We start from the raw sequence: 141,743 nt of genomic DNA, 5'->3' as shown, positions 1-141,743 counted from the left end.
ACTCATGGGGGACAGGGGAGGGAGAATCCTGAAAAATTTTGGCACAAATTGAGTCAAATTTGACTGAACATAAAAAATATAACCTGTGCAGGCTTTAACACGAGTTCTGCATGGCCCAGAGGCTACAGGGAAGGGATTATGCCCAACAGGCAGGATTACCACTCAGGAGACCTGGGCTCTGCCGTTCCTGCCAACCTGCTTGGCAGGGTCTGTTTGTACATCCTGTGCTTCCCAGTTTGGGTACAAACCACCACATTTTGAGGCAGGCATATGTTACTGAACACTTGTAGCTGTCTAATCTCAGGTTCCTCCTCAGGATACAGAAACTGTATTAAACCTAGTGATACCACTAACAAAGGAGATCAGAATCTTGGTTTGGCTTTGTTTGGGAGTTGTTCTGCCTCCCCGTCCCCCCCACCTTGGCATTTTTGCTAGAGACATGGGCTTACAGCTTGTCAGCCTGTCTGGTGACCACCCCAATGGTGTACCGCAGCAGAAGTGGGGCAGTACCTTCAAACAGAGTCAGCAAAACCCCTACCAAGTGGTCACAGAGTGCTGTCCTTTGTTAGGCCCCTGGCAACTGCCATTTCCCAGCAGACCAGGGCCAGTGCTTGCCCTTGCTGCTGAGCTGGGAAGCACCACGATACTCTCCAGTGCAGGACCAAGCTCAGGGTGTCCCCAGCTTTACTGTCTCCCCTTGCCTTGCTGAAACAACCGCCCCAACAGCTCCACAATGCTGCTGGCTGCAATATTGCTGTAAAATGCAGCTACTGCAGCTCTCATCTTAGAGGTATAGGACCCTAATTGGTGAGATCTGTGAGACAGCTTCAGGTCTGTAACTTCCAGGTAGGATGGGAAATGCATATTAGCAGGGAAATTTTAAGCAATGCTGCTTTTAATGGAGACCAGCAGAACATGATGGCAGTTTGGTGGCAAGCTGCTACTACCAAGTTCACTTGATTTTTTACTTTAGGTGCTTTGAAGGAAATCAAAGTCTTGAGTAAAGTCCCTCTGGGGACAGAGCTGGGGGGAAGAAAAAAGGAGAAAAACATAAGCTTCCAAGCTTCATCCTCTTTATATACTGCGAGCATAAGATAAAGTTGGCAACTGTTGCAACTGGTCCTGCTACACTTTCAAGGGGTGTGAGTATGCTATATTGTGACCCAGCTACAGTAAGTGTGAGCTTGGTAACACAGTGACAAACGGTGGGCTTACTAAAGCCACCCCTTCTGCTCTTGTGACCTGGCCAGCTGAGCTGGCACTTGGCTCACACCAGAAAGCTCCTTTGGGCTCTGTGAAATTGTCATCCTCCTGGGACTGGGATGCTTGCTGCTGGGTGTCTCTGGTAGCACAGAGCTGTGCCTGCACTGGTTACCTTCAGCATGTGCCTGTGCCTGTCTCCTTTAACCAAATTCATCTGGTGAATTGAACGGTATTTTGCCAAATTCATCCAGTGAAACACCAGCACAGGTTGCCCCGGGAGGTGGTAGCTGTCCCATCCCTGGAAACATTGACAGTCAGGTTGGACGGGGCTCTGAGCAACCTGATCTAGTTGCAGATGGCCCTGCTCATTGCAGAGCGGGGTTGGGCTAGATGGCCTTTAAAGGTCCTTTCCAAACCGAATCATTCTGTGATGACTGGCAGTGTGTTTTAACATCAGCATATCAGTATAGTCATGCAGCAGAATACTTTTCCTGTGAACTGTTCACATACAGGTGGAGCATGATACTGGCGTCCAATCACAGGTCATGGCTTCTGGTATCAAGAATTGACAACCAGCACACCCAGTTTTGACACACATGAAGTGAAAACCTGCGCAGGTACCAGCCAAAACAAATTGGCAACACATTTCTTAGGGATTCTGAATAGCTGTCCTGCAGCCACTACCAATGTGTAGCCAATGAGTCGTGGGAGGTATGAAAATCCCCGAACTGTTGTGAGGTGCTGTACCTAGTGACCAGCAGCCATTTTATGGGGTGTTTATGGGACACAAGCGGCTCCTTGTGACTGATGTTATTATTTTCAATACTAAATTAATTTTGTACATGATGGTAGTCTTACTACCATTCATTTAAAAAAAAAACAGGGGGGAGGGGAATATTATGGTGATTTTTATTCTCATGTTTGCTTGAAAAAGTTAACACGAACAATGACCACAATGGTTTGTTTTGAAAATTTCCCACAAGCCTATGCTTACATTTAGTTTCTTTGAATGTGTAACACCAGTGGTTCAAAGAACTGGAGCTTTAGTGGCACATCAAAGATTGAATCTATTACTGCTTCCTTGACAGCAAGAGATGTTAAATACTTTGAATTGGCTTCAGCATGTATAAAACCCCTTCTTTTTACACAATAGTTCTGGAACACTGCTTTGGAGAGCAATTTCCTGGGAAAGCAGGGCTTTTTTCAATGCCCAAAGTATCAGAATAAGGTTGGTGTTTGTTTTTTGTTGTTGTTGTTGTTGTACAGTGCTAAAATGAAACCACTCACATTGTACAGGTACATCTCATGTAGATTTATTTAGGTTTTTACCACTGCACAATGAAAATACCCAAGTAGTGTCCCTACTAGTAGGCTGGTGACTGGACAGACACACAAATTACCCAAGCAATAACAGATCCAGTAAATGTTGCATCCAGTAAAGAACCTAAAAATCTGAAGGGAACTAGAGAGGTATATTCATTCCAATTTAGGCTTAGGCAGTAGAGAAAATAGAGTTTTGTTTGGTTACTTGTCTCATGGCAGGGAACAGTTTTCAAAATGGTTAGTTGGAGTTAATTGAGTTTTGATGAAGTTGACAAAGATGCATATTAAAAGAACCTACGTATTAATTTTATGTTAGGAATCAAATACAACAATTTAAGAGAGTTTGTATGCAACTGTCACATGAATTTAGGATGCAAATCCACATCAGGGTTTCTTTTAAAAGCTTTGCTGACCGTAAGCAGAAATGTGGAAACTCAACAAATAACCTCTGGAAAAATGGCATTTGTGTGTTATAGTCTCAGAAGACTAAAAATAGAGCTCGTTCTGTTTGTTTTTCTTTATGAAGTGGCTAACTGTAACACTCCCTTACCAGCCCTAAAAAAGAATTTACATAAAAGATGGTGACGCAAAACCTTATCTCATTAGCGTACCTTATTTCTTCACCACCATAGACGACAATGGTATAATTTTTAGTCTTTTTCCCATCTTCCCTGACAATGAGCCAGATTTGAGAAAATAATAAGGTGCATATCTGCACACCATGTTACCTACCTATAAATATTGCAAATCTGTTTCTTTAACCTACAGTAAAATCTCAATTGTTAATCATCCATAAGGTAACACTCTAAGAGGGAATCACGTGCAGTCATTTAACAATACTTAGTAATACGCTCTCTAAAGGTCACAGTATTTTTCCAGCTGTACTGAAGTCCACGTCTTCAAACACTTTGCTGAACAGACCTTGCGGACAATCAAATCTTTCAGTTCTATTTCATGATGTTTTGTTTTCTAACTTTTATTTTACTGTAGGAAAAACAGTTGTTGTGGCTTATCTTTCTGACAATGATCACCTTTGGTGATGGCAAATTAGCATCTCTTGCTTGTACTGCATCTACTGATGGCACAATTACAGCCTGGAATGGGCAAGAGGTCAGAAAATACAGGAGTTCACATATTTTTCTCTTCCCTTGAAATATAAGGCCTGAATCTATCCTGCAATACTTATGCCTTCAATATTTATGCCCTCTTCTTTTTGGATTTTACAGAATCCTCTAAGTGAACAACTATTGTGATCTGAGGAACATTAGCTTTCAGCAGGTAGTATTTCACACACTAAACTCTTCTCAATTCAGACATAGTGAACTCTGCTAGAAACACAAAGGGCACGCAATAGTTGTATAAAAGCATGCAAAGGTACCGGTCACTCAGTGTTTCTAATGTCTTCTTATAATGAAATACTCTCTTACACAGAAATCTCTAGATATTTGGTTGCTGAACACCCTTTTTTTCAGGGCCTAATTTAAAACACTGTAGAAAAAGTCAGTGCATCAAGGATGTAAGAGTACTTCATAGCTTCTTGATCTGTCTGAAAATAAAGACAGAAAGGAACAAAGGAATGTGGCAATTTTTACGATAATTCATGTTTTTTTCTTCTGCTGTTGAAGGCTCTTTGCACAGGACAGGTCTAGTAGTCATCTAGTCACAGAATTTATACTGAATCTAAGAGCAGCATTTGATTATCTTCTGTTGCCAATTTTGATGGAGAAAACTTTGGATTGGAGGGACTACACAGCGATCAACCCAATACTGCTTTCCACCAGGTGAAATGCTGTCTTCAGTATCAAATTTGCTGATAACTACTTCAGACTTGTTAATTTTTTTATTTTTTGAAATTAGTTCCTGAACACTGGCATTCACAAGAGTCACCCTAAAACTAATAAACACTATTCAAGAGCAGCTTAGATTTGGCTACTGTCACAGCTGCATATAAATGAAGTCTTAAAATACCTGGGAAATCAGTCCGTGAGTCAACAGTGAAATGAATTGGCAGAGAAGGTAGAAAGCTTTGTGTAATCACTGTGCTACATATGGATTCAGAAATGGACTCTGAGTTTCACAGAACCATGCTGTTGCTCCAAAAATCGAAGAAAAGGGAGTGGGGTAGATTGAAGAGGGAATTTTAGTTTCTGTATTTTAAAAGAAGTTGACTGGGAACTCCTGTGTTGCCCCTACTTGAAATACAAAAATCTGCAGTCACTGAATGAGATTTGAAGGGCAAGCAATATGGTGGATATTTTTTCTTTAACAAGGTAATCTTCATAAGGAACCTCCTGGCTGCGTTTCAGAATTTCTGAAACACAATGGAGTGCACTGAGTCATTGTAATCCAGTGGGGGGACAGGTCCAACCAGGGTTGAAATGCAAAACAGAAAAAGGGTATTTTATTAAGAGTAAAAACTTCATTGTGCACCTGGGAAATATTTCTTTAAATGTCTGAGAATTTCATATGGTCTAATTCACTTCAATATGAATAAAGAAACAACACTGTACTAATTAACTCTGTATTAGATGGTTACTAACTGGCATCTTGCTATTCTTGGCTAGTGTAAGCAGACCTGGTCAGGCTCCTCACAGGAAAAGCCATCGCAGCCCTGCAGCACAGGTTAGCCGTGATTGCCTGCTGAACAATTCAAGCCTGGCAGGGTGACTGGACAACAGCTTGCTGCATTTTCTACATCACCACCTTCATGCAGGCTGGCTACCCACTCAGTAAACAAGCCTTTCCTAGCTGTAAGGAGATTTATAAAAAAATTACTAATGTTTATTCATCTCTTATATGTTGATTTACATAGTAAATAGTAATGAATTAGCTCTACCTTATTTCAATGACTCATGCTAAAAAAAAAAAAAAAACAAACAAAAAACCCAACACAAACGTATTTGGGCTCAAAGTGAAATCCTGCCCCGAGATTAAGAGGTTTTCCATTGACTTCAACTGAAACAAGGTTTAAACATGTCTGTCCCCACCAAATGCCAGCTTTCCAGACGTGCTTGTTGGCAATTCATCCATTTAAGGTATTGCCACAATAGTTTTACATACTTTATTGCAAATTTTTGTGACATTTAGCTGAAACTGTTTAACAGCATCCTAACAAGAATCGTATTTCCTGCATTTGCATCCTTCAGATACTCATATTGCCTCATTATTTCACACTCATTATTTATTAATTAATTATTCTTATACCTAATGCTCCACGTGTTTTAATTACAGAATCACAGAATGGTAGGGGTTGGAAGGGACCTCTGGATATCATCTTGTCCAACCCCCCTGCCTGAGCAGGCACACCTAGAGCAGGGGGCACAGGCGGGTTTTGAATGTCTCCAGGGAAGGAGACTCCACAACCTCTCTGGGCAGCCTGTTCCAGTGCTCTGTCACCCTCACAGTAAATAAGTTTTTCCTCATATTGAGGTAGAACTTCCTGTGTTCCAACTTGTGCCATTGCCCCTTGTCCTGTCATTGGGCACTACTGAAATGAGTCTGGCCCCATCCTCCTGACACCCACCCTTCAGATATTTACAAACATTGATAAGATCCCCCCTCAGTCTTCTCCAGGCTAAACAGGTCTCAGCCTTTCCTCATAAGGGAGATACTCCAGTCCCCTGATCCATTGTCTGCTTAGGTTTGACCTACCTCTTTCCCTCATTAAAGCACCAGAAATACCATATATGAATTGGTGCTAGACAGTTGTATCAGAACAGCATCTCCAGTGTTACTGAACAGTAAGTACAGAAGTGGGATGGTGTGGAGCATGGAACAGTAGAAATACTTTTCTGTTCACCACGGCCACCGCGGGAACAGAGAGATTAGTCAGACAAGTTGACTTGGCTTATTTGCGCTGCAGTGGTAGGAGTGCTCACTGCTGGCTCTCCTGTGTTCTCCACAGAAGCTGCATTTAACTTGAAACAGTAAAAGGAGGATTTGTTCAAAACACTAATACCTAAGGAAAATTTGCTTTGTTCTGTCTGTCTCTGCATTGGTTTCTGCAGCCATGCATCACCTCTTTCATTACAGCATGTACTATAAGGCAATTAAGGCAGCGTATGCCAGCTGACGAAGAAATGTGTTAGGATGGTATTACATCAGTCTCTTAAAAGCAGATTCAGTGCTACTTTTTTGTAAAATAAGTATCGAGGAAAGCCTTTGACTGTGCTTGTTTTGGCATAATATACGCTTTAGTTTTACATACCAAGTCCTAACAGCATCAGTCACGGCTTGATCAGGCAGAATGTTAGCCATGAGTACTAGCCCTTTGACATTGTACAAATTCATTATTTTAGGAGTTGGGAAGTTCAAGCTATACTTCTCTTTCTTCCTCACCCCTCTTTATTTCAGGGAGCTACTGCAGGAGGAGCCACTTATACACTAACAATTCCAGAAGTGAATCAGGGTTCATGTATGACAGCATTTTGGGATACTGTGATTGATTTACTACTTCTTACTACTTTCACCAAGCAACTTCTGGGTAGTTGCTGGGAGTACTGAGACCACAGGTATCTCCAAAGGTAATGTATTAAAGGGTGTATAATATATAAGGTAATGTATAGAGCGTGTATTAAACTCTCTCACAGAATTGGGACTTGCAATTGCATGATCTGATCCTGCTCTCTGGTTTTATGCTGTGCTGGGTTTAACTAATCAGTGTGGCATCATTTATACAGAAGAGTTTTAATGTCAAAGGAAGTATTTTTTTCAGTAACATTCTCCTATTTCAGAAAGGACCTTTTCAGTCACCAAAAATACAGTCCTTAGTAGCACTGTATGACTCGTAATAGATTTATTTTGAAGATCGCTTTAATACAGCAGGGTGAAATACAAGAGTGTCTTATTTTCTGATGCATATAAGCCCTCTTCACTGTAGTGGTTTGGCATCTGAAACCAAACCAGTATAAAAATCAACTTCCAGTAAGACCATCTACGCAATAAGAATCCAATTTCTTGTGTTGTAACAAAGCATACGTTGACATCTGATGCTTCCAGTGGCTCCTGTCACAACTCATCTTTACAAAACTATGTCATTAAACATACAACTAAGTTTGACAGGTGAAATCTGCTTGCTTGACTAAATCCAACTTTCTCATCTGCTTAGCAGAGGTCTGAAGGCCACAGTATACACTGATGCCTCTAGAACTGAGGTACTTCAATTGTCTTTCGGGAGTCTCACTTGAAACTACCAATACTCAGCTGAACTCATCACACTTTTCTTTTTTAACCAATGCATCTGAGACTTTCCTTCCTTTCTCTCCCCCCATCAACCTGCCCTCCCCCTGAATGTATCAGGTACTTTATAGTTTGCCCGGTAAATCCAAAAAAAGATGAACCACCTGTACGCAGCTATGACTGAGTTACCTGCTGGTTACCAAAGGAGAGAGTAAGAAGAGCTTTTTGGCATAAGGATGACATGGCATTTCAAATGACCACAGGATCAGATCTAAACATAACATGAAAATTTTAGGTATATGTTGCTAACACCTCTCTATATACATTTGATAGCTAAAGGTTAATTTCTGTGTATCTGTTCTCACAGGTTGGAACGCTGGATACAGAGCACAAATTAAAACTAATGGTTAAGAACTCAAACGCCCTTCCGAACCTGGGAAACCACAGGAGAGAACACCCTTTTGAGGTAGGGTAAAACTCTGCTGTGTGTACCTGTAGCGGCAGCTGTTCTCTAGGAGCTCTATTATCTTCTGCATAGCATGAAGTATAGAAAACAACAGCAATTCTTGCCTGCCACAATCCTAGCTTTCAACACAAGGCAGCATAGGGGAGAGAATTTTTAATGCATAAAATTCATATACTGTGAACGTGGCACAAGTGCCCAGAGTCCCCTTTGGAAGCATAAGGATGTTTATTAGTAGTGTTCTGTCTTACAGAAAAAGCCCAACAGGTCTTGGGTTTCACACTACCAGGAAGATTTCAGAACACAGCTTCCTGCATGGAAGGGCACAGAACATAAATAATTCTCCTGGGATGTGGATCTGCACTGAAGCTATATTCTATTTTTGGAGCTCTGCTGGAATGTTTCCAAGACCACCATGACACAATTACTTCACTATGGGTGGTAAACATGTCTCTACTGTTACTGCAAACTTTCCTGCACTGTTTGCTGTGCATTCTTTAACCACTGTTTCTTTATTGGAAGGATTCTTGCCATGTTGTCACCTCATCCTTGGACCCCTCTTTGAATATACATGTGGAAAAAAAGCAAATAAACCCTGTGCTTTGAGCAGATTCCATTTACTAGGTGGAGCCCACAGATAAGTTGAGGTAAGAAATAACCTTGGATGAGGCTGCTAAACCACAGCGTAATTCCTTTCTAGTCTGAGCCTTATCACTCAATCAAGCTGCTTCCAATTACAAGGAAATAAATGCCTGTACCTGTTATAGGTAAGACAGAATCAGTAATAGAAAGATGGGGATGAAGGGTTAGCATCCTTAGATAAAGGGAAGAACTAACCAACCATTTTAAAAATGAACTGACCACTACTGCCTTCCTCTGTGTAAAGACATATCAAGGCTACTTTTGGTATTGCACAAGAGATACTGCTGGATTTGATGTGGCAGAACCAATACTGCAGTAGCTCTCTGCAGTATCTGCTTATCACAATACACTGAAAGCATATGGAGACATTAAATCCAAAATTCAGGTACTTTTGCCTAAGAAACACTTAGGACTCTGTGAAGAGCGGCTGTTTTTAACACTTAAAAAAAATCTGGCTCCAAAAATGTTGAGATGTATATAACTTCAGTCAGAGATTAAGAAATTAAAAGCTTCGTCTACTACTTGTGTTCTGAATGATACTGTTAAAGAAACCCAGCAGCACTGAGAGTATCAACTGTTACAGTAACAGAAGGGCAGAAATAGGCACATTAAACCCCAAACTCACATATTGCTCCAAACCTCATATAAAAAAGCTCCTTATTTTCATCTAGGACCCAAGTTCTGTTTATAGCTCTCACAAAAGGGGCTTTACAAATGTGTCAGGTACAATGGGAGTACCACAGCTGGAACAGCTAGCACAGATTATTTAAGGATTATTTAAGGATTTAAGGATAAGCATACTCCTTATAAAATGTTAATTATATTAAAGCTTTTAAGGTACTTTTAACCACTAAAATCAAATTTATTGATATGTTTCTCTGCCTAAATCTTACCTGCTGATAACTTACCAGCTGCATTTATACAAAAACCAAGGTGCAGTTAAGACTAGCAGAGCCCACCCTCTTAAAGTCTCGATTTTTGTGCAGCAATTTAAACTTGCACTCAGAAACCAGCTCTAGAGTAAACAGAGTTCCTACACATTCCTCAGTAATTTTGTAAATAAGGATCCTCCCCCTACAGTGAAGTCTTGCACCAAAAGTCTTTAACGAAAGTCACAGTTAACACTAGAATAATTTTTAGTTAACACTAGAATTGGTTAACACTAATTTTTGTAACATAGTCTTGACTTCATTTCAATCACGTGGGCACTGTTTTCCTGTAATATTTATTTTGGAGAAATTAAAAGTCCATTCCCTGTAAGAGTTGCACAAAATGCTGTATTTTATTAACGTGTACAATTAAATTCATACAGGACATTCGACATAAGCATACTTATCCTGATTATATCATCTACAAATCTGCCTTATTGTCAAAAGTTTAAATAGTGGCTGGTGTAAGCCTAACATGTTAATGTGACAAGATGCTCAGCAGTTAAAATAAAGTCTCTGTATCCTGTGGTATAGGATGTCCAACTGAAGACCTGCCAAAACTATTGCTGTAGTGCAGTGTATAAAGTATAGTAAGTCCATAAAAAAACCCTATGGACTACCTTTTAACATATGATTCCAAGAGAGACAAACTATGCAATCATTCATTTTAACTGAGTCAAAACTTCCCTCCTGCAAGACTGCAAATAATCCATAACTGAGAGCCTGTTTTATTAGGAGTGCCTATCCCTGTTGAGAAACTACCAGCTTTCAGGTGAATTGTAAGCTGATCCTTCTGGGGAAGGAAAACTTCAGGTTTTTTCCACTTGAAACGCACAAAGCCAAAGGATGATTTATTATAGCTGCCTGTTTAAGTACATAGTATCAGCACCTCAACTGAACATCACGAAGTGCATGCCACCTCCATCTTAATCATAGGGAACTCGGTCTTACTCTTGAAGGAATTGCCTTCCAAGCATAGCCTCTTACTTGCAGGATACCACAACACAATGTAACCAAAATGGCATGTACACCCTCATCTGCAATATTTCGCTATACTGAATTCTAGCTAGAAGTGCTATGCTTGAGTTTGGTACCAAGTTTGCTGATATGCTGGTTTCATTAAGCCTCAATATGCTTAGAAACAGCTTGTCGTTTCTCTTCACATGCCAAAGCTGCAGAGGTTACGATGGAGCCAAAATGGTCTTGGTGTTATAATAAAGCCCTAAGAAAGGCAGCAGGTTGTATAGTTACCTCCTTGTGAGCAAAATCCCTGCCCTAAAACTATGCAACCTACTACCTCTTCCTAGGAGCCCAATGGTTCGTTTTTGCAGTTCTTCTTACTTAGTAGCTGCTCTGTGAAGTCATTTTAGCTTACCAGCTGCTTTTGGTCTTCTTTTTAGGTCTGAGTATGTACTGCAAGTTTATACTGTTACCACTGCTTGGTAAGTGGTTAACCAGTTTTAACGCTCTGGGCTTAAATACTCATGAATGGCTCCATTTTTCACTCTGACCTACTATGCTAAAATTTCAGTCCCAAAAAGCATTTTCATGCTTTTCTGTGTTACTACAGCAAGATGCTAGCTGGCCATGCTAGCACAGAAGCAGGCAGACTGGGTACACCTAGGATGTCAGGAGGAAAAAAAATGTCTTTTTTATAAAAACAGTAACCAACTCTGAGAAAAATTTCAATTCTGGATCTTAGCCACTCAAACTTCATAGATTTATACTCCCAAAAAAAGGTGAGGGGTTAATTTTGGCCACTCGACACTTTAATTTTGTATTACATTGTTTAAGTCTCACGTACTAGAAGAGTTGGAGAAAAATAAGCAGGCTTATTAATAAAGTATAATTGTAAGTTTTCCCACCAACTTACTAAGCTGTTGGAGTCATGGAATTCTAATGCATTATAGAAACTGGGGTCTCAAAATAGTACGTCACAATGTACAAGTTTGAGCTACCTGTATTTTTACATTCAAAACCAAATTGTTTTAGAATAATTTCCACTCTATGGAGTATTCCACTTGATACCTAGGAACACACGCATTTTGATATCCAGCCAGCACTGTGCCACTCACCTTGGAAGAAAAGTCATATCAGTCAAATATATCACTTGGGGTTGCACCATTCACACTGATTGTTAATCCTGCAAATTCTGTCACTGACCAATCTGATAATTTACAACCCTAAATTTATCTGACAGATCTATTTTTACTCTGTGTGGACATGAATGACTGCAAAGGACCGCAGTTTGTTTTACTCCTCAGGGAAGGCAATAGATTGTATAGTTATCTCCTGAACAGGGTAAAATAACTACCCTACAACTATACAATCTACTACCTCACTCTGACAGAGAAGTATATACTTCAACAAAGAGCTTAAATAGCTAACCGTGGTTTCATTCTAAAGGATATTTGATAGTTCAGTTAGCAATGTTAAACAACACAACAGCTGGAACATTAGTAATTTGTATTTGATTACCCTGCCATACATATATAGGAATTGACCTATTCCCAGTTTTCTACTTGTTAGAGGAGAAAAATTAACATGGAACGCTAACCTAGCTTTTCCAAGAATTAGAAAAGTCTAAACACAATTACCCATAGATGTTACAGAAATATTTTCCTATAATAAGCATTATAATTACAGGAGTTCAGCAGAATCTGACATGGAGCTTAAAACTGAAAAGTTTCCACTGCTGATTTTCTGCTGCTTTAGGAAAGACAGTAGATTGTATAGTTATCTCCCAGTTGTGGGTATGACCCTAAAACTATACAACCTACTACCTCATCCCACAGTGCAGGCATCTTCAGAGCTGATGTAGAAAGAGTGTTGCTATAGTAAGGACAAGTTAGGTGAGCTGCAGACAGCATTTTCAGTGGAAAATATTGATCGCAGACAAAGCATTCCCTTTATTCTCCCCAGTCATGCAATAAAGTTATTTTAAAGATAAGATTCCTTAATTGCAAAATTTTACCAGTTGCTTTGGTCTTACATATTTCATCTTTAGACAGTGAGCAAGTTGTAGTAGTCATAGCAACAACAGTCATTAAACTTCTGTTAAAGTACTATTTGTGTTCCACAGATGTAACCTCTCATCTGAAATTAGAAGAAAAGTCTATCAGAAACATCATATGCAGACGTAAATTCCTTCCTCTTTGGAGCTTAAAAATAATACCTAGGAGCACAGCTATGCATCTGATTTACATGTATTGGTATGAGGCCCTAATATTTATAATTCTGACGAAATAAATAATATTACATAGAGTGACATTTTTCAGCTAACCTAACAATCAGTAGCTGAAAGAAAAACATGTACTGTCAAAAGTAGCGTCTTGTGCTTCTTCTGTTAGTCTTAAATTACATAAAGTCCCATGCATGGGGACTCTTTTATTATAAACAAAACTCATTAAGATTATGGCCTATACTTTGACATTTCATTGCTAAACTGCCTTACCAAAAGGCCACTTAAAATATACATTGTTTTCAGATCAGAAACAAGTGGGTTTCTCTGACTGCTCCCGATATAACTTTAAAGCCAATTTCTACATTAACACAGCTCAATGTGGTAAGTAAAAAAAGACTTAGAATACGGAAATCAAAATACTTGCCAGATGTGTGACTTAGAATCCCCTTCTTAGCAAGGATGTCTTGAGACAGAGCTGGAGAGGAAAACTGATTATTTTGTCATTGTAATTTATAAGATAGTTGAAAATGTTTAGAGAAATGCCATTTTAAAAACATTAAATACATATTTTGCTAGTACTTCGTCCCAATTCTAAACTGAGGGTTTCAGATCACTCTTCAAACAAAGCCTTTGGTAGAACAAGAGCGCCCTAGTGCATGTTAATGTCCTTGCCAAAAAAACACAACGCGTGATCCAATGCATTAATATACAAAGGGATGACATTATTCCTTGAACAGAGAAAAAAATAAAAGTACTTTCCAACCCCCTCAAAGCTTTCCTCCAGAATACTTTATACAAATATTGATGACAAATTTAGGTGAATCACTCTTAAAATCTTGCTTGTAATTGGTATAAATCCCATTATTTGCTTTCCCGAACTTACACACCTACCAGAACATATATCTTAGCGTGCACAGATGGACACAAGCAGTTGGTCCCAATGCCTGAAACAGAAATAAATTAGAACGTAGTACTGGGACAAAGTCAAATCATTATGAAGCACTGGCACACATCATATCCTTTTGAATTAGCTCAGGCAGAGGTCCTGCTGTCAAGCAGATAGTCAGTAGGGAAGCTGACATGCCTTTCAGTTCCCTGTTTCTGCATCCAAACCTTCAACAGCTTAGCAGAATTCATGTAAAGCACCCATTTCTCAAAAAGAGAGGCAGCCTGCTGAGGCCTGTCCAGTGAGTCTAGCTGCACAGATCACCAACGCGGTATCTTCACTTTGTTACTCTGTGATTCCATTAAGTTAATGAAGTCCTAAATGTTTAGTTTCAGAAGGAACTTTAAGATGATGATTCTCTGATGTACTGAAAATGTTTTAAGTGCTTTTGAAAACTGAATAGGTATTACCACACAAAAAAACTTATGTCGAAAATATAAAATAACTATGACAACACTTGAGTCTTTATTTTTTTTAAATGAAGCCTGAAGGACACAAAGATTGTAATAAACTTAGAAACCCCTCTGTTGCATTTCACCACCTTTAGGCAAAAGTTAGCTATAAACCTAACCAGCTTGAAAAGACATATCAAGCAGCTTTTATTTTCAATCAAGGACTTCCCAATCAAGTTCTGTTATCAGAAATTCTATATAATTTTCTACTGCTGCCACTAGATCTTCCCATTAAGTACTTGCAGCTCCTCAAACCTTAAGAATCTGTTCTCCTTTCAGCTTCCTGAAACAAGACCCTTTCATCTAATACAGGTCTGGAGGGGCTGTTACTTAAGGTTAAAAAAAAAGTTCTTGAAAAATTATTACTTCCTTCCACTTGTTATCCTATGTAGTACAGTAGTCTGACTTGAGATCATGAAGTACGCATAAGGCATCAGGAAAACCACGCTCTGTAACAAATATTAAGAAAGATCATCAGGTATCCTGTCTTCTGACTCTGGCAGGAAAGCAATTTTATTAATATTCCATCACTCAGGTATCATTTTAAAATTGCGTTTAATACTAGGAGGGTATAGAATTTAAAAACTTAAAATTCAACTCAAAATCTCTTGGAAGAAGTTCAGATTACCTTTTGCTTTTTTTGTTTTTACTGTCTATTCATGCAAAGTCTAGCAAATCAGCATTCTGCTTTATACTAATCCTGCAGTTTTGGGAGTTTCTATTATTTCTTATTTATTTCTATTTTGTTTTATTTCTAATGGTTTTAAAAAACTGTATCACCTAAGTTGCAATGTCCTTTTATCGAATGACATCTGCCAGGTCTCCTTGGAGGCCTGCTGTATGCTGCTTCGCTGATATCAGCGTTAAGGGTTTCTGGCACATACATACAGAAGCAGAGAAGCTTGATGTACAGCATGCTTAATAAATCATGCTCCTGGCACAGCCTCTACTGATTTGGTATGCTCTTATCTTCAAGTGAAGCTTTTACATACTCCCTGCTACTGAAGTCACCACACTGATGATATCACACCTTAGTAAAGCAGAGGAATTTCAGGGCTCTCCACCTGCAGAGTCTCTACTTCAACAATAAACACTTAAATTATGATGAGACTTTAAAGTTTTACAAAATACATGTTTAAATTGCTTTCCTTATTAACAGCTGAGTTGAAAGTGCTACTTTCACAGTCACTGTGTATATTTTAAAATCCCCAAAGCAGTGAAAGTGAAGTAAATGTAATTGTGCAACTGTATAACTGTCACATAGCACCAGCAAAGATGAACGAGTTCACTGCCAAACATGACTTCACTGAAGCCGCCTACCACAGCTAAGGGCTGAGGCTGCAGCCTGTGCACCACTTTAACCACACGATGGAGCTCCAGGGTTTACAATACCAGCACTAACACTAATTGCTCACTTTTACCCCATAATTTCAGTAGCACTCCCTGTACTGGAGCCACACTTCCTGACTCCCACAGATTCTTTCAGTGAGTTAATTCCTGCCACCTTCTCCAGCTACATGCCTGAAGCATGTGCACATCCAGCATCCCAAATGAATACACACAGACTTATAAACTTACGTTTATTCATTCCATGGGTTTTTTGTTCGACTGGTAGAGATTGGAGGGGCTGGAGAAAGAGAGCAGCATCATGGATGCAAACTTATCCTTCACATATCTTCCCCTCACTTCACTCAATTGCCCCTGCACTGTCATCATGTGCTACGTGCATACCACATCACCTCTTTCCAAAAGAGGCTCAGTAAAATTACACAGTTACTGACATGGATTTCAATGCAAATTAAAAAATTTTCCTCTTCCATATTTACAGTTTTGAATGTATCTTCCTTAGCATTAATAAAGTGTTTATCTTGCTAGAGCCTTGTTCCTAGTTTGTGTCCAAAAGAAATGACAGTAGTAGAATCTGAACAGGCTCTAGTGCTCTGAAGTATGCTTTTCACAGTTTTCTTCAGCTACCTGTAAAGTTTAAAACTGCTGAAGTGATCCTAAACTGCACAGAAAAAAAATCTCAAGAATGTACACATTCTTGTTTAGTAGCACATAGTAGAACATAAGCACTCTTAAGCTATTCTCCAACCGGTGTAAGAGAAAAAAATAGCTCAAATTATAGTTATGATTTTTATTCACTACTCTGCTGAAGGAATAAAATGTGCATTCGTAGAAATATCAAATGTCCCATTTCATCTCAGTGTGATCCTAAAAGGCAAATGCTTTATTCTCCCAGTTATTTTGTCAGTTTTGCAGCACAGAAGCAGCCACCCATAGCTGAAGGTGAGTTTGTAGAAGCAATTGTTCCTACAAACTCAGCTTTACTAACACCTACTCTATGCAAGTGTGGAGGTAGACACATGATCTTGAGGTATAATGCTTCCTTCAGTAGTACATCCTTCTGTGAAAGGATCATTCGGCAATTTTAAGTTTGTAAACAGCTTGTTATTGGAAAAGACTATTTTACTACTTAAATTCAGCAGATAAAATTAAGCATAACAAAAAAGTCAAAGCTGTAAGTTAAAAACCAGTGTGAAGATTAAGACTAAACAGATTAGAGGGATTTTTTTTCTTGCTTTGTGACAAGCAAATTCACCTGCACAGAAAACAGGCACTGACCAAGAAAGCAAAAATTCTTTCATCAGAATGTTAATGCTTGCCAGCTGAAGTCCAGGCACCTTTTGAAGAGCCCTTGCTCACACCCCAAAACTTAAATTTTAATACCTTCATTTGGACATGTTAGTCCATTTAGCACCAATACACTTGAATAAGTGTAAATCACCCCAGAATACAGGTTTTAACTGGCAAATTTTGCCAAGAGGATAAAACGAGCACAAGCAGGTTCAGTGCACAATGCTATATAAATTTATAGATGTTCTTTAACTCTAAGCACAAGCCATACCAAAGTCCACACACCTAGACAGGGATACACATCCACTGTGGTATTTCTTGGAAATTTTTTCCACAAAACACCATGATTAATACCTTTGCCATCAGTAATGTAATTATCTACTGTCTCAATGAGAAATACCAATTTTTTTCAATAAAATCTATATCCCATTTATATTTAATGTCTTTAAAACAAAGCATTCTGGTTTTAAGTAATTATAACATGATATATTACTGGTTTGCCACATTTCCAATTAGTATGTTGGATTTTGACTTGTTTTTCTAACCATGTAGTTACACATGGAATATAAATATCCAGAAACCACATCCTGAAAGAAATTAGAAGTCACCACTGCCCATTCATGCACCAAATGAAGCACACCACCTGTGGAAAAGTAAAGTATGTGATCATTATTAATAATTTCTAATATGAACAAAGAACCAAAGTAATACAAATCCTAGCACCTTCCTGTACACAAACAATTTTACAACATTAATAATATGCTACCTGCGTGTAAGTGGTACATGTGTTACAGTACTGTAAAACACTGGCAAAAAACCTCAGTGAGATTAGATAACACATGATAGTATGGAAAATGACTACAAGAAAATGTTACCAGGTTTTCACAAATCCTTTCTGAATACATGCCTGTCAGTACACTGGCAGAAGAAATATGTGTATGAGTACACTTCAGTTTAGCTACAGCTTCAAAGGGTACAAAGGTCTCAGCGCACTTCTCAAAGGGAACTGTCATTTTGGTTATTTGTTCCTGCTTCAATCAGGAAGACTGCTTACTTATAGATACACCAGTGTGTATTTATTCAATAGCTTTGTGTCTCTTAAGGCATGCTCCTAGTAAGTGGGCTAACATTTTCTGCATAAAGTTTGCATGTTAATAAAATAATTATAAAAATTCAAAGAATAATGAAGTTAGTGCATGAGAACATTTTCAAGAATGCCGTATGTTGTTAACAACTGACAATATAATTAAAGATCTATTGCCCTTTATAAGCCCTGGGAGCTTTTCACTATTTTGCAAGCAAACTGATGTTTTTTGCTACTAACAACAGAGGAAAATACAGAAGGCATTTATCAAAAGGAAAGTGAAATAAGGATACAGCTTGTTAGTAGTGGCAGAAAAACAAAGCAAGTTATTTGACATTATATCTAGGCTTCCCTTTGTCAAGTCTCCAGTCTCATGCAAAAGAACTTCCTAGCATGACATATATGAAGTGAGGTTGCATTTAAGATATACAGAGTACAACCTGGTGAAAAGCTCAATGAAAAAAATTACAATCAACAATCTTATATTAAAAATGTCATAATACAGCTATTTAATACATCCCTCTTCATGAACCTAGCTATTATAGGGCAAACAAATCCTATTAAATCTATTATTGTGTGTTGACTACACTGGAGAGACTGCAGCAAGTTTGAAGAACAACAACTGTAAACATGTCCTTCACTAAGTTCAGGCTATTTAATACCCACGTGTTGCTGTGAACAGCATATGTCAGATTTGACAATAGGAGCCACACCAGTAAATAACTGTTTTGGTGAAGCCCCCTGGCAGCTGGGGATGCTTACCCACTTGAAGAATTAGGAAGAGGATGCCCCATTTCTTAAATATCTTTTAATTAAATTCAAGAAATAATATTGCTTTCGAAAGATCATTTTGTCAAAAATTCTATCATGGATTGAATTTGACCATTATGATTAAGCATTTTTTAGTAGGATTTCTAGATACATTTTTAATGGAAGCAATTTTTCCATGCCAGTTAAGGCTTGCATTACAGTCAGAAAACTGTCTGTGCAAAGTAGTACAATTAAAGAACATAGACAGCGTGGAAAAGGCAAATCTATAAATAAGGATTACCATAACCTTGAACATCAGGTTGAGTTTCCACCCTAACAAGAAATAATTCATAAAAATGTAACTGGTTTGAGTAATGTATTTCTCTAAAACCGATTGTGCTGTGCCAGAAGAAAGTCACCATAAGCACGTTACTGTGTACCAGGGGCGCATTTTACCCTCCGCTAACACCAATAACAACACAAAATGACAGCTACGATCAGCATAGCTCACACTGACCAGTGTTAAAGAATTTGGCTTCCTGCTGTCCCACCCTGCCTCTCACTGACAGCGCGCCGAACTGCCCGCGGACAGGGGTTTCATACGGTATTTTCTTCCTCTCAACTCCTGCTCCCTCGGTTTCCAGCGTAAACCCCCCTTCACGCCACCCTGCGCCCTGCTCCGCCACAACTTTCTTCGGCCGGCGCTGCCCGGTGATGCCGGGTGCCTGTGGAGACCTCTACGCACGGCAGGTCCCCCCCAGGTCCCAGTACCGGGGGCTGGGGAGGCTCCCCCGCGCGGCCAAGGTGTCTCTCCTGCCCACGCACTTGATAGCGGAAGTGACGTACCCAGGTGCTGACGGCATCCGCAGCCTATCCCCGGCGGGAACCGGGGCCAACCCACCACTCAGGAGCGCCCAGGGGCGGCACTTCCGGGCCTTCAAGTAAGTCTGGAGAAGGGGGGAGGAGGAAAAAAAGGCCTCAATTAGAAAAATAACTACAATAATTGAGACACCGGCGGCGGGGTGAGCCCGCCCAGCAGCAGCGGCCGCACCCTCGCCTCTCGCCGGGGCGGGCGGCCGCAACCACCGCCTCCGCCCGCGGCCCGAGCCGCGCCCCCGCCGGAGACAACCTCCGACCCGCAGGGCGGCAGCGCCAAGTAGAGGCCGGGCCGAGGCCCCCGCGCCCGCGGCGGGGAGAGGAAGGGGAGGACCAGGCTGGGCCCGGCCCGGCCCGCCCGCCGCGCCGCCCCTGCACCCGGGCCCCACCAGTCGCTTCCTACTGGCTACCCACAGTTCTCCAGCTGCCGCGCGGGCGAAGGTGGCGCCCCGCGAGGGTCGCACCAGCCGCCGCCACCACCCTATTACCTGCCGCAGGGTGACCCGGAGCTGCGCCAGGACCCGGATGGAGTCGCGGCCGCTCCTGCCGCCGCTTGCCGCACGGCACCACGGGAAAGCGCGACGCATCCCGCGCCGCCCGTCCCATTGGTAGCGGGCACCAAGCCCCGCCTACTGCAGCCAACGGGTGGGAGAGGCCAGCCGTCTATTACCTACCGCCTCTCACGCTTATTGGGTTTAAGGCCGCGGGGTACCGCCTCTACCTGGAATTCTCTCTCTCCACTGGATCGCAGGGAAGGGGTCTCGGCCCCCTCCGCCATTTATTTCAGGCGGCTTTAGGGGGTAACTCTGAAATGGCGCCCCCGGCGGCGGCTGCGTGGGAGATGGCAAGTTGTGCATGGGTTCATGAACTTGACTCTCCCTTCACCTCCCATTTCTGAGGGAATACCCTGGGTGGCCTTTCGCTGCCAGCCCGCTGTGTGTGTGCGCGTCCTCCAGCCCGCTGTTGTTTGGCCGTTGGTAGGTAGCCTGAGGGCCAGCAGCAGCTCGAGTTTCCAGGATAGCCCCTAGCCCTGGTTCTCCTTAGTGCTGTTACCTGGCCTAGTAGCTTTGGGTCTCTTTTGGCCCATTGCCCTTCTGGCAGCTGATGTGTTGTTTCTCATAAGCTGCTTAGACTGGAAAATGGTCAGAAAGATGTGAGACTAGTCATGGGTGCGTGCATCTTTCCAAACAATGGCCATCCAAACTATTGCGTGGTGCTAAGTAGTGCAACACTAGGTAAATCACAAACACCAACTTCAGCCAGAATATGTTAACTGGTGTGCTCAGTGGCAATGTCTGCCTTTACCAAGCTCTACTGTGGGGGTGAGGAGTAACAATTCCAGATAAACAGGCTATGTGTACATGCAGTTTCTATCCAGAGCTCTTGTTAGCCTCTCAGCATTGCAAGAGTGGCTTTTCTTGGTATTGACAGCTTTTGTTTTCATTGTATTCTTGTAGTCTATTTAAGTAGATGGTTGAATGAGCAACACAACTGCAGTTTTAATTGCTTTGCTGATAGCATTCTTTGATAGATTGTAATCATGTTTAATTGGGCAGCGACCACTGAAGCACCTTCTCTTCCTTCACCCTTCCCTGTGATCCTGATGAGCTCTTAAAGTAATGAGTTTGTACTCTTCCATGCTGGGAAGAAGAGTCTCTTTTCTACCACCCACCCTTGTAAGTGATTGCCGTTTTCAAGTGACTGGCCTTTGCAGTTGGGTGAGATACAGCTCTAGCTCACTCTTAACGCTCTCTTGTGAATTGTGTATTTTTGGCAAACTTTGTGTACACTTTTCTCTCTACGTCTGCATATGGATTTTATCCTGTTCTGCTTCAGAAGCAATCTGACTAGGAAGTGTTACATTAGTGTGCTGTTACTTATCAAAATACTTTTTTCTGGTTATATTCCTGATTGATTTTTGTAATGTTTTGGGGATGCACAGGGGATATAAGGTACATCAGATTCGTCAGAGGATACGGTAGTGTTGGGTTGATGGTTGGACTTGATCATAGAGGTCTTTTCCAACCTTCATGATTCTATGATTCAGCTTGTTAGTGTGTCTGCAATAGCGGAGTCATCAGGACTAATATAAGCTCAGGGAGAGAAATGCTGTGTTTAAAAACAAACTTCAAACACAGATATGTTTTCTGGGTCTCTTAATTTTCACAACATCGTTGGGATAGAGGTACTTTAAAAATGCATGAATGCACAGAGTACTCTTGTCAGTCTTTCTTTGAGAAATTTTAGAAATAATGAAACTTTTGTGAGTTCTTAACAATTTTGTGAAAGTTTATACAGTTTGCATGATGAAGTTCTTATGTGTGTGGTGTCCTGTCTTCACAAATAATTATTTTTGTCACAAGTGCAAGAGGGGAACATGGAGCCTTGTTTTGGGTGATGAGAGCAACAAACAGTTTAAAAAATGACCCGACACCTGTTCTGGATAAGGCAGACATCTTGCATCCCTAACAAACTAAATCAAGATGCCTCAAGAGCTAAAAGGTCTTTTCATCCTTGTGCAGGTAAAACTTTGTCAAATAAATTTGGCTGGCTGTTAAATTACTTCTCCATCTTTACTTTCAGGTGTTACTTGACTCATTTTCTGATGAATGCAGAAGCTACAGCCCGTGTTAGGGTGAGAAACTTTTGTCAGGTGTCTGCCAGGTACAACTGAAGAGTGTTTTGGTAGCTCCTGCACTTCCACTGTAGGTCACAAGATGGGGTGTGAATACTCAGAGAAATGACTGTCCAAGTAACACATTCAGCAATGCAATACCATCTTACCACTGTATTTTTCTCAGGCACCGTAATAATTCTTGTTAGCACACAGACAGAATTTACTAGAATTAGTAGTTATTAAATGTTATTTTTCAGAAGTCATATTCAGAAAGGTTGTAAGAGTAATGTAAATTGTTGTAATGTAAATTCGAGTACATATTTTTAGTAATTTACATGCTGTGCTGTATATAGTGAGGATTGCTGGAGGGCTGGATTTGCCTGGGGAGCAGAGTGCTGTAGTAGGAAAGTCAAGCCTAGCTGTCAGATAAATGAGGAGGGATACAGAAGCATTTTTCAAAAGTGAAACACTCTATGGATGACACGTTTATTTTCAAAGCAGGAAATACTTATTGACTGACTGTGTTCTTTTGGGCCTGCACTTTGCAGATGTACGCTGATTCATTGGTGGCTGTTGCTCATAATACCCATAATTGGGAAGTGACATTGTTTTTGGCTTAGAGAAGAGAAAAAAACCCCAGTATGTCTGATCAAGCGCCACACACTTGTTGACATGACAAATTTTTCTTTGGAAAGTGAATTGTATGACTTTTTGCCTAACTGAAGTCTTGTATTTCAGTAAGAAATGGCAACCCATCTGTTTTACTGGAGCGTATATAGTTGTGGATTAGCGGGCCATTTTCAATAGCACTAATTATTTTAAAAGCAGCTCAAGAGACATTGAAACTCTGTGTCTTGAAATGTAATATCCTAGGAAGAGTCTTTGGTCTTGCAAAACAGTGCCAAGTAGTTCTGCTCACCTTACTCTCTATTTCTTTAGGACAGATAGGAATTGGAGAGTCTAAATCCTTTGCCTCATTTGAGAGTGGATCACAGCGTAGAAACGTTGAAAACGAACCCTTTGGGCAAATGCAGTTGGTATCAGTACAGAAGAAAATAATTCAGATGAATAAACCACTTCTTATGATAAATCTGTCAAATAAAGTTCTTTGAAAAAGGGGTGATGTAGAACACCCAAGTTCTGACCTGAACTGGTAGATGCAGCAAACAGTATGTTGCCACTGGCTGCTGCAGATTTCCTCATACCATACTTGAGCTTCAGTTGCACCAAATGTAAAAGATCGTAAATGACAGTGAAGTTATTCTGAGCATTTGACTTGCTAAGCATTGCTTGACTGCAGCAGCAAGCGATTACAAGCTGTAACCTTAGCCATGTAAAGCTCAGGTTACCTTCTGAACACAACATTCATTACAATTAAACAACACCTGGACAGCATCTTAGGGCAGCACGTGGCAGGCTCTAAGTGAGAAGCAAGAGATAAGGGTGATAAAATTCACAGTTGGCCTCAGTTCTGTTCATTCTGCATAACAGTGAAAATGTCAGTACATGTGCCTTTACAAATTATACAAAATTAGAAGATGGTCAAAATAGTAAAGATGAAAAAAGTGTGAAAAGACCTGGCAACACTGGGACTGGAGGGAGCATCTTAGCCTGGTGAATATAGAAGTGCATGGTCACATAGCAATGGAACTGGTGAAACCTAGATTCCACTTTTCTGTTTGCTTCTGGATTTTCCGTTATCTAGTAATGTACAAGTGACAGCTGAAGCTTTTCTCACAATTAGGCTGCTCATATTTCTCTACCATTCCCATGTTAATCCTGTAATGTCAAAAAAGTTTGAACTTACGTTGCCCCCTCTTTTCAGAGCAGCTGCTAATAGAAAACCATCATGAAGCTTGCAGGAACCTACTCTCTTCACACTTACTTCAGTTAAATTGGATTGAAAGTGGTCAGTGGGTTCAAAAGCTATGAGGGGAAGAAAGCTGGACACATACACATACCTTGGAAACCAGGCTAAAAGCATCAAATAGAATTTGGTACAAGGACTGTGTCTCCCACTTCTTGCATTAAGCATGTGCAACAAGACAGGTTGAGAATAGAGTTGCTGGTGCATGTTCTCTCAAAACCATCGTGAGAGTAGTTAGGACAGCAAGTTTGGGGTCATTTTTGTGCAAAACCAGTTGGGGACACGATATCTGCTCTTTTTAGAATTGATTTTTGCATTCCACTGGTATGCTTGTCATCCCACTTTCATGTGGGATACAAAGGAGCTGTGGGGAACTAATACCCAGTCTCATCTGTTGCCCTCATTAGCAATGTCTGTGTTCGCATGAGGAGGCTTCGTGCTGAGTGGGGGCATGCAGGGCTGATCCTGTAAGCCTTTGTGTCAGGGCTTTGATCATGACAAACCCCAGGCCTGGTCTGAAACAGTATTTTAAAAGGAAAGCCTCCTACACGTGGAACATCATAATCTTCCAGAATCCTATGGATCTCTTCTCACATAGTACCAGGAGTACTATTGGACATGTCTTGGTTCTGTTAGATTTCCAGAAAGGTAGTTCTGATACTACCAGAAGAGCCAAAAGAAAAACAAGCTGATAACTTTTTAAGTTTTCCAAAGTTAAAATGTGCAGAGATTGAGCAGATGTTACCCTGAAAACCAGAAGTGCTTTTGTATTAATTAGCAAAGGAGTGTGGGGAAATGATGTAAAGAAAATGCGGTAGGTAGGCTCTGGACCTGTCAAAACTTTCAAAGATGTGCTCATATGAATATATTGTTGACTGTTCCGGAAAAAGTATCAGGCAGATTACCAAATATGTGAAGTATTGTAGCCTAGCATTTATCGTTTTAAAATAAATGTAAATTATTTTGTAATCCCCTTAAATAAGTTATTAACCTAACCTTAGTACATAGGTTTATATGGAATTAACTGTGTGTGGTCATGATTTAAGGGTCAGATTTAGTGCTTAGATTGTGAATTACATTTCTCATAAACTTGAAGCACTTGAAGCCGTCAGGGTGGTAGGAAGGATTCACTGCACACAGGCTCCTTTTCCCTGACATCTCTAGATCCACCCTGGTTAGACAGCCTGTGTTACTCTGTCCTAGGCTGTTCTTTTAGAGTCAGCTTCCAAGAGTTACCAATTTGTGTTGGTACAATAAAGTGTACAACAGAGCATATATACTAAATACATCTCATTCTGTTTACCTTTCAAAGTGCCTTTCAGTTGTTTGATGTAATATATAGACAGCAGATATGACTGGGAAAGTAAGGCTAAATGTCAGGAGATAGCATTTAGTTTATCCTGTCAGCAAATCTGTAGAAACTGAATTTTCACTAATGCTAATGTCCACATTAGTGCTGCAGTGCAAGGGCAGCTGCGTTTTCAAAGTTATCTTGCTTGATGTCACTTGACTCCTCAAATTGTTGCAGTACTTCTTTGCAGAAGTGGCGATCAGGACTCCGATCTGAAAAAACAAAGGCAGGACATTCTGATTGACATGTCTGGGTTATGTCAGTGGTACTTGAAAGCACCTCCTCGCATGTAGTAGGGAGATAATCCTTGATGTTAATTCCTCTGATGAGCTCTTCAAAATACTGTTGCACTGAAATTTTATGCTTTGGTAGGTCCTGATATAAGGCTTTTTCTTCTAGCACTTTTTCTATCTTTTCCTTGAATTTTTTGTCCTCCTGTAGAAATTGTACAGAATTTTCATGCTGTTCCATGAGGGTTGCCATTTGCTGATAAAGCTGTCCAGAAGCTTCGGCCTCATTTGAGATTACCTGCAGTCTCTCCAATTTTGTAGAATAGTCATGGTGTAACTTGGATTGCAGTTCAGCCATTCGATACCATATGCCCTTCAGCAAACCCATTCCAACTGTGTCAATCATTACCTTGGTGTTTGTAGCACCAGCTGTTAGCTCATTAATCAGCTTTTCAGTTTCCTGCATGAAATAAATTAATGAAAAGTTATTTATCGCATCATAACCATGTCACTGAGTAATGTTCAGAATAGGTAAATGCACTTTTAACTTTAAAAAAATATGATGTAGGCTCTGTACTCTTTACAGTTTTGGCAGCCATTAGTGCTCAAAGCCAAATGAAAATACAAATAATTTTAAATGCATTCTGAAACATTTTGCTATTTTGTCTCTAGTTTAGCAAGTTACCTGAACTGCAGGGTGCTTATCAAAACGGATCTCTTAAAATGTCTTTTCTTGGGAACGTGATTTTCTTTAGGAAACTGTGGCAACTGTGCACTGTGCTCATGCCTTCTTTGTGGAGATAGCACCAAGGTGAGCAGAGGAGGGGACCAGTAGTCAGTTCAATGAGAGAAACTGTATAAATTGTTTGGGTTTGCATGTTTTTTTTTCAGGTGAGATGTAGCCTGCTTGCTCTTCATGTGAATGTGAAGTCACATGAAAGACAGAAGCACTTCTGGGAAAATGGGATCCCCTGCAGATCAGCAAGGTGGGAGCAGAGTAAGAGTGTTAACTGTACTGATCAGGACATGAGTGTCTCCAGGTGATGTCTGCATGTCTTACTCTCAAAGAATGAGCCACCTGCTTTGAGACTTAGGAACTATTAAAACACAAGATACCTTCAGATGAAGATAAAAGAGTAGTGAGGTGCCAGCTTTTTCCACCAGCTCTTAAATGCCTCCTTGCAAGCCCACTTACCTAGCAAAGACATTGGTCGCAGGGTGTTCTGCAGGAATATTTGTGCTCTGTACATGCATTACTAAGAGTATTTGGGATGGCAGATTGCATGTACTGCATGTTCTTCACAGAGAACAGTAGTTAAATCTTGCAAGCCCACATCCAGTAATATGTCTTAGTGTGTTTTTTCATCTAGTGGATGAGCATTAACAAATTTTGAAGATGTGAGAAAAGCTTTGGTATTCAAAACTCATGTTATACCTAGGTGAGGTTCACAGTATGTAGAAAAAGGGACCGGCCACTTCAGAGGAATATAGGAATGTTGTCAGGGTATGCAGAGATATGACGAGGAAGGCCAAGGCCCACTTGGAATTAAATCCGGCAAGGCATGTCACAGATAACAAGAAGGGCTTCTTTAAATACATCAGCAGCAAAAGGAAGACTATAGGGATACAGTGGGCCCCCTGCTGAACAAGGAAGGGGCCCTGATAATGCAGGATGCAGAGAAGGTGGAGTTACTGCTAAGGCTGGTCCTCAGGCATCTCAGCCCCCAGAGAAGAGAGGACAAATCTGGGGAAAGGAAGTCTTACCATCAGTTGAGAAGGATTGGGTCAGAGATCACCTATGCAGACTGGATCCTCACAGATGCATGGGCCCCGATGGGATGCACCCACGAGTGCTGAGGGAGCTGGCGGATATTCTTGCTGAGCCACTCTCCATTATCTTTGAAAGGTCGTGGAGGACAGGAGAGGTGCCCGAGGACTGGAGGACAGCAAATGTCACTCCATTCTTCAAAAAGGGCAAAAAGGAGGACCTGGGGAACTATAGGCCAGTCAGCCTCACCTCCATCCCCAGAAAGGTGATGGAGCAATTCATCCTGGAGGTCACCTCCAGTCATGTAGAGGACAAGAAGGTTATCAGAAACAGTCAACATGGATTCACCAAGGGAGGATCATGCTTGGCCAACCTGATAGCCTTCTATGGTGGTGTGACTGGCTGGGTCGATGAAGGGAGAGCAATGGATGTTGTCGATCGTGACTTCAGTAAGACATTTGACATGGTCTCCCATAGCTGCCTTATAGGCAAGCTAAGGAAGTGTGGGTTGGATGAGTGGACAGTGAGGTGGATGGAGAACTGACTCAGCAACAGAACTGAGAGGGTTGTGATCAATGGAGCAGAGCCTGGATGGAGGCCTGTCACTAGTGGTGTTCCCCAGGGGTCTGTGCTGGGTTCAGTCCTGTTCAACATACTCATCAATGACCTGGATGATGGGATAGAGTGTAACCTCAGCAAGTTTGCGGATGATACCAAGCTGGGAGGAGTGGCTGATACACTAGAAGGCTGTGCTGCCATCCAACGAGACCTGGACAGGCTGGAGAGCTGGGCTGAGGGAACCTCATGAAATTCAACAAGAGCAAGAGTAAGGTCCTGCACCTGGGGAGGAACAACCCCATGCACCAGTACAGGCTGGGGGCTGAACTACTGGAAAGTGTCTCTGTTGAGAAGGACCTGGGAGTGCTGGTGGACGAGCAGTTGACCATGAGCCAGCAATGTGCCCTTGTGGCCAAGAAGGCCAGCGGTGTCCTGGTGTGCATTAAAAGGAGTGTGGCCAGCAGATCGGGAGAGGTTATCCTCCCCCTCTACTCTGCCCTAGTGAGGCCACATTTGGAGTACTGCTTCCAGTTTTGGGTCCCCCAGTTTAAGAAGGACATGGAACTGCTTGAGCAAGTCCAGCGGAGAGCTGCCAAGATGATCAGGGGACTGGAGCATCTCCCTTATGAGGAAAGACTGAAAGACTTGGATTTGTTTAGCCTCAAGATGAGAAGGCTGAGGGGGGATTTAATAAATACTTATAAATATCTAAAGGGTGGGTGTCAGGATGATGGGACTAGGCTCTTTTCAGTAGTGCCCAATGACAGGTCAATGGGCAATGGCACAAGTTGGAACACAGGAAGTTCTACCTCAATATGAGGAAAAACTTCTTTACTGTGAGATTGACAGAGCAGTGGAACAGGCTGCCCAGAGAGGTCGTGGAGTCTCCTTCCCTGGAGACATTCAAAACCCGCCTGGATGCGTTCCTGTGCCCCCTGCTCTAGGTGTGCCTGCTCAGGCAGAGGGGTTGGACAAGATGATCTCCAGAGGTCCCTTCCAACCCCTACCATTCTGTGATTCTGTGAACAGAAGACAAAGAGCCAGTTTGGCCAGGGCTATAATACTGTCTAAATAAGGATTAAAATATGTTCCTATTCTCTTCCTGCTAAGCCATTTTATCTTGTATATCCTAAGCCTCTCTTGAAAATCTACAAACTGCCTAGTATCAAAATGCAGCTCTCTAATCTTCTGTCAGTCACCCGGGGATCATGGGATTTTGTGAGTATCATCTCAGATGAGTCACACTTACTTTCCTAGCTTCTTCAGATTTCTTATGAACGAAGTGTAATTTTTTTTGAAATGCTTTTTTTCTTGCACTGTAAACTTCTGATACTTTTGCAACATTGTGGTCCTCATGTTTTCCAAAGAGTTTACAGATTGCGCATATTGGCTCATTGTCAGTCAGACACATCTGAGGGAGAAAAAATACACAAGGAGAGTTAGTATCTATGTATAAGTAAAATAATCCAAGTAATTTGTTGGTTTGTCTGTTGTTAGTTACTGTTAGAAGTGCCAAAACTGAGTATAGCTGGTGAAGCTGCTGTGTTTGTCTTCCAAACCAATTGCTGTGTTTTCTGCTGGCATTTGCAGTACATGATACAAGTTTTGCCAAACCATGTGCCTTTTAGTTGCCGAGTAAAAAATGTGTACTCCCTTCCTCTGTGTCATGTGAATTTTGATATCAGGTGGGAAGTTTCATAGTTCATAGAAGTTTGATATCAGGGAGGTTTCACATTCAATAAACCATATTACTGGACTTGACAGCACAGAGTATTTTGTATCTTGGTGATACCTAGTGCTAGATAACCCACTGGTGATGGGAGATAGGGGAAACTGCTGCAAAACTGCACATGAAGATACAGTCCTTAGCCAGAAAACTTATGAATGATGGAGGTAAGTAATATCTGCAGGAAGGATAATAATTTTTTTCCCCTATATTTATAATTTTGTTCCCATGTTAGTACAGTCACACATGCATATACTAGCACACGCAAACTAAGATATTTTATAGGAGAGAGAGAACTCTTATTTATGGCTTAGCTCAGGAAGTACTTTTTGTGCCTGAACGATGAAGGCACACGTTTTTGTGGGATGCAACGAGCAATGGCTTCACTGGTGAAACAGGAGTAGATACTGAAATGGCATTGTAAGGCTGACGAGCAGACCAGAAGGCAGAGGTAATTTTGTATCAAAAAAAAAAAAAAAAATTGGAATATGTGAATGAGGGGCTTGAGTGAAGTGCAGTGAAATGGGGAACCGGTGGCAGAATTCAAAGAGGAGATGCAGCTTTCAAAGGCAAATGGACAATATGAATCCACAATGTGTCTAAAAGTGATGAATAATCACCATCTGTGGCACTGGGTCTTCCTGTCCATAGAATGAATGAAGTTTCTTTTGTGTCTTTGAGCTATTTATGATTATTATTGGTGTTGCTTTCTCTAGTAACTGCTGGTGTAGGAATGGCAGTAGAATGATTGAACTCCTTGAGGAATGAGAACTTAGACTTTTCAGAGGACTGATTTCTATGGGACTACCATGTGCTTACCTCTAGCCACGCTTCTGTGGCTTTTGCGGCTAACTTCATCAGTGGATTACTGGGAAATAGAGTATTCAGTATGAAAAAGGGAAGGAAACTCTGGTCCTTTTTTGTCATTTTAGCATAGCGCTTAGAAAAGGCAAAGAAGATCTTACACCATGTGGTCAGGTTCAAGAAGAATAGTTTTAGTTCTGCTGTTACTCAGTCTAAAAGGCTGAACTTGTCTTTTTAAAAGGTAAAAGTTTTTTGAAGTTTAGGAAGCTGCTTGCTAATTGCTGCAGAAAATCTCCTATCAGTGGGATGGATAAAAATATTCTGCGTAAGAAATCCTTATCAATATTCAGTATTATATCTTTTTAAATATAATTTTGGAATGAATTTCTATATCTTAATATTATATAATTTATCATAATAACTTTGTTATATGTAAGGACTTCATGAAGTATTGATCATCCACTTGGATTTCCAGTAAAAATTTTGGACTTTGTAGGGACTTAGCACTTATAGGATAGTGTGCAGATTACTAAAATGAAAAGGGATAGATAAAAATTCATACCAAATTCATGTTTTCTCCATGTTCTTCACAGATTTGGGACAACTGTCTTTTCTCCTGAGTACAGATTTTTTCAAGCTCATATTTAAATTTCTCCAGTATGCTTTCAACTAGACTATTTCGTAGCAGGCCAAAAATTCCTCTGCTCCTCAAATAAGTGACCTACAAATGAAAAAAATAGTAAATTAGTTTGACGCCATCCACCCAACAGTGTTGAGAGAGCTAGCTGACCTCATTGCGAGGCCACTCCCCATAATCTTCGAGAAGTCATGAGAATGGGGGATGTCCCAGAGGACTGGAGGAAGGTAAATATTACCCCTATCTACAAGAAGGGCTCAAGTCAGGATCCGAGTAATCATAGGCCCATCAGCCTTACTTCAATCCCTGGGAAAGTTATGGAACGAATCCTCCTGGGGGCCATAACAAGCCAAATGAAGCATGTGACTGGGAAAAGCCAACATGGCTTCACTAAAGGCAGATCGTGCTTGACAAACCTGGTGGCCTTCTATGACAAAGTGACTTGCCTGGTTGACATGGGGTGGGCAGTGGACATTGTCTACCTGGACTTCTCCAAGGCCTTTGATACAGTCCCCCACAGACTCCTCCTGGAGAAATTAATGCGTTATGGCCTAGGCAAGTGGTCTGTGCAGTGGGTGGGGAACTGGCTGACAGGCCGCACCCAAAGGGTGGTGGTAAATAGCTCTTTTTCAAACTGGCAACCTGTCACAAGTGGAGTCCCCCAGGGATCGATATTGGGCCCAATGTTATTCAACTTCATAAGTGATCTGGATAACGGCATCAAGTGTAGCCTGATGAAGTTTGCAGATGACACCAAATTGAGTGGGGAAGTAGACAGTCTGGAAGGGAGAACCGCTTTGCAGGAAGATCTGGATAGTCTGAAAGAGGGGGCTAACAAGAACCTTATGAAGATCAACAAGGACAAGTGGAAGGTCTTGCAGCTGGGGAAACATAATCCGGGAGTGCAGCACAGACTGGGATCTACCTGGCTGGAGAGCAGCTCTGTGGAAAGGCACCTGGGGATCCTGGTGGACAGAAAGCTCATCATGAGCGAACAGTGTGCTGCTGCAGCCAAAAAGGCCAACAGGATGCTGGGTTGCATCAAAAAGGGCATCACCAGCAGAAATAAAGCAGTCATTATCCCACTCTACTCAGCACTTGTCAGGCTACACCTGGAGTACTGTGTACAGTTCTGGTCCTTTCTATACAAAAAGGATGTGGACAGGCTGGAAGGGGTCCAGAAAAGGGCCACCAGGATGATCAAAGGACTGGGAAGCCTGCCATACGAGGACAGGGAGAACTAGGTTTGTTCAGCCTTGAGAAAAGGAGGCTTAGAGGCGATCACATCACCATGTACCAGTACATAAGGGGTAGCTACAAAGAAGGTGGAGACTCCCTTTTTACAAGGAGTCACATGGAGAGGACAAGGGGGAATGGACACAAGTTGCTCTTGGGGAAATTCCGATTGGACATCAGAGGGAAATTTTTCACAGTGAGGACAGTCAACCATTGGAATAATCTCCCCAGGGAAGTGGTTGACTCCACCACATTGGACACTTTTAAGATTCAGATGGACAGGGTGCTGGGCCATCTTGTCTAGACTGTGCTCTTCCTAGAAAGGTTGGACTAGATGATCCCTGAGGTCCCTTCCAACCTGTGATTCTGTGACTGGAAGAGACACACTTTGTTTCTCTGATAATTCAGTTTAATGTAGAAAAAATACATAATTTTTATTTAGTTGATATTTACATTAATATGATTTGAACCATGGTGAAATATTGCAGAAGTACCTAGACAGCTAGTTCATTCAAACATGTGACATGAAGGCTCATGAGTATCACTTGCCCATACTTTGCCTCTGAGTATAGGCTGTTTATTCTAAACCAATGGGAATTGCATTGTTTAGTCTAAAATACAGAATTTACCAAATCAAGTGGAGAGATCTCATAGTTTCTGTTAACAGGTAAAAAGTGTATTTTTTTTTAAAATATTCAGAGGCATGTCCTGAAGGCATTATGACACTCTAGCCCTGAACCTTTTACTCCCTGAAGTCAGTAAATTTACTTGCATGCTAGACAGGGAATATAGATGTCTGCAGTTTTCACTGAATTAAGGTTTTGCCTCCATAAAGACTATGAGAAGGTTTTAAAGTTAGCATTTGGTATTAGCATTTGGTGGCAGAATCTATCCCTGAGAAAAGCCTTCACGGTGGGCTTGGCACATACTGAAGTCTGTAAAATATGGATATTAGAATAAGTATGTTCCAAATTTCAAGAGAATCTCTTGATTCACTTGTGTAATAAACCTGCAACGTGTCAAACTGGGAAACAATGGTAAGCAAATATCTTGTTTAGTCAGATTCCTAGAAAGTATCTAGTTTAAAGAAGATAACATTTAGCACTGGCACATTTTTCTTGCAGTAGAAATGCAAAGATCATGAGGCCAAGTTTCAGCGCAGCAGCAGTGTTAAGGGACCAGAAACACAGATGCCACACAGTTAAAAACATGGGAGTGATCGCACATAACCTGTTCCATTCATTACAGATATTACGTGGCACGTTACTCCTTGTGAGAACTGTTCTCCAGTGAAGGGATGGGGCATACCTGCCACTTCATATTAAAGCAAGTTTCCTAACCGTGAGATGTGTCTTCTGCCCAGCTTCTACAGAGAATGTAAGATCACACCTCCTTACCTTCCTGCACAGGGGGCAGTGGAAAAACCCATTGATGTGGTCACAGTTTTGGTGTAGCAGGATCTTCTCCAGGCATTGCTTACAGAAGTTGTGTGTGCAAGACAGGACCAGGATGGGGGGCGTGAACAGCTCCAGACACACGGGGCATGAGAGCGCCTGTCTCAGGGTTTCCATGGTGGTGGTTCACATGAAGACAACCCTTTCCTGACAGCTGCCAGCACAGCCCCTCTCCGCCAGCCCCAGACTTCTAGAACCTGCCCCAGACTCTGTCATAACATCTCCTTGGCAGCAGCAGTTCCCTTCTCCAAGATGCTGACAGTTTAATGGGATCTCCTGCATCTCTGATCCCACCCAGCGCATGTGCGAAATCACTGTATTACACCAAGGTGTTCTTTCTGCTGGAACACGTTGGTCTGGATTTAAGTATGCTCTTGGGTGATTAATGCTTGGAGATGTTGAAACAATCCACCATCTGTTACTCGAATTAGAAGACTTTTGCATCTCAACACAAGAGAAGTTCCTTGTGGTGGTAAATTATTTTATTACTTGTAATTTTTCATTCAGAATTGAATCTTTTGGTTTTGTTCACTCATTTCACATTTTCATTACCTTGTGCTGAAAGCTTTAAAAAGTCAGCTTATGCCTTGTTAGCAGTATTCCTTTTGTTATCATTAACGTCTTTAAAATGCATTTTTTAGAGAATGGAATAACAACATCGAGAGCTAACATGGCAGCTGTTTGGGGAACTTTCAAGTAACTGCTTTCTGCCAGGTACTGAAATATATTAAAGGCTTCTGTGTCCAGTGTCGAAAGTCTCCGACAGGCATAACCCATTACTTTCAGTAAGGCTGTGTATTTATCAAGACAGTAGCATTTGGCTCACTGCTTTTAGACAGGGGTACAGGAACCACATAAGACTTCCTCATCTACTGTTAAATATATCATGTGTTGTACAATAGCTAGGAAATTAGAGTTAATAGATTAATGACTGAAAGAAATCAAAGTAACTGGACAAGTAAAATCATGAACAGGTGGATAAGAGTGCATGTGCACACACACACACTGATCAGGTGTTGCCCTTTGGGGTTGTTAATACCTGATTGTCATAGCAATTATGTTCCCTCTTTGGTTATCTCCAGCTCACTCACAGCTATGTATGGACACAATCACAACTTTGGTTGGGGCACAGCTGGTCAGTTTTGTGCTCTGCTTACTTGGGATATTCCTACTGCATGGGAATGAAGATTTGGCATTCAGGTCCCAGGCATACATAAATTTTCTTATGTGTAGCAAACCTCTGTCAGTTAGCTAGAAAGTAGGAGCAAAGCCAGCAGGCTTCAGGCCAGTAGTTAAGGAGAGTTGTTTTCCCCACATCTTTCTGATTCAAGACCTTTCCCAAAGAAAGCAAGAGGAATAAATGGGGGGTAGTATGCTAGGAATTGAAGACAAAATGTCTGCTTGGATGTTGAGTCTGATTGTAGCAAGAGTTTTCTAGTCACCAGTATATTTAGAAATTAATTTGTGATCCCTGTTGTTTCTCCAGCAATCTGTCGCTGTTCTTATCTCTAGTCCTTCTCCTTTTTCCATAACCTTTGTGTCCTGTGAGTTGTGTTGCATGGTGCAGACTAGCAGAGGATGCTGGAAGGAGGTGTGCTCTGTAACTGAGATGGGATGCGCAGGTGTAAAAACAGGAGTCTCAATAGGAGTGCATGGAAACCCTGCATGGAAAGTATGGTGTTATTTTCAACATATATTGCAGTCAGCCAGTGTTACTGCCAACACTGAATGCTTTCTGGGTTTCATGTTATTGTGTAGAACATTCACTTCGAATTTTTTGAACTTTAAATTAGTATCTTGATAAAGGGTAAATTTGTTTCCTCTCAGTAGAGCCCTTTTCTTGGTGCTCAGTGGGGCTATAATGCAGCCAGGGTTGAAGGAGGATCTCTGCCGCTTAGGCCACAGGGACAGGACACCTTGGCTCCATCCTCCTTTTGGTTGTGATTTGCTATGGTCACTGTGCAAGCATTTTACATTATCTGGCCTCAGTTTATTCATCTTGATAATAAACGTGATAATGTACTGAAAAGTTATTTTCTTATTACTTTAACTGTTGTAGTATTTGAGATATTTGGATACACGTTATAACCCAAGCACTTTTGTCAAAAAAAGTCTGAAATCAGCAAAAAGATATATTGATCATTCAGTTCCTAAGTGCAGATAGTATAGAAATAGAAAGTGCTCTCAGAAATAAAGTTATATATTCATTGTTTGGTATTTAATACACTATCTCTCCTGAAGTAGAGCTATTCATCTGTTTCAAAGTATGGTATTTCTTCATTCATTGTCTTTTCAGTCACTGGAAGCCAGTTACTACATGCATACAAATGCTATTACAATTACCAGTGAAACTGGTAGCATAAATTGCAATGTAAGGGCACCCACCAGTTTTTCTTTAATCTTATGGAAGTCCAGTGTGCAATTTATTAATTCTTAGCTGTCATTGCCTAACCCTTATGATGGTACAAAGGTCACTTCACTTGGATGGAGCAGGCAGGGATTGATAACATTCCCATGGTGCTTTCTATTTACAGAGCTAACTTGCTTACTTGAATTCGGTTATTTTTATAAAATACACCATCAAATCCTTCACTATTTAAATAAGGGCCAAAACACCACACTGAACATGCAGCAGACACTCGGTGTCAGCGTGGCAGGTGAAGATCTGGCTGATGCTGCCTGCAAAAGTGGGAATCACCAACATGAGTTGAATTTTGGACTTGCCATTAATATTGCAGTAGAACCATATAGTTTTTCACTTGTCCAATATAATATAAATCAGTTCTTATGAAAAAAGTAGGTTTTGAGTGACATGGTCAAATTCTCCTTAATGGATGTGTAAAAGCATAAAAGTTTGGTGTGTTTTTTGTTTTGTTTTGTTTGTTTGTTTTTTCACATTAGATAAAACCCTGGAAAAAACTTTACATGCTATGAAAAAATATTCACTGAAATGCTTAAACTGAGACTTTTACTTTCAAGACATATATATATATAAATATATATGTCAGTCAAATGGGAGTATTATTTTAACATCCACTCATTTTTGATAGCTTCCACCTACTAATTTCTGAGACGTGAAACCCTTCTTAGCAGTGGAATTTTTTAACCCACCTTATTTGCCAGCAGGGTGGGTTGTTCCTTTTGAGACTTTGGAGTCAGGCTGCTTAGGTCCCTGTCCATCTCTGCTTGACCATTGAAGTGGGCATCATCAGAGCATCTCTTCAAGAACTCAAGGACAAGGTCAGCAAAGTGCTTTGAGACCTCAGGGCAATACTCTGCGTATTATTTGATTTTGTGGTGTGCCGGGTATGTCAAATAAAAGATTCCTCCAAAAACATGGTCTGGCTGACAAAGGAGTAGTTTGATGTGGCTTTTTATTTCAAGTCTATTAACAGTTAGGTAATATGAGGATATAGAGAGATGAGGATATAGAGGATTTACTCTCCTGGTAAATGTTCATATGTCTTCTTTTAAAAGACAGTACTGACTTTATTGAGGCAGGGGAGGAAAATAGACCAATGGTTATTTTGCTGAGAAATGTGACCATAATATTGCCCACTATGGCGGATCAAGTCAGGAAGCTAAAGATGGGGTTGTGCCAGTGATGGTCATATTTTTCTCATTTTTGTTTTTGTTGGGGTATTTGTTGGGTTTTTTGGTGGTGGCTTTTTTGTTTTTAGATTGAGCACCATTTTGAGCCAGTTTAAAGGCTAAATGGACAATGTCCACACATATTTTTTTGAGCCTGACTTACTGGAACTGAATAGATCTCCTGCAAGTCAGATACGGGCGTTAGACTTCTCAATTTTGGTTCAACATGAAATACCTTTATTATTAAAAGCTTACTTGTAAAATAGCTATATTGGTGTAGACCCTTTCGAGTACTAGCCCAGAGCCTGAGGCTGCACTGGAAACTGGTGTTTGCAATTTCGCAGGTTGCTGCAGCTGGCACGTGTCACTAACTGGCAGAGAGAGAGAGCATAGAGGCTGTGGTTTTAATGTAAGAAAAAAAAAAAGATACAAATAGGTTGTTTTATTGCCTCCTATGAAGGCAATAAATTCCATGAAGGCAGTCTATTCCTACCACTGTTTGCAATAGGTCAGTCCAGAAGACACTGGGAAGGGGGTTGGTCTCTTCCCTGCCCTCTCCTGCGTCACCAGTGTGTTGCCTGTGACTGCTCAGAGGATCTTCTGTGATGTTGTAGTAAAGCTCTAGGAAATGCAAAAGTGGGGTAGGAACTCCTCCAAGGCAACAACAGGGAAATCCCACACTCTCGGAGTAGTGTGGACTCCCCTCCCCACCCTCAGTCACCCTCCGCTCTACTTAGCCAGGCCTGGGATGCTTCCAGCTCCCCCGTGTTGTGTTTTTATAGTATGAATTGGTGAGGCTCGGCAGTGTTTAGCACATTCCAACCTGCCATGGTGGCCTGTCCCTGGTTCACTGCAGGGTTTTAGCAGGACGGTGTTTGCTGCTGTGTGCGTGGTGTGATATTTCCAGTGGAGACTGTCCTCTCGGGCAGTGAGAACAGCTGCCATGAAGTTTTGTAGTGAAAAACTTTCTCACATTTCTAAGTCACAGCTGCACAGAAAAAGACATCTGTAATATTGCATCTTTCTTCTACTTTCTTAGATGCAAAATTGCTGTCATGGTGAATTTCCTCACTGGTACATGTAGTGACTAAGAAAAACTACGTATTATTTTTGTGTTTCAGGTTCACAAGCAAAGAAATACCTGTTTCATGAAATTCCCATGCCCTACCTTTGGGTCCTATCTTCTGCCTAAGCTTTGAGCTTCAAATACGCAACTAGTGTCTCAAGTGTCTCCTTCAGAATGGTAGGGGTTTGTTGTTTTGGGGTTCTTTTTGATACTTTCATATTTTAATATCTCTTGTCTTGGCTGAAAGAATGACCCTTTACAGGTACTCACTGAAGAGTATGAATCCTGAAGGAGGGATCTTAGTTTGCTTTCTAAAATTCTGCATTTGCTCAGAAGGGAATATTCATCAGACTGGAAACAAATGTCTCAGGACTGATCCTGTAGGACATCAGATCTCCAGTCCCCTCTGTGGGGAGCAACTTTTTATTTGGCAAACATGGGAAACACATCTTGCTAGTTTATTTGGTTGACAACATGTCTTATGAAATTTTTAGTGACCTGCTACCCCACCATATGACATAAGTCCAAAATAAATTGACTGCACCATCATCTGTGGAAAATAGATATGTAGAGTACAGCAGGGAGTGCCACTGAACCTCTTACACAGTTTCACTGAAAAAAGACATTCCTGATTTTAACCTCTACTCCTTATTTCTTTAGTGAGACTGTGCCATGCTTTGTGATCATATGGGAGCTGCTGTCTCTCATTGCCCATTGCCTCCTTTCTGCTCTGTGTAGCTGTCATGGTTTTAGCTGGGATGGAGTTAATTTTCTTCACTGTAGCTGGTATAATGCTGTGTTTTGGACTTAGTATGAGAATACCGATGTTTTCGTTGTTGCCAGATAGTGCTTGTACTAGTCAAGGACTTTTCCAGCCTCTCATGCTCTGCCAGGTGCACAAAAAGCCCAGAAGGGAGGGGACACAGCCAAGACAGCTGATCCAAACTGACAGAAGGGATATTCCATATCATATGACATCGTGTACAGTATGTTAACAGGGGAGGGGTTGGGGAAGCAGCAATCGTGGCTTGGTGACCAGCGGTGTTGGTCGGTGGGTGGTGAGTGGTTGCATCACTTGTTGTTTGCTTTTTTTTTCCCCCCTCCTGAGGTTTCACCCCTCTCTCTCATTATTGTTGTTGTTGTTTTAATTATTAAACTGTTCTTATCTCAACTCATGAGTTTTCTTACTTTGGCCCTTCTGATTCTCTCCCCTATCCCACAGGGGTGATGGGAGTGAGCAAGTGGCTGTGTGGTGCTTAGTTGTTGACTGGGGCTAAACGACGACAGTAGCACTGCAGGAGAGGGAAAAGTTGGAACAGCATTAAATCATAATTTATTCATTCTAGGTGGGCTTTTACTGATTGACCGATGGCCCTAAAGCACAGGAGCAAAGCAAATATTGCACCATAAAGTCATTGGCCATCAGAGAATTAAGATCAGGTTCTTTCTCAGAATGCTTTTTAAGGTAACTAGATGTGTGTCAATTCTTTACTCATCAAAATATATAGAATAATAGCGGAGAAATATCAACAGAATCAGTGATGCACAGAACACACACAGACAACCAAGGCCTAGGATAAATAGGTTTTGATATAAGAGATACAGGAAAAGCTCAGCTTTTTCTTCCTACAATATTTTGTCTAGGAAAAGAGGCAGATTCAAGCATTTCCCTCAGACCAGCACTCTCGTCTGAAGAGATGATTGTAGCCAAGTAAAAGAAGTAGGAGGAGGAATTTCTGTGCTAAATTTCTGAGCTAATTTCTGCGCTTTATTTCTCATTCTGGAGTCAAAATAAAGGAAAGACTGAGGTATGTTTGTCACAGAGACAGACTACTGAGTGTTTAAACCAAGATATATTGTGAACACTTATAAAGCAAAATACTTCCTAAAACTAACATCTTATCCAAAGTAAATGAGTGCTATCTCTGTATGGAAAATTCATAAGTAAAAATAAAACTTCCCCTTCTATCCTGCACATTGCCTTAGCATGTAACACAAAACCAACCTGTAGTTAAAAGGATGCCAGAGTCTGTTCAGGACCGCACGATGACTTTCCAGGGTTACTTGCTTGGGGCGGGACGCTCCAGCCCTCACTGGGAGCTGTCACACTCTTTCTCAGGTTATTTCCATTTTCCTTCTGGAGGGCCAAAGAACAGAGGATAAAAAAAAAACTCCCCAGCAGGCCAGGGCTTGACCAAAGCCCGTGGAGAAGGTAGTCCCAACACTCAGCTAGTCAGCCTGCTAGGAGAACATGACGAGTTGGGCATAAGCAGGCAAGTCTTTCATTTTGGTTTAATTTGTGGAGGTGGAGGGACCAGGCACTCTCAGGCACTAAAGTTAATGCAAGTTCTGCTCCACTCCACCCAAAACAGCTCCAAGCAATACTTCTTCCTCTGCCACACGCTTTCAGAGGCAAAAGACATTTGGCTTATCCTAACACATATTTCGCATTCAGATTGACTCGGTCTTTGCAGTCGATGCTCCCAGCACCCTGAATTGTAGCATCACAGAATGGTTTGGGTTGCGAGGGACCTTTAAAGGCCATCTAGCCCAACCCCCCCTGCAATGAGCAGGGCCATCTGCAACTACATCAGGCTGCTCAGAGCCCCGTCCAGCCTGACCGTCAATGTTTCCAGGGATGGGACAGCTACCACTTCCCGGGGCAACCTGTGCCGGTGTTTCACCACCCTCAGCGTAAAAAATGTCTCCCTTATATCCGCTCTGAATCTACCCTCTTTTAGTTTAAAACCACTACCCCTTGCCCTGTTGCAATAGGCCCTCCTAAAAACTCTCTCCCCATCTTACAAGCCCCCTGCAAGTACCAAGAGGCCGCAAGGAGGTCTCCCCGCAGCCTTGTCTTCAGTTGGGCTGAACAACCCAACTCCCTCGGCCTTTCCTCATAGGAGAGGTGTTCCAGACCTCTGAGGGTCACTTTCGTGGCCCTCCTCTGGACCCGCTCCAACAGGTCCATGTCTTTCCTGTGCTCAGGGCTCCAGAGCTGGACACAGTACTGCAGGTGGGGTCTCACCAGAGCAGAGCGGAGGGGCAGAATCACCTCCCTCCACCTGCTGCCCACCCTTCTTTTGATGCAGCCCAGGATAACATTGGCTTTCTGGGCTGCGAGTGCTCATTGCCGGCTCCTGTGCAGCTTTCCATCCACCAGTACCCCCAAGTCCTTTTCCACAGGGCTGCTCTCAATCCCTTCATCCCCCAGGCTCTGTTGATACCGGGGCTTGCCCCGACCCTGCAGGCGCAGGACCCTGCACTTGGCCTTGTTGAACCGCGTGATGTTCCCATGGGCCCACTTCTTGAGCTTGCCCAGCTCCCTCTGGATGGCACCCCATCCCTCAGGCGTGTCAGCCGCACCACTCAGCTTGCTGTCGTCTGCAAACTTGCTGAGGGGGCACTCGATCCTGCTGTCTATGCCATTGCATTGATGAAGATGTTAAACAGTACTCGTCCCAGTACAGAACCCTGAGGGACACCACTCGTCCCTGATCTCCATCTGGACACTGAGCCATTGACCATGACCCTCTGGATGAGACCATCCAGCCAATTCCTTATCCACCAAGCAGTCCATCCATCAGATCCATAGCTCTCCAATCTAGAGAGAAGGATGATATGGGGGACCGTGTCAAAGGCCTTTTGGAAGTCCAGCTAGATGACATCTGTAGCTCTTCCCTTGTCCGCTGATGTAGTCACTCCATCATAGAAGGCCACTAGGTTGGTCAGGTGGTATATACACACCCTGTGCTCTCCTGGCTTCCCTTTGCATGTCAAATAATTGGAGAGAGTACTCTTCTGTTTCAGGGATTGACTTTGCTCTTTCAGGAGCCTGACAGAGCGTACTCCCTTAAATTTCACATGAAGAAGGAATGGAAAAGTCAAGGCTTCATCTTTGGTGGAAAACAAAAGTGACTCGTTAGCCCTGGGGTCCCCCAAGGCACCAAACTGGGCTCCAGCCTGGAAGCTGCCGATGGAAGGGGATCTTGCACTTGTCTTGAGACTGAAATAGCTCACTCTTCAGCCTCACGAGCTGTTGCTAACAGCCCCCAAGGAGGTCAGAAAGCCCTTGGCTGTGGTTTCTGGTTGTTCTGGGGGACTGTGAACTCCTTGCTGCCCCTGTGACAGTGCCCGGAAAACAGAGCAGAGCCATGGGCTCAGCCCCGGCTGGGCCTGTGTCCCAGGCCTTGGACAGAGCTGCCCGACGGGAGGTGCTCCCCTCCCAGAGAGGGCAGCTCCCCTGGCTGTGCTCCAGCGGCTCTCCACGAGCGCCCCGAGGGCCATCCCCACACAGGCTCGGCCAGGCCGTGAGGTCACAGCGAGGCTGTGACATCACAGAGCCCCACAGTGCTGTGCTGGCTATAAATACTGACCGCTCAACCCCCGGACACATCTGCAGCGACAGCAGCGGCAGCAGCGACAGCAGCGGTGGCAGCAGCGACAGCAGCGGCTGCGGCAGTGGCAGGACCATGGCCACCACCCACCACCTCCTCCTCATCCTCCTCCTGGTGGCCCTGCATGCCAGGGTTACCCAGGCTGCTCCGTGGCAAGCACTGGAAGCAGGTAAGCAGGCAGCGCTGGTGCAGCCTTTCACAGGCCAGCGGGCTCTTCTCCCCAAGAAGCGTGGGTGATGATTTTTTTTCCCTCCAGAGCTTTAGCGAGGGTCACCTCTCTGTGTGTTTGTGTGTGTGTGTGTGTGAGAGAGCTCTCCCAAGAAGAAAGCCCCAAAGGGCCGTATGTTGGTCTGGCTGCTCCTCAACGGGTGTTGCACATGGCCTGCAAAGAGTGTCTGAAGAGCTGCAAGGAGCCAGCCAAGACGTCCCCGGGCCCCTCTGCAGCTTTGCCACTCCCCACCTATGTCTGGCTACCACCTCGTTACCTGACCCCCTTCCAGTGCCTGCAGTTCACGAGGGCAGATGTGGATCCCAACATGCAATGGAAACGTTACTCTTCTGTGCTTGCTTCTAGGTGAGGGTCGTAGCAACGGTTATCCAGCCTCTCGGCTGGATGTTGGTTTGGAGACCTTGGGGCATCCTGGAGGTAAGGTCTCGGTGTCCCTTTCCTTGAAAGAATTAACATTGACACTGTGGCAAGAGTTTATTCATGTGCCATTTTCCTGAAGGTCCTCTCAAAGTCGAGAGCTTCCCGACTTCTTGGCCTCTTCCTGTCCCCGAGCCTGAGAGCAATCCCACAGGTAAGTCAGTGGGAGGAGGGAGCAGTCACCTTTTAATCTTCTTGCCATGTGAAATGCAAGCTGCTCCTTCCGTGGCCAATGATGCGCAGACAACAGGTGACGGAGGCTTCTCTGGGTGTTTAGTTACAGACGTGCCCGTAGGGAGGACTTTTGCAGCTCCTCGGCTGGATGCTGTGCTACAGCGCGGCTGGCATCGCAGGGGTGAGTGGTCCGTCTCCGCTGACCTTGCAGGCTAAGCACTGGTTGCCTGTAATTTATTCCTGTGAAATTGCACCAAATGCTTTCCCTGAAGGTCCTCCAAGAGCCAGGTACCAAGCTGAAGGAGGGAAAAAGTCCCCGGAGCCATCGCATGCCCTAAGGCAAATGCTGGAAGAACTGGAGAGAGGACACGGTGGGTGTCTTTCGCTCTGCCTTAGCCGTGAGATGTGACAACCGGAGGTTTTACATACAAGTCTGGGCACGCTGTAGCCTGCGCAGCGGGAAGGGATTGATCAGGGCCTCGTTGCAGCGACGCTGGGTTTCGCACCTTGCAGGTGCTGGCAAGCCATAGAGATGGTGCAGAGCCTTTGCTGCCTGTTGTGCTTCAGGCCGAGCGCCAGAGGCAGCTGCAGTCCCAGCTTGCCCAGTACGGCTCAGAGGCGGCTTGTGCAGATGTCGCAGGCAGATTGGAGGGCCTGGCGCGTGCTGCACTTGTGCTCAGCACGCGCGCAGTGCTGCTTGCCCACTGAGAGCCGGTTCCAGGCACGGGCGAGGTCCCAAGCAGTGCTGCTTGCCCTTTCCTAGTGCTGGAGGTCGAGCGCAGATGCTGACTCAGCGGGCTTTCTGCCTTGTGCTCGATTTCCCATCTGCAGACCGATAGCTGGGATGGGACGAACGTGACCGTTGCTGGGGCTTACAGGGAAGGGCAGGAGGGCCTTGCATAGGAGCCCTGCTCAGAAGGGCTGTTTCCCCAGCTGGCCTGTCTGCATCTTCTTCCCATCCTCTTTGAAGGAAGGCATTTAGCATCACCTTACCATCTCCCAAAAACACACTACGTGCAATGCGAACCAGGAGATCGCGTGCAATTTCCTGGTCTCCCAGCAGGTCAGGCCTGGCTGTTGTTTGGACTAGTGACTAGGCGCAGCCCCAAAAGCCCCGGCGATTTGTCTAAACCTTATTGCCATGTCTTTGAGAAGCACTGCCTCCCAAAGATGCCACCTCCCTGATGGGAAGGGTTCCAACTAATCCAACTGTCCCGCTTGCTTTCTCAAGGGACGGACCGAGAGGCTGCGCAGAAGGAGGCGTTTTTGGAAGGAAGCAGTGGCTCCCTGCCAGCTTCTGCTGAAGAAACAGAGGCGATGCAAGCCAACGGCATGCCAGGTAATTGCCGTCCCGTGGTCAGGCGGTGTCACCCATTGGGATCGCTATGTGTCAGCAGGCTCCTCCCCCGGTGCCGGCTCTGGCACGACACAGCAGCAGCCAAAGATGAAAGGGTTTTGGGTTCGAGGCATCGGGAACACGTTCCGCAGACGGTGGGAAACGTGACTCTTGCACAAACGTACCTCCCGCTGTGGCTGCATCCCAGCGCTTGCCGTGAGTCCCCTAGAGGCCCAAGGCACAAGAGCAGCACAGAGCGGGCGGGATCCCTCCCATGCATGAGCTGAGGTCCAGAGCGATGCCCTGACTCCCCGACTGGGCAGGGCCTCAGAGGGAACCTCCCCGTCCTCCTGCACCTGCTGTGCCTGAGCCGTGCCGAGGCTTTACCTGTCGTCTCTGCTTTTTGCCAGGGCTGTCAAAGGCCGGAGGAGACCACCATGGCAGCGTATATGAATTTTTCCGCACAGACTCAGGTACTGAGCAGTCTCGCTGGGGTCCCTAAGCGGGAGACACGTCCCAAAACCTGGGAGCGGCTGCAGGTGGTGCCCATGCTGGAGAAGAGGCAGAAGGGGAGAGCAAGGCTCAAGAGTCTCTTGAGAAGGCCTGACTCGGTCCCCACGGGGTGTGGGGGCTAGCCCGCAGAGAGGCAGGGAGGGTTGCGGGTGCCCCTCCCTGCTGCAGGGATAGCTTTCGTCCGAGCGACTGCTCAAGCAGCTGCGCTCCCCCGCCGTGCTCTCCTGACAGCCGCCTGAGTTTTGGTCGGCGGGACAGCCTGTCCCAAAGGGTGGGAGTGTGCCTCCAGGCACCAGCACTGGGGGGAAACAGAGACCTTCCTGGCCATATCAAATGTGCCGTGGGCTTACCTGCGGTGCACAGGACGGGCTAACGTCCCAAATTGCTCCTCCAGGTGTGGCTGGCGAGACAATCCCAAGCGTTTCCAACCCCCAGAGCACCGCAAGTTTTTTCTGTCCCCAAGATGTGCGAAGGCGCTGTATGATAGGCACAGCAGCAGTCGTGATTTCCGTGCCACTTGCAACAGCGTTGTGCTATGTCATGATCCGACGGCGGAGAAATAGAAGACGGTGAGTCATTCATTTCCTCCCCCCCCCAAATGCTTCCTTCCATGGCTGCTCGTCGTAGCCACGAAGCATTCCTAGTCAGGCTGCTGTGGAGTGGTTGGTTAGTTAGGGGTTGGCCAAAAAACTCTGCTGAGGTTTCTGCTGCTGTCAGATGCTTTAATTGGCATCTTGACTCCTGGGCCTTTGTCTCGAGAGCCCGCTCTCACTGGTGCCAGTGTCAGCTCAAACCGACCCTGCCTGGACAAGAGCAGCCCCAGGAGCACCAGGCATAGGCAAAGCAAGGTCAGGGATGAGAAATAGCAGGGGCGAGCTTGCCCTAGAAAGCAAGACGTGCACTAGCGCCCGCTCCTGACCAGCAAAGCTGCCCCGAGGAATGCCCCTGCTTGCCGGGGCCATGAGGTGCAGGTGTCCACCTCGGCCAAGGTGTGCCGGCAGCTCAGCCCGTGCTGGGGAGCCTTGCCAGCTCAGGGCCGTGCTGTGGATTGGAGAGTCCCTGTGCCCCATCTGCAGCTGAGGGCCTCAGCAGCCTCCTCTCTCCACAGGCATGCCTCTGCAGCTTCAGAAGCCCGCCGGGAAACCAGCAGATACCCCTCGCGCCCGCAGAGCCGGACCCGCCGGCCCAGCACCCCTGAGAGCTGGACCCAACGCCAGCGGCCGCCACTTGTGCATGGGAAACCGGCACGCCCGCCCTCCCCACGGCCCCCCCGCCCCCCGAGCCCGATGGTCCGGCCCCCCAGCAGGGGCTGAAGGCAGCCCCGCCAGGGGAGGGCTTGGGGGTGCGCTGACAGAACCCCCACCAACAGCTTCAGGGATCAGCCGTTTCTCTACAAATAAAGAGGGACAGAGCTGGCGCACAAGTCTCCAGTGGTACAAACAGCAAACCCCGCGAGGCACCAGCACCGACTGAGCTCCGCAGCCGGGTGCAGCCGCGGATGCCCACTGTGTCGGCAGGCAGGAGCCAGGCGCGGGGCTCCTCTGGCCAGCGGCGGGGCCCCGAGGGGCTGGGGCAGCCCACGGCCATGGCCAGCAACACCAACCTGACCCACACGCGGTGCGGGAGGCAGTGACGGGGGCCCAACCTGGCCAGTCGCATGGACCAGTGAAGGTCCGTGGGCTGAGGGAACGATTGTTGCAGCGGGATCATCTGGCCACAGCTGACCTCCTCAGATGGCATACCCAGGAAAAGGGGGAGCCATCAAGAGCACCTCCAGGGACACAAGCCTGACAAGCAAATGTACTGGAGGCAAAACAAAGGTCCTCACTAATTAATGGGCCCTTGATGGGCCCTAATTGCTGGGCCACCACCACCAATTGGGGGTGCTGCAAAGTGTCTCCACACTTGGCTGGCTGAGCCTGCTGTTAAGAAGCTCCCTGAGCCAGGCTTTTACTGCCTTGGCAGTAAGAAAGTGGTGACCACCCCGCTGCTTGAAAGGCTGCCCTGAGGCATTTGTAAGAGTTCAGCTGTGCCGCCCAGGCTGCGGCCACTGGTCACAGGACACCAAAGCAAACCACACACTGACAACCAAGGCCCTTCGCTGGTGCAGATCAGGCACTTTGGGCGGGGTACAACAGTAAGCACGTGGCTTTTTCGACTTAAGGGAGGCTGGGCCCGCTCTTAGTTCCAAGGCCTTGGCTTAGATCGCAGTTATTATTGCCATCAAGGTGTAAAAGTGTTGAGGGGGAGAGGGTTTTAACGCTTCTCCTCCAGAAGCCTGGATGATGGTTTTGCCCTCCAGTGCTTCAGCGCGGGCTCCCCCTCTGTGCGTGCGAGCTCTCCGGGTCAGCGAGCCCAAGGGGCCGTACGTTGGTCCGTCCGCTCCTCAACAGCTGTTGCACATGGCCTGGAAAGAGTGTCTGGAGAGCTGCCAGGAGCCAGCCAAGAGGTCACCAGGCTCCTCCGCTGCTCACCAGATTGGTGCTGTAGGTCACAGGGGCACGGGAGAGCACACAGGGGAAGTATCACGTGCTGGCCTTGCTCCAACGTGCCACCCTGGGCTTTGCCCACTGGCAAGAGACCCTAGGCTAGGCCGACTTTGGGTTTGATGCCACCCTCCTGTTGAGAGAACAGCAGGACTGCGGTCTTTCTTTCCCCCATTTGTCACAGACTCGTTGATAGCATGCAGGTGACCTAACTTCAGACACCTGAGCTACTGCCAGCTGCTCCAGCCCCCTCATCATCATCTTTGTGGCCCTGCTCTGCACCTGCTCCAGCAGGTCCGTGTCTTTCCTGTGCTCTTTATTACCACCGTACACCCCGCGGGATAAACACCAGGGGAGAACTGCAGCTGAAGTCAGTGTAACAGGAAAGACCCGGCCTGCCTCTGTGCAAAAGACAAGAGCAGAAAGGGGAAATTGGCCAGCACCCTCAGTCAACACTGAGCACGAGAGCTGGCAGAAGATGTGGTGAGACAAAGGGCTCCCTCCCAGTCCCTTAAAAGGGTTGCCAACTCCCGTTTTATGGGAAATGGCCGGGTTTCCCTCATGAATTCCTCATGACGCTCCTCCGGGGTCTGTGTCGGGAGATGGAGTGACACCGTACGACGTGGGAGCCAGCGGATGTTAGGGGTGTGAGCCCAAATCCATCAGCACTGAACCGAGCCTGCCACCATGCAGGGAGCTGGGCTCAGAGCTTGATCCGCAGGGCCACTGCCCCTACCGCTCAGGCTCCCAGGCCTGAGCTGATGGCTGCAATTAGGGATTGCTTCTTGACAACGCTCCTCCTTGACACGGGAGCCCAACTATCAATGGCACATAAGGACACTTAGCAAAGGACAGTCTCCACTGAGCAAACGGTGCCTTAGCATGTAACACAACACCAACTTGTAGTTAAAAGGATGCCAGTGTCTGTTCAGGACCGCACGATGACTTTCCAGGGTTACTTGCTTGGGGCGGGACGCTCCAGCCCTCACTGGGAGCTGTCACACTCTTTCTCAGGTTATTTCCATTTTCCTTCTGGAGGGCCAAAGAACAGAGGATAAAAAAAAAACTCCCCAGCAGGCCAGGGCTTGACCAAAGCCCGTGGAGAAGGTAGTCCCAACACTCAGCTAGTCAGCCTGCTAGGAGAACATGACGAGTTGGGCATAAGCAGGCAAGTCTTTCATTTTGGTTTAATTTGTGGAGGTGGAGGGACCAGGCACTCTCAGGCACTAAAGTTAATGCAAGTTCTGCTCCACTCCACCCAAAACAGCTCCAAGCAATACTTCTTCCTCTGCCACACGCTTTCAGAGGCAAAAGACATTTGGCTTATCCTAACACATATTTCGCATTCAGATTGACTCGGTCTTTGCAGTCGATGCTCCCAGCACCCTGAATTGTAGCATCACAGAATGGTTTGGGTTGCGAGGGACCTTTAAAGGCCATCTAGCCCAACCCCCCCTGCAATGAGCAGGGCCATCTGCAACTACATCAGGCTGCTCAGAGCCCCGTCCAGCCTGACCGTCAATGTTTCCAGGGATGGGACAGCTACCACTTCCCGGGGCAACCTGTGCCGGTGTTTCACCACCCTCAGCGTAAAAAATGTCTCCCTTATATCCGCTCTGAATCTACCCTCTTTTAGTTTAAAACCACTACCCCTTGCCCTGTTGCAATAGGCCCTCCTAAAAACTCTCTCCCCATCTTACAAGCCCCCTGCAAGTACCGAGAGGCCGCAAGGAGGTCTCCCCGCAGCCTTGTCTTCAGTTGGGCTGAACAACCCAACTCCCTCGGCCTTTCCTCATAGGAGAGGTGTTCCAGACCTCTGAGGGTCACTTTTGTGGCCCTCCTCTGGACCCGCTCCAACAGGTCCATGTCTTTCCTGTGCTCAGGGCTCCAGAGCTGGACACAGTACTGCAGGTGGGGTCTCACCAGAGCAGAGCGGAGGGGCAGAATCACCTCCCTCCACCTGCTGCCCACCCTTCTTTTGATGCAGCCCAGGATAACATTGGCTTTCTGGGCTGCGAGTGCTCATTGCCGGCTCCTGTGCAGCTTTCCATCCACCAGTACCCCCAAGTCCTTTTCCACAGGGCTGCTCTCAATCCCTTCATCCCCCAGGCTCTGTTGATACCGGGGCTTGCCCCGACCCTGCAGGCGCAGGACCCTGCACTTGGCCTTGTTGAACCGCGTGATGTTCCCATGGGCCCACTTCTTGAGCTTGCCCAGCTCCCTCTGGATGGCACCCCATCCCTCAGGCGTGTCAGCCGCACCACTCAGCTTGCTGTCGTCTGCAAACTTGCTGAGGGGGCACTCGATCCTGCTGTCTATGCCATTGCATTGATGAAGATGTTAAACAGTACTCGTCCCAGTACAGAACCCTGAGGGACACCACTCGTCCCTGATCTCCATCTGGACACTGAGCCATTGACCATGACCCTCTGGATGAGACCATCCAGCCAATTCCTTATCCACCAAGCAGTCCATCCATCAGATCCATAGCTCTCCAATCTAGAGAGAAGGATGATATGGGGGACCGTGTCAAAGGCCTTTTGGAAGTCCAGCTAGATGACATCTGTAGCTCTTCCCTTGTCCGCTGATGTAGTCACTCCATCATAGAAGGCCACTAGGTTGGTCAGGTGGTATATACACACCCTGTGCTCTCCTGGCTTCCCTTTGCATGTCAAATAATTGGAGAGAGTACTCTTCTGTTTCAGGGATTGACTTTGCTCTTTCAGGAGCCTGACAGAGCGTACTCCCTTAAATTTCACATGAAGAAGGAATGGAAAAGTCAAGGCTTCATCTTTGGTGGAAAACAAAAGTGACTCGTTAGCCCTGGGGTCCCCCAAGGCACCAAACTGGGCTCCAGCCTGGAAGCTGCCGACGGAAGGGGATCTTGCACTTGTCTTGAGACTGAAATAGCTCACTCTTCAGCCTCACGAGCTGTTGCTAACAGACCCCAAGGAGGTCAGAAAGCCCTTGGCTGTGGCTTCTGGTTGTTCTGGGGGACTGTGAACTCCTTGCTGCCCCTGTGACAGTGCCCGGAAAACAGAGCAGAGCCATGGGCTCAGCCCCGGCTGGGCCTGTGTCCCAGGCCTTGGACAGAGCTGCCCGACGGGAGGTGCTCCCCTCCCAGAGAGGGCAGCTCCCCTGGCTGTGCTCCAGCGGCTCTCCACGAGCGCCCCGAGGGCCATCCCCACACAGGCTCGGCCAGGCCGTGAGGTCACAGCGAGGCTGTGACATCACAGAGCCCCACAGTGCTGTGCTGGCTATAAATACTGACCGCTCAGCCCCCGGACACATCTGCAGCGACAGCAGCGGCAGCAGCGACAGCAGCGGCGGCAGCAGCGACAGCAGCGGCTGCGGCAGTGGCAGGACCATGGCCACCACCCACCACCTCCTCCTCATCCTCCTCCTGGTGGCCCTGCATGCCAGGGTTACCCAGGCTGCTCCGTGGCAAGCACTGGAAGCAGGTAAGCAGGCAGCGCTGGTGCAGCCTTTCACAGGCCAGCGGGCTCTTCTCCCCAAGAAGCGTGGGTGATGGTTTTTTTCCCTCCAGAGCTTTAGCGAGGGTCACCTCTCTGTGTGTTTGTGTGTGTGTGTGTGTGAGAGAGCTCTCCCAAGAAGAAAGCCCCAAAGGGCCGTATGTTGGTCCGGCTGCTCCTCAACGGGTGTTGCACATGGCCTGCAAAGAGTGTCTGAAGAGCTGCAAGGAGCCAGCCAAGACGTCCCCGGGCCCCTCTGCAGCTTTGCCACTCCCCACCTACATCTGGCTCCCACCTTGTTACCTGACCCCCTTCCAGTGCCTGCAGTTCACAAAGGCAGAAGTGGATCCCAACATGCGATGGAAACATTTCTCATCTGTGCTTGCTTCTAGGCGAGGGGCGTGCCAACAATTATCCAGCTTCTCGCCTCGATGTTGGTTTGGAGACCTTGGGGCATCCTGGAGGTAAGGTCTCGGTGTCCCTTTCCTTGAAAGAATTAACATTGACACTGTGGCAAGAGTTTATTCGTGTGCCATTTTCCTGAAGGTCCTCTCAAAGTCAAGAGCTTCCTGACCTCTTGGCCTCTTCCTGTCCCCGAGCCTGAGAGCAATCCCACAGGTAAGGCAGTGGGAGGAGGGAGCAGTCACCTTTTAATCTTCTTGCCATGCAAAATGCAAGCTGCTCCTTCCGTGGCCAATGATGCGCAGACAACAGGTGACGGAGGCTTCTCTGGGTGTTTAGTTACAGACGTGCCCGTAGGGAGGACTTTTGCAGCTCCTCGGCTGGATGCTGTGCTACAGCGCGGCTGGCATCGCAGGGGTGAGTGGTCCGTCTCCGCTGACCTTGCAGGCTAAGCACTGGTTGCCTGTAATTTATTCCTGTGAAATTGCACCAAATGCTTTCCCTGAAGGTCCTCCAAGAGCCAGGTACCAAGCTGAAGGAGGGAAAAAGTCCCCGGAGCCATCGCATGCCCTAAGGCAAATGCTGGAAGAACTGGAGAGAGGACACGGTGGGTGTCTTTCGCTCTGCCTTAGCCGTGAGATGTGACAACCGGAGGTTTTACATACAAGTCTGGGCACGCTGTAGCCTGCGCAGCGGGAAGGGATTGATCAGGGCCTCGCTGCAGCGACGCTGGGTTTCGCACCTTGCAGGTGCTGGCAAGCCATAGAGATGGTGCAGAGCCTTTGCTGCCTGTTGTGCTTCAGGCCGAGCGCCAGAGGCAGCTGCAGTCCCAGCTTGCCCAGCACAGCTCAGAGGCGGCTTGTGCAGATGTCGCAGGCAGATTGGAGGGCCTGGCGCGTGCTGCACTTGTGCTCAGCACGCGCGCAGTGCTGCTTGCCCACTGAGAGCCGGTTCCAGGCACGGGCAAGGTCCCAAGCAGTGCTTCTTGCCCTTTCCTAGTGCTGGAGGTCGGGCGGAGATGCTGACTCAGTGGGCTTTCTGCCTTGTGCTCGATTTCCCATCTGCAGACCGATAGCTGGGATGGGACGAATGTGACCGTTGCTGGGGCTTACAGGGAAGGGCAGGAGGGCCTTGCATAGGAGCCCTGCTCAGAAGGGCTGTTTCCCCAGCTGGCCTGTCTGCATCTTCTTCCCATCCTCTTTGAAGGAAGGCATTTAGCATCACCTTACCATCTCCCAAAAACACACTACGTGCAATGCGAACCAGGAGATCGCGTGCAATTTCCTGGTCTCCCAGCAGGTCAGGCCTGGCTGTTGTTTGGACTAGTGACTAGGCGCAGCCCCAAAAGCCCCGGCGATTTGTCTAAACCTTATTGCCATGTCTTTGAGAAGCACTGCCTCCCAAAGATGCCACCTCCCTGATGGGAAGGGTTCCAACTAATCCAACTGTCCCGCTTGCTTTCTCAAGGGACGGACCGAGAGGCTGCGCAGAAGGAGGCGTTTTTGGAAGGAAGCAGTGGCTCCCTGCCAGCCTCTGCTGAAGAAACAGAGGCGATGCAAGCCAACGGCATGCCAGGTAATTGCTGTCCCGTGGTCAGGCGGTGTCACCCATTGGGATCGCTATGTGTCAGCAGGCTCCTCCCCCGGTGCCGGCTCTGGCACGACACAGCAGCAGCCAAAGATGAAAGGGTTTTGGGTTCGAGGCATCGGGAACACGTTCCGCAGACGGTGGGAAACGTGACTCTTGCACAAACGTACCTCCCGCTGTGGCTGCATCCCAGTGCTTGCCGTGAGTCCCCTAGAGGCCCAAGGCACAAGAGCAGTACAGAGCGGGCGGGATCCCTCCCATGCATGAGCTGAGGTCCAGAGCGATGCCCTGACTCCCCGACTGGGCAGGGCCTCAGAGGGAACCTCCCCGTCCTCCTGCACCTGCTGTGCCTGAGCCGTGCCGAGGCTTTACCTGTCGTCTCTGCTTTTTGCCAGGGCTGTCAAAGGCCGGAGGAGACCACCATGGCAGCGTATATGAATTTTTCCGCACAGACTCAGGTACTGAGCAGTCTCGCTGGGGTCCCTAAGCGGGAGACATGTCCCAAAACCTGGGAGCGGCTGCAGGTGGTGCCCATGCTGGAGAAGAGGCAGAAGGGGAGAGCAAGGCTCAAGAGTCTCTTGAGAAGGCCTGACTCGGTCCCCACGGGGTGTGGGGGCTAGCCCGCAGAGAGGCAGGGAGGGTTGCGGGTGCCCCTCCCTGCTGCAGGGATAGCTTTCGTCCGAGCGACTGCTCAAGCAGCTGCGCTCCCCCGCCGTGCTCTCCTGACAGCCGCCTGAGTTTTGGTCGGCGGGACAGCCTGTCCCAAAGGGTGGGAGTGTGCCTCCAGGCACCAGCACTGGGGGGAAACAGAGACCTTCCTGGCCATATCAAATGTGCCGTGGGCTTACTTGCGGTGCACAGGACGGGCTAACGTCCCACATTGCTCCTCCAGGTGTGGCTGGCGAGACAATCCCAAGCGTTTCCAACCCCCAGAGCACCGCAAGTTTTTTCTGTCCCCAAGATGTGCGAAGGCGCTGTATGATAGGCACAGCAGCAGTCGTGATTTCCGTGCCACTTGCAACAGCGTTGTGCTATGTCATGATCCGACGGCGGAGAAATAGAAGACGGTGAGTCATTCATTTCCTCCCCCCCCCAAATGCTTCCTTCCATGGCTGCTCGTCGTAGCCACGAAGCATTCCTAGTCAGGCTGCTGTGGAGTGGTTGGTTAGTTAGGGGTTGGCCAAAAAACTCTGCTGAGGTTTCTGCTGCTGTCAGATGCTTTAATTGGCATCTTGACTCCTGGGCCTTTGTCTCGAGAGCCCGCTCTCACTGGTGCCAGTGTCAGCTCAAACCGACCCTGCCTGGACAAGAGCAGCCCCAGGAGCACCAGGCATAGGCAAAGCAAGGTCAGGGATGAGAAATAGCAGGGGCGAGCTTGCCCTAGAAAGCAAGACGTGCACTAGCGCCCGCTCCTGACCAGCAAAGCTGCCCCGAGGAATGCCCCTGCTTGCCGGGGCCATGAGGTGCAGGTGTCCACCTCGGCCAAGGTGTGCCGGCAGCTCAGCCCGTGCTGGGGAGCCTTGCCAGCTCAGGGCCGTGCTGTGGATTGGAGAGTCCCTGTGCCCCATCTGCAGCTGAGGGCCTCAGCAGCCTCCTCTCTCCACAGGCATGCCTCTGCAGCTTCAGAAGCCCGCCGGGAAACCAGCAGATACCCCTCGCGCCCGCAGAGCCGGACCCGCCGGCCCAGCACCCCTGAGAGCTGGACCCAACGCCAGCGGCCGCCACTTGTGCATGGGAAACCGGCACGCCCGCCCTCCCCACGGCCCCCCCGCCCCCCGAGCCCGATGGTCCGGCCCCCCAGCAGGGGCTGAAGGCAGCCCCGCCAGGGGAGGGCTTGGGGGTGCGCTGACAGAACCCCCACCAACAGCTTCAGGGATCAGCCGTTTCTCTACAAATAAAGAGGGACAGAGCTGGCGCACAAGTCTCCAGTGGTACAAACAGCAAACCCCGCGAGGCACCAGCACCGACTGAGCTCCGCAGCCGGGTGCAGCCGCGGATGCCCACTGTGTCGGCAGGCAGGAGCCAGGCGCGGGGCTCCTCTGGCCAGCGGCGGGGCCCCGAGGGGCTGGGGCAGCCCACGGCCATGGCCAGCAACACCAACCTGACCCACACGCGGTGCGGGAGGCAGTGACGGGGGCCCAACCTGGCCAGTCGCATGGACCAGTGAAGGTCCGTGGGCTGAGGGAACGATTGTTGCAGCGGGATCATCTGGCCACAGCTGACCTCCTCAGATGGCATACCCAGGAAAAGGGGGAGCCATCAAGAGCACCTCCAGGGACACAAGCCTGACAAGCAAATGTACTGGAGGCAAAACAAAGGTCCTCACTAATTAATGCGCCCTTGATGGGCCCTAATTGCTGGGCCACCACCACCAATTGGGGGTGCTGCAAAGTGTCTCCACACTTGGCTGGCTGAGCCTGCTGTTAAGAAGCTCCCTGAGCCAGGCTTTTACTGCCTTGGCAGTAAGAAAGTGGTGACCACCCCGCTGCTTGAAAGGCTGCCCTGAGGCATTTGTAAGAGTTCAGCTGTGCCGCCCAGGCTGCGGCCACTGTTCACAGGACACCAAAGCAAACCACACACTGACAACCAAGGCCCTTCGCTGGTGCAGATCAGGCACTCTGGGCGGGGTACAACAGTAAGCACGTGGCTTTTTCGACTTAAGGGAGGCTGGGCCCGCTCTTAGTTCCAAGGCCTTGGCTTAGATCGCAGTTATTATTGCCATCAAGGTGTAAAAGTGTTGAGGGGGAGAGGGTTTTAACGCTTCTCCTCCAGAAGCCTGGATGATGGTTTTGCCCTCCAGTGCTTCAGCGCGGGCTCCCCCTCTGTGCGTGCGAGCTCTCCGGGTCAGCGAGCCCAAGGGGCCGTACGTTGGTCCGTCCGCTCCTCAACAGCTGTTGCACATGGCCTGGAAAGAGTGTCTGGAGAGCTGCCAGGAGCCAGCCAAGAGGTCACCAGGCTCCTCCGCTGCTCACCAGATTGGTGCTGTAGGTCACAGGGGCACGGGAGAGCACACAGGGGAAGTATCACGTGCTGGCCTTGCTCCAACGTGCCACCCTGGGCTTTGCCCACTGGCAAGAGACCCTAGGCTAGGCCGACTTTGGGTTTGATGCCACCCTCCTGTTGAGAGAACAGCAGGACTGCGGTCTTTCTTTCCCCCATTTGTCACAGACTCGTTGATAGCATGCAGGTGACCTAACTTCAGACACCTGAGCTACTGCCAGCTGCTCCAGCCCCCTCATCATCATCTTTGTGGCCCTGCTCTGCACCTGCTCCAGCAGGTCCGTGTCTTTCCTGTGCTCTTTATTACCACCGTACACCCCGCGGGATAAACACCAGGGGAGAACTGCAGCTGAAGTCAGTGTAACAGGAAAGACCCGGCCTGCCTCTGTGCAAAAGACAAGAGCAGAAAGGGGAAATTGGCCAGCACCCTCAGTCAACACTGAGCACGAGAGCTGGCAGAAGATGTGGTGAGACAAAGGGCTCCCTCCCAGTCCCTTAAAAGGGTTGCCAACTCCCGTTTTATGGGAAATGGCCGGGTTTCCCTCATGAATTCCTCATGACGCTCCTCCGGGGTCTGTGTCGGGAGATGGAGTGACACCGTACGACGTGGGAGCCAGCGGATGTTAGGGGTGTGAGCCCAAATCCATCAGCGCTGAACCGAGCCTGCCACCATGCAGGGAGCTGGGCTCAGAGCTTGATCCGTGGGGCCGCTGCCCCCACCGCTCAGGCTCCCAGGCCTGAGCTGATGGCTGCAATTAGGGATTGCTTCTTGACAACGCTCCTCCTTGACACGGGAGCCCAACTATCAACGGCACATAAGGACACTTAGCAAAGGACAGCCTCCACTGAGCAAACGGTGCCTTAGCATGTAACACACCACCAACTTGTAGTTAAAAGGATGCCAGTGTCTGTTCAGGACCGCACGATGACTTTCCAGGGTTACTTGCTTGGGGCGGGACGCTCCAGCCCTCACTGGGAGCTGTCACACTCTTTCTCAGGTTATTTCCATTTTCCTTCTGGAGGGCCAAAGAACAGAGGATAAAAAAAACTCCCCAGCAGGCCAGGGCTTGACCAAAGCCCGTGGAGAAGTAGTCCCAACACTCAGCTAGTCAGCCTGCTAGGAGAACATGACGAGTTGGGCATAAGCAGGCAAGTCTTTCATTTTGGTTTAATTTGTGGAGGTGGAGGGACCAGGCACTCTCAGGCACTAAAGTTAATGCAAGTTCTGCTCCACTCCACCCAAAACAGCTCCAAGCAATACTTCTTCCTCTGCCACACGCTTTCAGAGGCAAAAGACATTTGGCTTATCCTAACACATATTTCGCATTCAGATTGACTCGGTCTTTGCAGTCGATGCTCCCAGCACCCTGAATTGTAGCATCACAGAATGGTTTGGGTTGCGAGGGACCTTTAAAGGCCATCTAGCCCAACCCCCCCTGCAATGAGCAGGGCCATCTGCAGCTACATCAGGCTGCTCAGAGCCCCGTCCAGCCTGACCGTCAATGTTTCCAGGGATGGGACAGCTACCACTTCCCGGGGCAACCTGTGCCGGTGTTTCACCACCCTCAGCGTAAAAAATGTCTCCCTTATATCCGCTCTGAATCTACCCTCTTTTAGTTTAAAACCACTACCCCTTGCCCTGTTGCAATAGGCCCTCCTAAAAACTCTCTCCCCATCTTACAAGCCCCCTGCAAGTACCAAGAGGCCGCAAGGAGGTCTCCCCGCAGCCTTGTCTTCAGTTGGGCTGAACAACCCAACTCCCTCGGCCTTTCCTCATAGGAGAGGTGTTCCAGACCTCTGAGGGTCACTTTTGTGGCCCTCCTCTGGACCCGCTCCAACAGGTCCATGTCTTTCCTGTGCTCAGGGCTCCAGAGCTGGACACAGTACTGCAGGTGGGGTCTCACCAGAGCAGAGCGGAGGGGCAGAATCACCTCCCTCCACCTGCTGCCCACCCTTCTTTTGATGCAGCCCAGGATAACATTGGCTTTCTGGGCTGCGAGTGCTCATTGCCGGCTCCTGTGCAGCTTTCCATCCACCAGTACCCCCAAGTCCTTTTCCACAGGGCTGCTCTCAATCCCTTCATCCCCCAGGCTCTGTTGATACCGGGGCTTGCCCCGACCCTGCAGGCGCAGGACCCTGCACTTGGCCTTGTTGAACCGCGTGATGTTCCCATGGGCCCACTTCTTGAGCTTGCCCAGCTCCCTCTGGATGGCACCCCATCCCTCAGGCGTGTCAGCCGCACCACTCAGCTTGCTGTCGTCTGCAAACTTGCTGAGGGGGCACTCGATCCTGCTGTCTATGCCATTGCATTGATGAAGATGTTAAACAGTACTCGTCCCAGTACAGAACCCTGAGGGACACCACTCGTCCCTGATCTCCATCTGGACACTGAGCCATTGACCATGACCCTCTGGATGAGACCATCCAGCCAATTCCTTATCCACCAAGCAGTCCATCCATCAGATCCATAGCTCTCCAATCTAGAGAGAAGGATGATATGGGGGACCGTGTCAAAGGCCTTTTGGAAGTCCAGCTAGATGACATCTGTAGCTCTTCCCTTGTCCGCTGATGTAGTCACTCCATCATAGAAGGCCACTAGGTTGGTCAGGTGGTATATACACACCCTGTGCTCTCCTGGCTTCCCTTTGCATGTCAAATAATTGGAGAGAGTACTCTTCTGTTTCAGGGATTGACTTTGCTCTTTCAGGAGCCTGACAGAGCGTACTCCCTTAAATTTCACATGAAGAAGGAATGGAAAAGTCAAGGCTTCATCTTTGGTGGAAAACAAAAGTGACTCGTTAGCCCTGGGGTCCCCCAAGGCACCAAACTGGGCTCCAGCCTGGAAGCTGCCGACGGAAGGGGATCTTGCACTTGTCTTGAGACTGAAATAGCTCACTCTTCAGCCTCACGAGCTGTTGCTAACAGACCCCAAGGAGGTCAGAAAGCCCTTGGCTGTGGCTTCTGGTTGTTCTGGGGGACTGTGAACTCCTTGCTGCCCCTGTGACAGTGCCCGGAAAACAGAGCAGAGCCATGGGCTCAGCCCCGGCTGGGCCTGTGTCCCAGGCCTTGGACAGAGCTGCCCGACGGGAGGTGCTCCCCTCCCAGAGAGGGCAGCTCCCCTGGCTGTGCTCCAGCGGCTCTCCACGAGCGCCCCGAGGGCCATCCCCACACAGGCTCGGCCAGGCCGTGAGGTCACAGCGAGGCTGTGACATCACAGAGCCCCACAGTGCTGTGCTGGCTATAAATACTGACCGCTCAGCCCCCGGACACATCTGCAGCGACAGCAGCGGCAGCAGCGACAGCAGCGGCGGCAGCAGCGACAGCAGCGGCTGCGGCAGTGGCAGGACCATGGCCACCACCCACCACCTCCTCCTCATCCTCCTCCTGGTGGCCCTGCATGCCAGGGTTACCCAGGCTGCTCCGTGGCAAGCACTGGAAGCAGGTAAGCAGGCAGCGCTGGTGCAGCCTTTCACAGGCCAGCGGGCTCTTCTCCCCAAGAAGCGTGGGTGATGGTTTTTTTCCCTCCAGAGCTTTAGCGAGGGTCACCTCTCTGTGTGTTTGTGTGTGTGTGTGTGTGAGAGAGCTCTCCCAAGAAGAAAGCCCCAAAGGGCCGTATGTTGGTCCGGCTGCTCCTCAACGGGTGTTGCACATGGCCTGCAAAGAGTGTCTGAAGAGCTGCAAGGAGCCAGCCAAGACGTCCCCGGGCCCCTCTGCAGCTTTGCCACTCCCCACCTACATCTGGCTCCCACCTTGTTACCTGACCCCCTTCCAGTGTCTGCAGTTCACAAAGGCAGAAGTGGATCCCAACATGCGATGGAAACATTTCTCATCTGTGCTTGCTTCTAGGCGAGGGGCGTGCCAACAATTATCCAGCTTCTCGCCTCGATGTTGGTTTGGAGACCTTGGGGCATCCTGGAGGTAAGGTCTCGGTGTCCCTTTCCTTGAAAGAATTAACATTGACACTGTGGCAAGAGTTTATTCGTGTGCCATTTTCCTGAAGGTCCTCTCAAAGTCAAGAGCTTCCTGACCTCTTGGCCTCTTCCTGTCCCCGAGCCTGAGAGCAATCCCACAGGTAAGGCAGTGGGAGGAGGGAGCAGTCACCTTTTAATCTTCTTGCCATGCAAAATGCAAGCTGCTCCTTCCGTGGCCAATGATGCGCAGACAACAGGTGACGGAGGCTTCTCTGGGTGTTTAGTTACAGACGTGCCCGTAGGGAGGACTTTTGCAGCTCCTCGGCTGGATGCTGTGCTACAGCGCGGCTGGCATCGCAGGGGTGAGTGGTCCGTCTCCGCTGACCTTGCAGGCTAAGCACTGGTTGCCTGTAATTTATTCCTGTGAAATTGCACCAAATGCTTTCCCTGAAGGTCCTCCAAGAGCCAGGTACCAAGCTGAAGGAGGGAAAAAGTCCCCGGAGCCATCGCATGCCCTAAGGCAAATGCTGGAAGAACTGGAGAGAGGACACGGTGGGTGTCTTTCGCTCTGCCTTAGCCGTGAGATGTGACAACCGGAGGTTTTACATACAAGTCTGGGCACGCTGTAGCCTGCGCAGCGGGAAGGGATTGATCAGGGCCTCGCTGCAGCGACGCTGGGTTTCGCACCTTGCAGGTGCTGGCAAGCCATAGAGATGGTGCAGAGCCTTTGCTGCCTGTTGTGCTTCAGGCCGAGCGCCAGAGGCAGCTGCAGTCCCAGCTTGCCCAGCACAGCTCAGAGGCGGCTTGTGCAGATGTCGCAGGCAGATTGGAGGGCCTGGCGCGTGCTGCACTTGTGCTCAGCACGCGCGCAGTGCTGCTTGCCCACTGAGAGCCGGTTCCAGGCACGGGCAAGGTCCCAAGCAGTGCTTCTTGCCCTTTCCTAGTGCTGGAGGTCGGGCGGAGATGCTGACTCAGTGGGCTTTCTGCCTTGTGCTCGATTTCCCATCTGCAGACCGATAGCTGGGATGGGACGAACGTGACCGTTGCTGGGGCTTACAGGGAAGGGCAGGAGGGCCTTGCATAGGAGCCCTGCTCAGAAGGGCTGTTTCCCCAGCTGGCCTGTCTGCATCTTCTTCCCATCCTCTTTGAAGGAAGGCATTTAGCATCACCTTACCATCTCCCAAAAACACACTACGTGCAATGCGAACCAGGAGATCGCGTGCAATTTCCTGGTCTCCCAGCAGGTCAGGCCTGGCTGTTGTTTGGACTAGTGACTAGGCGCAGCCCCAAAAGCCCCGGCGATTTGTCTAAACCTTATTGCCATGTCTTTGAGAAGCACTGCCTCCCAAAGATGCCACCTCCCTGATGGGAAGGGTTCCAACTAATCCAACTGTCCCGCTTGCTTTCTCAAGGGACGGACCGAGAGGCTGCGCAGAAGGAGGCGTTTTTGGAAGGAAGCAGTGGCTCCCTGCCAGCCTCTGCTGAAGAAACAGAGGCGATGCAAGCCAACGGCATGCCAGGTAATTGCTGTCCCGTGGTCAGGCGGTGTCACCCATTGGGATCGCTATGTGTCAGCAGGCTCCTCCCCCGGTGCCGGCTCTGGCACGACACAGCAGCAGCCAAAGATGAAAGGGTTTTGGGTTCGAGGCATCGGGAACACGTTCCGCAGACGGTGGGAAACGTGACTCTTGCACAAACGTACCTCCCGCTGTGGCTGCATCCCAGTGCTTGCCGTGAGTCCCCTAGAGGCCCAAGGCACAAGAGCAGTACAGAGCGGGCGGGATCCCTCCCATGCATGAGCTGAGGTCCAGAGCGATGCCCTGACTCCCCGACTGGGCAGGGCCTCAGAGGGAACCTCCCCGTCCTCCTGCACCTGCTGTGCCTGAGCCGTGCCGAGGCTTTACCTGTCGTCTCTGCTTTTTGCCAGGGCTGTCAAAGGCCGGAGGAGACCACCATGGCAGCGTATATGAATTTTTCCGCACAGACTCAGGTACTGAGCAGTCTCGCTGGGGTCCCTAAGCGGGAGACACGTCCCAAAACCTGGGAGCGGCTGCAGGTGGTGCCCATGCTGGAGAAGAGGCAGAAGGGGAGAGCAAGGCTCAAGAGTCTCTTGAGAAGGCCTGACTCGGTCCCCACGGGGTGTGGGGGCTAGCCCGCAGAGAGGCAGGGAGGGTTGCGGGTGCCCCTCCCTGCTGCAGGGATAGCTTTCGTCCGAGCGACTGCTCAAGCAGCTGCGCTCCCCCGCCGTGCTCTCCTGACAGCCGCCTGAGTTTTGGTCGGCGGGACAGCCTGTCCCAAAGGGTGGGAGTGTGCCTCCAGGCACCAGCACTGGGGGGAAACAGAGACCTTCCTGGCCATATCAAATGTGCCATGGGCTTACTTGCGGTGCACAGGACGGGCTAACGTCCCACATTGCTCCTCCAGGTGTGGCTGGCGAGACAATCCCAAGCGTTTCCAACCCCCAGAGCACCGCAAGTTTTTTCTGTCCCCAAGATGTGCGAAGGCGCTGTATGATAGGCACAGCAGCAGTCGTGATTTCCGTGCCACTTGCAACAGCGTTGTGCTATGTCATGATCCGACGGCGGAGAAATAGAAGACGGTGAGTCATTCATTTCCTCCCCCCCCCAAATGCTTCCTTCCATGGCTGCTCGTCGTAGCCACGAAGCATTCCTAGTCAGGCTGCTGTGGAGTGGTTGGTTAGTTAGGGGTTGGCCAAAAAACTCTGCTGAGGTTTCTGCTGCTGTCAGATGCTTTAATTGGCATCTTGACTCCTGGGCCTTTGTCTCGAGAGCCCGCTCTCACTGGTGCCAGTGTCAGCTCAAACCGACCCTGCCTGGACAAGAGCAGCCCCAGGAGCACCAGGCATAGGCAAAGCAAGGTCAGGGATGAGAAATAGCAGGGGCGAGCTTGCCCTAGAAAGCAAGACGTGCACTAGCGCCCGCTCCTGACCAGCAAAGCTGCCCCGAGGAATGCCCCTGCTTGCCGGGGCCATGAGGTGCAGGTGTCCACCTCGGCCAAGGTGTGCCGGCAGCTCAGCCCGTGCTGGGGAGCCTTGCCAGCTCAGGGCCGTGCTGTGGATTGGAGAGTCCCTGTGCCCCATCTGCAGCTGAGGGCCTCAGCAGCCTCCTCTCTCCACAGGCATGCCTCTGCAGCTTCAGAAGCCCGCCGGGAAACCAGCAGATACCCCTCGCGCCCGCAGAGCCGGACCCGCCGGCCCAGCACCCCTGAGAGCTGGACCCAACGCCAGCGGCCGCCACTTGTGCATGGGAAACCGGCACGCCCGCCCTCCCCACGGCCCCCCCGCCCCCCGAGCCCGATGGTCCGGCCCCCCAGCAGGGGCTGAAGGCAGCCCCGCCAGGGGAGGGCTTGGGGGTGCGCTGACAGAACCCCCACCAACAGCTTCAGGGATCAGCTGTTTCTCTACAAATAAAGAGGGACAGAGCTGGCGCACAAGTCTCCAGTGGTACAAACAGCAAACCCCGCGAGGCACCAGCACCGACTGAGCTCCGCAGCCGGGTGCAGCCGCGGATGCCCACTGTGTCGGCAGGCAGGAGCCAGGCGCGGGGCTCCTCTGGCCAGCGGCGGGGCCCCGAGGGGCTGGGGCAGCCCACGGCCATGGCCAGCAACACCAACCTGACCCACACGCGGTGTGGGAGGCAGTGACGGGGGCCCAACCTGGCCAGTCGCATGGACCAGTGAAGGTCCGTGGGCTGAGGGAACGATTGTTGCAGCGGGATCATCTGGCCACAGCTGACCTCCTCAGATGGCATACCCAGGAAAAGGGGGAGCCATCAAGAGCACCTCCAGGGACACAAGCCTGACAAGCAAATGTACTGGAGGCAAAACAAAGGTCCTCACTAATTAACGGGCCCTTGATGGGCCCTAATTGCTGGGCCACCACCACCAATTGGGGGTGCTGCAAAGTGTCTCCACACTTGGCTGGCTGAGCCTGCTGTTAAGAAGCTCCCTGAGCCAGGCTTTTACTGCCTTGGCAGTAAGAAAGTGGTGACCACCCCGCTGCTTGAAAGGCTGCCCTGAGGCATTTGTAAGAGTTCAGCTGTGCCGCCCAGGCTGCGGCCACTGTTCACAGGACACCAAAGCAAACCACACACTGACAACCAAGGCCCTTCGCTGGTGCAGATCAGGCACTTTGGGCGGGGTACAACAGTAAGCACGTGGCTTTTTCGACTTAAGGGAGGCTGGGCCCGCTCTTAGTTCCAAGGCCTTGGCTTAGATCGCAGTTATTATTGCCATCAAGGTGTAAAAGTGTTGAGGGGGAGAGGGTTTTAACGCTTCTCCTCCAGAAGCCTGGATGATGGTTTTGCCCTCCAGTGCTTCAGCGCGGGCTCCCCCTCTGTGCGTGCGAGCTCTCCGGGTCAGCGAGCCCAAGGGGCCGTACGTTGGTCCGTCCGCTCCTCAACAGCTGTTGCACATGGCCTGGAAAGAGTGTCTGGAGAGCTGCCAGGAGCCAGCCAAGAGGTCACCAGGCTCCTCCGCTGCTCACCAGATTGGTGCTGTAGGTCACAGGGGCACGGGAGAGCACACAGGGGAAGTATCACGTGCTGGCCTTGCTCCAACGTGCCACCCTGGGCTTTGCCCACTGGCAAGAGACCCTAGGCTAGGCCGACTTTGGGTTTGATGCCACCCTCCTGTTGAGAGAACAGCAGGACTGCGGTCTTTCTTTCCCCCATTTGTCACAGACTCGTTGATAGCATGCAGGTGACCTAACTTCAGACACCTGAGCTACTGCCAGCTGCTCCAGCCCCCTCATCATCATCTTTGTGGCCCTGCTCTGCACCTGCTCCAGCAGGTCCGTGTCTTTCCTGTGCTCTTTATTACCACCGTACACCCCGCGGGATAAACACCAGGGGAGAACTGCAGCTGAAGTCAGTGTAACAGGAAAGACCCGGCCTGCCTCTGTGCAAAAGACAAGAGCAGAAAGGGGAAATTGGCCAGCACCCTCAGTCAACACTGAGCACAAGAGCTGGCAGAAGATGTGGTGAGACAAAGGGCTCCCTCCCAGTCCCTTAAAAGGGTTGCCAACTCCCGTTTTATGGGAAATGGCCGGGTTTCCCTCATGAATTCCTCATGACGCTCCTCCGGGGTCTGTGTCGGGAGATGGAGTGACACCGTACGACGTGGGAGCCAGCGGATGTTAGGGGTGTGAGCCCAAATCCATCAGCGCTGAACCGAGCCTGCCACCATGCAGGGAGCTGGGCTCAGAGCTTGATCCGTGGGGCCGCTGCCCCCACCGCTCAGGCTCCCAGGCCTGAGCTGATGGCTGCAATTAGGGATTGCTTCTTGACAACGCTCCTCCTTGACACGGGAGCCCAACTATCAACGGCACATAAGGACACTTAGCAAAGGACAGCCTCCACTGAGCAAACGGTGCCTTAGCATGTAACACACCACCAACTTGTAGTTAAAAGGATGCCAGTGTCTGTTCAGGACCGCACGATGACTTTCCAGGGTTACTTGCTTGGGGCGGGACGCTCCAGCCCTCACTGGGAGCTGTCACACTCTTTCTCAGGTTATTTCCATTTTCCTTCTGGAGGGCCAAAGAACAGAGGATAAAAAAAACTCCCCAGCAGGCCAGGGCTTGACCAAAGCCCGTGGAGAAGTAGTCCCAACACTCAGCTAGTCAGCCTGCTAGGAGAACATGACGAGTTGGGCATAAGCAGGCAAGTCTTTCATTTTGGTTTAATTTGTGGAGGTGGAGGGACCAGGCACTCTCAGGCACTAAAGTTAATGCAAGTTCTGCTCCACTCCACCCAAAACAGCTCCAAGCAATACTTCTTCCTCTGCCACACGCTTTCAGAGGCAAAAGACATTTGGCTTATCCTAACACATATTTCGCATTCAGATTGACTCGGTCTTTGCAGTCGATGCTCCCAGCACCCTGAATTGTAGCATCACAGAATGGTTTGGGTTGCGAGGGACCTTTAAAGGCCATCTAGCCCAACCCCCCCTGCAATGAGCAGGGCCATCTGCAGCTACATCAGGCTGCTCAGAGCCCCGTCCAGCCTGACCGTCAATGTTTCCAGGGATGGGACAGCTACCACTTCCCGGGGCAACCTGTGCCGGTGTTTCACCACCCTCAGCGTAAAAAATGTCTCCCTTATATCCGCTCTGAATCTACCCTCTTTTAGTTTAAAACCACTACCCCTTGCCCTGTTGCAATAGGCCCTCCTAAAAACTCTCTCCCCATCTTACAAGCCCCCTGCAAGTACCAAGAGGCCGCAAGGAGGTCTCCCCGCAGCCTTGTCTTCAGTTGGGCTGAACAACCCAACTCCCTCGGCCTTTCCTCATAGGAGAGGTGTTCCAGACCTCTGAGGGTCACTTTTGTGGCCCTCCTCTGGACCCGCTCCAACAGGTCCATGTCTTTCCTGTGCTCAGGGCTCCAGAGCTGGACACAGTACTGCAGGTGGGGTCTCACCAGAGCAGAGCGGAGGGGCAGAATCACCTCCCTCCACCTGCTGCCCACCCTTCTTTTGATGCAGCCCAGGATAACATTGGCTTTCTGGGCTGCGAGTGCTCATTGCCGGCTCCTGTGCAGCTTTCCATCCACCAGTACCCCCAAGTCCTTTTCCACAGGGCTGCTCTCAATCCCTTCATCCCCCAGGCTCTGTTGATACCGGGGCTTGCCCCGACCCTGCAGGCGCAGGACCCTGCACTTGGCCTTGTTGAACCGCGTGATGTTCCCATGGGCCCACTTCTTGAGCTTGCCCAGCTCCCTCTGGATGGCACCCCATCCCTCAGGCGTGTCAGCCGCACCACTCAGCTTGCTGTCGTCTGCAAACTTGCTGAGGGGGCACTCGATCCTGCTGTCTATGCCATTGCATTGATGAAGATGTTAAACAGTACTCGTCCCAGTACAGAACCCTGAGGGACACCACTCGTCCCTGATCTCCATCTGGACACTGAGCCATTGACCATGACCCTCTGGATGAGACCATCCAGCCAATTCCTTATCCACCAAGCAGTCCATCCATCAGATCCATAGCTCTCCAATCTAGAGAGAAGGATGATATGGGGGACCGTGTCAAAGGCCTTTTGGAAGTCCAGCTAGATGACATCTGTAGCTCTTCCCTTGTCCGCTGATGTAGTCACTCCATCATAGAAGGCCACTAGGTTGGTCAGGTGGTATATACACACCCTGTGCTCTCCTGGCTTCCCTTTGCATGTCAAATAATTGGAGAGAGTACTCTTCTGTTTCAGGGATTGACTTTGCTCTTTCAGGAGCCTGACAGAGCGTACTCCCTTAAATTTCACATGAAGAAGGAATGGAAAAGTCAAGGCTTCATCTTTGGTGGAAAACAAAAGTGACTCGTTAGCCCTGGGGTCCCCCAAGGCACCAAACTGGGCTCCAGCCTGGAAGCTGCCGACGGAAGGGGATCTTGCACTTGTCTTGAGACTGAAATAGCTCACTCTTCAGCCTCACGAGCTGTTGCTAACAGACCCCAAGGAGGTCAGAAAGCCCTTGGCTGTGGCTTCTGGTTGTTCTGGGGGACTGTGAACTCCTTGCTGCCCCTGTGACAGTGCCCGGAAAACAGAGCAGAGCCATGGGCTCAGCCCCGGCTGGGCCTGTGTCCCAGGCCTTGGACAGAGCTGCCCGACGGGAGGTGCTCCCCTCCCAGAGAGGGCAGCTCCCCTGGCTGTGCTCCAGCGGCTCTCCACGAGCGCCCCGAGGGCCATCCCCACACAGGCTCGGCCAGGCCGTGAGGTCACAGCGAGGCTGTGACATCACAGAGCCCCACAGTGCTGTGCTGGCTATAAATACTGACCGCTCAGCCCCCGGACACATCTGCAGCGACAGCAGCGGCAGCAGCGACAGCAGCGGCGGCAGCAGCGACAGCAGCGGCTGCGGCAGTGGCAGGACCATGGCCACCACCCACCACCTCCTCCTCATCCTCCTCCTGGTGGCCCTGCATGCCAGGGTTACCCAGGCTGCTCCGTGGCAAGCACTGGAAGCAGGTAAGCAGGCAGCGCTGGTGCAGCCTTTCACAGGCCAGTGGGCTCTTCTCCCCAAGAAGCGTGGGTGATGGTTTTTTTTCCCTCCAGAGCTTTAGCGAGGGTCACCTCTCTGTGTGTTTGTGTGTGTGTGTGTGTGAGAGAGCTCTCCCAAGAAGAAAGCCCCAAAGGGCCGTATGTTGGTCCGGCTGCTCCTCAACGGGTGTTGCACATGGCCTGCAAAGAGTGTCTGAAGAGCTGCAAGGAGCCAGCCAAGACGTCCCCGGGCCCCTCTGCAGCTTTGCCACTCCCCACCTACATCTGGCTCCCACCTTGTTACCTGACCCCCTTCCAGTGTCTGCAGTTCACAAAGGCAGAAGTGGATCCCAACATGCGATGGAAACATTTCTCATCTGTGCTTGCTTCTAGGCGAGGGGCGTGCCAACAATTATCCAGCTTCTCGCCTCGATGTTGGTTTGGAGACCTTGGGGCATCCTGGAGGTAAGGTCTCGGTGTTCCTTTCCTTGAAAGAATTAACATTGACACTGTGGCAAGAGTTTATTCGTGTGCCATTTTCCTGAAGGTCCTCTCAAAGTCAAGAGCTTCCTGACCTCTTGGCCTCTTCCTGTCCCCGAGCCTGAGAGCAATCCCACAGGTAAGGCAGTGGGAGGAGGGAGCAGTCACCTTTTAATCTTCTTGCCATGCAAAATGCAAGCTGCTCCTTCCGTGGCCAATGATGCGCAGACAACAGGTGACGGAGGCTTCTCTGGGTGTTTAGTTACAGACGTGCCCGTAGGGAGGACTTTTGCAGCTCCTCGGCTGGATGCTGTGCTACAGCGCGGCTGGCATCGCAGGGGTGAGTGGTCCGTCTCCGCTGACCTTGCAGGCTAAGCACTGGTTGCCTGTAATTTATTCCTGTGAAATTGCACCAAATGCTTTCCCTGAAGGTCCTCCAAGAGCCAGGTACCAAGCTGAAGGAGGGAAAAAGTCCCCGGAGCCATCGCATGCCCTAAGGCAAATGCTGGAAGAACTGGAGAGAGGACACGGTGGGTGTCTTTCGCTCTGCCTTAGCCGTGAGATGTGACAACCGGAGGTTTTACATACAAGTCTGGGCACGCTGTAGCCTGCGCAGCGGGAAGGGATTGATCAGGGCCTCGCTGCAGCGACGCTGGGTTTCGCACCTTGCAGGTGCTGGCAAGCCATAGAGATGGTGCAGAGCCTTTGCTGCCTGTTGTGCTTCAGGCCGAGCGCCAGAGGCAGCTGCAGTCCCAGCTTGCCCAGCACAGCTCAGAGGCGGCTTGTGCAGATGTCGCAGGCAGATTGGAGGGCCTGGCACGTGCTGCACTTGTGCTCAGCACGCGCGCAGTGCTGCTTGCCCACTGAGAGCCGGTTCCAGGCACGGGCAAGGTCCCAAGCAGTGCTTCTTGCCCTTTCCTAGTGCTGGAGGTCGGGCGGAGATGCTGACTCAGCGGGCTTTCTGCCTTGTGCTCGATTTCCCATCTGCAGACCGATAGCTGGGATGGGACGAACGTGACCGTTGCTGGGGCTTACAGGGAAGGGCAGGAGGGCCTTGCATAGGAGCCCTGCTCAGAAGGGCTGTTTCCCCAGCTGGCCTGTCTGCATCTTCTTCCCATCCTCTTTGAAGGAAGGCATTTAGCATCACCTTACCATCTCCCAAAAACACACTACGTGCAATGCGAACCAGGAGATCGCGTGCAATTTCCTGGTCTCCCAGCAGGTCAGGCCTGGCTGTTGTTTGGACTAGTGACTAGGCGCAGCCCCAAAAGCCCCGGCGATTTGTCTAAACCTTATTACCCATGCCTTTGAGAAGCACTGCCTCCCAAAGATGCCACCTCCCTGATGGGAAGGGTTCCAACTAATCCAACTGTCCCGCTTGCTTTCTCAAGGGACGGACCGAGAGGCTGCGCAGAAGGAGGCGTTTTTGGAAGGAAGCAGTGGCTCCCTGCCAGCCTCTGCTGAAGAAACAGAGGCGATGCAAGCCAACGGCATGCCAGGTAATTGCCGTCCCGTGGTCAGGCGGTGTCACCCATTGGGATCGCTATGTGTCAGCAGGCTCCTCCCCCGGTGCCGGCTCTGGCACGACACAGCAGCAGCCAAAGATGAAAGGGTTTTGGGTTCGAGGCATTGGGAACACGTTCCGCAGACGGTGGGAAACGTGACTCTTGCACAAACGTACCTCCCGCTGTGGCTGCATCCCAGTGCTTGCCGTGAGTCCCTAGAGGCCCAAGGCACAAGAGCAGCACAGAGCGGGATCCCTCCCATGAGCTGAGGTCCAGAGCGATGCCCTGACTCCCCGACTGGGCAGGGCCTCAGAGGGAACCTCCCCGTCCTCCTGCACCTGCTGTGCCTGAGCCGTGCCGAGGCTTTACCTGTCGTCTCTGCTTTTTGCCAGGGCTGTCAAAGGCCGGAGGAGACCACCATGGCAGCGTATATGAATTTTTCCGCACAGACTCAGGTACTGAGCAGTCTCGCTGGGGTCCCTAAGCGGGAGACATGTCCCAAAACCTGGGAGCGGCTGCAGGTGGTGCCCATGCTGGAGAAGAGGCAGAAGGGGAGAGCAAGGCTCAAGAGTCTCTTGAGGAGGCCTGACTCGGTCCCCACGGGGTCTGGGGGCTGGCCCGCAGAGAGGCAGGGAGGGTTGCGGGTGCCCCTCCCTGCTGCAGGGATAGCTTTCGTCCGAGCGACTGCTCAAGCAGTGTAGGGGAATAGACACGGATCGGCGACCGGAAGATCACGGGACGAGACGGAAAGATAGACTCCTCCCCATAGTAGTGGCAGGAACAGGAAGCGCAAGAGCTATATAAGCGTGTGACGCAGCTAAATAAACGGACATTTTATATCCATCATATTGATGTCTGTGCATCACTGTCCCCAGGGTGGGTAGAGCCCTGTGTCCCGGAGATATGCGGCCCAAGATAAGTTCTCCCGTAGAAGCGTACAGTTACAAGTGGTGATCCCGACGTGATCGGCGGGGCGGCTTGGCAAGTCCGCCGGGGGAAAAAATAGCTTGAGGCACGCAGGGGCGGGACGGGGAGCCGCAGGTCGGCCAGCGCGCCATGGATTCAGTCGTAAAGGTACTGAAGGTATTGGGGAAGGAATATGGTACTTCGATATCGAAGGCGCCTACCTCAAAGGCCATCCAATGGATGATTACGCAGGGGCTCATACGAAGTCCCGCAGACATATTTAATAAGGATAAGTGGGTGAGAATTAAAGAGGAGTTAGCCGAAAGGGCTATGATGGGAAAAACCCAGTACATCCAGCTCTGGGGAAAGATACACCGGTTACTACTGAAAGCTCGGGATGATCAGGGGACGTGGCGGCAGGCGCGGCGGTGCCTGCACGGTGCTACAGGCGACAGTAGCCCGGAAATAGACCCAGGAGGGGCAGTGGGGACGCAGACAGGGGCAAGCATCGCGGGGGATGGGAAAGAAAGGGAGAGTTCGGATGGAGCAGCCTGGCCAGCGACTCAGTCTGAGGCTCCCAAAGAGGTGGATCGGGAAGCGGCGGTGTTCCCTGTTGAGCCAGCAAGACCTTTGGAATGCCCCCCCCGCCCCGCATACCCCTGGGACGATTTGGCACAGGCGCGGGGAGGGTGACGTGGCAGCGGACGCAGCGGGAGTGACGGAGCGGAAGGAGAAAGATGACCAGCGCCGGAAGCAGCGCCGGCAGCGGTACCGCCCTCTGCCCGACCCTCGAGACTGGCTCCCGGGGCAACCCTTGAGATGGGAGTCGGACGAGGAGGGGGATTGGGGTGCCTGGAGGGGAGGACAGGGGGGGTATAGAACAACCTCGAGTAGCAGCGAATCAGAAATTGGGGGAGAAACCGATGCCCACATGTGGGAAGAGGGGGCAGCTTGCCTGCAGCGCGCAAAAAAGAGGCATAAGGCAGCAGGGACTCGGAGGACCAATCAGAAGGAGGGAGGAGAGGGACCGCCAAAAGGGGAGGTCCGGGGCGCTGCAGCTCCGGAGGGGTCCGCGGAGGACGTGCTGCAGCAGTTGCAGCAGGTTATGCGCGCACTAGGGGAAGTAACTCGGCGGCAGGCGGGACTCTTAACGAAGGGGGCGCCCCAGCGACAGTCAGTCGAGTTACCTAACTGGCGGCTGATAGCCAGAGATTGTAGCCTCGATGGAGTAAGGATAGAGACGCCCGGGATCTTCCCTGTCCGACTAGCTCCAGGAGGAGGGGTGGAGTGGACGCCGATAGATGCCAAGCTAGTGCGAAGTTTATGGCGAGAAATTAGAGAAAAGGGGCTGAAAGACGAAGGAGTAGGATTGCTGCTGGACGCTGCGCATGCAGCGCCGTTGACCCCCTCTGATGCTAGGCAGTTGGCGAAAGCAATATTGGCTCCCACAATGTACATACTTTGGAAGGAGGCAATGCACAGTGCCTGCCACGCCCTCGTACAGCAAGCGGTGGCAGTTCCGGGCCACCCACTGAGAGGGACCACCCTTGACCGGCTCACTGGCAGAAGTCAAGGACTGGAAACCCCGCAGTTGCAAGCAGCAGAATTAAGGGGCAGGGAGCTGCAAGCGGTAACGGAGAGTTCCCGCAAAGCGTATAGCGAAGTGGGCAGGTATGAGAAAAAAGCAGAACCTTGGCAAAAGATACAGCAAGGACTAGCAGAGCCATTTACAACGTTTTGTGACAGGTTGCAGAAGGCTATTATAGAATCAGAATTGCCACCAGCAGCCAAGGAGGCAGTCCTTATGGATTGCCTCCGAAATCAAGCAAATCCGCAAACACAACATATCCTCCGCACCCTGGCGGTGGGGGCTTCATTGGGTCAAACCATTAGGCATGTCTTGCGCCAGGAGGCGTTGAATCAGCATGGTGGTGTGGGAGCGCACATCTGCCAGAACCCTGACTGTGGAAGCGAAGAAAGGGTGATGGTGCAAGCGGCCGGGGTGGGGCCGAGATGTCACTTGTGTGGACGGCAAGGGCACTTTAAAGCTGGGTGCCCGCTAGCGGAAAGGGGAGGACGTAATGGAGGAGGAGCACACCCAGTAGGGAGGTGCTGGGCGTGTGGGAAGCCAGGACACCTGGCAAGAGATTGTCTAACCACAAAGCCGGGGAACGGCCAAAGGAGGGCGAAGCGAGGGGGATTCGCGCCTCCTGTGAGTCAAATGGCCCCCATCATGGTGCCAGCGCCAGGAGCTTGGCCCACCATAGCGGGCCAAGGGGGGGTGAAACTTCAGGCAGGGGAGCAGAACCAGCAAGACTTGCAGGTTACGGCCGCCGCGTGGCCTTGGTCATAGGCTGTAACGAGAGACCCATGGCAGCAGTGATGATTACCCTGCAAGAGCTGAGTTGCCCGGCACGGATATGCCTGGGAATGTTAGTGGATACCGGGGCAGATGTCACAGTGATGCCACTCGAACGGTGGCCACCAACTTGGCCCCTTGCCATGGGAAAGTGTATAATAGGGGTAGGAGGAGAACAACAAACGAGGACTAGTACTTGCCTTGTGAAACTCGAAGTCATGGACGAGGAGGCAGGGAAGCTCCTCACGGCCGTAGTGACCATACTAGTAGCAGATGGGGTAGCAAGCCCCTTGTTAGGGCGAGACGCCCTTTCCCAGATGGGGATCGGGTTGAAAAATTTAGCATAAGGGCCACTGCCTCAGAGGGGTTTCATCAGCACAAGTTAGTGTGGAAAACCGAACAGCCCGTCTGGGTGGAGTAGTGGCCCCTGACAACAGAGAAAACAGAGGCTGTAAGAGCTATAGTAAAACAAGAGCACGAAGCAGGGCACGTAGAGCCCTCGATGAGCCCGTGGAACACCCCTATATTTGCTATAAAAAAGAAAGATAAAAACCAATGGAGGATGCTGCATGACCTTAGAGCAGTGAATCAGCAAATGGAGGACATGGGGCCTCTCCAACCTGGCCTACCAGATCTGAGTGCTGTCCTGAAAGGATGGCGAGTCATTGTTTTAGATATCAAAGACTGCTTCTTCAGTATTCCGCTACATCCAGATGATAGAAAGAGATTTGCCTTTACTCTGCCCGCGGTGAACCGCGCAGAACCAGGTAGTAGATGGCAGTGGACAGTACTTCCGCAGGGAATGAAAAATTCTCCAGCGATCTGCCAGAGGTATGTGGCTTCTGCATTGCAGCAAGTAAGGCAACAGTATCAGGAGAGAATCTACATGATCCACTACATGGATGACGTCCTCATAGCTGCGCCCACCGAGGCGTTGTGTGAACAAGTCTTTTCAGACACCCAAAGGGGCCTTGTGGGACAGGGCCTCAAGGTAGCTGAGGCAAAGGTACAGCGAGGACCAGTGTGTGGATTTCTGGGTGCTAGATTACAAGGGGATTGCATACAAGCTCAGCCTATTAAACTTACACCTAGGGTTAAAAATTTACATGATGTACAGAAGCTAGTAGGAGCACTGCAGTGGTTGCGGACATTCGTGCGTGTCGCCGGTGAGGAGATGCAACCTTTCTATGCGTTGCTGAAAGGGACCGACCCATGGGAGCCCAGGAGTTTAGACCCTGAGGCAGTCCAGCAGTTGCAGATGATAGAACGTTGAATGCAAAAGGAAGGAGTATGGCGGTGGGACCCCCAGGAGGAATTAATTGCAGGTTGGATTCTGACCGCCGGTGGAGAATTAGGATTGCTATATCAAATATGGGCAGGGGAAGAAAAACCACTGCGATGGGTATATCAGAAGGTTCCCAAGGATGCGTTCTCCACAAAAGTCAAGGTAGCCGGGGGAATGATTTGGCGTCTGCGACGGGAAAGCAAGGGAATCTTTGGGAAGGAGCCAGATAAGCTGACAGTGCCGTGGAATGGGGAGAAATGGCGGAAGGTGGTAGAGAGCAAAGAGGATATACAATTGGCAGTATACTCATACCCAGGGAAAATCGTCACAGGCACGGTACAGAGGTGGGCCGAGACAGCCAAAGTGGTGGATTTGAGTGTGGATAGTAGAGTTTTGGATACCCCTCACCCAGGACCAACATATTTCACAGACGCTTCCTCGAAGACAAACAGAGCGGCGGTAGTGTGGAAAGAAGAGAATAGTTGGATGCGCCAGACGTATGAGGAGCAGGGTAAAAGTGTGCAGTGGCTGGAGGTGAAAGCGCTAGAGATGGCCCTGCGAAAGGATATAGATCGGCATATAAATGTGTGCACAGACTCCTTATACGTGTATAAATTAGTCATGTCCATGAAACGAGAGGGTGTACCACACACAGAAATTGCCTTGATGCTAGAGGTTGCTTTATCACAGCGAGGAGCAACTGTGACAGTAATTCACATTCGCAGTCATCAGACGGGGCCTGGACCACTGATTGAGGGGAATCGCATGGCTGATGAGGCAGCTGCGGGAGTCTGGACATTGACGGAGGCAAAGAAACTGCATGAACAACTGCACCTGGGTGCTAAAGCCTTGGCAAAGGAGTGTGGCATCTCAATAAGAGCAGCAAGAGAAGTAGTAGCCACCTGTCCTTACTGTCAGCACTCACCATTGTGGGAGGCAGGAGTCAACCCTCAAGGACTGGAAGCAAATGCTATCTGGCAGACTGACTTTACTGAATGTCCACAGTTGGCCTCCGGACGGCACCTGGTAATTACAATTGATACATATAGTGGGAGTCATCATGGTTACTCAACATCGGAAGCAGACCGCAACACACTTGACTGTGCATTGGACCACGGTAATGGCATGGCTTGGAAAGCCCACCGAGATAAAAACAGACAATGGACCATGCTTTCGGGCTCGAAGTACCGAAGAATGGTGTAAAGCTTGGAATATTGTATTAAAACACGGCATTGCTTACAATAGCACGGGGCAGGCAATAGTTGAACGCGCTCATCGCACCTTGAAAGCAAAAATAATACAGCTTGGGGAGGGGGAGAGGTATAAGGGAGCTATACCCATAGCAGCTCAGCAAACTATTTTAATGCGTGCATTATATTCGCTTAATCATTTTATACGCGGGCAGGAGCAAGTTACAGCAGTGGAGAAGCACTTTGGCAAAGCTCAAGCAGGCGAGCACTATCTGCAGGTACGAGTAAGGTTCCCAGGCAGTGAGCAATGGGAGAGAGGATGGAAACTGAGATGCCTGGGGAGGGGCTACGCTGCGGTTGAGAATGAAGGGCGCATAGAGTGGGTGCCTGCAAAGTGTGTGAAAGCAAAACTGTGCAAGGATGTACAATGAATAATCCCTTTCTGAGTTGTCTCTTTGCAGGGTCTGCTGACATGGATCCTCATGCTAGCCGTACCATTGGGAAAAGAAATGAGCTCCTTGACAAGATCGCAAGCAATATTGCAACGAGAGCGACACTGGGAAAGGGCGGCAAAAGAGAGATATGAACTGGGATTGGATAGTAATAATTGGGGGGATCTTGTTGTGTGTAGTAACCATGGTTACTTGTGGGCTGCCATTGTTATGCTGTGTTATAAGACAAATCAAAGAGCGCCTGCGAGAGTTACATGAATATAGACCTGACCGCAATATGTATCCGCTTACGCAAGTAGATTTGTAGAATTTTTCGTAGCATGGGGAGGGGGAGATGTAGGGGAATAGACAGGGATTGGCGACCGGAAGATCACGGGATGTGACGGAAAGATAGACTCCTCCCCATAGGAGTGGCAGGAACAGGAAGCGCAAGAGCTATATAAGCGTGTGACGCAGCCAAATAAACGGACATTTTGTATCCATCATATTGATGTCTGTGCATCACTGTCCCCAGGGTGGATAGAGCCCTGTGTCCCGGAGATATGCGGCCCAAGATAAGTTCTCCCGTAGAAGCGTACAGCTACAAAGCAGCTGCGCTCCCCCGCCGTGCTCTCCTGACAGCCGCCTGAGTTTTGGTCGGCGGGACAGCCTGTCCCAAAGGGTGGGAGTGTGCCTCCAGGCACCAGCACTGGGGGGAAACAGAGACCTTCCTGGCCATATCAAATGTGCCATGGGCTTACCTGCGGTGCACAGGACGGGCTAACATCCCAAATTGCTCCTCCAGGTGTGGCTGGCGAGACAATCCCAAGCGTTTCCAACCCCCAGAGCACCGCAAGTTTTTTCTGTCCCCAAGATGTGTGAAGGCGCTGTATGATAGGCACAGCAGCAGTCGTGATTTCCGTGCCACTTGCAATAGCGTTGTGCTATGTCATGATCCGACGGCGGAGAAATAGAAGACGGTGAGTCATTCATCTCCCCACCCCCAAATGCTTCCTTCCATGGCTGCTCGTCGTAGCCACGAAGCATTCCTAGTCAGGCTGCTGTGGAGTGGTTGGTTAGTTAGGGGTTGGCCAAAAAACTCTGCTGAGGTTTCTGCTGCTGTCAGATGCTTTAATTGGCATCTTGACTCCTGGGCCTTTGTCTCGAGAGCCCGCTCTCACTGGTGCCAGTGTCAGCTCAAACTGACCCTGCCTGGACAAGAGCAGCCCCAGGAGCACCAGGCATAGGCAAAGCAAGGTCAGGGATGAGAAATAGCAGGGGCGAGCTTGCCCTAGAAAGCAAGACGTGCACTAGCGCCCGCTCCTGACCAGCAAAGCAGCCCTGAGGAATGCCCCTGCTTGCCGGGGCCATGAGGTGCAGGTGTCCACCTCGGCCAAGGTGTGCCGGCAGCTCAGCCCGTGCTGGGGAGCCTTGCCAGCTCAGGGCCGTGCTGTGGATTGGAGAGTCCCTGTGCCCCATCTGCAGCTGAGGGCCTCAGCAGCCTCCTCTCTCCACAGGCATGCCTCTGCAGCTTCAGAAGCCCGCCGGGAAACCAGCAGATACCCCTCGCGCCCGCAGAGCCGGACCCGCCGGCCCAGCACCCCTGAGAGCTGGACCCAACGCCAGCGGCCGCCACTTGTGCATGGGAAACCGGCACGCCCGCCCTCCCCACGGCCCCCCCGCCCCCCGAGCCCGATGGTCCGGCCCCCCAGCAGGGGCTGAAGGCAGCCCCGCCAGGGGAGGGCTTGGGGGTGCGCTGACAGAACCCCCACCAACAGCTTCAGGGATCAGCCATTTCTCTACAAATAAAGAGGGACAGAGTTGGCGCACAAGTCTCCAGTGGTACAAACAGCAAACCCCGCAAGGCACCAGCACCGACTGAGCTCCGCAGCCGGGTGCAGCCGCGGATGCCCACTGTGTCGGCAGGCAGGAGCCAGGCGCGGGGCTCCTCTGGCCAGCGGCGGGGCCCCGAGGGGCTGGGGCAGCCCACGGCCATGGCCAGCAACACCAACCTGGCCCACACGCGGTGCGGGAGGCAGTGACGGGGGCCCAACCTGGCCAGTCGCATGGACCGGTGAAGGTCCGTGGGCTGAGGGAACGATTGTTGCAGCGGGATCATCTGGCCACAGCTGACCTCCTCAGATGGCATACCCAGGAAAAGGGGGAGCCATCAAGAGCACCTCCAGGGACACAAGCCTGACAAGCAAATGTACTGGAGGCAAAACAAAGGTCCTCACTAATTAACGGGCCCTTGATGGGCCCTAATTGCTGGGCCACCACCACCAATTGGGGGTGCTGCAAAGTGTCTCCACACTTGGCTGGCTGAGCCTGCTGTTAAGAAGCTCCCTGAGCCAGGCTTTTACTGCCTTGGCAGTAAGAAAGTGGTGACCACCCCGCTGCTTGAAAGGCTGCCCTGAGGCATTTGTAAGAGTTCAGCTGTGCCGCCCAGGCTGCGGCCACTGTTCACAGGACACCAAAGCAAACCACACACTGACAACCAAGGCCCTTCGCTGGTGCAGATCAGGCACTTTGGGCGGGGTACAACAGTAAGCACGTGGCTTTTTCGACTTAAGGGAGGCTGGGCCCGCTCTTAGTTCCAAGGCCTTGGCTTAGATCGCAGTTATTATTGCCATCAAGGTGTAAAAGTGTTGAGGGGGAGAGGGTTTTAACGCTTCTCCTCCAGAAGCCTGGATGATGGTTTTGCCCTCCAGTGCTTCAGCGCGGGCTCCCCCTCTGTGCGTGCGAGCTCTCCGGGTCAGCGAGCCCAAGGGGCCGTACGTTGGTCCGTCCGCTCCTCAACAGCTGTTGCACATGGCCTGGAAAGAGTGTCTGGAGAGCTGCCAGGAGCCAGCCAAGAGGTCACCAGGCTCCTCCGCTGCTCACCAGATTGGTGCTGTAGGTCACAGGGGCACGGGAGAGCACACAGGGGAAGTATCACGTGCTGGCCTTGCTCCAACGTGCCACCCTGGGCTTTGCCCACTGGCAAGAGACCCTAGGCTAGGCCGACTTTGGGTTTGATGCCACCCTCCTGTTGAGAGAACAGCAGGACTGCGGTCTTTCTTTCCCCCATTTGTCACAGACTCGTTGATAGCATGCAGGTGACCTAACTTCAGACACCTGAGCTACTGCCAGCTGCTCCAGCCCCCTCATCATCATCTTTGTGGCCCTGCTCTGCACCTGCTCCAGCAGGTCCGTGTCTTTCCTGTGCTCTTTATTACCACCGTACACCCCGCGGGATAAACACCAGGGGAGAACTGCAGCTGAAGTCAGTGTAACAGGAAAGACCCGGCCTGCCTCTGTGCAAAAGACAAGAGCAGAAAGGGGAAATTGGCCAGCACCCTCAGTCAACACTGAGCACAAGAGCTGGCAGAAGATGTGGTGAGACAAAGGGCTCCCTCCCAGTCCCTTAAAAGGGTTGCCAACTCCCGTTTTATGGGAAATGGCCGGGTTTCCCTCATGAATTCCTCATGACGCTCCTCCGGGGTCTGTGTCGGGAGATGGAGTGACACCGTACGACGTGGGAGCCAGCGGATGTTAGGGGTGTGAGCCCAAATCCATCAGCGCTGAACCGAGCCTGCCACCATGCAGGGAGCTGGGCTCAGAGCTTGATCCGTGGGGCCGCTGCCCCCACCGCTCAGGCTCCCAGGCCTGAGCTGATGGCTGCAATTAGGGATTGCTTCTTGACAACGCTCGTCCTTGACACGGGAGCCCAACTATCAATGGCACATAAGGACACTTAGCAAAGGACAGCCTCCACTGAGCAAACGGTGCCTTAGCATGTAACACAACACCAACTTGTAGTTAAAAGGATGCCAGTGTCTGTTCAGGACCGCACGATGACTTTCCAGGGTTACTTGCTTGGGGCGGGACGCTCCAGCCCTCACTGGGAGCTGGCACGCTCTTTCTCAGGTTATTTCCATTTTCCTTCTGGAGGGCCAAAGAACAGAGGATAAAAAAAACTCCCCAGCAGGCCAGGGCTTGACCAAAGCCCGTGGAGAAGTAGTCCCAACACTCAGCTAGTCAGCCTGCTAGGAGAACATGACGAGTTGGGCATAAGCAGGCAAGTCTTTCATTTTGGTTTAATTTGTGGAGGTGGAGGGACCAGGCACTCTCAGGCACTAAAGTTAATGCAAGTTCTGCTCCACTCCACCCAAAACAGCTCCGAGCAATACTTTTTCCTCTGCCACACGCTTTCAGAGGCAAAAGACATTTGGCTTATCCTAACACATATTTCGCATTCAGATTGACTCGGTCTTTGCAGTCGATGCTCCCAGCACCCTGAATCGTAGCATCACAGAATGGTTTGGGTTGCGAGGGACCTTTAAAGGCCATCTAGCCCAACCCCCCCTGCAATGAGCAGGGCCATCTGCAACTACATCAGGCTGCTCAGAGCCCCGTCCAGCCTGACTGTCAATGTTTCCAGGGATGGGACAGCTACCACTTCCCAGGGCAACCTGTGCCGGTGTTTCACCACCCTCAGCGTAAAAAATGTCTCCCTTATATCCGCTCTGAATCTGCCCTCTTTTAGTTTAAAACCACTACCCCTTGCCCTGTTGCAATAGGCCCTCCTAAAAACTCTCTCCCCGTCTTTCTTACAAGCCCCCTGCAAGTACCGAGAGGCCGCAAGGAGGTCTCCCCGCAGCCTTCTCTTCAGTTGGGCTGAACAACCCAACTCCCTCGGCCTTTCCTCATAGGAGAGGTGTTCCAGACCTCTGAGGGTCACTTTTGTGTGGCCCTCCTCTGGACCCGCTCAATCAGGTCCTTTTAAAACCATGTTGTTCACCACAATCTTTAGCTTCATCTGTTTGACTTACGTCCATTCCTTCTCCCCATGTCCTTGTATTTGGCAGTTCTGTACACCAATTCATTTGGCCTCCATGTATCTGCCACTAACACTTGGGCACAATCACGTTAGAAAGGTAGCATTTTCAAAGCCAGCCTCTTCATTTTGTCCACCATTGTAAGTGGACAGCTTCGTGTTTTTGTACTCATAGCCACAGCACATCCTGGACAGTCCATCCAGGCTCTTTCAGTCTCCTCTTTCAGGCTTCAAATTCCTACATCCCTTACCTCTCCTCCCTCAGTCCCAGATTACTTCAAGATTCCAATCTGTGCAGGACCTGTGCAGCATTGCTTTTCAGTCATGCCTCAGGACGCATTCTTGCAATTTGAATAGATGGCAGAAAAGGGAAACAGACGGGACCTCTCCCCTTGCAGAGAGCCACGGGGTGAAAGCTGGAACAAGACAGGACTCAGGGACCCCCACGTGGTCTTTTCTTGGCCAGGTTTAAGGAGACTGTCTCGTAGTCAGTGACTGGATCAAAAATGTTCCTTCCCCCATCCCAGTTCACCCAATGAAAATTCTCTGCACCTTTGCATTATGTGGAACCTTAGAACTCATCTAGGGCTGGTCTGGGGACAAAAACCCAGCTTTTCTAACCCAAGTTGCTGAGGGTAAGTTTTCTCTGTGGGCAGATGCTGCAGTATACGAATCCCTCATAGCATCAGTCAAATACCACACACACAGAGAGAGGCCTCTCAGCCTTCCTGCAGTGCCCTGGTGCACGAGGTGGCAGAGCATGAGAGCATGCATTGCAGAAGGAGGCATTTGGCCACACAGGGCATAACTTGCATATTTTTCTACTCATGATTCTTCTAGTGATATTTTGATAGTTACCATATCTTCCTACGAGTTAGGAGTGAGCTGGCTGGTGGAATTGAGGGAAGAGAGGACCAAGGAAGAGTCCTAACATTACAGAGATGGATGGCACTGCAGCAGCAGAGTTTCTCCTGTATGGCGTGGTTGGGGGTTCGAGGGTTCTGCACTTCTGATGTGACTTTGTGGTAAGGTTCAATAGAGATTATGTGGTTTCTGTGGTTTACTGCAGTAGCTGTTGCAAGGGTCACTTCATAGCTGCTGCTGACACTGAGGTGACCTTCTAATGGGAGAGGAATTTCCTGGAAGAACAGAGAATGCAGTAGATGCTAGCTGGGATCCTCCTGTCCCACCCTGCCACTAGCTCATGGCCATTTTACTGCAGCAGGATTAGGTGATGGAGTGTCAGCATGGCAAGGCAGCGCTCCTGACGAGCATGAAGAGAAATCAGCCCACACGTAACCCACAGCTGCAAGGCTGTCACACAAAGCTGTGAGACAGGTTTAGTGCATGAGGAAGTGATAAGGAAATGCTATTTTAGCATTTACATCACCCAAGTCATAAATTAATTAATACATTGCTGCTAAAGTTGGTAGGTTTGATTATTCATTTAGATGGGCTATTTTTGTTTTTTTTCCCATGATGGGTTCAGTCAGGTGTGTTGGCCAATTTGGCCATAATGGCAACTGCATTTGTCAGTGAACCAAAAAATTTACTAAATAAAAAGCACCCAGTTCTACCATATCCATATGTGTGAACTGCATGTAGTTAATTTTTCAAATGCCAACACCTCACATTAACTTCATAAAGATTATTCTAGCTGGATCTAGTGATATCATTAGCTGGATCTCATGGACTCTTCAGTGGTGCCCTATGCAATGGGCACAAGTTGGACACAGGAAGTTCCACTTAAATAGGACAAAAACTTCTTTCCTGTGAGGGCAGTGGAACAGGCTGCCCAGGGAGGTCGTGGAGTCTCCTTCCCTGGAGACATTCAAAACCCACCTGTGCCCCCCTGCTCTAGGTGTGCCTGCTCAGGCAGGGGGGTTGGACAAGATGATCTCCAGAGGTCCCTTCCAACCCCTACCATTCTGTGATTCTGTGATATGGGAAAGACCTTGTTAATTACACTGATTTAAACAATACTGAGCTGGTTTCTACACCCCAAATGTGTAACACTGGGAATTAGTGCTAGCTATTCGGAACTGTTAACTGTAGTAAACTGAAATAATTTCTTGGGAAACTAAGACATCTGCAAAAGCATCTTAGTATTCCCAAGTCTGACTGCTAAGGTATGCTGGCTAACGTCAAACTGCTTGTTATGCTGCCTTGCCTCTTTACAAAGCTGCTTTCATGTATATGGTTCATACGCAATGTTTTACTTTCAACTGTGCTTACTTTAGGATGTTTCTGCACTTGTTTGGATCTGAACTTGGTATATAATCAGCTAACAGTTGAAGCATATATAATTTATATATATTTTGAACTGGTCTATTTTTAACCCTAAATATTAGTCATTTACAGTACCAAAAAAAATTTTTTGAAAGGATAGACTCTTGTTTAACTACTTAGGTATGTCAAACAGGAAAAACTGTTAATCCTGCAAACTGGTGTTGCAGCCCAAATTTTATCTTATTAGATAAAAATGCCTCTACAAGGTGTATTGCAGATAATAAGAATTTATATTATCTTTCAGTATTATTATGTTACTTAAGCCTTAAATACTTTAAAGCCTTTTTACCCAAAAAAGTCTAAATTAAGGCCTTGATAACTTAATACTTAATACACTTAATGTATTTCTCTACTGCAGTGCCTTTTAGAAACACGGTGGTGACAATTATTTAAAAACTCTAAAGGAAAAAATTATCTGCTGTCAATAGTAGACCTCAACATGTATTCACTATTACTCTTAGTCTTATTTTCAAATTTCTAAAAGAAAATATTATTAAGTTCAGTCAATATTTGTTTTCTGCAAAGTAAAATAGAATAATATTAATTTAAACATACGTAATACATAAATATTAACTCAGTCCATTAAACCTTTGTATACCATGGCACTGAACTTATGGCAATCATGTAACTTGAAAATAACATTGCTTGCCAATAACAGAGGTTTCTAAATCAATAAATATATTTGAAAAAAAGAGGACAGTTCACAATACAAAAGCATAGTACCTGAAACCAAATGCTACAGTACCACCACACAGGAGCTGTTCTTTAGAACTGTGTAGATAGAACAGTTATCACTAAAACTCCCTCTAAAAAAATAAAACGCTTTGTTAATAACTACTATTACCTAAAGTTAGGTAAATCATGTCAGATAGCACAAAATACAGTAGCTGGAAATCACAGAATAATTTGGTAGGCCCATCTAATTCTTCGGCATAGCTGTGTAGAAATCAAGATGGATTCTCTGTTCCTTCCTTAAGACTTTTTCTTTTTTCTTCCAGTGTTTGTTTAAATACTTTTTTCAGGGTATCATAAACATACGGTCCATTTTCAGAATCAAAGCTTGTCTAATAAAAGGGAGAAATTTAAGTTCAGTTGTTAAATAGATGTCATACAGCAAAATGCAAAGTAGATGACCAATATCCTTTTAAAAAGTTAGTTTTAAGGTACATCAAAAATAGTATGTGTTCCATGATGGACTACTTAATGCTAAGCATTTTCAATTTTATGCTGACTAGACATTAAAACAAACTAGTAGAAGGAGAAATGTCATGATCGTTTTAACAGGTGACATCTGTAGATTTACAAGAGATTAGGAAGCAGTATGATGAATGTTCTGTTCAAATAATTTCACCTGCTGAATCTGAGAATAAAGCAGCTTTGAGCTGAGCAATACCAAGCTTAACCTGTCACTGTTACTAAATGACTCCAAAAGCAGAAGTTATTTATACACATCCCATATTAAGGGCCCAAAACATAACTGAATTGCAATGTGATTTCAGATAAGGATTTAATCTGATGGAAAGACTCCAAGTAGTACAGAATCTACCAAAGCCTTTGGAAAGCTACTCTCAGTGACTAATTATTCTCACCTCTTAAAAATTATCTTTTCCCTAATTTGAAGAAGTCCATGCATTGGCAGTGATCCAAAAATGAGACTAAAGCATTAAGGCTGTAGAGACAGAATTTAATGTTGTTAAGAATATTTCCTACCTTTTATGTAGGCTGATTATTATAAAATTTAATCCCTGAAACAGATAAGCATGAGTACACTAAGTGTGAAGGAATTACTGTAACTTTTCTCAAAGAGGCTTGCTCTGTTGATCCATCCTTCATGATTTAAAACAAATAAATGCAATGTAATGGACAAATGGTTACTTGCCTTAGTGAAAGCTTTTATAGCACGAGCAAGTAAGGCCTCCTCCACATCAGCTGGTAGCATTTGCAAGTTCACCACACAGTGCAAAATACAAAGGATAGTCTGACACTGTTCCTGGTGGGTAAAAGGAACGGCAGCTCATTAGAAGAAATGTTTTCATGAAAAACATTTAATTTTCAATTTTTCTTAATTGCTGTTTAAATATCAGACTCTGCCTTCCTATACTGAAACCTTCAGGTGTAGGAGATGGGGAGGGAATTTTCAGAAGCCTAAAGAGCTTCTACATAATTATTTCAGTCATGATGGGAGGAACACTTCTCTTGTAGTGTAGCACAAACTGCTCTGGAAATTTCTAGGAGGTCAGGCATGCATCTGGAGATGTATTTTTCAAGGTCCCCTACACGAACAGTAGCATTCATGTGAATTGGCATAGAAAAAGTGAGATTTGATCTTTTCAACCCAAAACACTATACATGTTTAGGGCTCTTTCCCCAGCTAACAGAGGACTATCTGCAACTCTCTCTGTCCTACCAAGTCTCCTCCACCATTAAAGGAAGCTTCCAGAAAGACACTTGGGCAGTGCTAGCACGGATGCAAAAAGGGAGCAACAGTATCTTTGTGCCTGCTATTTCCCATCCCTTTTCCAAGGGAGACAGGTCTCCACACTGGCAGGTCACTTAACAGTGAAAATTAAATTAAAACTTGAGGGATGTCCGGGATGAGCAGCTAAATATGCACCAATACATACAGGGGCTGACTGGCTGGAGAGCAGATTAGCAGGAAAGAACCTGGGTGTCCCAGTGCATACAAAGTTGAACACAAGCCAGGAACAGGCCCCTGGGGTAAAGGCATCTTAAGAGCATCCTGGGCTGCATTACACAGAGAGTTGCCAGAAGGTCAACGGAGGTGACACATCTGGAGTGCTGAGTCCAGCTCTGGGCTCCTTGGGTCAAGAAGCACATTGACATACTAGAACTAGTCCAGCAAGGGGCCACAAAGATGAGTAAGGTACTGGAGCATTTGTCATACAAGCAACCTGCTCTAGTTGACTCTGTTTTGAGCAGAGTGGTTGGACTAGAAGATATCCAGAGGTCCCTGCCAACTCAACTATTGAGTGATTCTGAAATAATATAGGATAAGGTAAGGTAAGATAAAATTAATACTTTTAAATTTTAAAAACCCACATAATTTTTATTGCTTTCCCATTCATTTATAACAGGTGTCAAGTGGTTATTTTTTATTTAATACAAATGGAAGGTAAAATTCTGATAGAGTAGAAGAATGCTTCAGGAAGAAACATGACATTTTTAGATGAACTCAGGCATTCTGAATGTCACGGCATGAAGATGGTGACTGCAGTACTGATGACCTAGTGATTAGAAGGTGTATTCTTGGATATCTGGAGGCTGTTAAAAGGGGCCCTATTTTCTTCATAAATACTTTGGAAACAAAGAATTCCCAAAGAATTAGGAAATGAATTAATGTAATTAAGAGATCAAGAACAGAGTTGGTTGGTTTGTTTTGGTTTTTTTACCTTGCATCTAGCCCTTTGGGGAAAGCACAATTAAACAGTTTGGATCAGAAGTACCTGTTTTTCATAGGGATTTCAGAATACAGATGGCCACAGTTCTGACTTATGTAGAAGGATTTGGCCTGGCTTCTGATTCCTTGAATTGGTAAATTCTTCCTATTCCTTGCCCCAGCTCTTCCAAAGCCGATGGATTAAGATGTTTGCACAGCAAATATGACAACCAATAAGCACAGCTGCAAGATGTGACATTAACGAAAGCCAAACATCAAGTCACAGAGAAAAGGTTTCTCATCTTTGCCTCTGGATCTCAAACTGCAGAATTTACAGGGAAATATGCTGGAAGTTGAGCTTCTGATATGATATTCTGATATGATGAAGCTGAGCATCTACTGAATGGTGTTTAAAGATAGTATCTGGTATTGTTTCTTATATTATTATTCATCATAGTATTGATTACAACTCATACTATTCAATACCAAAATAATTCTCATTCTGATTTTTAAAGAGATTGAAGTTGCCTTTAAAAGTGCATTTCCCTTGCCTAAAGGCCATAAATGAATAGTTTAACACACATTAACAAAATGCACTTGGCAATTAAAGAATGAACTGACATATATAATATCTACCTTTCTCAGTAAGTAAAGTGCATCCTGTGATTCTGTGCAATTTTTTGCCAGCATGTCAATATCATCTTTGGATATAATAGGTTCTTTCAGCTGCTCTATCCAGGACCACATCAAGCTACAGAGGATAAAAGGATCTCTCTCGGTACAGATTTTATCCCACGCTCCATCTCGAGAATTCAGTTCTTTCTTAAAAAATCCAAAACAAAACAAAACTGAAAATGCATCATCTGTTTACTTTTGCCAACATTCTCTTTGATTGTAGCAGTACTTGGCTGCTTATGTTCCAACAAAAAAAGAAGACTTAAGAGTCACCAAAAAAATATTCCTAGTTTTTTCCAAAGCATCAGTAGTAATCAGCAGTAATACAAGTGATTCTTTAAAACAGAGGATGGCATAAACAATGCAGCCCCAATTATCTACTAGAATACATAAAACAGCTTTGGATTCCAACTTCAAAGCAAATGTTGCTAGGAGAATTTGGTTTTGAGGATAAGGAGTTAAGTTTCTACAAAATTATTTTACTTTTACACACAGAATCCTCTGATTAGTTCTGAGAAGGCACTGATTAAAACCAACACAGCTCCTCCTTAAAATCCATAGTACTTCTATGCTACCAGCAGCCAAGTTACAACCACAGATAACTGCATCAATTTTTATTAGTTAGTAAAATGAATTAATACAACCAGAAACAATGTTCTAATCTCCTGCTAGAGACCAAAATTTGCAGGTGCATTTTGCTTGCTTTTGAAAGAACTGGCCTATAACTGACAAATACAATAACTGACTGAAACGCAGTATAAACTGGTGTTCCAATGTGCCGTTTCAAAGCACAGAGTGGCATTTTTGCCATTCTAGGAATTAACCTAGGTGAAATATCCAGAGTTCATAACATTGAATCAAGTTAAAAATTACCTGCCACATTTCTACCTTCTGCTTCACTTCATCCTTTCCCAGAAATTCATTTATATCTGCAAGTGCTTTTGCTGCCAAAACTCTTCGGGCTTCCAAACTTAATTCTGACTGCAGAACAATGTGTGGAATTGCCTTTGACACATCTTTGCTACCTTGGCTTGCATACCCAATGGAAAAGTTCACTTTAGAAGAAGAATCAGAGTCCTTGGAAACATAGACTCTTCTGCCATACATATTAGGCTTGCAGTCTCTTCTATGACCACTCTCATTGGTAAAATTATGCCTTGGTGTTCCAGGTTCCCTGGTATTGTGGATAGATGCTAGACCTGAAGAAAAGGTTCTGCTGCGCTGTACTTCTTTGGTAGAGTTCCTTCTGTGATGAAGTGAGGATCCATCTTTTTGTCCATCCAAATTAAATTTACCTTGACTCCAGAACATACATGTATTACGCACTAATGCTTCTTTGCTTAAATCCAACTGTGGCTTTTGTTCGCCTGTGGCAGAACATTCCTCACTGCTGTTCTGCTTAAGTTTGTTGCACAGTAGTATCTGAGCAGGTACTGTCCATGCAGTTTCTCCTTGTTCTAAAACAAGCTCAGTTCTCCTTAAATCTGACTCACTATAGCTTAGACGCCTTTTTAGATGAGTAAGTGGCTGAAGGCACTCAACATTTCCTCTTTTACAAAGCGCATCATATTCATGTCCCGAGGAGAAAAGAGAATCCTGGGTCTCAAAAGTGGAGAAGTGGATGTGGGAGGAGCCCAACATATCGCTGTCCTGCCTTGTGAGTTCTCTCCCTAGCTGTGTGGACACCAACTGAGAAACAGTCTTTTCAATTTCAGCTGAGAGATCCGGTATATCTAACAATTCTGCCTCTATCACCTGTCTGTTTTCAGCCAAGTCTAGCAACAATTTGCAAACTAGATGAATAAGTTTTGGCACGTGTTTGAGATGCCTACTCTCATAACCATGGAGCAGATGTCTCTGACGGGTCAGGTACTGGGACAGTGTCACTGTGTGTACCTTGGGCTCACAGCATGCAAATACATTTCTCAGAGGAACCAAAAACTGAGTGAATTCTCTGATGCATAATAGCTGTCCACTAGTCTGAATAGAATTAGGCCTTTTTGCTCTGACAAAAATAATTGCCTGATCAGCACTCATTCTTGTTGCAAAAACTAAGTAGCAAGCTATTAGAACACCTGGAAAATATAAAGACAAGCATTAGTTGAAGAACTCTCAGACTAAAACAAATAGTGGAACTATAGGATAAAAATTAGTATGGGTAAAGATACAGACTTTATGCCCTCTATTACGTGATGCTGTTACTTAAGTATAGTTGCATTTGTTGGCCCACATGATAGTGAACCCATTCTCACTGCACTTTCAGTGAGCACTAGTTTTTCAGCACAGCATCTCTGCGAGTTCCATCATTTCTGAACACAGGAGCAATGGTGGCTTCTACAGGAAGGACAAAGGCAAAAAGGTCTCAGAAGAAGTACATGAAATTTTAGCTGCTCCACCAAATCTACCCGATCTGACAATTAGTGGCAGGTTTGTAAACATGTACTAAATACTGGACAAGGGAAATGTACTAGGTGAATTCTTCCCAACAAAAAGAAGCTGTCCCATTTGAATATAATAGGGAATGTTTATATGGATTCAAAAATTTTCTAACCTTACAGGTTTTTAATATACTAAAACTGATGTCCTCTAGCCATTCCACTCATTTTCATGAATTTCTTTAGCATTTTTTACCATTTTATAGATGTATATCTTGCAATGATATAGAATCTAAACAAATCATTAATAATTTATAACCAGACTGGTTTACATTTTTAGAAAAACAATTATGATGACCTTGCAGTAGAGCACATACCTGTCCGACCAAGCCCTGCGTGACAATGAACAGCTACCCTCCCCTCCTGCAGGGCGAAAGCCATGACTTTTACCATATCAAGTATAGTCGTAAGAGATGCCACTCCATAATCCTTCCATCCAAAATTATAAAAATAAACTAAAATAAAAAGAGAGTTATTTTCTGCCATACCAGATGTGAAATTTTCAGTACTACATGCAGAGGAGAGATGACTAATAATAAACGATAGTACTAAAATTGCATAATGGATCTTAGAATCTGAGTACATATTGTTTGCAAGAGACTATTTTCCCATTTCAGTGTATGCTTGCTATTGAAATTTGATAAATGCATGAAGCTAACAAAGATTTGTCAAACTGAAGTTCAGCTAGAATGTATAAGGTGTAATAAAACTGAGTGATTCATACAAAAATTACTGAGCTATATATAGGTAGAGGGTAATTTTTTCTTTTTAGAAATAAAAGCACTTATTCAGTCAAAAGCTGTTTCTTACAGAGAGGTACTTTTTCTCATCTCACCATAATATGAAAATACAAAAATACTGTCAATACAGATGTCCTAAAATGAAATAACCTTTTATACTCTAGACAAGAAAACATGAATTATACCAGAATGTGAAACACCAATGATGTTTTATATATTTGTGAGCTCAGAAGAAAGATTTACCTAGCTGTTGTCCTTTCTTTATTCTAAACACCTGAACGTAAACCCTCCATCTCATTCTACATATATATGATCTTCAATAATGTGTTACTCATTCTTGATTATATTTGCCAAGTTTCATGTTTACAACCCAGTTTCTGCGTTTTGTACATAGCTGCTTTTAACACACAAGAATTCAAGTAAAAATATCTTTTAAGTGCCAAAATCAATAATTGATGAGGAACAGCAGCAGGAGTGAACTTACTTCCAGCCTCCATAAAAGCTTCAGGAAGGTATGTGAAGCCACTTTCTTGTTCCAGTGGATTCCCACAGCTCGCATGCTCTCCAGGACACTGAAGGTTAATTATTGTTTTTATCCCACATCTTAAGGAAGGAATAGATGAGTCAAAGTATTATATATGCAGCCAGAATCTCATTATCCCTTATTTTCTGAAACACACATTTATTCTTAGTGGAGAGTAAAGCTTTACCTGTATATTGTTAAAATGAAAGGATCTTTATCAACAATCCAAATCTATGTTGAAAGAGAAAAAGGATCAGGAATTATACTAGTAATACCTACAATAAGTAATGACTAAATTTGTTACCTTTCAAACTGTTCAATAATGTTGTACTTTTCAATTATTTCTGTTGAAGGTCGAGCCATAGCCAGTATGTTATCTGTTATCCTGAGAAATTAGAAAAGTAGACAATCATGTTGTTATTAATCATTTCCTGTGTATGAATCTACCAAAATAAGGATACTATGTTATATTCAATAAAGATGGAAACACCTTGCTGAAAACTAAAATTATTTTTCAAAAAATTCTACTATCATATAGTGACAAATCTTGTTAAGCTGATATAGATAGGACATATCAAAAGACCATTACCGGAACTGTTTAAATGCCAGGCCAATGGCCATATTAAAAAATTCCCTTGAATAGAAATCTGGACTCAGATCTCTGTTTTGCCCTTTAAGGTTTGTACACTTCTGAATAGTATTTGCTATTCAAAAAAAACAGTAAGAATGAAAAGATACATTTCACGTGAATATTACTGCATATGAATATGCTTTTGAACACACACCTTATATTATTTCATCTTCAGGAAATGTTTTTACTTTTAAATTCTATTATGAACACATGTTAATTAATTTACATTTTAAGCCTTAGCAAGAACTGTCTATAACCCAGAATAGGGGTTTTTTATATATATAATTCATGACAGATAGGATTTTATTCTTTTGGATCTGAACAAACTTTTTTGTGAGTCAACAGAAATCTTTCATCATCTTTACTGGGCTACGTACAATAGTCATTATGGTTTACTGTTAAGCTGAAATTCTGAATCGAGCTATCATTATGTTTTATACTTAACTTAGCAGTAGCTGATGTAAAAAAACATCATTATTTTCCTTTGAATTCTCTCTTTTAATAAATACAATTGATACAGTTACATTTAATGAGCATAAATGCTGCTTATTACCAAGAAGAGTAGAGCCCTTTAATGGCTTGCTCCTGGTCACTCCATCGAGCTGGGTTTTCATACTTGCAAGCACGTCCACCACATGCCATGGAGCACTGCATGTGACCAGGAATGACATGGCGAAGGCGCTCCCCTACTTTAGTGTATTTTGCTGTTGGACGCCTCGAACTTCCTAGAACACAGGCAAAAACAGACTTAGTAAGGAAGGTTAGAAATTCATCTCCACCTTAAAAGTATTCGTTCAACCTTAAACTGATGAAGTTACAAACAGCATAAAAATATGGAACATATATTTAAGGGTCATTTTTCAATGCCGATTAAAAGGAAGGATTCTGAGGGGAAAAATAGCTATCATTACTGCAGAATCTTTTTTTTTCACAGTAACTTTGGTTTTTTATTAAGTTAGAGTTGTGTGATATCCCTTGCAACAGAAAAAAATGTCACAGTCCTCTTCCACCTGAAATCAAAAATACTTAGCCATCTACTTGGCGTATGTGTGAACATGTGCTTCTATTTTATCTGTTCTTCATAACTGAGCTGTAAGAGTGAAAAGCATGTATTAATCCTTGAATCAGTGAACAAAATATAAAATTCAGGAAAAAAATTAAAACCCAATATTTTATGCATATATATAAAATATAGTTAACAGAACAAAAGTATATTCATTTAATACCAAGAAAATACCCAGAACTTCCAACAGTGTTAATGAAAAGTACTTTACTTTTTTTTTCAGGAAAAGTTGCATCCAGCTCCTCAGGGCTCAGAGACGATACCGCCACCATAACCCGGTGAGTTGATGATGAGAGTACCTCTACAACTGAGCTCCGACGCCTCTGCATTATGCGAAGAAGGGGATCGGAGGAAGAATGCCTCCGACCCTGGAAAAAATTGCTGAAAATACTCACTGCCGAACACCTTCGGGGTGAATCCTGCATGACTGATCAGCCTCAGCTGCCGTCTAGGAAGGCTGCTGGGGACACACTGGTAGGAAATCCAAGTTGCTCAGCACTGAAATTGCGGAAAGCTGTGCATCCTTCTGTATGCTCCAGCAGCTAGTCAGCATGGGGCTGAGCTGTCTCCATAGCAACTAACAATGAAGGTGCTGCTGCCAGCTACCCTTGGGGCTGCTCCATTCTATAGGAATCGAGTCTGTTTGGGACAAACTGTTCCGCTGCTTGATTAAAATAGCTGCATTTCAAGTAGATAATTTTGAAAACAGACTGGGAACAACCAAAACATTTTCCACAAACAATGTGAGTATTTAGTTAGTTGTAAATAACATGCATTCAGAACTCCCTAAGACACAAAATACTAGATTTAAAAGAACAATCAAAATGTAGCTGGAGGCTCTGCTTCCTGAGAAATCTGTTAAGTAAGTACATTATACTCCCCCACCTCCTGGTTTAACATTCCAATGCATCATTAGCTCTGTAATGACTGGGATTAGTGTGTTCCTAATGAAATGGTTCAGCACATGATGAATTGTACGCTGTTCGCTCTGGACCATTCATATCTTCTAACAAAACACAATTTGTTATTCAAAACAAAAGCGTTATTTTTTTCAGGGCACTTTTTTTTTATTAAGCAAAGCTGTTAGCCCTACAGACTGAGATAAAGCAGAATATGGTATGGAGAAGATGTATCAGTTGAGTGCTTTAAGCTTTTGAAGGTAGATATTAGGCAACAAATTGCCTCCCACTTTGCTGCCAAAGTGAGAATGAGCTGGCCGCAAAGACTGCAACACTCTCAAAAGCACAAAATTCTCATGCAACTATGTGGAGAACAGACTATAGCGATGCTAAAAAACCTTTTGTCATCCCATTGTCTGTGCATTAGACTGCAAGTTAAAGAGAAAGAAAGGGGAAATCAAGAAAACCCACCATAACTTTGTTCAAGAAGCACATTAATCTCATTGCATTTACCTAAAGATAACTTCAGTCTGTTTCTTTTTGTACTACAAAACCAGTAACTCTTACAGAGGAATTTGCAAAAGAGAAAGCTCTCCTGATAAAAATTCATCAGACAAAAATCTACTGTTTCTTCTAGGTACTGAACAGGAATTGAGTGACTGAATTTTGAATACTGCTCCCCAGCTCTTAAGGAGACACAGTAATGTTTGCTCCTGAAACATCAGGCGTGATGTCGTATGAGAAAAGTAAAATGTTAAATCTGTCTCTGTTAGCTGTTGTCTCAAAACTCTATTCTAATTCAGTAACAAAGCTGATAGCAATAGGTGAGGAAATATTTAAATATGCTTTTATTTTGGGGGTTGGGTGGGAGAGAAAATAAATGAAAAAGGCTATTTCAAGTGCTACCTATATCCAAGAAACATGAAAAATGTTTTCTAATTAATTATATTGCTCTCTTATATTTAATTCTTTTTCTCCTTCTCTTCCCAGAAACTTTTATCCAGTATATATCAAATGATAGTGGAGCCAGAAATGAGCAAAATAAAATACGGCACATCACAGGACTTGAAGGAATATTAATTAAGTTTGATATGATACAAAATTGGGAGGAGTTGTTGACACTCTCAAGGGCAGAAAGGCCCTGCAGAGGGATCTGGACAGGCTGGAGAGCTGGGCAATCACCAACCGTATGAGGTTTAACAAGAGTAAGTGCCAGATTTTTCACCTGGGGCACGGCAACCCTGGATGTACATACAGACTGGGGAACACAAGGCTGGAGAGCAGCTCTGCAGAGAGGGATCTGGGGGTTCTGGCTGATGGCAAGTTGAACATGAGCCAACAGTGTCCCCTGGCAGCCAAGAGGGCCAACTGTGTCCTGGGGTGCATCAAGGACTGTATTGCAGCCGGTTGAGGGAGGTGATTGTCCCGCTCTGCTCTGTGCTGCTGCTGCCTCACCTCAAGTACTGTGTGCAGTTGTGGGTGCCACAGTACATTAGGGATATAAAGCTACAGGAGAGCGTCCATAGGAGGGCCGTGAAGTTGGTGAAGGGTTTAGAGGGGAAGCTGTATGAGGAGTAGCTAAAGTCACTTGGTTTGTTCAGCCTAGAGAAGAGGAGACTAAGGGGAGACCTCATCGCGGTCCACAGCTTCCTCACGAGGGGAGGAGGAGGGGCAGGCGCTGATCACTTCTCTCTAGTGACCAATGACAGGACCCGATGGAATGGCATGAAGATGTGCCAGGGGAGGTTTAGGTTGGGTATTAGGAAAATGTTCTTCACCCAGAGGGTGGTGGAGCACTGGAACAGGCCCCCCAGGGAGGTAGTCATGGCACCAAGCCTGATGATATTCAGGAAGCACTTGGACAATGTCCTCAGAGATACGGTGTGAATTTTGGGGTTTTCCTGTACAGGGACAGGAGTTGGACTCAGTGATCCTTGTGAGTCCCTTCCAACTCAGGACATTCTATGATTCTATGATTATTTTCCTACTGAATCTAGCAGAACTTGCAAGCACTTACCCAAAATAGTAAGAAATAATTACATCCTGTAAGAGTTTAAATACTTTCTTAGAAAGGGGAGTTTTGTTGAAGGCATGTTTGCATTTTCAGAGAGCTAGGCTAAACACAGAAATCACATAGTTCCTTCAATTAAGAGATCTGACAATATGACAGTTACAGAAAAGCTCAACATATTAACACAGTGTGGTGATGATAATGCAGTTTATTATAGACATTTTATGTTTATAATTTGGGATATTTCTGGGTTTTTTAATTCTCTATGGACATTTTTTTCCCCAAATTTCTCTAAGCAGTTTTTATGAATGGCATATCAGAGAAAAATTATTACCTGAACTCATATTTGCAAGATATAGACTGCTCTCTAGCAATGAAGAATATGGTAGTTCATTTTGCAGCAAAACTCCAGCAGCCATTGCAGTACCTGTTGAAACAGTAATATGTTCAATGAAAATCTAAACGGAAGCTCAAAAATGCAAAATAAAGCACCTGGCACCTGGTTAGCGAGTCATCCAAGGCTTAAGGTTTGGGCAGTCAGATACAGTCTCTACGTTCTTTTTGGTGTGCAGTCGTCTTAAAACTCAAAATTTTGTGTTTCAAGCTCTAGGGTTTGGCTGATTATGTATCTTATAAGTGCGTGTTTTATAAGGACAGCAATCCCTCAACTAAAAGCATTTAATCAAACGTCATCTTGATTTTCTTAAATTATTAAAAGTAAACATACAACCAGAGATCCCGAACTGAAATCTTGCAAGGGGCAGTTTCAGGAAAGCTAATAATATCGTAACAGCAGCATGATTTCTAGATGACACCATTTATAATTTTAGTTGACACTTGCCAAACAGACTGTCCACAAGCTATATGCCTTCTCTGCTCTCTTCCCTCCGGTCCTTTTTTTCAGTCTGTTGGCAAGTTTGAAGTCACATATATGATTCTCCTCTAACAAGAAAACTGAACACAAGAGCCTGTCTAAGCAGAAAAGAGTTTTTTCTCATCCTTTAATATGATGTCTAATATGAGGTAAGTCCTGCTCTGAAGACCTTCTGACAAAAAGAAAGCTAAAGGAAAGCTATAAATGTGAACATATTAATCAGTCATTGTGATGTTTAAATAAAGCACTTACACGGATCTTGAGTGTAAATTCTTACCCGGTATAAGATGACCATTCTGTTTCTCTTATCTCTATAGGAAAATAATTACAAGTATAACAAAAAGGCATTTTTTATACCAAACTAAGTACATCTCTGATGTACGTATAACTATAGAACCTTTACTGAATAGACAAACCTTAGGTCCCAAATTCTGCACAACCAGTATTAGGATTCAACAAGACAAACAGTGCTTTAAAAGACAGATTTGCTAAACAAAAACAACAAAAAAAAAGCATTGTGTGGCTTAAGTGGTATAACAGTCCTGTGCTGTGTTAACTGCTTGCTGTTCATAGTCCACCTTTTTATCTATAATTCTGTAAATTGTTTTTAAAGTAAATATTTAAATAAATTAAAATACAATTTCATTCATTTGGCTATTACATTATCTACCACATACTTGAATAAATTATTCTTCCAACAACACTAGTGGACTTTATTCCACAAAGTCACCTAGTGCAGCTTTGTCCTTTTCAAGATGCTTAAAGGTGGGTACAGAATACACATACACATTCATAACCCTTTAATACTGCTGTATCAGTCACCTCAAAACGATGAGAATTACATTGGTTTGTGAAAGCCAAAAGGCCTTTTGAAATTTCAGTGATGCTCAGAAATGCATCTCTAATGTACATATATTAATATTAATTAAGATTAATCTTAATAAATTAGTATCTGGAGCATTTTCTACTCAGCTACTTGACCATCTGACTCTGCACTTTAAATGTCAGTCCTTCAATAAAGAGGCAGGAGTACTTGCATACAGTTGCATTCTATCTGGAGAAGCTCCAAACCCTCTATTTTCTTTCCAGTGGATTTTTAAATTGGTAAGGGATGGCTTTCATGATGAGAGGAAACTTTGTGGCTAAAGAAATTTTTATTTTATCCCCAGAAATTCTTTCTAGAGTTATTAGAGTTGAATTAATAAAAATTGTTGGTTTCTCTTTCTCAGAAAGTTCTCTTAAAAAATCTTAATAACTTGTCCAGGCAACAAACAAGCATTCAAAAAAGACATGTCTCATCATATGGGCAGCAGAATCACCACCAGTATGACTATTTAGTTTTCCTATTTCCTTGTACTCAAGCGTTAGAAAAATTAGATGAAATATCAGAGATATTTCTATCATGTAAAACTATTTTCCTTTTTTTTTTTTTTTAACCAGAATTCAGGCTGACAAGGACTCATAACTGAAAAGGGAAGAGATGGGAGATCAATGCAGAAGATAATATACCTACAGTATGGCAAAATACTAGCAAGACTGTTCTACATGGCAGAGGTAGACAATGTGTTTATTTGCTGTGGAACAAATTAGACCTTCCTCAATTATATTTTAGAAGATATACCAAATCCATATTTCCTGTTCTCTATAACCAGGCACTTCCAACTGACTTAAATATTTTGTCTGCTTGCCTTTAAGTTTGCTAAATTTACTTCCTGACAGGTGTTTTAAATTGCACAGTGTGAACCCTTAGATTTCTGAAAAAAAGTTCAGTAAGATTGTGACAAATCACTTTGCAGAGTTACACTGCACTCCCTTGAACAGATGTAAAATGTTGTCATTTGGGACAGAAGTACTACTTGGGTGCTGATGTTACAGGAGAAGGGTATTACATTCCTGTGCATATGAGTGTTAAAACCAGTGCTTGGGTAAAAGAAACAACTCTCTCCTGATTCTTCTAGGTACCAGATACTCTTAGTTTTTAAAAGGTCCTCTTCACATGTCACATGAACGCCTGATAGATGATGGAGGAAAAACAGCCTGGAGCTTTATTCCAGGTCATGGTCCTCATTAGCATCCGAGGGAACTGAGCCACGTGCCTTGTGGCAATCACAATACAACCTTAATCAGATCTGCTCCCTTATCTCTGACATGCATTTCTATTGCCATGACAGCAAAGCAGCTGGTCCTTTAATCCCTGTTTCCCAATTCAAGAAATGGAACCGGTCTCAGGTGATGTTCAATCTCGTTATGTTTTATCACAGGAAGCAATGTCATTCGGCATGCATAAACAACATAGCTAATGAAACAAAAATATAGTAAAAATAATGTCCGTGTTGTTGGTTGACTGAAAGAAATAGCAGTATCACATTGACCAAGGAAACAAGGGTCTCTTGAAATCATGATACATCAGATGTCAAGCACTAAGGAGGATATTTCACAAGGTCCTCTCCAGGTGTGGATTTTCTACTCTTTTGATGTCTATATGTATTTTTGAGGTGGATTGTTTTTTTCCACTTTTGAGCAGACCAATTCCTAACAGAAAGGATATAACATTTTTTGTTTCCTGTTGGCTGCACCATTGATTCACTTGTTCCATTTGGTAACGTGACAGCTGTCAAGTCTTACTCACTGCTTCATACCTGCAGAGAGGTGACTTTCTTGCAGAGGAAATAGTATAGGTACACTGCACTACCACAGGTGAGATCACTTTGCGCTTCCACTTTCTTTTAAGGAGTGAAGCAGCCTCTTGTCCACATCCATTTCCTCTGGAATAAAAGCACTTCTCTTTGTAAATTACAGGCTGAGTAGTGAAGTGCCACGCGGCCCAGTAGGGCAACTGGGAGATCAGGGACCCCCAAAGAAGCAGTTTCTGCAAGTAACTGGTGGGCAGACTTACAAAGGAAGAGCGTAAATGAGACATACCTTACTGGTTCACCTGAGCAGGCTGCAGAGTGGACTCAGCAAACTAGCAATAGAGTTAGCAAGTGGCTTAGGTGTCACTCTGCCTTGTAACAAGGAAGATTCTTTTTTAGTATTTCAGGATCTGGAAATAAGCTGCTTCCAATCACTAGGCCGAATTTTTGCTCCAGAATGAAATGAGAGAAAGGAGCAGTGTCTAGTGTTTTAGCCACCAGAAAACAATTATATAGCCAAAAAGTGATGAGTCAAGAAGACACTGGTCTCTACCTTAGCAATTAAGATGGTTATTTAAGAGATGCAATTACTATCTTTTACTTCAGAACACATTTTCAAGACAGAGTGAACAGCTTGCCTTCCAGACTGGAACGATTCCAGCTGGGACAGTTCAGCTGCTGTCATGAACAGTAATCCCATTACAAAGCTCCCCACTGCATTTCTGTGGAACTAACAGTGAGGTTCCATCTCTCCAGATTCATGTGGTTTTGGTAAACAAGAATACTACAGCAGACCACATATTTCAAAAGATTACTTTTATGTATTAACATGAAAAAAATCTTGGACAAACTTTGATTTTAAAATATCAGTGTATAAGAAAACCTGGTTTAAACCTCAAATATATTCATACAATATAGGCAAATGCTGATGCTTATGCGTGTCACATAAAATTTTGAGGTTATTTTTACTATTTTCTTGTCTTCTGAAGTGAATTTTTTCTCTCCCTGTCACAGTCACACATAAGTAACTACCCAGTAGCCAAATTTTTAAAGGAACATAGTTGACTACAGACACAGGTCATGTTAGCTTAGTGCCTAAGCACTCAGGTAACACCTCTAAAATCTACTCCATAGCAGTCCCACAGAAGTCAACAGGGTATTTGTCTAAATGTAAGACCATATGGGAAGAAGTTTCAGTGCCAAAATGCAAAGTTCTGTAAACTGCACTACTTGAGATGCTTTAGATAGGTAACTAAAGATAACTTAGATAACCAAGACTAAGCAAAAATGTGTTAGAGTAAGGAGGACTGTTTATATTGAATGAATCGGTTAAGGGCCACTAAATTATAACTTGGTCTCTAAATTCAGGCTTTAAGTCTGACTTTTTAATATTGGCAGATCATGAGAGTTTTTAACAGAAAAATCTTCTATATTTGCTGAGACATAGTCACTTCTACAGGAAGTGTTGGTAAATGAAATAATGTTTTCAATTACAATAGACTACCTAATTTTAACACTGCCAGGAATAACAAAGCATTTATTTCTAAAGTTTTGCAAAAATTGTAGGTAAGTGTTTTTTGTTAAACTTGATTATTATGAAAAACTAAATGAAATGCAAAGGTGGTTGTTCTGTATTTAAATATGAAATTTAAACAAATTTTCATATAGTTTAGTTATATGTAATTTACATAGGAGAATAATAATACAGCCGTTGTAAAACTCCAGTGACTTCACTGGGACCACAACCAGAACTGATTTGTTATTTCTGTATGTGGTTTTCCCCCTTTGGGAACAAAATATTTCCCATCTGTTTTAGTAAAAGGTGAATATCATTTAATCATTTTGATATTTACAAAGGACTGTAACTGCTTTCATGTACCAAAGAGACAAAAGAAGATAATTCATTAGAAGATTATGTAGGTGTTCGTCTGGTGATGCAGTATTTGCTATTCATAGATTTTTTTCGACGTAAATAGCAAGAAACTGCAAGCTAAACTAATGGACAGGTCTACCAATTGACTTGATTCATGTTATTCAAGTCACGTCAGCTTTCTGTGGTAGTGTTAACCCAACAGTTAATACAAGTTATTTTAAACTACCTTGAACAGGCTGGCAGCCAGTAATTACTATTGAGAATTGTACAGGAGATGGCGTAAAAAGAATATATTAACTGTTCTACAAACAAAACTGGTGACTCAGACACTCTCGATCGTGAATATTGTGTTTCCTAAGAGACTATCAGACTTGTACAACTGACTACACACAGAAGAATGAAATATTGTCAGTAATGCATTTTAACCGCATTCAGAAGTGGAAAAGTTTAAAAATTAACTGAAATGAATGAAAAAGGAATTATTTTTAAATCTCATATAGTCAAAACCATAGTAAATTTATATGAGTTTTAATAGAGTTTCAGTAATTTCAATTTAATACCTTACCTGTTACCCCATAAAAAGAATGAGTGATTGTTGATCCCTTCATTGTTGCAGTAGCAGCCACAAGAAATATGTTGTAGGGAATTCACATTTTACAGAAGAGAAGTGGAATGACGTTGCCACAGTATTTCCTGTAGTTAATCGGATTCGTGGTGGTAATCTGGGAGGAGCCAATAACTATCTTTTCTTCACTTAAGACTGTATGAGGAGTGCCTTAAGAACTATGAGATAATCATCCCATAAACTGCTTTCTGTGTCTGCCTAAATTTTAAAGGGATTAAGGCAAACAGGCCACACCAACCTGATGTTTTAATAACTGAATCTCCCATCTCTTTTCTTCTGTTCACCTCATTTGCCTATTATCAACCACAAGTAAATATATATACATGTGTGTGTCTACATGCCTCAGACAACTTAGCACATAGCTACAGAGACAATTTTGTGAATTTATATTCATCGTGGTTTAATACATTAATTTTGAAATGCCATGAGAAGAAAATCAGAGATAAATGTTTCATTGTTATCTGCGGTTACAGCTTCAACAAAACATTTTTTTCTCACCCAATAAAGCATAGAATATAACTGAAGTATGTATATTGAGTATAAATTAACCACATGAAAACTAATATCTCAAAACCATAATAAAAATAAGTTCACCTGAAGGTAAAAAAGGTAATCTACTAAAAAATCAAAGCAAAAACTTTGTTGATTTAACTAAATACTAGATATAGTAATAAAACAAGGTAAACAAAATAGGATACAATAGCTTACTCTATCTTACTAAATCAATTTCAACCACTACATATTAGCTGACAAAAAAAAAGGCTTTCATCTATTTTCATAATTTCCCTGCATGTCTTATTAAAAAAATCCCTAGCATTAATTAAGCTCTACTCACTGCTTATCATGAAAAATGCCTCCCAATTATTTAGAAACAAAGTATTTGTGCAAGCTCCTGTGGATAGGATATGTGTATTATTTAAACGAGCAAGGAGAGCAAGCTACAGAACACAGCTCAAGGCTGATGCCAACAACCTTATTAATTCCAAAAACATGGTCTCAGCTAAACACCTGCCTTAATTTGGCAAATAGAGAGATGGAGCACATAACAAAACTATATTGTTCCATTCATTTTCAGAAGTCATTTTGTAGTCAGACTCCACTGGTTTTTTTGCTGTATACTGCTAATAAAAATCAGAATAAGAAGAATTCAACTACTTTTCTACAGAAAAATTAATTTACTGAGAACAGAGACAAATTAACAGAGTAGTCTTTAAAATTGCACATCTATTTTCTTATTAATCTTGAAGGGACAAAAAAAAATTCACATGTGTCAACTAAACTGCATCCAGTCATATTAGTAAACAGCAAACATCATTTATAGATACATGTATGGACATTTGTGCAAAAAAAATTAACGACCTTAAATAAAAATGGGACTTCAAAAGATTTGTACACAGTTTTGGAAACCACGCTAAGGTACCTTAGGTATTTAAAAATCTGAACAGGATATGGAGCCTAAAATCCTGCGTTGCACATCTTTCTTCAATATGTTGGTAGAAGTTTCAGTTTCAAAGGTGCCAAGTGTCCACAGCTTCCCCAGCCTGCAGGTTGAACTGGATGACTCAAAACCTCTGAAAACTGGTCCTTGCGGGTTCCTGTGTGACAAGAACTGGTGAACTGCCCCCTGTTCAACGGCAGGCTGTGAGCACACAGAATGACAAAATTCACTTAGGCAGTGGTGAGAGTGGACCCCACACAGCAACCAAAGCAGACAACTGCTTTAGAGGCCCATCAGAATGCAGTGTTTTTTTCCTGGAATTAAAGACCTTCGGCAGGAACCTGTATTTAGCATCATGGAAGATTCCGAGCAGAAGGAAATGGAGGTCAGCTTCAGCTAGTCCAACATCCTGCTCAAGGCAGGGCTGACTCCCAAGTTAGACCAAGCACTGACAGATTCCCTGTCTGAAGACTCCTGCACAAGTAACTCTCCCCAATACCAGCATCACTTCTTGGTTTCATCACACGTTGTTTGTAGTCATTATAGAAGTGGCTCTAGAAATTACAGTCTCAGAATTATGAGTAAAGGGACTTATATTTTTCAAGCATCAGCACACAAAAAAATTTGTTAAGCAAATGGAGCATCTGGTAAAACATTTTGTAGGAGGAAATGGAGGAAGTCAGCATTTTTTTTAGTTGACTGAAGAACTAGGAGCAGCTTTGGATAATTAAGAATTATTAATTAAATTAAAATAAGCATACTCTTTTGGGGAAAGTTCTAAATGCTCATATTTGAGAAGCTGTCGCTGACACAGTGGTTATTTTCATATGGATAATATAGTAACACTATTTACCTATTTGATTCCAGAGGAGGGGTTAATTCTTGGATGGTTTGGATTCTTAGTGCGACAGCCCGCTGCCTTGCTGTATGAATTTGTAGGTGTTAGAGGTTTGCTGGGTTACCCCTATTATCTGTTCCTACATTTGTACTCATTGGTATTAATGCCAGTTTATTCAGCTAAATTTTTTCTAGTGATCCGCAAAGTTTAGCTAGTGCCAGGAATCAGTGCCAAACATGCTTGTTCAAACAGGCTATGTCATCATAGTTTTTGTCAAGACAAGGCTTTGTGCTAACTGAGATTGACTTTTTGGGGGAGTTAACCACTAGGTTGAAATAATCTGCCATTTCCAAGGAAAGAATACACAGAGTAGGTGGGATGCTAGTGACTAAACTAATAATCTTCATCTCTCTAGGCCTGGTATTTTCCTATTTAAACAAAATGAGGAATCCCAAATCCTCTGGAAAATTCTGTTCAGCTATGACTGCCATTTAAAGATACTAACAAGCTTTTTAGGTAAGTAGAACAGGGTCACTAGGCTTCTGGCAGCTTCTCTTGCACTGCATGGGCTGCCTCATGGCTACTTTACAGCAGATGAAGCAAATCCACCCTGTCCCGTGACCTTAGGGGCTAATTTATCAGATTAGGCAGGTAGAAAATTGTCTGAATTGTCTCGTAAGGACCTGGCTGTAATTAAAACGTTTGACCATTGCTTAGACTGCACTGTTTTCATTGGTACATAGACAGAATCAAAACATCAACTTATCCTAAAACTTAAAATTTACTAAAACCTAATTTACTTTAAGGTTAATTTTAACTTAGTACAAACTATGCATTTAGATTCCTAGCTGGCTTTGGACATTTCCAGCTTCACCTCTTGCTTTTTCTTCTTCTCATAGTTTGGATAATAAAAATCAATTAACGTTACTTTTATTTCCAGCTTGTATTGAAATGCTCCACTGAATTATTTAGTTTTGTGTAGTTTTAAAACTGTATGAAATTTTATTAAAGACTTTTTTGTAAGCTTTGCTTTTAGATTTATTTTTATATCTATTTCTGTCCCTTCAGCATAACAAAGTATCACACAGCAAATCAATCACAAAAGCAGGGTCAAAGCCTATCTTTGGTAGATCTTGACTACACCAGCGGTGTTACAGCTGTGAGATAAATATACATATTTAGATGCTTAATGAGATGCCAGAGCAGCAGCCCACTTGTGATCCCTGTCCTCTTTCATCATCTGTACTTCCAACAGTCCCTTTTCCTATTTGTTCCACTGTTAGTAGAATTGCCAGTAAAGGATAAAATGGAAATGTAGCAAAATGTTAGGTAGAGACAGCACAGTAATATGAAAATTTCCATTTAGAAGACAGTTCTAAAACTGAAGAATTGTATCAAGTATTACTGACGGGTCATTCAATGCACTTGCAATGCAACCGGTGCCTATAAGCCTAGGAAAGTAGTCTAGAAACTTTTTTTAGCCACAGGCTTTAAAATCGAAGAAAAAGCACAACTTAAGCTAGATATAGATATAAAAATGAAAGGTGTCATAGAGCTACCCCATCTAGCTCTGCTTTGTGACATAGGTCATTTTCTAAATATATGACACAGCGGTACCCAGGCAGCTGCAAAGCCCTCATCCAGTGATGGTCTACTTTGGGTTGGTAGCTGTCTTTGAAAGAGCTGGCAAAAGCCAAGTTGTTGGAAAATAGAGAAAGTAGAAAGAAATCCTTCCTTCATAAATTCTAGAACCTCTGAAGAGCTATCATATATTAAGCCAATTTGTGATGACGTTTGCAAAATCACTGTTTAATGGATGCATAATTTTTAACAAACATCGGACCTGCTGTGCATATGCAGAACAGTTGTTGAGTTTATGCACAATAAAACCTAACTGTTCAAAAATGGCAGACTAGGTAAAGACAAAATGTTAAGAAAATTAAGTAGCTCTAAGGTAGCCAGTCCTTGTAGGCATTTTATCATGTGCTTTTTGCTAAGGAACAGAATGGTCAAGCTCTGTAACACAAGGAACTGCCTGAGTGAAGAACCAAAGAGGTCAAAGGAATTTAACATAAGTGGCCAGAGATCAAGAGTTGCAAGTGGCTGTATCTCCCTCATGTTCCTGTGATAGGATTAAGTCCAGAAAATACTCCACAGTGGAAAGAAAACTGAGGAAATAGGTGTGTTTTTACATAATTTTCTAATTTACAACATTAACAAGCTACCCAAAATCAGGAGTAAAAATTATTACCAATTTCTGTTTTGTTTGTTTGTTTGTTTTTTATAATAACCACAGAATACAAAGTAGGAAGTAGTTTGGCTTTTTGTTGAATATTCTATTAAGCAATTCTGGAGTCTGAACCCTGTTTCACAAAGAAACAGAAAACCTTTGCCTAGGAAACATGTCTGTAAAAGAGTGGGTAATCACTGTGTCACTGTAGACTGCAGAAGATTGCAGGCCCACATGCTTTGTGCCTCACACCGTCAGCTGTAGCTCAGAGGTGCATGGGAATTCCCACAGAGCTGCACCACCCTACCTCTGATGGAGGGAAATTCAATGAACTGCTTCAACCCCAGCAGGCATTCTTTAACTGTAGGTGGCGGTAACAGGAAAGGGCTGATTTTGTTTTGAAATGTACTTGTTTTAAGGACTTGCGGGCATTAATTACCCTGTGAATTGGCTAAGAATTTTGATGACTGCAGTCAGCAACAGCCACCCACCTCTGGGTAGCCATTAGCTGAGCAGCTTCTGCCTAGTTGAACTGAGCCTCTTTAAACATGTATGTCTTTAATTCTGAATTATATACTAGCAGGGAGAAAAATTAAAGTAAACCAGCAAACTATACTCTCCATTCAGAAAAGGGGGATTATTTTGCCAGAAACTGAGAATATATTTGCCAGCTAGTACTAGAAGATACAAGCAATCTTGTACCTTATCTGAGCACTTCCAATCTGTTTTAATAGTATTTGTAGCATGTTCCTTTTCAGCAACTAGTTTCATCCATGTCAAATTCCACAATTTCTACTCTTGACTCCTCTCATTCATAATTTTACTACTATTATAAAAAAATAACAGTATACTGGATTTATGATGAAGTAAAATACTCAAAGATGTCGAAGAAACACTATTCTGATCAGTTTATTCTGCCACCCAAGCAATTGCATAAGAGTGGATTACATTGCCAATTATATCTCTGAGGTGATATTCATACAGTATCTGGCCCTGAAGACTGTCTCCCTAACTTATTTCGTCTTAATAGTCTTCCACATGTGACTTCATGTACGTTGTACATATACTGATGAAATCAGGAGATGGAAAAATGCTTTCAAGCAATATGTAATTGTAAATACTTATTCTGTACGTATTCTTTCAGGATTAGTTACTCCACAGATGTGGTGCTCACTTCTACTGAGGTGCAGGCCTCCTGAAAACATGGCTCTTTCTTAAGAAAAGTGAGCTGTGCAAAGGGAAAACAAGTCTAGATTACTAATATATGAGGTAATCTTTTATTGTTAATCTACTGAAGAGTGTAGTAACAGTCTGTTGGCAAAAGCAGTAATAGCTACATCTGAAAATTACTATCCTGACAAAGGTAAAGTATGTTTCAATATGCCATATGCCTGCCTTTTCAACTCCAAAGGGGACTGACTGAGCTGTACTTTTGAGGATTGAGTAAGCAATGATCAGAGGCAGGATACAACTACAAAACAAAATCACGGCTGCTAAAGATGTGTTTTTCCATCGCTGGCATGACCTGCAGAAGCCATGCTCCCTGGCCCTCGTACCCTGACAGCCATACACCTTGGTGAAGGTAAACTCCCACGGTATTTAGCAATTACTGGCAGGACGGTGGGATTACTGTACAGTCCCACCTCCAGGAGTTACTCCAGAGGTCGTTGCTTTGCAAACTGTAGGTGCCGGGCAAGTCACCCGGCAGGAACAGAGTCGCTCCCGCTCCTCGGAAGCCCGGGCAGGTTGGGAGACTGAGAGGGGGTGTCTGTGGGTGTTAAATTCTTAATGGAGAGCTTCTACTCTGGATGTCACCGAAGCAGCGAACGTGAAACTGCCGTAGAACTTAAAGTCACTAACTACGGAAGTGTGTTTTAAGTCTTTTTTGTCCACGCTGAGCACAATGTGGCCGCTTACCTCAGCCAGGCGGCAGGGAGAGGCGGGCGAGGCCTGTGGCCCGAGCAGCCGCCCCTGCCTCGCCGGGTACTGGGGCGGGAGCCCGGGAGGGGGGAGGGGAAGGTATAAAATGGCCGCTGCCCCAGGGAGCCGCCAGGCACGCCGCGCTGCCATGCCGGCGGGGGCAGGCCCCGGGGGAACGGCGGGAGCGGGGCGGCCCTGCTCTGATGGCCGGGGGGGAACGGGAAGGAGGGAGAGTGGCGGGGCCGTCGCCGCTGCCGCCGCGGGAAGGGGAAGGGCACCGGACCCACCTGGCCGCCGGCGGGGGAAGGGCGCCGGACCCATCTGGCTGCCGTCGCGTCAGTCCGCCGCTCCAACGCGGGGAACGGAGCGGCGGGGCGGGCGCATGCGCCGCTGTGGGAGCGGGCGCTTGGGAAGGTGGGACCGGGACGGGCCCGCCGGGCGCTTTCTCGGGGTACTGCGTCCCCGGCCCGGCCTGAGGAGCGCTGGGAGGGGGGAAGCGGCGTGAGACAAAGCCGGGCGGGGCGATCAGAGGCCTCCTCTCGCTGAGGAGAAATGGCTGAGGGAGAACTTGCTGCCTCATGAAAGATGCAGCGTGACACCCGCACTGTCAGTTTTTTCCTTTTCTTCCAGATCAGCGACTGTACAGGGGGGTCGGTGTCCCCTTGGCCGCCTCTGCCTGCTGCCCGGCCCGGGCTGGGCGGGGGCCAGGCCTTGGGCCTCCGGTTAGCTGCCGTACACCGAGAAGTACACAGAACAGTAGTGAATGGATTTATTGACACGGTTTAAAGTTTTTAGAGCATCGTCATGAGTCGTTGATTCTTCTTAGTGGTTAAAGTTTGGGCATTTAATTGAAAACTAAAAAGACCTCGTCTTCCAGCGAAATTGTGCCTACAGCCAGTGGGCAGTTGTCACATCTACACTCTGAAAGGCCTCTACTTTAGCTAACTGTTCTGTTGGTGTGTCTTACTCAGTAAGGGTTTCAGTGTTAGTGGTGAAAGATGCCAAACAGGCATCGGTTAGGGTTTTAAGAGGCTTAGTTAAAGGGGTTTTTAGCATTTTTAACAGGTATAAAAGGTACTTGGGTCTTGGACGCAGAGTAGAATAGGTTTGTAATGGTTTATTTTAATACTAGAGTTGAATACGCAGTTCCTGATTAAAGGAGTCATAAGAGCTGTAAACCTTTGTGGCACATTAGTGTGTAGGCTGAAACATCTGTCTGCCAGGTAATAAGGGTATTTCTGGAGTGAGCGTACTTCTAACGCACTTGTTAAGTTGTGGTTTTCAAGCTACTTGCAGCTTTTTGACAGTATTATGTGTTAACCATGTTAGTATGTTAGGTCATACTATTAGTGTCTCGAGTACATGGTATAAATTATGTAAACACTAACAGTGTTTATGTTTTTCTAACTTAAATTTTTTAAAGGTAAAAACAGATTTGGTTACTTAGTGGAAATGTTGAAATCTCTGTTGCTCCTTTTGACTAAGCTAAAGGAGCTGTCAGCGTAGGAGATGCAGGGCTTGCTTCTTAAAATGTATCAGTCCTGTTAGTACTGCAGTCTCTTAAACATGTCTTGGTTTTTGACAGCATTAGCATACTGTATTTCCTGCAATAGCTGTGATTTCTAAACAAGCCAAAAAATGGTTGTGTGACTCTTACCTCTGTCTCCCTCTAAAAGACTCACATGCAGTTTCCCTTCCGGTGTCTACCTGTCAGAAACTGTTGCTAAAGTTTACAAGTTTCATTTTTTTAAATTAACTACAGGACACACATTTAGTGTTCAATCCTGCTGGGTGTTATTTGTGCCTTTGCCATCAATTATAATTCTCTTGTGTTTAGGGTTTTGCTGGCTCAAGGCTGGAATGCTGAGCATGGCAATGAGTACGCCATGTGATATCTGTTCCCAAAATTTGTGTTTATCATTACATAATTACATGAATAAACACACTTCCTGTATGCTTCAGAAAGAATTTATAAAGTTTGTAAAATTCGTAGAAGAAAGCATAAAGTTTTCTTTGTTTTTTTTGTAAAGATACAACCACAGAGGCGTACTGCAATTCTTGAAAATAGACACTGGCTTTGCTACTTTCTGTCTGAAATAAGGAAAAAGATCAGGTTTTCACCACACTGTGTCCATTATCTGGCTCGTGGTGCAGCTGCACAAACACTTGTGCTGGTACCGTGGTGTGGAGGGGAATGCGCAGTGGAAGGGGGGCAAGTCTGCCTCTGTCACTGCTCGTCTCGGCAGGCTGAGCCATGAAGGGCGGCCTCAGGACTGTGGCATGGTGAAATCTGTGTTGCAGGAATGCTCAGAAATGTTGTATTTTGAAAGATAGCTTTTTTTTTTTTGTTCAGAGAATAAATCAAAAGCAGCAGAAAACTCACTGAGGTTGAGCATAAGAATCAGGCTACCAGATATAGCCAGGAAAAGGGGTTTTGTGCTTAGTCAGAGCAACTTGGTAGAATATAAGCGGTGAAACGGGAAAAAACTTTTTTTTCTTGTCCAGGAAGAAGTGTGAATTCAAGTGCAGTGATAACCTTAGGAGCATAATGAGCTTCTCTAATACTGTAGGGCCGAGTTCAAACCTGACATAAATGGAATAACTCCACTGAAGCTGAACCTGCCTACCCCAGATCTGAGGTTTGCTGTTTAGGTCTTACAAATCTTACCTGACTGGAACTTATTTTAGATCAGCACATGCCATCTTGTGGCAAATTAACATGATGCATCTGTTCTTTTTCCAACTCCCTAGACCACTTCCTTCTTTATTAAGATTCTGCCTTCTTTTTATATTCCTTGGATTGCTGTGGGGGCAGGATGGGTTTAATCTCCGGAGTTCCTGTGTAGTTTTCAAATCCCACATACTCAACCTGGTGGCATTTTGCACCATGGTGTTACGCCAACATAAATCATGCTTTTCAGCAAGGTGTTCTGAGCGCTTTCTGATTCAAAGCTAGCAGCTAGTGAATAACAGTATGGGGACAATCTGTAAAGTAAGGTGTTGTAGAGAATATGGAACATTTACCTTTAACCTTATACCTTCATTTCCACATCCAAATTGTTTGTGGGCCTTAACGTCTCCTGCACAAGCACTGGATTTAAATGCTTTATTCCTCTTTTTGTTTCCTGACATCCCACTTGCTCACTGGGGATAGAAGTGTTCTTTTCCCGTGTAAACACAGCCTTTACAAAGATGATTTAGGTTTTCACTATGAGCCTTTCATTTGCACTGTTTATGCAGGCACGTCATGCATTGTACAATATCTGTCTTGTTTGTGATGAACATTAGCATGATGGAAAGGGAACAAAAGACTATGAGGGATAATCAGCAGATGTAATGAAAGAATGCCAAGAGCAAGAAAAAATAGCTGGAGAGGCTGCTTCTGGGGTTAGAAGAGTCCTCAGAGGAATGTGGTAATGCTGCTGTTGAGAGTTTGGAGAGTGGATCCTAAGTTTGAGCAAGTTTGTATGCAGATTCACTGCAGCCAGTGGATCTTCTAGAAGCTATTTTGCTGGAACTCATTCACCTTTTTAAAGTTCTTCCTTTTCCTGGAAAAGATGAATTATGCCTACTGCCCCAGGTTTTCCAAGAGATGTTGCCTGGGCAGTGTGTCAGTGATGCCTCCCACTCATCGTCCTGTCCTCTGGCATGTAACAGTGTGAGGATGGAAACCCCTCACTGCAAACTGTGCTTAGTTTCAGCGCAGGACAAGTGCAGCAGATAAAATTCGGCTGCTTGTCATGACCATTTCACATCCTTTCACTTGGTTTCGTGTTGATTTGGTGCCTATTTCTTCTAAAAAGATGGGAGTGTTTCTCTGCTGTTACCAGTCTTCTCCCTATCCTGTAGAGGTTACTTATTCTGCTTTTTTTAATTGGCTTTTTTATGTGACTTTGTATGGAATTTCCTTCTACTCATCTTTTCAGTTTTTGTGTGCTTCACATTCGTTAGCTTCAAAACCTTGAAACAGTGCTTTGAGCTTTAGAGTTCTCATAGCCTGATAAGTCAAGTGAGAAGTTGTTCAAAGTAAGTTTGTTGTCACAGAAGGGTAGATGTTTCTGTTGTTTACCTTACCCATGCTTTTCATTAAAGAAATTTTGTTAATAATAACAACTATACCTCAGCAGATAGCTGATAATCATCCCCCATTTTACAAGAGTATGGGTAAACTAATGGGGAAAGGTCCGAGTGTGTTGGGCTTTGAGTGGCTATACCTTAAAATAATGATTAAAAAATTTGATAGCCAAAGTTTACAGCTTTGACTATGGTGAATTCTTTCCCAGATCAGAGAATACAGGATCTTTGAGACCGTCTCCTCTCCTCTGCATGCAGTGTGTGTTCTTCCAGAAAGATGTTAAAGAAATAGCGTTGCAGTAGGTGAAGGTGTAGCCTACTGCATTTATTTCAGTAATCTGCTTTCCTCATTCACCTGTGAATAACCATTTTACTTTCTAAAATAAATGTTATCTATTTTTCATTTCATAAAGCCTGTAATGGTTGAAGTTACATGCAGCTCTATAGCTGCAAATTAATACAAGCCACAATGGAGGAAAATAAATGTTAATACGATAACAGTAGCTCAAAGTTTGCAGGGAGCTAATTTAAACCATACACTCTTACCAGTCTGCCTTGAGCATTAGTAAGAAATATCTTAAATGAGATGTAGTTCATCCTGGTTGTCATTCTAATGAGAATTTTTTTAATGGTTAAAGATTATCACTCTACAGGTTTTTTTTTGTTGTTTTTGTTCCCCCCCCCCCCCCCCCCCCCCACATCATAAGACTTCAGTGATGGGGATTTTCATCAGTGACTTCTGTATTAGGTTGGACTGGTGTTTCTGACCTAGAGGTAATAAATCCCAGATCTCCTGTGATGCTCAGTGAAAATTCAGAATCATATCTGTACAAAATTTGGTGAGTTTCTTAAACTCAATGGCTGCTAAGGCCCACTGTGTGCATTAAAGTGGTTAATTTGCTGCCAGAATGGGTATTATCTGTATCTCAGATTAGAAACAATTATTAACTAAATAATAGTTCTCTTTCCATCACATGAGAACATGTTGGCAGAATGGAATGGCTCCTTCCTAAGTGAGGTGTTGAAAGAGGAGGGATTGAAGCAGTAAGTTTGATTTTTTTTTTTTTAAGCTTTTTTTTTTGGTTGAGAAAGAAAGAACAAGGTTGAATTACTTTTTAACAAAACATCTGGAATGACCAAGGAGCAGAGTCAGGCAGTGTGAACCTTTTGGTTGCCAGAACAGAACAACCTGCCACAAGATCATTGTAGGAAGAAGGCAAAAAAATGCAGATCAGGAAGACTGATCTGCAGAAGTGAAGTCTTGTGGTTTCTGCCCAATGAGGCACTGAACAAAACCCAAAGAGACCTCAGGATGAGTTAGCCTTTGACAAAGAGAACTGTGGATATTCATAGGAACTAATGGGTACCTCTGCAGCCAGGTGTGCAGAGGGAAGGGGGCAGCTCTCAGTAGGTATGGCAATACTGCTAGAGGGCTGTATCACAGATTGTCTAAGAAGCAGGGCTGTTCCAGCTACAGCTGCCTGGTAATTGCATGATATGTTTAGATAGGTTTTTCATTAAGTCCCATCCAAGTCCCTGAATAAACCCATCCCTAGAAGAGGAAATTGAATGTTTGTGGAAGGGGTAGTGAGTCAGAGTCTTCATCCCTCTTATGTCGTTCACTGTGTTCACAGGAACGGGTAAAAAATGACATGGTCTAGCTCAGTGTTGTCAGTCCTGTCATCAGATCTTAAAGCTTGTCTTATGTTCAGCTACACTGGTTGTCAGAAGGCTGTTCTACAAATAACAGTCAAATGTACATAATTCTGCTTTCCTTGACATAATAGTGGGACAACACAGAAGGATTCTGAGCTCTGTGCCACTTAAAAGTTTGTGGGTTGGTTTTTTGTTTGGTTGGGTTTTTTTGGTAAGGAGCCAGTTTGCTTCAAGCTTGTAGCATCTGCAGGGTGCTGCATGAGTTTTCATGGACCATCAGACAACAAAGACTTGGAGCATACATTGTATGATAACCTCATTCACAGAGCATCAGATCATGCAGGACATTCAGAAAGGTACATTTGAAGTACATCACCATTTGAAGGGAAAATAAGTTACCTTGGTGCATTTATCAGGAATCAGTATATATTGCAAAAGTAGACTATGCAGATTTTAAAACAAATTTGTTTTGGCTGTGTCTACCATCAATGAACATTTGTGCCAGTGAAAACAGATTTGGAAGCAGTGTGTCCAGAGTTTAAGTTGACAAGCATGTGCATTCACGCTGGCATGGCACAGACAGTTGTTTCTTCGGGGACATAAGCAATACGATGTGATGGGCCTGCTTTGTCACGGCTAACCATTTTGCAAATGGCTTTTCTGATTCCATGGACTGGAGTTATTTTGGTTTTAATGAAAAATAGGCTGCTTTAAAATTGTAACTGAGCGCAAGGAAGCTACACTTGATTCAGGGATATTATAGAAGTAATAAAAAGAGGTTTAAAAAAATCAGCAGTTTTCTGGATATTATTTGCTCAGCTCTACTATTAATATTGTTTTGTTTGCCAGACTATGATCAAAAACATTTGGCAGGCAAGGCTTAGTGAGGAAAGTGAGCCAGTAAGGTTGAGCTGACATCTAAGTACATACAGAAAAACTGGTCTCTTGGCATGGAAAACAGACTGTTTACAGAAATAATAAACATGCCCTCTAAAATTATGTTCCTTCTCTCTAAAATCATGGAAAGTCACAAGACTTTGACCCTACAGAAGGAGCGTAACACTTTATGAGACTTCTGTCAAAGCACATGATAAAAAATAAATACACTGTAATAAAGAAGTGTCAGTCTGGTGGCTCAAATGTGCCTTCCTAACATATTCTGTCTCCTTTCTTTAAGATGTGGTATACATACTGCCATGCAAAGGAAGCCCATCTGGAGAGGATATCAAATCAATCCATTTTCTTGATGCATCAGTTGATGTAATTAACTTTTGTTTCATCTCCCAAGTAAACCTTGTAAACAATAAAATGTGTCAAAGTAAAATAGTAGAATTTATTAAAAGTGTAATTTGCAAAGCTGCTGGATAGAGCCCCAGATGCAGAGCATCCATGAGAAATAAGAGACTCATCTGGCCAAGACTTGGTTGTTTCTGAGTCCTGATGGTGCTATAAGCAAGGGAGGAGGTAGTGCCTGGCTACCTCAACAGCTGCCTACAACAGAAGGAGGAGCATGTTCACCATCATTGCTAACATACCTGGAGTGTGGTAGTCACCTGTTAGCTCTTCAGGTTTTCTAGGTTTACTCTTTATTTGGGTTCTTCCTTCCTCCCCTGTAAAGCTGTTTGTTTAAACGCTGCTGTGTAAATTCCAGGCATGGAAGTAAGAAATATCACTCGTTCTTGAGAGCCAAAGTAAAACAATGCAGCTTTCCAGTATCGTTTGAACATCTTCAGTGGGGAGCCTCAGCCAGGTGGTTCTGGTGCTCTTTGTTGCAAAGCAGTGACTGCTGGCAAGGTTCTGGTTATACTGGCCATAAACTAAAATAATTGCAGGTGTTTCCCTGCACAACTTTGTCTGGAGCAGTCTAGCATTGGGTGGTATTTATGTATGAGAATGGCTGTGAGGAAGCAGCAAGACCTTTTCGCTTGATGAATGCTACTCTTCAGCTGCCTGCGAGTAAAAGTCTGTTTCTAAGCCTGATTGTACTATAGCGTCTCTGACTGGTAGCTGCTTATCACAAAAGGCTGGTACCCATAAGGGAGCTGAGTATTCCCAAAAGACAGTGTTTGAGTTACAGGAGGACAGTTTATTTGAGTTACAGGCTGCACAATATGAGAATCTCCACTGACTGCACAGGGAAGCAAGGAAAGCCAGTGTTAGTAGGCTAATCTTTGTTAATAGATACCTTCTTTCCTCCCCTAATTACTTGCCCAGCTATTTCCTTCTATTCTTCCCAGCTGCGTCTGCTAGTGTTCTCTCACACGTTGCCTGCTGCTTCCATGGACACAAGAAAGGGGCTTTGAAATCACCAGCTCAGGTACAGTAGCCATTGCTGTACTTACCTGCGACAGCATGGAATTCAGCAGGGACTGCAAATCTGGGAGAGGAGCAGGATAGGCATTAAGCCTAGGCTTGCCCTGAGCTCCACACTGTCACAGCTATAGTGGTGTCTAATTTAGCTTGGTTATTAAAAAACACTCAAGCTGCAGCTCAGGCTTGTAGTCAACGCTACTGGGCTATCTGTGGATTTTATAGGCTGGTATTACTCAGCATTGTACAACCCCTAGTCCTTCCTCTGGCATTGCTGTAGTTCAGAGGGAGCAGAAGTGTTTTCCCCCTGCCTTCCTCAGTTGCCGTGGTCTTCCTCTCACATACAGCACAAAAGCAGTCATATGATCCCTGTTTTGGAACTCCACCAGTATAGCTTGTATGTGTGCAGAACACAGAAGATATTTAACTTTACAAAGCTTGAGCTCTCAGCTTGCTGAGGGAACGTGTGCAAGTATTTGGCTTTGGGTCCATCTCTTCCCTGCCCCACAAAACAGTTTAATCCAGAAAAAAAAAAACAACCAAACTTCATTTGCAAGTAGTTTAGATTCTGTTTAGTTGTAGCTCACAACCCCAAACAGTAAGAATTAAGTTTAATAGTTCATAAATTATACAACACACAGCACATACTGTTGTAATCTGTACTGCACATTATCTATATGAAGTATTAACACCAATGTCTAAACAAAATATGAAGTCACTACAGGCAATCTTAAACCTCAGCTGTAGAGTTTTTCTGAACTATTTTGGCTATAGACATGATTTTTCACCCCTCTACCCTCATGTGGTATTAATTCAATCGTTTTACGTGTTATACATGCATAAGAACTAGAAGGGATTTCCTTAAACAACAAACATTGCGGATAAAAAGGTTGGTGTTTATAAAAATGTCAAACTCAAAGGCTCTTCCACAACTTGTTAGAGGATTGCTATCATTTAAGGCTCAAAAGCCAGTCATTCAAGAATTCCTCCAGAGAAAAAAGCTAATCCTGAGTTTCCACTCGTGAGTTACTGCTTCGATCCCTCAGCAGCACATCAGCAGCAAATGTGCTGAAAGAAGACCAGAGAAATGTAGATGTAGCTAAAAAGATCTGAAAAGGATGATTCGGTTCTACAGCACATATCTCTCTGTTGCTCTCCTGTTTGGTTTGCGCGTAGAAGCTCAGTATGAAGCAGCTCTGAGTACAGTGCGGTTGACATTCATGCAATGGTCTGTTGCTGCAAGCTGTTGCAAAGTGAACTTTGCTGCTTTTCCATAGGCAGGCTGACAAGGTGGCAAAAGAGTAATTATTCCAAGCCGTAGGGTTGTCATACATCTCTTGTTTATCTGCAGGTCTGCGGCTGTGCTTGAAGGCAATGCTCAGTCACAAGATGAGGTGGGAGAGGTTTCAAAGTCGTTGGGTACAATCCCAGCAGTGACTGACCAGCTTCCTCCCTTGTAATGAAATAAAAAATCAGCAGCTGGCACAGCTGCAGTGTATGGCGTGGGTTTAGGAGACAGGAGGTTTATGTAGGAGCTTCAGAACAAAGTGAGACTTGGGAAAACGCTCTCTGGGTTAAAAATGGGATCTCTGGGAATGCTTGTTGCACAGAGATCTCAAAGAGCCTTCTGAGGCAGAATATTTAGGTAAGAGTTACGAGGATCAAAATTACTTGTGGTGGATGGGGGTGTTGGAAAGGGAGTGCTGTGGTAATACTGTCTGGAGCTTCACAGAGGTGAGGTGATGTGCACTTCCTTGGCAAGAAAGAGGGAGCAGAAGCAGGGTCCGGCATGGGGTTCATGGGGTTGAGGAGATGTTCCTGTGTACTTCTCTGCGTCCTATTTTCTCTGTGGCTGAAACATCAGCTCTCAGCCCTGGAGTGCATCAAGGTCCGTGGAGCCAAGCAGGAGTTTTGTAGGTGAGAGGGGGTGTACGAGTACACACGCTCTATTTTGCAAAGGCTGTTGATGATCCACAAGAGCCGGTGTCTGAACCGCTGGATGTGCAGATGTTTTAGTATTGCCAGTTACATACAAAAACTTACCAGAAACAATGATTCTTATTATTTACTGTCATTGCTAAAATCACAGCTTTTGTGTGCTCGTGTTGCCGTTCATTGAAAAATGTTAAGTAGAACTTTCCCTTTTTGAACCAAAATCTTGTGCTATTAATTACTTCATTAAAAAAGAGCTTTTTGCTAAAACTTTATTTGCGATGTGAAGGGAATAAGCATGATCTGCAGCTGATTTTTCTGAGTAAGCTAAGGGCCTAATTCCCTTATTAAAACCAGTGGAAAGATTTGCATTAATAGTGTCGTAGTGCTGAATTGGTCTTTAACGTCAAAGTGTTTGCACTTTTTTCCTGTTTACATTGGTGTTCAGTGCTATTGTACAAGTGCTGGGCACTTGGGAGGCCTTCGGCTGAGCTGGCTCTCCATGAGAAGTGTACAAAATCAGTAAAAACAGCCATAGAAAGGGAGACAAAATGGTCTGGCACCACGTACCACAGCCCTGCTGCATGGCTTTGGGACCCATCCGTCACCTGCTGGTGTTGCTGTGCCTGCCTTACTGGCACTGTGGTGTCGCTTTAAGTTTGCTCTTCGGTGAATCTCCCCGTTACACAGGCTCATACATAGTAATTAAAGGCTAAGCTAGTCCCTCTTTCTCTTTTCCTATGTGCTAATATTCTTTCTATTTTACAGTTCCTTTTTTTGGACATTTTAATTGCAATCTGAATAATTGTTCTCAGTTTGCCTGTAACTGGAAAACAAGCTGGTGCCCGCACATCTCCCCCGCTCTCTCCGGCTCCCCGGTCCCGTGGATGCCGGGGTGAGGATGCGGTGGGAGCAGGACTCCCCTCGCCGCAGTACATAAGCCCTTTGGACCCCAAGCCTCCCAAGAGTCGGGGAATTGTCCCCCTCGGTGGCGAGGCGGGGGTGGCAGCCGGCGGTGCCGCCGGTCCCAGTGCCGGCAGAGGGCACCCGCGCCCCGGGCTGCGCGGAGGGTCCCCCGCCGCGGGGCTCCGCGGTGTCTCGGAGGCTTTCAGTGCACCGTGTGGCGCCCGGAGTGGGTTTCAGAGACAGCCGGAGGGGGTCAGCTGTGCAGGACTGCAGCGCGGTTGCTCTGAGCCGGGAGAGGCGAAAGAAAAAGAGCGGGGAAGAGCTCCAGAGTAAGGCAAGAAGGGTACAGAGCCTGGTTAAGCCATTCCATCTGTAGTTCAAACAGGTAATAGTGGGTTCTTGGAATTTCATATTAGCGTCCAAAAATTTGCAAGTGTCATCATATATGTATGGAAAGCAAAATTGTTTAAACTTCTTAGCCAGTCACGACCATATATGGATTTGAAGTTCTGCTCTGGATGGAATAGAAATTTGCCATATCAAATGTAAGAATTGCAGTGTACACAATGTAAAAATTGGTTCTCATTTTGCCTGAGGTGCATAGCACATCTCCTTCTGGTGACTTAAGCGTGAGCAAGGTTTTCCCAAACAGACAGAATCCAAATTATCTGCTGCAGCATCAGGGGCCTTAAGTCCTTCTGAGAATCCCAGTCCACTTGTGCAAGGAGAATAAAAGACCTAAAGCACGGTTCAGGTTTCACTTGAGAAAGGCCTGTAGGGTCAGACTGGAAATCAGAAGCCATTGCGCTTTCTTTAACACTAGAAGAATATTGGTCTTTCTTAAGGCTAATTATAGAAAGCCCCCAAAAACTCTTGTTATTCATCCCTTAGAAAGGAGAGAAAACATGTTCCTGCAATGTTGTACGTTCATTATAACTTTCAGGTTGGTAATAAAGCCTGTATATTGGCCCAGGGTATACACTGAGAGTAATTAATTTGTTCATACAGCTTTGTATGGATGGCGAAGGAATTAATCTCATAAAATCTCACACATTCAAGGAGAATTTTCTGTGTACAAATTGACAAATATTAACATTGCTTCTTTTAACGTACTTCATTAAAATATGACCTTCCTAATTCCCTATTTCATTCTCAGACAGGTCCATGAATAGTACTAAGAAAAAACATACTTATTCCAACTGAAGTGGGGTAAAGGAGGAAGAAGTCGGCAACTGTAGAAAAATTCACCCTTTCCCTCTTCCATCCTAACCTAAGCGAATCTGTGGGATGGATTTTCCATAGAAATAAGTATCGCAATGCAGTGAGTTTATTAGTGTCCGAAGACAGTCGGCAGTGTGAGCCAGGGAGGGTGCAGGATCTAAGCTGGAGTGGGCAGAGCTGGGGGAATGAGCACGTAATCCCCACCTGCCCAAGTCTCCCTCTGAAGAGGGAAAATTAGGCTTGATTTTACTTGCAGTCCTTTGTGACCTGGGCTGGTTTCAGAGTAGGATGCACTAAGTAAAGCCCTGGTGTGAGGAGTATAGGCGTGAGGAGCCGTATGAAGGATGTACAGTATCTTCCCACAGGTTGGCTTACAGCATCGAGGGGTGATTTTGGCCAGGATGCTTGTACTCTGGGAAGTCAGGGAGCTCCCTGCAATAGGAAATGGCATGAAAAATACTCCATGAACCAATGTACATACCCCTGCAAACCACTGCCACCAGCTTCCTGCCATCTCTCATGAAAACCAGGTTCCATTAAACCCAGATCCCACTCCCAGTGAACCAGGGACACAACTGCCACCAGTGTCAGCTGGTTCAAAGCCAAACCTTGTTTTCAGTTTGGTTAAATTTAGCACATTGGCATGAGGCACCCAGGTTTTGATGTGGGCCAGGGCTCCCCACTCACATGAAGATGAGGAGATCGAGCCCCTAGCCTGTTAAGTATTTTAACCTCCTTTACTGATTTATAAGCAAGATTCCTACAAAAAGTTACATTTTTAAGGATCCATTGAGTCTCAGCCAACCTATGGAGATTAAAGAGTCTTAGGAATGAAACAGCATGCAGAAATTCTAATCCGCATGGCACAATTTTATATTAAAAAAAATATTCTAGCTTGTGGTGGTAAATCATACTCAGTTTCTGAGTGTCTGATATCTGGGAACCCATATATCTTTAACTGCCTTCTGTTATTAATGCTCCTTGCAGCAGGTAACACTTGCCTGATTTGCTTCAGTCCATAGGAGTTGATATTTCTGTGATGGCAGATTTCAGCCAGACCAGATAGTTGGCCTGTCAGGTGGAATATCTGCAGCAGTCTGCAATGCAAAGGGAAACTTCTAAAAAATTGAAGCCATTTAGGAGATTTCAGACACCTGGTTGTTCATTTTTAGAACATTTTGCTTAAGTGTTTTTGATTGGTGTGATTTTTTTTTTGTGAGCCTGGGCTGCAGACCCTTCTGTGCCAGGGCTGTTCATTTCTTTAGGATCTGTTCCTAATCCCTATTGTCGGGGCATTTTACTGTTTTTGTGCATCTAGTTTAAAACAAGATACATGTAAGAATCAAAAGTGCGTTTAAGAAATAAACTAACAGAAAGGAACCCTTCATCACTTAATTGTTTTATATTGTTTGGCATTTAAAAAGCTATTTTATGTCATTGGCTCTCTAACTTAGGCAGTTTTAACTACCTGCAGTGGTGCTTGTGAGAGACTGGGAAGTCAGCTTTAATATGATTTTAATACGTATAAAACATCTTGTTATTTTTGAAATAAAATGTTTCAATTAGCCATTATTGTGTTAAATTACTTAAACGTCTCCCTGCTGATCTATAAACCCAAACCATCCAGATCTGACGTAACACTTGAGAACTAGGAACAAAAACTGACTGGAGGCTAACTGTAAAACTGAGGAATGTAGGGATTTTATTCTGTTTCTTCACTTCATTTTTAAAAACTGAAGGCCCCAGCTCTGCACAGATGTAGTCATTAACTTAATTTTATGACCTATAAACAGTCCTGTTCCAGTTGGTCAACTGTGTACACAGTGAATAACCTAAGCACACATTGAAGTGTTTACAGCACAGGGGCTAATGTGATATCATTAAGGGCATCCTTAATTTTGCAACAGATGCAGGGGTTGCTTGAATTTCAACCAATACAAGAGCAATATGGAAAATTCATTGTTTTCTGTCTGAAACTCATTTAGCATCTAGAAATGGGTAGTACAGCCATAGGTGCTGTTCCAGATGGAGCGTAAGTATTTACTGAACTAATGCACCTACATTCAACTTACCCTTTTACATATCTCCTAACTGTCATTTGCAAAACACATTTGTAACCCGCAGTTTCATATGTGCAGCTCTGCATCCATAACTCCAGTTGTGGATCTGTGCTGTGCAAGATCACTTTTGATGTGAAACCCGGGGCTAGGGGGTTTATGTTGATCGCTGACTGGAGCCCGAGGCCTGTGCATGCCATTGCACCACTTTTTGATAGCAGCTCCGGGTGGAGAAAGATGGTCATACATGCTGTCAATAAGGGGAAGTATAATTACACTCATGTGTTAGCTGAGACGCTGTTTTTAGGGGCTGTGGCCACTGTGCTTTTGGCAGTGCTGGTGAAGGAGCCTCTGAACTTACAGATCTCTTCACAACTATAAATCAGTTCATAGAGGAGAGGCTGTTGCAGGAAATACAGTCCAGCCTGAAATCTAGCCATGTTTGTGGCTAGGTTTGTACTTCCAAGCATTGCATCCCTTGTCTGTGAACTAGGGAAAATCTAAATCTAATGAATAAATAAAAATTTAAAATCCTATATGCAAAAAAAAAAAAAAGACTTTCACAGTGTATTTCTTGCTCACTGTTTGTGCTCTTTTGTGTTCTGCAAAATAAAAGAATGCCAGGGAAGAGGTGTTACAGTCAAATGGAGGGGAACATGGTTGCACATGGTGGTGGCGGAGTGTAACCACCAAGTGCATGTGGTCCCCAATGGCTGTGATGGGAAGGGAGACAGCTCACATGGGGAGCTCCTGATTTTGTGGGCTATTCTATTGGATATAAATTAAGTGTATTCAGACAATAACAGTTTTAGGGATGGTTTCCTTATGCTTGCAAAGGTCTGGAGGAAATAGGGGATGTCTGGTTTGGGAGAGCTGTTGGAGTGCATGTATCAGGGAGGATGGGTGATGCACCTCATATGGCAGGGGAAAAAAAAGAGCCTGGGTTGCAGTTCCCTGCAGCCCTCACTCGAACCTAATTGCATCCTCTGAATATGACTTTCAAAGATAGTTAAATAGTCAAGCTGTCTGATGAGGCCAGGTGTTTGCAGAAAATAATTTCTGGAGATATACATGTGTAAATGCTGATGAAGCTTTACTCAGGCATTAAACATAATATATTACTCAGGACTGAGCTATTCCCTCGGCCCTAATGCTCCTTCCCAATTAGCCTGTGATGTCACGTTTTCCACTCTCTCCCTACCACTTTGTGGATTTCCTGAATATTAAGTGCCATGAGAAGCAAGCGAGTTGGAGATGGCTGTGACTAATTCCCCTCCTCGGACACCCCGCAGCCATGGGAAGGGTAGGGGCTGGGGGGGTGATGATGTCCCCGCCATGGCATGAGGGTCACCCCCACTTCCCGGGGGCCGGGGGCCGGGGGCCGGGCCCCCCCGGCTGCCTGCGGGCTTCGCCCCGGCCTCATGCACGGCGGTGCGGGGAGAAAAACACCTTATTCGATTTTTTTTTAAAAAAAAAAAAGGGTGACGTTGGAAACCCAGAGAAGTGTTTGGGTTTCAAACGGACGGAGAGCTGTGGTTCCAAGAATGCTCATCGATTCCCCAAAACGCGGCTGCGGTGGGGCGCGGGGCCGGCGGGGGCAGCGCGGCGGGCTGGGCTGGGTTCGGCCGGCAGGGACCCTCCTGCCCCCGGGCAAGCCCAGGAATGGCTTTGACAGCTTTTAGCCGTCCTCTGGTCCTCGCAAGGAGCCCAAGGTGGTTCCGAGGCTGGGTGGGAGCGGGGCGCTGCGGCAGCCGCCGGCGCTCGGTGTTGGGTCCGCGCAAAGCCGGGGTCCCTTGCCCGCCCTGCCCGGTTTGTGTCAACGTGTTTCCCCGGCTAGGGTGCTTCCTGAGGGATCCAGGAGGCAAAGAGTTTTAATTCGATTATTTTTCGCGTTGCAGATGTTCGAGTTAGGAAAACGCTACGGAACCGAGGGGGCAGTGATGCGCAAAATTCGGCAAAACTCCTCTTCTTCCCCTCAAAACGGTGATTAATCAGCGAAGCAAAGGCGCTCCTACCCCAGGGAAGGGTCTTAAATCACCGGTGAACTCGTTTCCTTTTTCGTAGCAAAATTCGTACCAGTTGAACTGTCATCCTTTTCTGAGTCGCCCGACCAAAATACCTATCTGGAGATCTGAAGTGTAGAAATAGGCAAAAGCAGCCTTTAAAAACGCGTTCATTTTTGTATAAAACTAAGATTAGAAGACCTTCTGAATGGGATAGATATACTGATAGGTTCTGAAACTAGTTACGTACATTTGGATAAAATTAGTTTAAAATAGGCATCTCTAAAATTAGTTCATGTTTCTAACAGTTATCTGAAGTCTAGCCCCGGTGCAAGCAAAAAAAAAAAACCCCACTCATTAGATGAGGAGCATTTTTGCAGAGAAAGGTGATTCCCCCTCTAGTAGCTGGGGGAAAAAATTGTGTCAGATGCGGAGCCTGCAGCTCGTTCATCCAGCTCGTCCCTAAAGCCCCGCGTGTTTTGCAGAACTTCCACTCTGAAATTACACGATTTATCATAGAGAAATTGGGTGAGTTGCTCGGGATTGTATCTACCAGGCAGACTGATGCAAAATCAGAGTACAGATTTAGGCGCTCCGTAAAAACCCAGGAAATCAGACAATTTCAGGCATTGTAAGGGTCACAGTTTTAAAAAAAAGTATTGACAGATGTATCTTTAGGATTTTCTTTGCAACGATTTTGAATTGTTGACTGTGAGTGCAGCCAGATGGTGAAGCTCGTCCTTCCTTTCTTACAGTGCAGCATCAAAGCCTTACAACAGGAGCGTTTTCCATAAAGGTGGTGGGTTTTTTTGGTTTGGGTTTTTGTTTGGTTTGGTTTGGTTGGTTTTTTTTTCAATGAACTTGGAGGCGGTAGGCCGGCTCCCAGAGTGGGTTTCTGATGTGCGAGCCTCAAGCCGGCCGCCTCTGCCTAGCTGCGGCTGCTCACAGATGTTTCTCAAGTTATATAAAACATTAAATTATCAAAGGGAATTCCGTATGCTGGGAAATTATACCAGGTCCATACTGCACTGAACTTGACCTGATCGGAGATCGGGAGAGCGGAGAGAAATATTATAATTATTCGTGTGGTTCGTTTTATTTTAAAAAAAAAAAAAAAAAAGAAAGAAAAATAAGTCAAGGTGTGTGCTTGCGGGGGGGGGAGAGGAGTTGGAAATTTATTTTATGCGTACTGTTAATGTGTGTGCTGGTCTTGGAGGTGAGGTTGTTTAAACAACCCGCTGTGGATTTGTCTGCTCCCTTGAATGTGGCCCAAATTCTTCTCACTTTACTCATAATAATTCTTCTTGTTATTTTTTACAATAATTCCAAAGACCTCTTTTGCCTCAGCCGTTAGAAACCAGTACCTTGTCATGAAAATACCTTGTGATCTAGGTAGAGAAGACGGGCAAAAGATGGGCAGACAAAAAGCCACGTAAGGCAAGCGGGAGGGGTTTTGTTCAGATTTTGGGGGCCCCATAACCTCGGTTAGGGCTCCCCGGAGCGCTGGGCAGGTGCGCTCCGGGACGCTGCTGCCCAAGGGGCTTCCAGGAGGGAACGGGAGGATTTCCAGGATGGATTTCTCGGAGGGAACGGGAGGTGCGGGGCAGGCAGCCGCCGGGTGGGCTCAGCGCCGGGAGGGGACCCCGGCACCCGAATACGGCCGCTGCTTTGTCCTGGTTCACCAACTCGTCGGCTTTGCAAATGCCAAGGGCAATGCCTGAATAAATGGCACCCCTCTAGCAGAAGTCAGGACAGCAGGAGGAGCGGGGAGAGCTAATGAGGCCGTTTTCAGTTCGTTGGTGTTTCACGGAGCAAGGGGCGTGCTTTTCTGCTGAAGAAACGCGGAGAAAACAGAAAAATCGGCGCGGAACTGCTCCGTACGAGTCGCAGTAAGCATATGGAACAGGTTATCTAGGAAGGCAGTGGAATTACAGAGCATAAATTAATTCGAGGAACACCTCGGTTTTGTTGAATGCAGTGGTTGAACGGTGAAACGGCAGGACAGTAGGATTTAAATAAGGCTAAAAGACCAAGCAGCTCGGCCTCGCGTCCGCGGTAATTCCTTAAACGCCTCCACCTTTTCTTTCCGTCACGATTTAATTAAATATACCGTCCCGGGTGTCTCGATCCTCCGAGGGTCCCGGCAGTCAGGACATGTGTATCTCCCTCCGGGTTCAAAGTCCACCACGCGGGTTGCCGGACGGGGACGGCGGCGTGGAGCCGTGCGAGAAGCCAGGGGGTCCCGGAGCCCCGGGAAGCCCGGGCTCGGGGGGAGCCGGCCAACCCCCGGCCCCCGACGGCCACGAGGTGATGTCTGCGCCGCGGCCGCGACACGTCCATCCGTGGGCTGCGCTCAGGGACAGTACCCATGGGTGACCCCCGCGGCGGACCGGTCCTGCCTCGGCTCTGCACCCCCTGGCGAGCCCGAAGAAAACCTGCCGAAATCCCCCCCCCCTTTTTTTTCTTTTTTTTTTTTTTTTTTTCGAAAGCCATAAAAGCAGAGGCTGAGCTCCCCAGGGGTGAGCCCGGCGCCCGTCCCTCTGCCTGCGCCAGCTCCCTCGCAGAGGCAGCGGCTGGGCTGAGTCCGTGGGACTACCTCCCGTGGAAGTCATCCCGGCTCAGTCCCGCGTGTCCGGTGCCGCTCCCGCCGTGAGGAGGGGCTGAGCCTGAGTCCCCCGGACCCCCCGGCCGGGCTGCTGGGGCTCCCCCGAAATCATTCTCCCCTCATCCCTCGGCGCCTACATTTTCTGCTGGGGATTATGAATGTCGAGGACTCTTGCACATATATCCTGCACGAAGTGCGTCAGTAACGAGCAGGAATCGCTCATTAATTACCTGCTGCCTTGCGTGACAAGGGGCTGAGGGGGAATTAAACGAATCCCGTTGTACCGAGTAAAATACTCGCGGAAAGGCTGTAAAAGTCAAGGGAAGCGGTCCACTCCGTGCTGTGTTCTGTTCTGTTCCCCGCCCAGCTCCTTGCAGTTGTTTGCAGCGATTTGGCCGAGGGCCGGAGGGAGCCCGGAGCCGAGGGCCGGAGGGAGCCCGGAGCCGAGGGCGTCGGGCCAGGCCTGCTCGACCGGCAGCCCGAAGCCCGTACCGGGACCCAGGCTTCCCCGGCCGCGGCACTGGGGCGGCACAGGAGCTGCCCCGGGGGCTCCAAACCGCCGGTCCCGGCCCGGCCAGGGGGCACCTGCGGGTCCACAGCCCGGGCGGCGGGGCCGGACCCCCCGAGGGGAGCCGGTGCTGGGGGCGGGTGGCGGGGCGGTTCCCAGGGGTGGCTCCGCGTGTCCCCGCTCCGGCCGGGCGCTCCCCGGAGCTGCGGCTTGCCTGCCAGCCCCGGTGATGGGGGCGGCGGCAGTGACAGGGATGAGGATGGTGCCGAGGATGGGGATGGGGCAGGGGGTGAGGAAGAGGATGGGGATGGGGCGGCGGATGAGGATGGGGTTGAGGATGAGGATGGGGATGAGGATGGGGATGAGGATGGGGATGAGGCCGGGGATCAGGTGGGACCGGGGCTGCGCTCCGAAAGGGCCAGCGCTTGTTTGGGTGCATGCCCTCCCGCAGCAGGCATCGAGGCTAATTTGCTTTATGCGGCGGGCTATCAAATGCTGTGTTGCAACCTCTTGCTTCCAGGTACTCGCCCGCCCCGGCCCCTTCCTTCCTCCGCGGCCCCTCCCGCGCCCTCCCCCGCAGCGCTGACAGCCCCGCCGGGGCCGGCGGTATAATAGGCCGCCGCCCGCCGTCCCGGGGCGGAGAGAGGTTCCCTGCTGCCGCGCCCGGTGTGCATGCAGCGGTAACGGCTCCGGCCCGCCGCGCTGCTCGGGGCCGTCCCGGGCCGCTGGCGCCGGAGGGGGGGGCCGCGCCGGGCCCGGCCCGTGGGGGCAGAGGCAGGGGAGGGGGCGGCGATGGGCAGAGCCCCCGCGGGGCGCCTGGCTGCCCGGCTGCCAGCGGCTACGGCCGGGGGGCTCCGCTAGGGCGGCCCCGGCAGCCCGGGGCTCCCCCCGCGGGCGGCGACGAGGATGCAGCACCCGCTGGAGTTGGGGGCCGCGCACTACTTCCCGGCCGAAGCCTTCCCCGACCACCGCTCTCACCGCTACCGCAGCTTCATGATCGAGGAGATCCTCACTGACCCGCCGGACACCAAGGGGGCCGCGCCGGCCGGGGAGCTGCTCAAGTTCGGAGTGCAGGCGCTGCTCTCTGCCCGGCCCTACCACAACCACCTCGGTACGTCCCGGGCGGGGGGGGGGAAGCGGGGTAGACTCCGCGGCTGGAGGGGAGTGAGCGGGCTGCGGGAGCGGGGTGGCGAGGCGGGGGGCATCTCCCGCTGGTGTCCTCCAGCCGCTCCCCTGGAGGCAGCCGCCGGGCTTTGCCGGCCGGAGCATCCCCTCGCCGTGCGGCGGGAGGCTCCCGGGCTGGAGCCTGGCGAATATTTGGGGCCTAAATGAAGAAAGCGGCTTTGCGGCTCCGCGAAAAACGGCTCGCACAGAACGGCCATTGAACTGCACCGGGCGACCCTTGATGTTCGTGGGGGTTTTGTTCGTGGTTCTGGATGAGGTGTGAATGCCCGGAGCCCAGGCAGTGGGGTGTACGGCTGCGAGAGGCGGCTCGGCGCTACGTGGAAGCGGGCTTCGCTGGAAACCCGACCTATATACGATAGATATATTATTTTATATATATAAAATATATATATTTATTTAAAGCCGGAACCAGCATGTTCTATCCAGTCCGATATAGTATCTAAGAAAAAAAGTGGTCTATTAACGACAAAGATTTTGGTGGTTTTTTTTTTGTGGGTTTTTTTTTTTTTTTTTTTGAAACGCCAGTATTTAATGTGTGATTGAGTGCGAAAGCTTTCATTTCCCAAGCCGTCTTAGTCTGCGGAGACGTCGCTCTTTATCCGTAGAAATGAACGGAATAGGAAGATTCCCAATTTCTTGTTTTCATTTTAAAGGAGAAAGCGGAACGCGTCAAAGCCAGTAGCAAGGGAGCAACGTATATCGGAATATCTGCAAATAGGTATTATTTTCAAGATGGGCAGAACTATCTGAAATAGCGGACCCAATAAAAGGCCCTTTATAACCCTGACGGCACAGCTCCCGCCGGGTTCAGTGGGAGTATGATCAGGCCCCGGGAGGGAGTGAGACCTCGGTTTGCTCCAACGACGCAATTTCGGCTTAGGCCGAGGCAGGGGAGCCTGCAGAGGCTCCCCTAGAAGCCCGATTCCCGCCGCCGGGCTCGCCCCATTGTGTGCCTCTCGACGCGCGCGGCGGGAGCGGAGCACTGGGAGCCCCGAATTTTGCCGGGTTTGGGGCCAGCGCTGGGACCGCGGGCCCAGGCCGGGAAGCAGCGGCGCCGGGAAGCGGTGGCCGGACCGGGAGAACCGGGCCTAGCTGGGCCGGGCCGGGAGAACCGAGCCGAGCCGGGGAGGGCAGTGGCCGAGGGCAGCCCGAGCGTGTCTGCAGCGGCATCCTCGGGGATGGATGGGCTCGCTCCCTTTGGAAACCCTCCCTCTTCTGCCCCTGGGCGCGTCTTCATAGGAAAATCGTAGGACTGCCGTTCACGGGGAGGGGGATAAATTGTTCCCCGGTCGAAAATATCCTGTAAACTGCTCGGGAGGGAAACGCGGCCCCGTGCCGGGACCCCGCCGGGGCTCGGCCGGCTGCAGCGGGCCCGGCTGCTGTGGAGTGGCACTAGAGGGGAACTCTTTTCTGTTCATCTGAACTATTTCCACTTGTAACTCCCCAAGTCATTCCACAATTAGCAACGGCCGGTTGAAGGGTAAAATGTGCCCCTGTCCCGCGGAGGCGGCGGAGACGGGGGAACCCGGGCAGGGCCGGCCCCGACCCCTGCCCCGGGGGTGCCCGCACCCCGAGGGGCTACTTTCCGCCTCGCCGCGTCGGTGCCGAGAGAGGAAGAGAAGGAGCCCGGGGTTCTTTGCAGGGTCTGAACCCCGGGGAAACCGAGACCCCCTGCAGCCCCGGGGGTCCCAGGGGGCTGCCTGGCTCTGACGGCCCCTCTCTCCCGCAGCGGTGCTGAAGGCGGAGCCGGCCGCCGTGTTCAAGTTCCCGCTGGCTCCCTTGGGCTGCTCGGGGTTGGGCTCGGCGCTGCTGGCCGCCGGCTCGGGGCTGCAGGGCGGCTCCGCCTCGCCCCATCTCCCGCTGGAACTGCACCTCCGCGGCAAGCTGGAGCCGGGCCACCCGGAGCCGGGCAGCAAGGCCAAGAAGGGGCGCCGCAGCCGCACCGTCTTCACCGAGCTGCAGCTCATGGGGCTGGAGAAGCGTTTCGAGAAGCAGAAATACCTCTCCACGCCCGACAGGTAGGCGATGGCCGGACCCTCCGGACCGGCGGCGGGACTGGACGGGGGCTTATTTTTCCTGCAAAAGGAGGAAAGCTGCCAGCCGAGACAAAAGCTGCCGGGGCTCACCGCCTCTCTCTCTCTCGCCCGCAGAATAGACCTGGCCGAATCGCTGGGGCTCAGCCAGCTCCAGGTGAAAACCTGGTACCAGAACAGGCGCATGAAATGGAAGAAAATAGTAAGTGCCCGAGTCCGATCCTTCTGCGCGCGGCGCCGGGGTGCCGAGCGCTGCCCCGCAGGCCCGTCCTTCTGCATGCCGCCCCTGGCCAAAAATTATTAATGATTTAAAAAAATATATATACGCTCCTGGTCTTTAAGGCCGGCACGGCCTGGGCCGCAGGCCGACCCCAGCCCGAGCCCGGCCCTGCGGCGGGGCCCCGCGGGTACGGTGGGCGGTGGGCACTGGTCGGGGCAGCCGCCGCCGCTCCCCGGGCTGCCGGGGGACGGGGCAGAGGGAGGCTCCTACTGCCCCGAGCTGGTGGCAGCACGATTTTACCGGGGTGCCCCCCTCCTCTGCCCCCTCCTCACCTCGCAGGTGTTGCAGGGGGGCGGCCTGGAGTCCCCCACCAAGCCCAAGGGCCGCCCCAAGAAGAACTCCATCCCCAGCAGCGAGCAGCTCTCGGAGCAGGAGCGAGGCCGGGACGCCGAGAAGCCTCCCGAGGGCCTGGGCTCGCCGGCGGAGGTCAGCCAGGAGGAGTGAGGCTGCCCACCGGCCCCGGCCGCCCCCCGGGTGCTGCCCGCCGGTCCCGCACCTCCCCGCGGCGGCCCGGGGGGAGAGAACGGGGGCAGCACTCTTAGTGGGTACGCTCGCCTTCGTTCCCCGGTTAATTGGGCGGTTCGGTCGGTCGCGCCCCTGTCTCTTCCCTCCCCAGCCCCTCCGGCCCGCTCCTCTCCGCGCCCGCGGAGCGCTGCGCCACGGCCACCTGCGTTGTGCGACGGCCCGGAGGGGCCAGGAGGACACTGGATCCCATCTTCCGCATCTACTCGCTGTCTAAAACCCTGTGGTGCCCCTAGTTATTCGAAAACTGCATTTTATGATCAGTTTTATTCATGGAAGATATTTACTTTATTTCAATAAAGTATTTTATGAACTATTGCTCCGAGTAATGTAATGCTTTTTAACTATTGTTTTTTGGTTTTTGTCTTTTTCCGAGGAGGCAGGTTAGAGATTCAAACTCCAACATGCAGGCAGATGTCCCGGGACAGAACAAAGCACGGGGATATCCCGGCTGGTACCGGGCCGGATTCTCCTGTCGGTTTCCCTGACGGCTTGTCCTGCAAGAGGCAAGACCCGCAATCAATGCTCGGGGAAATTTTAGGTGCTTTCGCATTCTAAAGATACGTTAATTGCTGTCAAATAAGTTAATTAGATTTCGCACTGCGCATCCTAAACGATGCTTTTTTAAAAGGCGGTTGGGGCAGAGGGGAGCAGGGGCGCTGACAGGGACAACCCCCGCTCTCCTTCCCCGGGGGGCTCTTTGTGAGTCACTGTGCTGTAGCACGCTTTTTTTCCTCTCCTTACTTTTCAAATTTTTGTTTGTTTTTGTTTTCCCCGAGTCTCTGTTGTATTTTTTTTTTCCATCGAGATCCCAAATTACAGAGCATCTTACCGAGACGTGCAATTACCGCCGTCCTGCTAAAAACCCCGAAGGACGGCAAGAAGCGGCGAGGGCCGAGGAGCGGGGCCGGGGCCCAGGCTGAGCCCCTGCTGAGGGGCACTAATTAGGCCGGACTCCCAGTTAAACCTCGCAATTAGCAGTCGCGGGCTGGGGGGGCGATGGGTGCCTCCCGGTGGCAGCGGCAGCCCGGGGCTGGTGAAGCCCTCGGCGGATCTGCGCTTGCAGCCTCCCAGTTCCGAGACGGTTGTTCCCGGTTTTCCTCCTTTGTTCCGGGTCCGGGCTCGGTGCAGCCGGGTGAGGAGGTGAGCGGGGGCGGCCGGCGGGCTCCGCGCTGCCCGGGGCCGGCTTTCCCCTTTCCAGGTTGAACAAACTCCCGGGGTGAGCGATAGAGTAAGCACAGGATACGGCCGTCGCTGAGTAAACAGGAAGCGAGTTCATATTCTTGCACTAAACAGACATAGATACTTAAACAAATAATTGGTTTGAAATGTTTTAGTTAACCTTGGGATAAGGATTAGCTTTGGGAAGGCGGCGGCGGGGCCGGGGAGAGCCCAGGAGGGCTGCGGGGTCCCTCGGCACGGGCAGGGCACGGTGGGTGTTGGTCATTTCTTTATGTCATCTTCTGGCCGTTGTTTCTGTTTAGGTTACAGGCTAACGACTCCGGTGCACGTGAAAAAAAGCAGCCGTTTTTAATTAAAAGGTAGTTTCACTGGCGCATTAACCATTACGGAATGACAGGCTGCGTCCGTCACCGACGATAGAGGGACATTTGGAAAGAGCTACGCTTCTTTTACTGCTGTCGCGCTTACGATAGAATGTTAACATTTTCTTTTCGCATTTGAGTAAGTGGCGGACAAGTGATTCTCTCTCGCAGGCCATAAAGGCGTTAAATAAGGAAAGGTATTTTATCGCATTTTTCTTTCCTAGACAGCAAGAGAGGAAAGCAGGAGAGCTTTAGGCGGGGTCGGGGAGCAGGTCCTCGTCCGAGCGAGCCGGGACCGGGCAGCGAGGACCGGCCTTGCCCGGGGCGTTGGGGGCTGCTTCCTTCGGGGGGGCCGGGTTTCTCTGCGTCTCGGATCCCAACCCCGGCCCGCCCCGGTTGGCCAACCGCACCCCATCGCCCCGCTTCGCCCCCCGCACCCCACCGCCCCTCGCCCCGGTTCCCGGGAGCCCCGGGCAGGCGCCCAGGGCAGCGCAGGCTGCGCACTCGCGCTGGGGCTTCCCTCCGCAAGTTGTGCACCGGCCACTTCGCCTTTCCCCGCAGGATCCGGAGGAATTTTTCTTTTCTCTGCTGGCCCACGGCAGGAAAGGCCCCGACGTGCGCCCGGCGGAGCGGGGAGGCCAGGCTCCGAGCCGGCGGAGGGCACCGCGCTGCCCCCGGGGTGCGTCCCTGCCGTTAGTAAGCAAACGGCAAGGAGTATATTTGGATGTGTAAACACGTTACGAAGGAAAACACCGTACCTGCAGCAGCGTACCGTGACCTCTTGGTGAATAGGTTCCATGTTTGGAGCCGCTCGCTCAGAAACGGTTTTTAGTAGTAAAGATTTTAATGACAAACTTTCGCTTTGGAAGGAGCTGTTTACATCGGGAAGTGCATGTGTGCTGAGCTGAGGAGCCCTCCCCGCTTTCTCACCGAGGCTAATAAAACCCAAAGTCCTCTCAATCAGATGAGAAAACTGTTAGAAGTCATTGATAATATACCTGACAAGAGATATTCTTTTAATCGTAAAATACTTTTTTTTAAAAAAAATAGTTTTTTCTCTTTTAATGAGTTTCTACATTTTCTTCTGTTAAAGATCAGTTTCCCTGTGTCACAGGGGAGGCTGCCTGCTGGGCCGGCTGGCAGGGCATTGCACCGCAGTGGCAGTACCTCAGAGTCAGGAGCAGAGGGGTCCTAGCGAGGTCTCACCTTCTGTTTGAAAAGCAAAGGCAAGTGCAACTGGCTATTAGCGACAGCCCTTCCAAACGCATTTTGATCATACCCAAGTGTGTTTACAAACAGGGCTTTGGGGCTTACCACAGTCAGCACCAGTAACCTTCGTTGGCTGGTGAGCTGCCACAAGGAAGTTACAACAGGCCTCACCAGCACCCGGGTTTTGTGCCAATGCATAATTTCTGTTAGTGCAGCATAATTATTTCATTTTCTAATTGCCTTTTACAGCTATAATGAAACAGTACAGATGCTGTCAGGCTGTGATGGGCAATCCCTGTGTTCACAACACTTCAGCAGTAAAGCTGTGTCAGTCCAGATATTCAGAGATGTCTGACTCTGGAGCTCTAGAGATCTGGATGACTTTGTCTAGTGCTGTGATTTCTCCTCAGGGCCCTGTTGTGCCTGCATGGGTGATGGCTCTCTGCAGCACCCCAAAGCACAGCTACCAGAAAAGCTGCCCCTATTGCCCTGGGGGTCATGTGCCAGTGCTGTATAATTCTGGGGCCAGTAAAGTATACACATAACTAATATACCTGATGTTTATTCTGTTTTCTGTATAAAAATAAGCTGTATAGGTACAACACATTTATTCTGGCAGAAATGCATCCGTGCCAGGGAACTCTACCATTTTTAATTACAGCAGTATAGGTAAAGCAGCATATGTTTTCTCTGTAAACAAAGTTAGAAGGGTGTAGACTGAAGGCTGGAAAAGCAGGACCAAAAGTGGGTTCTTCCCATGTTTGAATGCTAATCTGGTCACAGTTAATCGGCAAATGTTATGATAGCTTTCTTAACAAAAATCCATTTAGGTGAGTTTCCAATTCAAACATCCTAAATTCTCTTTTTATGAAGCATCTCAGGGAAACCTGAGAAGGGTTCTGTTTTTTCATCAATGTCAATTTGAAAATAGCTCCATGGAGCCAGAGGATTTTAAGATTAATGACATTGGGTTTATACTGAGGTAAAAGCGCAGGAGTGCTTGCTCTGGTGGGAGCGGACCAGACCCCATACCAGTGTTGTGAGGGGGTGCCCCACTGTGCTGCCAGGGGGCAGCGACCTTGCCCAGAGTCTTTGCTCCACACCTGCAAGCAAAAATTGGTCCTAGAGCAATGCCTTGTGGGCATTCCCCACTAAAAAACCCCAATGCATGATCTTGATGCCACCCTTTCCCCTCTGGAGGTTTTGAGGGGTTGGGGGGGGGCAGCAGAGAGGATGGAGGGGAATGTGGGAGGATGCAGGGTGGATGGGGGAGCATGGAGGGATGCAGGGGGTTGTGGTGGGAGGATGGAGGAGTGCGGATGCAAGGGATGTGAGAGGATGCAAGGGTATGTGGGGGGGAACATTGAGGGGTGTGATGGGGGGATGCAGGATGCAGGGGGGTGTGTGTGTAGGGATGGGGTGGGGAGGCTGGAGGGGGATGCAGGGATCAGGCAGGGAGGCTGGATGGGGATGCAGAATGTGGGGGGCGGGGAGGTGTGTGGATGCAGGTATGGGGTGGGGTGGCCAGAGGGGAATATGGGGAGGATGGAAGAGTTGAGGGTGGGATGTGGGGGTTTTGAGGGGCATGAGGGGAGGGTGGAAGGGGACGTGGGAGGATGCAAGGTGTCTGCAGCTGGATTTGGAGTGGGTGGGGGGAATGCGATGGGGACGTGGGGAGGCTGGAGGAGTGGAGATGCAGGGAGGATGCAGGGGTGGGTGTGTGGGGACCAGGGATGATGGGTGGGGAGGCTGGAGGGGGATGTGGGGAGGATGGAGGAGTGGGGGTGGGATGCAGGGAGTCGTGAGGGAACAGGGGGAGGCTGGAGGGGGGTGTGGGAGGAGGCAAGGGTGTGTGCAGGGGGATGCAGAGGGTTGTAGGGGTGGGATGCGGGGGTTTTGAGAGGACATGGGGAGGGTGGAGGGGGATGTGGGAGGATGGAGGAGTTGCGAGTGGGATGCAGGGACTTGTAAGGGGATGTGGGGAGGATGGAGGGGGATGCCACAGGTGGCTGCAGCCTGCACCCTTGGGTACTGATAAGATACACTGCCACGTGTGCATGCTGAGATGAAGCTGGGGTGGGTTAGGCCTTCTTGGACTTGGAGAGAAAAAAGTTAATATCTGGGAATTATAATCACCATTTTGGATAGAAACATAATGAAGGGATCAATATGACCTATTGAGTTCCGCCGAATTCTCTAAGAATCATTAACCAGCATGTGAAATATTGTTATTAGATATTTGCCTTAACCAAAAATGTTGGATTGAGGTAATTATGAATTTAGTTGTGTCAGCTGACTTTTATGGTAGATAAAATGTAAATGCTGAGTGCCGTATTCAGTGAAATTTGGCTGAGTAATATGTAAATGAAGTTCAGGGCAAGTTCGCATTAAACACACTAATGTAGCTCTTGATACTATTATCCCTGCTTGGCTAAACTTTTCCAGGAAATCTATAGGAAATTTGCTAGAATCGAGGCTCCAGGATATGAATGGAGTCACCTTTAATGAAACTGTTGATGACCATTGCAACAGTAGGCAGTGGTTTTCATAGCCTACTTTAAAAATACATGGTCTTAACCATGCAACTCTGTGTTTATGGAAAAAGTCATGGTCACAGGCTTATATGGGTTCATCAGTTTACAAACAGAGCCCATTAAAACATGATTATGTATAAAATGTGTTCTTCCTCTGCAAATCCTCAAATCCATTGTTTATATTGTATCTATATTAGCAAACTGCAAAATGAGCTTGTGGCATTTCTGAATCATATTTTTTTAGGATGGGAATGTGGAAACTATCTGAAATTGAAATGGCATATGAGGCAAAAGAAGATTAATTTGTGTCTGAAGTTTGAGTATTAGCTGGAATGAGAAGATTTCATTTTTTCAACACAGTTTCCCCCCCCAGATAGTTAAAGAGTGTTAGGCAGTATACGTTCACTCTCTGAATAGATATTGAAGTTAGTGGATTATATTTAAATGGAGGGTACTATTCAAGGAGGAAACCCTTGAGTTAGTGTTAAAGAGATTGTCTGCTGAGTTCAAATACAGATATGTGTAAAGCATGATGTCCTTTTCATTCATACTCAACAGTTACTCAGGCATGACTTGCAGCGAGAAATTACACAAAACCCCATTAATTTATGACAACTGTTTCCAGCCTGATATTTCATAACTGCTAGTCTGAAAACTTGCTTTTGCAGGATCCCTAGACCTCAGCCACATTCCATGAGGATAAAGAAAATAAAGGGTAGACAGAGCCCACAAGGGAATAGGCAGATGTGCAATAGTAATTCACACACTGAAAACTGTGTCTTCTAGGAGCTCTGATGTTTTTCTGAGGACACAGTATTACAGTATTACAATAACTAGGAGCAGAGACCCCAAATATTACTCGGTGCCATCTTACATGAATTACAGTGCAACGCTTCTCCAGATCCCAAATTTGTACTTTGCACAGAGTGAATGTTGTGTTGGGGAAGTATTCTGAGTGAAAATCTACATACAGCAGTAGATCTCGGCAGAATGCAAGTCTGGCTTCAGCTGGCAAGGAAGGTACTCCCAAAATACAATTTGTTTTTTCAACGTGGTAAGGTCTGTGAGTGAGAAGCTGGTTGTTCAGTTTGAGCTAACAGGCTTTTTCCTTCTCTGCTGCTTGACTGACTACAAGGTTTTAGAGGGATTCCACCTGATTAATGCTGCTAGGTATACTTTCTGAGGTATTTACTCAAGATTAAACACAGTATTTAAGAATTTAATGTAAAACCCAAACAATTTTAAATTATATTCTCTCTTATATATATAATTTGCTAAAACAGGGAGGTGAATAACATCTTGCCTAAATTAAAATAGCTTTTAATAGACGTTTCAGAAAAAGAGTCATTTGCCTATCTTGTCCTTTTCTCCTTTCTGTAAAAGTGAGGGTTGGGTTGCTGAATATTCGTGCTCCTTAAACAGAAATTCTCACAGGGACTGCATAGTCAATGTAAAAGGCTGGATTTTTGTGCCAGTTCTTACAGACGTTCAGAGCCTCCTCTCATTCTAGCCCTTTGAGGCTTGTTACTGCCATAGGTAAGGTTTAAAGGGCACTGTAAGGTTTTTTTAATTCTGTGGTGTGCCATGAAATTTCCACATTAATGCATGTGGAAATACTTCATATTTGGATTTTGTACTGTTAATTGTAGAAGTCACAGAGTACTGCTTGTTTCCTGATCGGATGGTGTTCCTCACCTGGTAAGTGTTAGTGTATGGACCGTGCATGTAATAACCAAACATACCATGGTAAGCTCAGCAGTTATTTGAAATTCAAATTCATTATTCACTAGTATTTGTAGTAGTAAAGTACAAGTGCTCAAATATTTGCAGAAAGCAAATGTGAAGCAGCTATAAATATGGCTGAATTTGCTTCTGAATTTTAAAGAATATTTGCAGATATTTGGCTAAGCTGTAGTGTATGTGTGATTGGGACAGAAGGCTTGTAAATGCCAGTGCTTTACACTTACCAGTGTGTAAATTGCAGCTAAGCCCACCGGATTTAACTTTTATATCCTCAGTTTAAAGGGAAAAATACAGCCTAGTTTGAAAAAAACGAAACACAAAAACCTTCAAAAATACAGAGAACATCAGAAGCTTTAGATAAACACATAAATTAGTGGTCTGTAGCCTTCACAGGCTTGTGGGTAGAAAGTAAGTAGTGTGTAGTTTAACTCTTTCATTTCCAGCAAGCACAAGCAATACCTAAAGGTTGAGGGAGAAGTGTGTTGCCCAGGATTCACTGCTCAGGGATGAGTTTCGCAAGTCAGATCTCTCCCTGTGGTTCCAAAGAACTCATTCTCTGGAGTTGAACCTAAGGAATTTGTAATGGGTTTCACAAAACATCAATTTAGCCAAATTTTGCATTTTCAGTGTGAAAACAAGCTCATTGTGAGCAGGACTCAGGAAAAAGTATTGGGTTTCAAAGGGGCGTAGTTTTTAAGACTTGGAAAGCTTGGTAAGGCAAGCTCTGCAGGGACTGCTGGGTGATGTGCGCCAGAGATGGTGCATAGCATTGGTCAGCTGCCTTGATACAGATAATTTCCAGTTAGTTTTGCTGCTCTTGTACCCCAAATGGAACAGGAAATATCTGGATGGCAAAACTTTTATAGGTTTCTATGAGGCTCTTGTGTCTGTATTCCTAGTGCTTGAAGTTCAGTAAAAGAGTTGCTGTAATTACTGCTTTGGATTTCCAGAACTGTCTTGTGCTTTCACCATGTTTATTTACAGTGCAAACATAGCCCAAGGGATCCAGGAGGTATGGGCCCACTGAGTGTGCATTGTACAAGTAGCCTTGCGAGCTTCCACCAAGCTTTTGGGTGTCCAGAAATGCTGGATGTATGGCCAAAGAAGCTGTAGATGAAGTGTAAGAATGATGGTCCACCACCAAAAGCTGTAGTATTGGCAAGTATGTTCATGTCATTCACATGGTCAGAAAGACATTCTGACTGTCTCCTTCACAGACTCGCCAATTCCTTTTCTCAAAAAGGGTGATGTTTTCTGTTTTCCAGGCCTCTAAACACATAAAAGGCATTCGCTTGTTTTCTTGCTTTGCACAATTATGCAAGCACAGTTCTATATACACCTAGTTTTGAAATTACTATGCTTTCCTTCTACCCATTAAATTTTATTCTTCCAGCAGAACCCTTTTCACTATGTTGTATAATATGTTTTCTAAGTTTTGAAATGTTTGCTTAATTATTACTTCAGAAGAGGATGCTTTTCAGAAGGATGGGATCTTTGTCATTTGCTGTGAGCCTCTTGCAGCCTCCAGTCTATAAAATCATATAACCTATTGGGTAATGCTTAACAGGGACACACATGGAAATGCTGCTCAGAAACATCTACAGGGGGAAAAAAAGCCTCTGTATTGTCTCAAACTCTTGTTACTAAAGCGGTTCTAGTGTATGTTTAGGGTATACATATACCATGTCAGTACTTAGGAGTTCCAGCCATAGACTGGCATCCACGTTTCCAGGTGTTGCAATGTCAGATGGGTGCGGTCATCCTGTTGTGTTCTCTTTATTGTGTTGCAAGCCTTATTTTTTATGAAGGGATTTATAAAATCAACTGACAGAACTTTTTGTAACCATATTGTGATGTGATCTGTGGGTTGGATATGGAAAAAAGGTTAGGAAGAAAAAGTGGTTTTTTGTAACTAAAGGTTTTGATTCTGTATGGTCCTTCACAGTGTCTTCTCTCAGATGAGAGAAACTCCAGAGCTGTTATCCCTGTATGAATTTGGAATAGTTATGTTTGGGTTGGATAAGAAAATACTACGTTTATAACCAGAGAGCCAATAATTGACAGTACCCAAAACTGGGTCAATGACTATGGCACACATTTGTGTTTTCTGCCCTATTAAAATGAAAAAAACCATCATGTGTTCTTAGGCTTGGATATATGCACTCTACAAGAATTCTCTTCTTTGACCCTATGTTTACATATCTCACATTTTCCAGGTGTGTTTTCTGTGATGATATTTTTATTAGTGTATTTGTGGTAAATGTGTTCATGAATGTCCACAAATTCTGTTCAATATACATTCCGTAACTACATTCAATGCAAATGAAAGCTTCAAGGCAAAGCATAATTTCCACGGTTGAAGATTTTATAAATAGAGCCGCTGTACCTAAGAGATGCATCTTCTCTTCCCAGGAAAGAACTGTAGGTTTATTCCTGGATCCTTATATGCACTGATTTTATAAAGAAACAAGAAGGTTGGAAATAATGATTGGTTTAGAATGGCATGAATACTGGTTTCACCCTGTTCATTCCTATTCAGAAGTATTTTCCCCTACACTGTCCAAATTCTTGATCTTGGTCTGGCACAATCTTATTTGTTATATTCGGATCCCTCCAATTTCTGCTGCACTGCAACCCTTAAGAGCTGACATGTGATGAAGAACCACTTTAACAATTGGAAGATGACTAACGAGATAACTCCAGGGAATTTACACTCCAGTTAACACTCTCTGTCCTTCCACTTCAATCCTGAATGATGTCAGTGTGTGCTAAGCAACCAAGTTTTGTGGTGCCCCCACCCTCATCACATCTCTGTCAAGAACAATATTTACACACACAGAAGGGTGACAGTCCGAAAGCAGAATTTCCC

General features: G+C 46.8%; 4 protein-coding genes and 1 long non-coding RNA gene across 11 annotated transcripts; 4 read left to right on the top strand and 1 right to left on the bottom strand.

Annotated features, from left to right (window-relative positions):
* The first annotated feature begins 20,069 nt into the window (after window positions 1-20,069).
* On the top strand, window positions 20,070-43,615 carry LOC142058813 (uncharacterized). 4 transcript variants are annotated; one of them, XR_012661119.1, is made up of 4 exons: window positions 20,070-20,526; window positions 33,710-38,749; window positions 42,404-43,138; window positions 43,544-43,615. It is a non-coding gene; the product is annotated as an uncharacterized LOC142058813 (long non-coding RNA). The 4 variants fall into 4 exon arrangements; XR_012661118.1 differs by having other exon boundaries at window positions 42,404-43,611; XR_012661120.1 differs by lacking the exons at window positions 42,404-43,138; window positions 43,544-43,615 and having other exon boundaries at window positions 33,710-37,155; window positions 38,628-39,743.
* An 8,127-nt stretch (window positions 43,616-51,742) lies between these two features.
* Window positions 51,743-55,913, top strand: LOC142058811 (uncharacterized). Its single transcript, XM_075096676.1, has 6 exons — window positions 51,743-52,416; window positions 52,508-52,606; window positions 53,467-53,574; window positions 53,982-54,044; window positions 54,479-54,653; window positions 55,193-55,913. The coding sequence occupies exons 1-6, from the start codon at window positions 52,269-52,271 to the stop codon at window positions 55,395-55,397; spliced, it is 798 nt and encodes a 265-aa protein (XP_074952777.1). The 5' UTR covers window positions 51,743-52,268; the 3' UTR covers window positions 55,398-55,913.
* Window positions 55,914-60,176: 4,263 nt separating this feature from the next.
* On the top strand, window positions 60,177-63,902 carry LOC142058812 (uncharacterized). Its single transcript, XM_075096677.1, has 6 exons — window positions 60,177-60,859; window positions 60,951-61,049; window positions 61,910-62,017; window positions 62,425-62,487; window positions 62,922-63,096; window positions 63,636-63,902. The coding sequence occupies exons 1-6, from the start codon at window positions 60,712-60,714 to the stop codon at window positions 63,838-63,840; spliced, it is 798 nt and encodes a 265-aa protein (XP_074952778.1). The 5' UTR covers window positions 60,177-60,711; the 3' UTR covers window positions 63,841-63,902.
* A 19,849-nt stretch (window positions 63,903-83,751) lies between these two features.
* PTPDC1 (protein tyrosine phosphatase domain containing 1) lies at window positions 83,752-109,026 on the bottom strand. Of its 4 annotated transcripts, XR_012661116.1 has the most exons (11): window positions 108,840-108,957; window positions 96,456-96,548; window positions 92,702-92,873; window positions 91,822-91,902; window positions 91,479-91,597; window positions 90,572-90,709; window positions 88,693-89,894; window positions 87,781-87,966; window positions 87,212-87,387; window positions 85,627-85,737; window positions 83,911-84,811 (listed from the first exon to the last, which is right to left on the bottom strand). XR_012661116.1 is itself a non-coding variant. In XM_075096673.1 (10 exons), exons 1-10 carry the CDS (start codon window positions 108,871-108,873, stop codon window positions 84,695-84,697), a joined length of 2,253 nt encoding a protein of 750 aa, XP_074952774.1. In that variant the 5' UTR covers window positions 108,874-109,021; the 3' UTR covers window positions 83,752-84,694. The 4 variants fall into 4 exon arrangements, 3 of the variants coding, with proteins under 3 accessions (XP_074952774.1, XP_074952776.1, XP_074952775.1); XM_075096673.1 differs by lacking the exon at window positions 87,212-87,387 and having other exon boundaries at window positions 83,752-84,811; window positions 108,840-109,021; XM_075096675.1 differs by lacking the exons at window positions 87,212-87,387; window positions 96,456-96,548; window positions 108,840-108,957 and adding an exon at window positions 93,418-95,054 and having other exon boundaries at window positions 83,752-84,811; window positions 92,702-92,895.
* Window positions 109,027-128,465: 19,439 nt separating this feature from the next.
* Window positions 128,466-132,162, top strand: BARX1 (BARX homeobox 1). The gene is made up of 4 exons (XM_075095484.1): window positions 128,466-128,935; window positions 130,739-131,027; window positions 131,160-131,244; window positions 131,602-132,162. Exons 1-4 carry the CDS (start codon window positions 128,731-128,733, stop codon window positions 131,764-131,766), a joined length of 744 nt encoding a protein of 247 aa, XP_074951585.1. The 5' UTR covers window positions 128,466-128,730; the 3' UTR covers window positions 131,767-132,162.
* The last annotated feature ends 9,581 nt before the right edge of the window (window positions 132,163-141,743 follow it).

This window comes from Phalacrocorax aristotelis, chromosome 6, assembly GCF_949628215.1.
Source record: "Phalacrocorax aristotelis chromosome 6, bGulAri2.1, whole genome shotgun sequence".
Taxonomy (NCBI): domain Eukaryota; kingdom Metazoa; phylum Chordata; class Aves; order Suliformes; family Phalacrocoracidae; genus Phalacrocorax; species Phalacrocorax aristotelis.
The sequence above is the reverse complement of the archived record's forward strand: the minus strand, read 5'-3'. Positions and strand labels throughout refer to the sequence as shown.

What these genes read in the sequence shown, in the direction of transcription:
- LOC142058811 (XM_075096676.1), top strand. Translation starts at nt 52,269, where the DNA reads ATGCAAGCTGCTCCTTCCGTGGCCAATGATGCGCAGACAACAGGTGAC. An exon ending in GCAAGCCAACGGCATGCCAG is followed by an intron (nt 53,575 to 53,981) that starts GTAATTGCTGTC and finishes GCTTTTTGCCAG; the next exon opens with GGCTGTCAAAGGCCGGAGGA. An exon ending in CGGCGGAGAAATAGAAGACG is followed by an intron (nt 54,654 to 55,192) that starts GTGAGTCATTCA and finishes CTCTCTCCACAG; the next exon opens with GCATGCCTCTGCAGCTTCAG.
- LOC142058812 (XM_075096677.1), top strand. Translation starts at nt 60,712, where the DNA reads ATGCAAGCTGCTCCTTCCGTGGCCAATGATGCGCAGACAACAGGTGAC. An exon ending in ATTTTTCCGCACAGACTCAG is followed by an intron (nt 62,488 to 62,921) that starts GTACTGAGCAGT and finishes TTGCTCCTCCAG; the next exon opens with GTGTGGCTGGCGAGACAATC. An exon ending in CGGCGGAGAAATAGAAGACG is followed by an intron (nt 63,097 to 63,635) that starts GTGAGTCATTCA and finishes CTCTCTCCACAG; the next exon opens with GCATGCCTCTGCAGCTTCAG.
- PTPDC1 (XM_075096675.1), bottom strand. Translation starts at nt 93,636, where the DNA reads ATGCAGGATTCACCCCGAAGGTGTTCGGCAGTGAGTATTTTCAGCAAT. An exon ending in AAAGGGCTCTACTCTTCTTG is followed by an intron (nt 91,903 to 92,701) that starts GTAATAAGCAGC and finishes CTAATTTCTCAG; the next exon opens with GATAACAGATAACATACTGG. An exon ending in AGCTTTTATGGAGGCTGGAA is followed by an intron (nt 90,710 to 91,478) that starts GTAAGTTCACTC and finishes TTTTTATTTTAG; the next exon opens with TTTATTTTTATAATTTTGGA.
- BARX1 (XM_075095484.1), top strand. Translation starts at nt 128,731, where the DNA reads ATGCAGCACCCGCTGGAGTTGGGGGCCGCGCACTACTTCCCGGCCGAA. An exon ending in GCCCTACCACAACCACCTCG is followed by an intron (nt 128,936 to 130,738) that starts GTACGTCCCGGG and finishes TCTCTCCCGCAG; the next exon opens with CGGTGCTGAAGGCGGAGCCG. An exon ending in TACCTCTCCACGCCCGACAG is followed by an intron (nt 131,028 to 131,159) that starts GTAGGCGATGGC and finishes TCTCGCCCGCAG; the next exon opens with AATAGACCTGGCCGAATCGC.